Source organism: Cupressus sempervirens, chromosome 5, assembly GCF_028749045.1.
Source record: "Cupressus sempervirens isolate cs-2001-9-10 chromosome 5, ASM2874904v1, whole genome shotgun sequence".
Lineage (NCBI taxonomy): Eukaryota > Viridiplantae > Streptophyta > Pinopsida > Cupressales > Cupressaceae > Cupressus > Cupressus sempervirens.
The window spans coordinates 741,294,820-741,438,998 of NC_143122.1; positions in this window are offsets into that span (position 1 = coordinate 741,294,820).

Consider the following 144,179-nt stretch of genomic DNA (forward strand, 5'->3'; position numbering starts at 1 on the left):
CTCTCTTTATCCTTAGTGGTTCCAGACCCAGATGCCATTGTTTGTAAAACTAGGGTTTACTTGTGTTGAATTGCTATGGAAAGCTTTTTGCAAATGACTTCTGAGATGACCTTGATCTTCTCCACTCTTCTCGGCTTTCCTTCATGTTTGAATGGTGAGAAATGATAAAAAATTGAACTATGTACTCTTCAAAATAGAGTAATTAATGCTTAGTGTGCTGGCAACTGTCTACTCAGCATTTGAAGGATTTCAACATGACTCGGTACCCATAATGTTTCACTTTTCTCGGCTTCAATTGTTTTTTTTTTCATAGCTTGGCATCATCTATCAACTTGGTCGCTGTTAGAAACTCGGCACCTAAAGACAACTTTGGCAGATTTTGCAAGACTCTTAATTTTGACTTAGCATCTTTGCTTATGCTAATTTCTTCTTTGTAGTTCTTCTATGTCTTAGGACTGATGTATGATGTAACTTAGTTTATCAATCCCACACACCCATTCTTTCTTAATTTGATGAAGTGTGATCACTTGACCCATTAGGTGAAGTGATCTCTGCGCTTGATGTGTTGCACTCATCTTTCTTTTTCCATGTCTTATTCATCTCACTTCTGATGTGTTCAACATTTGTTTTTTCTTTTTCATTGTTGAACTCAGAACTTGGTGCCTTTGACCTTGTTGGGAAATTCCTGCTGACATGACCAGTTTTCAAGCAACTGAAACATGTGGTTTGACTCAACCATCTTTTATAGTTCCCTTGAAATGTGTTCTTATGCAATTCTGGGGTATATGTCCATATTCTTGACAATAGTGACAAATGTACCTGGTGTTGTAATCCCAATAGTAGTGATCTTCATTGCTTGATGTCTTTGTTGGTTGATTTGATGTCCACATAGGTTTTGATCTACATTCAAAAGCTCTATGCCCATATTTCTTGCAATTATTAAAATGACCCTAAAATCTTGATGTCTTAATAGTCTTGGTTCTACATTCATATGCTTGATGACCTTGCTTCTTGCACTTATGAAAATAGTTTACACTCTTAGGCTTATCATGCTGATGGGCATTCTTGCTTCTACATACATTAGATGTATGTCCTTTCTTTCCACAGAAATGACATGTAGGTTTGGCATTTTTACTTTTGATGTTCCTTTCTTCTACTATCTTGGATGTCTCTCCTTCTTCAGTGCTAGAATATCCTAGTCTTGAAGTGTCATTGTTGGACCTTGGGGATTTCAGTAATTGCTCAAAATACTTGATATCTTCATTAGGTTTGTTCAAGCTTTCTAAAATTTCCTTTTCTCTTCTTAAGTCATTCTGCATCTTCAGTGTAGAGATATCAATGTCTTTCATATTAAGTTCATGATGAAGGTTCATCATTTGGGCAAGTTTATCCATCTGCATGTTTGAGATCCTTGTCAATTCCATACATTTTTCTTCAAGTCTGTTTGCAAGATTTCTTTTGTCATTTTCCATCATGGCTTTATCTTCAACTGCTCTTTTCTTTTATTTAGTGATTTCACATAACATTATGGCTTGTGATTCATGTTCCATCTTAAGAGATCTTATCTCATCTGCTTGAATTTTGTTTTTCTCCATCAACTATGCGATTGCTGCATCAAACTTTATAGTATCTCCATTGGCAAATATATTTGTGGTATCAATCTCCTTGTAGTTTGTCTCATTTTTAGCTATGGCTAAATCCTTCCTTCCTTTCAAGGAATTTATCAATTTATTTCTAGCTTCCTCCAAGCTATGTAGAGCAAGTTGCACATTTATCACCTAGTTTTCAATGATCTTTCCAAGTTTGAAAACTTCCATCTTTAGATCTTTTCCTCCAAGATGTTAGGCCTTTTCTTGTGAGAATCTAATTGGCTCTGATACCAATTGTTGGAATATTCAATTATGGAAAGAATACTTATGAGAGGGTGGGGTGAATCAGAAGTATCACACTTTAACCAGTAAAACTTCTAACTGAAAATAAATTGCATGCATGTAAACACATCAAGTAAACATGAAACTAATACATGCATCAACAACACATAACACTAGAATTTGGTAACCCAGAAACCCTCCAAAAATAAGAAGGTAAAACTAGGGTGGGGATTATACCCACAAAAATCACTGCAGTAATATTGTTCAACCACTTCTGATGGTCTGCCCTATTAAAGGCCTGCCCTGTAAAAGGCTTTGCATAGTATCAATAGTGACCTGGTTAAAGGATTTACAAACACTTAACATGAAGTGTCACCTTGTTAAAGGATTTAATCACCTTTTGATAAGGATCTACAAGTAGTTGTTAAGCCAACCTATCTACATAGGATTTCCTTTCTAATACAATGGTAAGAGAGTATTAGGTATTATAAACCTGATAGTTTGCAATCCTTGATTGCTGAATGCAGGCACTTGTTCTAGCTCTCTTTCTGATTTTGATCCTCTGAGATCTGATATCTGTTCATCTCCTTTTCTTTATTCTGATCAACTGAATATCAAATTGCTACTCTTACCCTTTATGTCTTCTTTCACTGAATTCTACTTTGTTTTTCCTTTTTAACTCTGTTCTTCTTCTCTCATCATTCTTATAGTGAGAATTTCATCTTCCTTATAAAGACTTCAAAGACTTAGGGTTAGATATGGATCTACAATTCACATTGAATCTCAATTTCCCACTTCTTACTTGCCTTATGCTGATTGGTTGCATGCCTTTCCATTTTTCCAACTGCCTAAATGTAGATTACATAGGAAATATAAAATATTTGTTCTTATCTCTTTGATCTTTCGAGATTTATCTTGTGTCGGCTACAAAAATGGTTTACATCATAGTTTGGGCACTTACAAACTCTTATGCTGATATTCTGAGTTACTCGGCTCATGAAGCATTACTGATGCTCGGCACATGCTATTTCCTAGATAGCTCGACATCTAAACAAAACTGTATCAATTGGCACCTTATGTTACTTGGCACTTGATACTACTCAGCACTTAATATCACTCGGCACTTGATATCATCGGCACTTGACACTACTCGGCACTTGATACTACTCAGCACTTGATACTACTCAGCACTTGATACTACTCAAAACTTGATACTACTCAGCACGTGATAATTCTAGATTGCTTGGCACATGACTGTGACTCGGCTCCTACTCTTTCCTCAGCATGTATAGTGAATAATGGTTAAGTGTATTGACACTTAGCTATCAAAATTATTCTTTAAACCAACAGTAAATGTGTTCTAGAGGTTGGGAGTTTTTGCAAAAATTAATTCTGTCTTGCTTTCTTAGGAGTACTTCATACATTTCCACATATTACTTGTAACCACTATGTGGAATATTGTTCAACTACATTGGAGGCTTGAATAAAGGAACAGTTCAAGGCCATTATTGTGTTCATTTTTGCAAGCTAAGCTACTGATTTGATATACTTTTGTGATTTATTTTTGAATCCCTGAGTTGGTGTCTCAGTCTTTATCTACAAGTGAGGTTTGGAATCTTTTTATAGGTTGCAAGTCATGACATTTTTTCTTTCTTTCAAGTTCTACTAAATTGTGAATGCTATCATTCCCTTTAGCATCTTGTCTAAAGTTTGTCCTTCTTGTGAAATATTTATGTATGTATGTGTTTTGAGATCAATACTGTGTCACCCTTAACCATTCAAGAAAGCTCCCTTATGTCTTCTCAACAACATTCTCATCTTAATGTTTGGTGCATCACCTTGGCCTTAGGTTTTAATTTTATTAAATCCTTCTATCCATTTTCCTTCCAATTTTAATTTCATGTTTGAAGAGTGAATAAGTGAAGCATTATAAGGAATTTTCCTATAAGACAAAGATTCATTCCTACCTTTGGTACACCTACTACCTTAGGAGTGTTTCCATATTACTCAAAGTGACTGAATCTTAGGATCCAGTTGAGATGCAACTTTTAGATATAATAGTTGGAATATTCAAATGGGAAGAGTACTTCTGAGAGGGGGGGGGGGGGGTGAATTATAAGTACTACACTTTAACCTTTTCAAATCCTTTTAAAAACAAATAACTGAAAGTAAACTACATGCATGTAAACATATTAAATGAACATAAAATAAACACATGCATCAACACACATAACACAAGATTTGGTAACCCAAAGATCCTCCAGGAATAAGAAGGTAAAACTTGGGTGGGATGATACCCATAAAATCACTATAGCAATAATTGTTTGACCACTTATGATGGTCTACCCTATGAAAGGTCTATCCTATTAAGGGCTTTACACTGTGTCAATAGTGACCTAGTTAAAGGATTTACAAACACTTTACACAAACTGTCACCCTATCAAAGGATTTAATAACCTCTTCAAAGGATCTACAAAATAGCTATTAAGCTAACCTATCAACATAGAGTTTTCACTATCTAATACAATTGCTAGAGAGTATTAGAAACCTTTGACTTGATTGCTTACAATCTTCAATATTTGATTTTAGGTACTTGATCTACTCATTCTGATGTGATCCTTGCTTGATCTAATATTTTTTCATATCCCTTGATTTGTTCTAATCAACTAGATGTGTAATTTTTGCTCAATTCACTAAATCTATGATGCCCCTAATGTTTTCCCTATTATGCAATTTTGTTATTTTCTTGGGAACTTCCTTAGCATCTCTTCAACAACATAAAATCGTGGGGTCTAAGCCTTCTTATAAAGACTTCATAGACTTAGGGTTAGGTATCAATCTATGATCCATATTGAATCTTAAATTCTCGCTCATTCCTTGCATTTTTCTCATTGGTTACATGCCTTCTCCATTTTTTTGATTGGTTGCATGCTAATTGTATAGGAAATGTAAAAGATTCATTCTTATCCTTGTTATCTTTTGAAATCCTTCTATGTCAGCTCCAAAAATGCTTTACGTTTGAGTTTCTGAGGGCATAAACTCATATGTTGATTCTATGTTACTTGACACATACTAAACTATTGGTGTGCGACACATATATTATCCTACTTTGCTTGGCACCTATTGCATTCTATCTTTCTCGACACATGTATGACTCTAGCTCACTCGACATATGAAATGTTCTAACTTGCTTGGCATCAACTGTGACTTAGTACCTATATATCACTCAACACTAGTATAATTCTTGGCACTTGAAGTCACTTAGAACCTATTGGAATTCTGGCATGACACATATTGTGGCTCAACATACATAGTGTACTCGACTTCTATGTAGAAAGTGGTTAAGTGTGTTGACACTGAAATGTCAAAACCAAATAGAGACCAACAATCTCCCCCTTTGACATGAGTATCAAAAACACTTAACTAAACATTATTCATTTTTCCTTATGAGTACCCTATCCAATCCACTCTGCATATGTACAAAATTCTAAAAAAAATTCAAAATACCTTAAAATTCTTATAACTCCCCCTGAGCTAATTGTACCATTTCATTCTTGTAGCCAAAATTCTTGTGCTAATGTATCTGATACTCTTTTCCTTTGCCCTATTTCTATAATCTCTACCTATTTGATGAGTTGTTCTATCTACTCTGATTGTACTTGTAGGTTTTATTCATATCTCCCCCAAAACATTATCTCTGCCCCATACTATTTACACATTAAGTCTTATCTCCCCCTTTTTAGCTATCTACAATTCTTTCCTTTTTATTCTCCAAAAGAATGGATGAAAGAATATAATTACCAAAATACTTAGTATTCTCCTCCTTATTTATATCTTCCTTATTTTTATTACTCCCCCTAAACATTATATATATCTAACTTATCATCTCCTCCAAAACATTATTTCTCCCCCTTTTTGACACTTATGTCAAAGGGTTCTAAGGAGTAATACCATATTTAGCCAAAAATGTGTTGTTTACCACCATTCTCATTTTTAGAGCTACATCTCAATTTTCCAAAGAAATGTCTAGTGACTTGTGCCGAATGGAAGTCTTTGTAGCAAGATGTACAAGTCCATCTAATGTAGAAAGATTAGGATCTTTCTTTAAGATAGTTTCAACATAGACTTGCTCTTTATGGAGGACCTTCAAATGTGGGGTTATGGAGGATTGAATCTACATTAATTTGGCCTTTATATTGACCTCTCCACTTGTAAGTGCATCTAATTCTCTTTGAGTGTGAAGCAATTGGGCAAAGTGCTTCTCACTTTGAGCTAGATCCCCTGGTAATTGCATGCTAGAAATCTTCAAATTTCTCTCCAAGCTCATTATCCTTTGGCCTATCTCTTGTGTGAAGTTGGAAAAATCACACAGCTTTTTGTACAGTGAGAAAATGTTCTCAAGTACAGTTTTGACCTTTTCAATTTTCTTGGCCAATTCAACCTATTCAAGTGCAATACCACTGGATATTTTCTCATTTACCTTCTAGACCATGCCATAAGTTTAACATTTGTATCCTAGTCTTCACTAGTCACCTAGTCAACTATATCTAATAATTGTTCCATTATGGGTGTTGACTCATCTGGTGACTGCAAGCTAAAGGCATCCATAAAGATGTCCTTAATCTCATGTAGTGCTTGCTTGTGTTCATACTCTTTTCAAAGCATTTCTTGCCTCTTTCTCCTATTTAATGCATCTTTCATCTCAGTAATTTGCTCCATTGTGATAGTCTTTGAGTCATAAGTAGGTATTATAATGTCTTCATCTAACTCAAGGTCTCCATAGTAAAGTATCCTAGTCACCTTTGTAGAAATCAAGCCTAGTGTTGAGATTTGCAAAGGTATGGCTTCAGTGCTTAGCTTCTGAAGAGTTTTTGTAGGTGTGATAGTTTTTGGTAGTTCTACCAATGTCTGTATAGTGGCCTACTCCTTTTCCTTTTATGTATCCCCCTTTTCATTAGACTTCCCTTCTCTTGCACTCATCTTCTATGTGGTATCACTTGCTACTATTGCATTCATTAGAGATGGTGGTGGAAGCATTAAATTTTGAGTGCTAGTAATTGTATAGGTGAAAGGTGGTTCTTGTGGTTTCACCTTGTCTCTTTTTGGTTCTCCTACTGCCTTCTATAGCTCATCTACACTCACAAATATAGGATTTGTGCATAATTGTGCCTATAGAGTGGATTAGTGAAGGATCTTAGAGATATCCTTTGTAGTTAGGGGATTGATGTTTTGAGCAGAATTATCAGGAACATCCTTGATAGTTATTATGTCTATAGGTGTGATGGTTATAGGAGGAGGGCTAAGGGGGTGAAATTTGTGTGTCTTGCACACTCTGTTCCTCTTGCTACTGCTATTCAACTATTTCCATATCTTCCCCCTTTTGTGTCTCTTCCTCCTCACCTTTTTCCTTACCTTCTTCCTCTTTCTTCTCTTCTTCTCCTTTCTTTTCCTCATCTCCTTTTGTTGTTGCTTCCTCCTTCTTCTCTTCTACTTGCTTCTCTTCCACTTTCTTTTCCTCTATCTTCTCCTTGGCACTGGCATGTACCTTATTTTCTTCCTCTTCCTTGTCATCTATTATCTTGTAGATTGTCTTCCACAATTGTGTGGACTTATTTACTACATCCTCAATCTTATTTTGTAGGATGTTGAAGGCTCTATATTTAGGTGCAAATTTTCCACCATGTTTCTTATTAGCCTTTATTATTTGACCTCTTGTCAAGTCAAGCATTACTTGGGCTAAGGTAGATTCTCTTATCTCCTTTTCCATTTTTAGACAATAATGCCATTTGTTTTCAATTATCTCATATAGCTCTCTAGGCATGGTATTGTCTAGTTTTAGAGATGATTTCTTAAATTCAGCCATGATGGCATATATAGATTCCTCTATTTTTTTTTTCTCTTCTCTACTTAACTTATTGAAATCAAGACTTTTCAAATCATTTAAATCTACATTTTTAATATTTTCACAAATCTTATCTATGGCAGATTTGGGAGGATGGCTTATCACTCTGAATTGGTTGATATCCTCTGATTTTGTTCTCTCCTCATCATTAGTGTCTAGTTGTGCTACATACTTTCTTCTTTTCTTTGTCACTTCATCAGACTGTTAAGTGGCCTTTTGTTTAGATGCCCTTATGGTATCCCTTATTGCTAGTGTTGTCTTGGCTTGTGTAGGCTTGGTTACCTTCTTGGGTTTGGGCTAAGTTGGAGGCTAAGTTTTAGCATTTCTCTTCTTTTGCTTTGCTTTTGTAGGTGCTTCCTTGGCTTCTTCTTCCTCGGCACCTTCCTCCTTGTCTTCTCCTAAGCCTTCAGTTAACTCCATTGGGCCTTGCCCTTGCTCTTCTTCTTCATCACTATCTCCTTCTCCTTCTCCTTCTTCTTCTTCTTCAACACCTTCTTCTCCTTCAATATATACACCAAATTTCTTCTTTATCTTCTTCACTAATTTATCTTTCCTCTTAATCATAGAGGATGTCTTCAATTCCATTTCAGCTTTAGATTTGACAACATCATATGTTCCAAAGTGGGGTGCCTCTTTATCAATCTCTTCTGCAAGCAATGTTGTGCTTGTTGTTGAGGCTTCATCTACATCAAGTTCATATCCCAATGGCCTTATCCATCTTACCCTTGGAATTTCTGCCTAGATATAGCTATAGTCAATGCCAACCAAAAAGTATAAGTTATTCATGTGTTTTTCCAGTAGGGAAACTAGTATTCTTACCCTTTGCTTCATGGATTTCTTAATATCCTCAAACTAGCTTGTCATTTGGGCCTCAAAATTATCACCCATCTGATCAATGAACTCATTGATTTGTGTGATTGTATTTTTGTTTGGGTTCCAATTCACCATTCTAATAGAAGGAAACACTTCCATGACATAAAAGAATATGCACATAAGAACTAAACCAAACTTGCATTGAGCACCTTTTGACCTCCTTATTGCTCCCAGGTTCTCATTTATTTGCTGAAGCATTAGTTTTGCTAGATCATATGTATGATCTTTCTTCACAAGCTTGTATGCTACATCAATAGCTATACATGGTACACTATTTAATTTCTAGATTGGTAAAATTTGTGAGATATCACTCTCACTTCAAAATCTAGAAGAGGATCTATTATATTATCAATAGTCATACCCCTCTTATTCCATTTAGCTCTTGTATTCCTTTTAATAACTTCTTTGGAATCACTACGCAAGGTTTTGGGCTGATCTAGGGTTGGGAAACCTATAACCCTATGTACTATTCTCTTGGTAATCTTAATTGGTCCTATTTGCAACCACAAACATCCATTGCGAGTTCTACTTAAAACAATCCTTATCCATTATATTTTAAAACCTATAGGGTAAACTATGGTATGAGTTAAACCCTTCTTTTTAACTATCTAAAACTCATCCTTCAAAATTTTGTTTTCACATAGTTTGTCATAGGCTTGAAATATTTCAAGGTCTCCTACAAGTCCTATTTTATAGTTGTAACACTTTCTTACATCTTGCACTATGACAACCTTTAGTGGAATTATGGACAACATGCCGACAGGGTCATTTCTATAGGCAACTTTTGGGATGGGTCTAAACTCAAGTTGTTTTACTTCATTTCTAACTAGCTGGACCTCATAACTTTCCTTTCCTTTGGGGTTTCTTCAACTAGAAGCCGTTATACCAAACTAGGGTTTCAAATATATTAAAAACTCTAATACTGCATAGCTTGGCACTTCATAAATACCTTAGATCATTGAAATGTATGTTGAATCACTATTGAAATTAATGCAAATGGCTTCAAGGTTGTTGTATGATCAGTTTTGCACTCTTCTCATATTTTCTCTATGTTTGAATGGCATAAAAATGATTAAAATTTGAGCTTATACCTTTCAAAACCTAGCATTAAATGCTTAGTGCATATAGCTATAAACTCGACACTTGAAGGTTTCAACATGAATTGGCTTCCATTGGATTTTGTGTACTCAGCTTCCACTAGATTTTCACTTCACTCAACTTCTATTAACATTTCTCAACTCGGCGTCAACCATCAACTTAGTCGCTATTAGCAACTAGACATCTACTGGAGCTTTACTTGGCATCTAAGGACAACTCAACAAAAACTTCAAATTTTTGACTTGGCATCTTTGCTCATGCTGATTTTTTCTTTGTAGTACTACTTTTTTTTGGGACTGATGTATGATATAACTTTGTATACCAGTCTCATACACCTATTCTTGCTTAGTTGGATGAGATGTGATCACTTGACCTCTTGGGTGAAGTGATCCCTCCATTTGATGTTCTGCACTCATCTTTCTTCTTCCAAGTCTTGTTCATTTTTCCTTTGATTTGTTCAACATCTACCTTCTCTTTTCCTTTGTTGAATTTTGACTTTGGTGCCTTTGACTTTGTTGGGTAGTCTTTGTTGATGTGACTAGTCTTCAAGCAATTGAAACATGTGATTTGGCTTAACCATCTACTGTAGTTCCCTCTAAATTGTGTTCTTATGCAGTTTTTAGGAATGAGTCTATACTCTTGACAATAGTGACAGCTATACCTAGTATTGTAGTCCCAATTGTAGTGATGACCATGGTTATTTCTTTTTGCAGGTTGATTAGGTGTCCACATAGGCTTTGATCTACATTCAAATGTTCTATGTCCATACTTCTTGCAATTATAGTAGTGACCTTCAAATCTTGGTGTCCTCATGGTCTTGGTTCTGCATTCATGTGCTTAATGTCCTTTCTTTTTGCACTTGTGACAAAAGCTTGCATTTTTAGGCTTATCATGCTGATGACCATCCTTTCTCCTACATACACTAGAGGTATGGCCATTTTTACCATAGAAATGACAAGTAGGTTTAGTGTTCTTACCTTTGTTACTCCTTTATTCTGCAATCTTCCATGATTCTCCTTGTTCAGTGTTGTTGTAACCAAGTCCTAAAGTATCATTACTAGCCCTTAGTGATTTTAGTAGTTGCTCAAAGTACTTGATAGCCTCATTGGGTTTGTTGAAGCTTTCCTTTTCTCTCCTTAGTTCATTCTACAATTTTTCATTTTGTATTCTCAAGGTAGAGATCTCAAAGTCTTTCATATTTAGCTCATGATGTGCATTCATCATTTGACTTAAGGTGTCAAGCTGCATGTTTGAGATTCTTCCCAATTCAATTGTCTTCTCCTCTAGTCTATTGGTAAGATTTCTCTTATCATATTCTATCATGGCCTTTTCTTCAATGGCTTTCTTCTTTTATTCAGTCACTTCACAAAGCATTATGGCTTGTGACTCTTGTTCAAGCTTGAGTATTTTGATTTCTTCTACTTGTGCTTTTTCTTTCTCCATCAATTCAGCTATTGCTACATCAAATTCCTTGGAATCTCCATTTGAAAACACTTGTGTGGTATCAATCTCCTTGTAGTGTATGTCATTTTCAGCTATGGATATAACCTTCCTTCTTTTTAAGGATTTTCTCAATTCCTCCTTGGCTTCCTCCAATTTGTGTAGAGTGAGATGCATATCAATCACCTGATTGTCTATGATCTTCCCAAGTTTGAAGACTTCCATCTTCAAATATTTTCCTCTAAGCTATTACGATTCTCCTTGTGAGAACCTTTGCTCTGATACCAATTGTTGGAATATTCAAATGGGAAGAGTACTTCTAAGGGGGGGGGTGAATTAGAAGTACCACACTTTAACCTTTTCAAATCCTTTTATAAAAAATTGAAAGTAAACTAAATGCATATAAACGTATTAAATGAACATAAAGTAAGTACATGCATCAACACACATAACACTAGATTTGATAACCCATAAACCCTCCAGGAATAAGAAGGTAAAACTGGGGTGAGGATGATACCTATAAAATCACTACAGAAATAATTGTTTGACCACTTCTGATGGTTTTCCCTATGAAAGGCATGCTCTATTAAAAGCTTTTACACCGTGTCAATAGTGACCTAGTTAAAGTATTTACAAACACTTTATATGAAGTTTCACCCTATCAAAGGATTTAATCACCTCTTCAAAGTATCTACAAAATAGCTATTAAGTTGACCTATCAATATAGGGTTTTCACTATCTAATACAATTGCTAGAGAGTATTAGAAACCTTTGACTTGATTGCTTACAATCTTCAATTTTTTATTTTAGGCACTTGATCTACTCATTTTAATGTGTTCCTTTCTTGATTTTATATCTATTCATATCCCTTCCTTTTTTTTGATCAACTAGGTGTGTAATTGCTGCTCAATTCACTAAGTCTATGATGCCATTGTTGTTTGCCCTATTTTGCAATTTTGGTATTTTCTTGGGAACTTCCTTAACTTCTCTTCAACAACATAAAATCATGGGTTCTACGCCTTCTTATAAAGACTTTGTAGACTTAGGGTTAGGTATGGATCTATGATCTATATCAAATCTTAAATTCCTACTCATTCCTTGCATTTTTCTCATTGGTTGCATGCCTTATCCATTTTTCTAATTGGTTGCATGCTGATTGCATAAGAAATGTAAAAGATTCATTCTTATCATTTTTATCCTTCAAAATCCTTCTATGTTGGCTCCAAAAATGGTTTACATCTAATTTTGTGAGGGCACAAACTCATATATTGATTCTATGTTACTCTATACATACTAAACTACAAGTGCTCGACATATATACTATCCTACTTTGTTTGTCTCCTATTGCATTCTATCTTGCTTGGAACATGTATGACTCTGGCTCACTCATCATATGAAATGTTCTAACTTGCTTGGCACCTAAAGTCACTCAACACCTATTGGAATTTTGTCTTGATACATATGGTGCCTCGGCATACATAGTGTACTTGGCTTCTATGTAGAAAGTGGTTAAGTGTGTTGATAGTCAAATGTCAAAACCATACTGAGACCAACAATAACAATGTTGGCACGTTCAATGCGACTAAGAAACTATTTTTTTTAGTTTTTTGTATATTTTCTTTCCTATTTTTGGTTTATACTACAAAACTAACCTCTTCAAAGGTAATAAGCACACACACCTAGTGACTGTAAGTTGTAAGAAGAAAGATTATTGCATATGACTTATGGGAAAAGCATAGACAAGGAGTAGTTTTATATGTTTTGAATAGAGGGAGCTATGCCCACTTAGAAGGAGAGGTAGAACAAATATAAGAGTCCAAGAGACCCTCATTCCTACAAGGAGGGCCCAATCCACTCCCCCACCATTAAGTCTTGTCATTGTAATAAGGCAATTCATAAGGAGGAGGATTTTTCAAATACCAATGGCAAGGCAATATGCATTTGTCCCTTTTAATGAAGGTAGCCCACTAAATTTTAATCAACACCAAGATATCCCTCTAGCTACTTTGAAAAGTTTACAAGACTTCACTAGAGAATGTCAAACAATGACTTTTGAGCATATCAAGGATGTTGCACATTGTGTAGTGTGCATCATGTTACCGAGGAAGATGTTGTCGTGAAGCTGCTTACAACTTCATTCAAAGGAAAGGCTCTATAGTGGATTCAAAGGGTTAGATTAATTCATGGAATGCATTGGGGGATTCTTTGAGTAGATATTTTGAAGATAAGTTAGATCATTTGTCCTTGCTGGAGGAGTTGACTACTATAAAAAGGCCCCCCCAATAATAGATGACCGATTTCAACATGAGATTCCAAAGGACTTGGACTAGAATTCTAATCTAGGTTAGGACCTTTGTGAAATATTCCCTTTTGTATTATTTAAAGAGCCTAAACAATGATATATCAGTCTTAATCCAGTCTATGGGAGGAGTCTATGGGAGAATTGCCTAATCCAGGTTGGAAAAATAGCACAAAGGCCTCCAATGCCTATTTTTCCAAATATTCAGTCAAATACACCCCTAATCATTCCTCCTTTTGCACCATTACCTACTATCCCAACCTTACCAATGCCTACAACTAGTGATTCTATGGCTATAGGGCCATGCCAAGAACTATAAGAGATTAAAAGTAGTTAGCGAAAGATGAAGAATATGTTACAGACTATAGGAAATAAGTTGGCAAGCCTCAAAAGGAAACAATACCAGGGATGACCACTTTACCAACAATTAAATCAAGGGGGAATTCCATATTACTAACAATAGATAGGGGGACAACAAAAACAAAATCAAGGTGTGAGGCCACCCTATCAAAATAAGTATCAAGGGAATAAACAAAATGTTAACCCAAGGCCTTTTCAAAAAATTGCACCAACACATTTGAATGTTGTTAGGGACTTGAGCTTGGTGAATATGAATGGTTTTATCCTTATAACCAACTACATAATTAGACAACATGATCTAATGGAGTCATCCACCAAGCATTGATGGTCCAGAGTGCTAAAATTGCACAACCAGAAGTAGTTGGAGATGCAACTGAACAATAACATGATCTGAGTCTGGCTAATACTACTTTCATGAATTGGCAAAGAGAGTGGTTTTGTGGGGTGAATGGGGATGCACTAATTGTAGTGCATACAAGAGAAAAGTAAAGAGATTTAGAAGTGGAACAAGCTATGAACAAAGGTAAGGATCTTGTAATTGATGAGGCACTATCCACTCAAGCACATGTATCACAATATAATCCTGCAAAACCAACTAAAGAATAGCCATATCCAAAATTAAATCAGTTTGAGGGCAAGACACACCCCAAGATAATTCTAGCCATGCCTTACAACATAGTGGATGACATGAAGATGATAAATGCCACAATGTCTATGTGTAATTCTTTGGCTATCTTGGGATAGATTGATTTGCTAAAGAAAGCTCTATCTGAGGAGGAAGATCATGCTTTGATGGCTAATGAAAACCACAAGGTGGTCTTGCCAAATTTTGTTTTGTTGGTCATCTCTCCAAATAACCATAGTATTCAAGTTAAAATTGTGAAACCACCCCCTTTTATGTATCTTTAATCATTAGAGATAAATTGGTGCATAATTGCATGGTATATCATGGAGCTATCTGCCCTATAATGCCAAAACAAATAGTTGATTAGTTTAGTTTGGTTTATCAACCTTTAGAGAAGGGGGTAGTGTAGTTGGATGGTTCCACTATAAAGACTTTAGGAGTTATCAAGGATGCTAGTTTGACTCTCCATGCATGTCCCAACTTCTCCATCCCTCAAGATATTTTTGTAATTGACCTTCTTCCATACTTTACCCTCTATCTATCAAGAGAAGTCACAACAAAACTAGGAGGATATCTTTCCTTGGATTGGTCTCACATGTTGTTTAGAACCCTTTATGAGACCAAAGTGACCATCAAATTAGAAGGGCTTTCAAAGAACAACATTGATCCATATATACGCAATGTAATCAATGCAAATTATGTTGCATTTGATCAAGATGGAAGCCTTGTTTCCTTAGAAACAAGCACCCAGGTAGAGAACATTCCTGATATACTCCTTGATGAGTGGGAAATAAAAGATAATTTGAGAAATCAAGAAAACACCATTTCAGATGCTAGTTTGGAAAATTATGCATTCCAAGGGGTTGTTTTAGTTATACCAAACATTTTTAAAAGTCCAAATGAGCCTAATAATGAACAAGATAACATTTGGGAGTTGTACTTTGATGACTCTAGATGCAAGAATGGTTTAGGTGGAGGAGCCATGTTGATCTATCCTCAGGGGGTAAATACTATGCATATTTTATTTTAATTTTGCATGTATTAACAACATAGCTGAATATGAGGGCTTAATTCAAGGGCTAGAATGGGCCAGAATAAGAGGTGTCAAATGCTTGAAGGTATTTGGGGATAGAGAATTAATTGTCAACCAGATTAGAGAGATGCATATGACCAAAAATGACACATTGAGAAGCTACAAACACAGAGTTTGGGATGAAATTAAAAAATTTGATGCTTTCAACCTTATTGTTGTCCCTAGAAAATTAAATTAACATGCTAATAGGCTAGTTGTTATAGGAGCACAGTTATATGTGGCTGAGAATATCAATAAGGAAGATTTACAAAAACATATCAAAATTGTAGTTAGGCTCTATATACCTGATAACAATGTTAACTGGCAAGTGTTTCATAGTGACAAACAAATTCTAAATTTATTTCTTTAAGAAGATGCATTTGTAGCATCCAACTAGCATAAACTAAAACAACAATATGGTGATCAAATTATATAACTAAAGTCAAATAAGCTACCCAAGGGATTGGTTATCCTTGAATATGTCTTCAACACAAATGATCAAGTTAGAGAGAATAAAACTAGCTTGATGATTCAACAAGAACATTACGAGGATCTAGAGATTGCAAAAGGAAAGAACTTAAAATTTGGAAAAATAATCGCATTTGAAGAAAGGCAATTTTATGTTCATCTTTTTCAAGAATTTAGTGATATTTTTGCATGAGACTATAAAGATCTGAAGGGTTTTGATCCATAGATTTCCCAACATACCATTAATTTACTACCAAACTTCAAGCCTATAAGATAGGAGCAGAGACTAGTCAACCCAAAGCTTGAACCCTTAATGCAAAAGTAAGTGTTCAAACTTATTGAGAGTGGGATAGTTTTTCCTATCAAACATACTACCTGGGTATCAAAACTTGTTCTAGTTAGGAAAAATAATGGAGAAATAAGGTTGTGTTGATTATAAAGATCTAAATACACATCATGAAATGATCGGCACCCTTTACCATCCATGGAACAAATACTCCAATGTGGTTTTGGTTCGGAGTGTTTTTCATGCCTTAATGGTTATTCGGGGTATAACCAAGTCTTGGTCAAAGAAGAGGATCAATTTATGACTAAATTTACCAAAAAATGGGGCATAATGGAATATAGGAGGATTCCTTTTGGTTTATCCAATGTATGGGTAACATTCCAGAAGGCCATGGACATGGATTTTCACAATCTGATGTGCAAATTTGTGCTGGTCTATCTTGACAATATCATAATTTATTCAAAGAATGTTGTAAACCATGTTGGCTATCTCATGCAATTTTTTCAAAGATGGAGGGTGTTTGGTATATCCTTTAACCTAAGAAATGTATATTTTCTATCAAAGAAGGTATGTTATTGGGCTCTGTAGTGTCCAAACAAGGTATAATAGTAGACCTAGAGCAAGTAGCACCTATCTTGGAACTACCCCTACCTCATCATAAGAGGAGTTTGCAAAGTTTCATAGCAATAATAAAAATTTTTAGATGCTTTGTACCTAACATAGCCATTCTTTTGAAGTAACTGATGACAATGTTGAAGAAAAATTCAATTTTCAATTGGACTAAGGAAGGGAAGAGCAATTTTTAGGCAATAAAAGAGGCCTTAGCATCACCACCAACACTATAAAATATTGATTTCAAGAAAGAATTCATATTATATGCTTGTGGTAGCCATGATGTGATTTCAAAAATTCTAGTACAAAAGGATTCAGAAGGGTTTGAGCAGCATATTACCTTCTTTGGTAAAGGACTAGAGGATTATGAACAAAGGTATAACTTTTTTGAGAAGCATGTGTTGGCAGTTGTAAAAGCTTTGAAGAAGTTTATACATATGTTGTCTCATAACAAGGTACATATCATGGTAGCTCACCCTAGTGTCAAGGACTTCTTACTCAACAATGATTGACCTTCAAGAGGTCACTATTCACCTAAGACAACAACATTTAAAGTTATGTGGGTTGGCTATTACTGGCCAAGTTTTTTAAAGGATGCCCATTCTTGGCTAAGAAAATGTGTTAATTCTTCCATGTTCATGGGAAAGGAAAAGCTGCCCACTTTACCATTGCAACCCATTCAAGTACAACAACCCTTTATGAAATGGGGAGTAGATATCAATGGGTCAATTAATCCAACTTAAAGTGTAGGACACAAGTGGGTTCTAATTGCTACAGACTATTTTACTTGCTGGACTAATGTAGGAGCATCTTGAGTGTAAGATTAATCTTGCATCACCCAAAAATATTTTATTTTCAGTATTTTCTATTTTGATAAGGACTAGTAGATAGGGTGGTTACTATTTATGGAAACTTTCTATTTTTAGTAAGTTTGTCATATGAGCTTGAAATGCTCTCATTTTCTACAAGAAGGTTCATTTTAGAGATATAAGCATACCATTAAAATATCATTGCTCCAAGTTAAGTATCAGAAAAGTTATTGTGGATTTTTGGTAGAAAATTTTGCAAAAAAATCTTTAGACTCACTGTTAGAGGCCTTACAATGCCTGGATGGGGTCCAAAAACTTGATAGAAGAGCATTTTTGTGATTTTGAGCCTATAGATAGAGCAATAGTTTGAGAATTATGTCCTTCTAAAGTTGGCTGACTTGAAATATCTAATATAATTTTCAAAGATGTATTTTCCCAACTGTTTATGATTTGTTAGGATTTGTTGGTGCTAGGTATTAAGTTTCAATGTCTAGAACCTTCTAGGTAGCATAAAATTTCCTATTTAAGAAAGGCCTGAATAGTTATCTAGGACAAATATGGGAGGTAGTTCACAACTTAGTCTTGCAAATTACTATAATGAAGGCACCCATGTGGGTTAGCATTTTGTACTTGTGAATTCTATAATTTTGCATTTGTAGCACAAATAAGAAGTCCATATTTTGTTCTCACATTTGTTGTTGTTCCTTTTTTTTGTTTATGTGTTTATGGTATTAAGGGGAGCACCCTTCATCAAGTGGTATTAGAGTTATAATTCTTGAGTGTGTGGATAGATCACCAACTATGAGGTTTTTCACACCAGGACCATGGTTTGGGTTGAGTGTGTAGATAGATCGCTGATTGTGAGGCAGTTTACACTAGGGTTCTAGTAGAAGCATGAAAATGTCTCCATAAAGAGAGCATGGAAGAAGAGCTATAGGTTTTACACTTGAGGGTTTCTAAGCCCTCCAAAGAAAAATGAAAGCATTGGAAGAACAAATGTGTAGAGGAATAAATCTCAGGTAAGAGATGAAAGTGTGGATGAGGATGTAGTAGACAAATTTTTTGAAGTAGAGGTAGTTCTAAACCCAGACAAAGAATGTCTTTTTAGGATCATCTCCAAGATTGGACAAAGACCTAAATTTTAAGTTCCCACATTTTAAGAAAATATTAACCTAGACAAGTTAATTGATTGGAATAATGAACTAGAGGAGTACTTTGAGTATGAAGATATTAAGGATCCTGATAGGCTCAAGTTTGCAAAGGAAAAACTAAAGGGACATGTGAAGATCTAGTGGGAGGAGGTTTAGTTGGAGTGAAATAGAAAGGGAAAGGAAAAAATCAATAGATGGGAATGGATGATAGCTAAATTGAAGCAACAATTCATTCTTATGGATTATGAGCTTGATTTGTTGAAGAAAATGAAAGAGTTAAAGCAAGTGGGAAAATCTGTTCAAGGGTATACTGAAGAGTTCTATTGAGTTCATATTAGAAATGGCCATGCAAAAGTTGATAAGGAGAAATTGGCCCATTATCGTTATGGGTTAAGCCCAAGCATGCAGGATGAGCTGATTTGGTTCAAAAGAATAGTATTGAGGAGGCATACCAGTTCTCCATAAGAGTTGAGGAGAAACTAAGCAACAAGTTTGACAACAAGAATAACAGAAGAGGTCATTGTGGAAGATCTAGTGGATGATCTTATGGAGGCTGTAATGATGATCAGAAAAACAAGGATGAGGCTAGAAGTAGCAATCAAAACCAAATGGGAAACAATTTCAATTATTTCCATGCTTAGAATAATAGACATTAGAGAGGAAGAGGTAGAGGACAAGGATTTGGAAGAGGAGGCTTCTGTGGGAAATGTTTTCATTGCAAAGAAGAAGTGTATAGAGTATTTGAATGTACCTAGCACCAAGGAAGGATAGATTGAAGAATAGAAGGCAAGGCCATAGTTGCACATGTTGATGAAGATGCGAGATCATCACATTCTAAAGATGTTGAAAGAGGAGAAGTCCTAGTTAACACAAGAGTCCTATAGAGTGGTGAGAATGAACCTGATCAAAGGAGTTTTTTTCACACAAGGTGTAGATGTGAAGATAAGTGTTGTGATGTGATCATTGATGATGGAAGTACTGACAATCTAGCATCTGAAATGATGGTCACCAAGTTGAAGCTAAAGAGATAGAAGCACCCATGTTCATACCATATTGCTTGGGTACAAGATGACCACAAGGTCATGGTCAATGATTAGTGCTCTATGAAGTTCAAGGTTGGAAGCTACCGAGATGAGGTACTATATGATATCATAGTTATGGACATATTTCATATGTTGTTTGGTAGGTCGTGGCAGTTTGATAGGCATGTTGTACACGATGGGTGAGAAAATACCTACACTCTAACTAAGGATGGAGTGAAAAATAATTTGAAACTATTGAAGGATAAAGAAGAAAAGGTATGTAGTGCTACCAAAATATGTTTTCTTGATGGAAAAGAGTTTCAAAAAGGTATGAAACATGAGCATATGTGTCTTTCTATAATTCCAAAAGATAGTAAAGAAGATGTAGAGGAGATGCCTGTAGAAGTTTCTGGGTAAGTTTGTCATTGTTTACTTGGATGATATTTTGATCTTTAGCAAGACAATAGAGGAGAATTTAATCCATATTCACAAGGTGTTTGATAAGTTGAGGGAAGAAAAATTGCCGATAAACTTGAAGAAGTGTAATTTTGTAAAGGAGTTGGTGTACCTGGGATTTGTAGTCTTAGTAGAAGGTCTTAAAATGGATCAAGAGAAAGTGAAGGCTATTCTTGAATGACCTACTCCAAAGAGTGTGACAGAGGTAAGATCCTTTCATGGACTTGCTAGTTTTTATGGAAAGTTCATAAGAGGTTTTAGCAATATTTGTGGAACCCTGACTAAAACAATGAGAAGGGGTATGAAATAATTTAAGTGGACTATAGGAGTAGATAAGATTTTTAATTTTTTGAAATGGAAAGTTACTAAGAAGCTTGTTTTAGCACTTCTTTATTTTAACAAGGTGTTTCAAGTAGACTTCGATGCCAGTGGTACTACAATAGGAGTTGTTATGAGCCAAGAAGGTAGACTTTTTGCTTATTTTAGTGAGAAGTTGAATGATGCAAAAAAGAATATATTATATTTATGGTCAAGAATTTTATGCTATAGTTCAAGCATTGAAGAAGTGGACACATTATCTTCTTCCTAAGGAGTTTGTTTTGTATACTGATCATGAACCTTTACAATATTTAAATAGTCAAGGAAAATTGAACCAAAGGTATTTAAAGTGGGTTGAGTTTTTGTAGAGTTATACATTTTTTTTGAAACATAGGAGTGGGAAGTCTAAAAGAGTTGTAGATTCTCTTAGTAGAAGATAATTTTTGTCGACATAAATGTAGATAGAGGTGGTTGGGTTCAAGGAACTCAGTACTTTGTATTAAGATGATCCTAATTTTGGTGAAGCATTGAAGGCTTGTACAGAACATGTTACACTTGATAGGACAAAGTGGTTAGATTTTATGATCTAGGATAGTATGTTATTAAAAGGAAGCCAGTTGTGCAATCCTAGAAGTTCAATGAGAGATAATCTCATCAAGGAGAAGCATAGTGGAGGATTTGTTGGACATTATGGTAGAGATAAGACCATTGCTTTATTTGGTAAGAATTATTACTAGCCACAATTGCAGCAAGATGTGAAGAAGTTTGTACAAAGTTGTAGAGTATGTCAGATGGCAAAAGGAGTGAAGTAGAATACAAGGTTGTATCAACCATTAACTATACCAGAGAAACTATGGGAGGATGTTAGCATGGATTTTGTTCTTGGATTACCAAGTACACAGTGAGGGCATGATTCTATTTTTTTGGTGGTTGACATGTTTTCAAAGATGGCACATTTTATTCCTTGCAAGAAGACTAGTGATGATGTTCATGTGCCCAAGTTGTTTTCCATAGAAGTAGTTAGACTACATGGTCTTCCAAAGAGTATAGTTTCAGATTGAGATACAAAATTTGTTGGATATTTTTGGTGAACATTGTGGAAGAAGTTGAAGAAAAATTTGAAGTTTAGTTCATCACATCATCCACAAACTGATGGATAGCTAGAAGTTGTGAGTTGTAGTTTGGGAATTTGTTGAAATGTTTTGTTGGAGATAAGCCAAAAGGATGGGATCTAATTTTACCATAGGTAGAATTCACATATAATAATTCTATGAATAGGAGTACTGGTAAATCACCATTCTAGATTATATATGGGAGTAGTCTAAGAAATGCTTCTAAATTGAGGCAGTTGGCTAAATGAGAGATAAGTAGTGCTGAAGAAGAAGAGTTTGTTGAACATTTGAAGAACATCCATGAAGAGGTGAGGAAAAACATCATAAAGATGAATACATAGTATAAAACTAAGGCAGATGTGAAAAGGAGGTATAAAGAATTTTAGATTGGAGATGAAGTCATAGTTCATTTGAAAAAAGAGTATTTTTTAGTCGGGACATACAATAAGTTGAAGATGAAGAAGTTTGGACTGTACAAGATAGTGAAAAGGTGTGATTCTGGAAATGCTTATGAAGTGGAGTTGCCTATTGAATTGAATATTTTGCCAGTATTTAACATTTCAGATTTGATAGAGTATCATGAAGGAGATGATGGAGATGAAGTTGTAGAGACACAACGGAGTATTCTAGTAGCTAGTTTAGCTACAAAGGAGATTGAGGAGATACTGGACAATCATGTTGGAAAAAGTACAAGGAGTAGAAATTATGAGGAATATTTGGTCAAATGGAAAGGGAGGCCAGTGGAGGATTCATCATGGCTAGCAAGGGAGGAGGCTAACCGACTTGGTTTTCCTCTAAACACTTGAGATGTGATGGAGTCACTTCTCAAATTACCCCAAGTGTCTTTTATGTAGGAGCATCTTGGGTCTAAGAGAAATCTTGCATCACCTAAAGATATTTTATTTTTAGTCTTTTCTATTTTAATAAGGACTAGTAGATAGGGTGGTTACTATTTACGAGTACTTGTTATTTTTAGTAAGTTTTTCATATTAGCTAGCATTTCCAAAAAGTGGTTATAATAGCCAATCGGAGCAATAGTTTGAGAGTTATAGACTTTTGAAGTTAGGCTACCTGAAATATCTAAAATAATTGTCAAAGATGTATTTGGCCAACTCTTTATGTATTGTTAGGGCCTATCGGTCCTAGGTATTAAGTTTCAATGTCTCGAACCTTCTTGGGCGACATAAAATTACCTATTTAAGAATGACCGAAACATTATCTAGGACAGCTCTAGGTGGTAGTTTGTAGCTTAGTCTTGTAGATTAATATAATGAAGGCTATTGTTTCTTTGTTTCTATTATGTGTTTATGGTATTAAGTAGAGCTCCCTTTATCATGGATATTAGCAGTAGCCATAAAAGAAGCTAATGATTAGTTGTGCTTAATTTTTATGAAGATATTATTTGTAGGTTTGGAGTACCTAATTCTATTGTATTAGATAATGCCCTAGATTTTTCAAGTTTGAAAATAAGTAATTAGGTAGTGAAAAATGGTATTTAACTTAACACTTCTTCCAATTACTATCTATAGGGGAATGGATTGTAAAAATCCACCAATAAGAATCTAATAAGAATTATCAAAAGAACCTTGTAGGATAATCAGCATGATTGCCATTCAAGATTGAAGACTTCCTTATGGGCTGACAAGATCACCCCTTAAAGAGTGATTGGGAATTCTCCTTATATGCTGGTCTATGGGAGAGAAGCACAATTACCAATATCCATAGAACTACTAGCACTGGATCTTTCTAGCTAGTTGATCCTATTTGAGACAAGCAATCTTATGGAAATAAGATATGCCCAACTTTTTGAGCTGGAAGAAATTAGAGACAGAGCAATGCAAGCCATGTAGTATCAACAGTTATAGACTAAGTAGTTTTTGATAGAAAGAAAAATTCAAGAGTTTTTTAAGTTAGAGATATAGTGCTCAATTGGGACAAGTTCAAGAGCAAGCTAGGTAAACATTATAAATTTGATGCTTTCTAAAGTGGTCCATTCATTATCATAGAGTTCAAAGAGCATAATGTATTCCAACTTTCAAAAATAAATGGAGATATTTCTCCTATCTTAGTGAATGAGATACACTTCAATCCTTTCTTTGAGGTATGATCTATCAGTCTTTCTCTTGTGTGTAAATAGGTTAGGTTTTGTGCTTCCAATAAGTGATGTTGCACTAGTTTGTTGTCATGTTCCCTAAGCACTATTCCAATCTAGGTTTTTTTAGTTTAGTTTTCCTTTTTTCAATAAAGAATTCCCAAGCCTCTGAAGGGCTAAGGAAAATAGTTACTCATATCCCACACCCTTGGAATGACTCCATATCCTAATGGACAATTTAGGCTACTATTTTGATGTCTAGAAGATAGCCATATAACAAAAGTCACCAAAGATGTTACCAATTTTGATCTCCCTATGCAAATTGGTGGAACTTTTGAGATTTTTCCTAGCTAGGTGACTATGAAGGGAGCTAGTGTAAGCATGAGTTTTACTTCTAAGGTGTTGACCAATCTTATATAGAACCTAGGGTGGTGGTCGTGCCTACATTCTTTAAATTATTCACAATAGCCATGCATGCATGAGAGGGATATGTAAAGCCTTGGTCATATCCTTTAAATCCCTAAAAATTCATATCTCTTATATTGCATGATACATCCTTAAAATATTTTAGGTCACGACCCTATAACTACCTTCCATCATTTTGTCACTCTAGTTTATGCCTTAACCATAGGATAGGTTGTGAAGGTTCGAACAATCAAGATTACAGCTAGTCACATGATCACAAGCCACTTCATGTTTAAACATATTCAAGTTGCAACAAAGAAAAGATGACTATGGTGGTCTACCTCATGCCTTTTTTGTATATTCATAGGTGGTCAAGCCTAAACCAGGGTCAGAATGGAAACACAAAAAAATGCCTTGTTCGTTCATTTGCAGGGTTAGTAGTTGGGTTAGCATCTTAGGTGGAAAAGCTATGAAAAGGTCTAGTTCACACTATCACACAATTAAGCAACAAATAGGCCCTAATCATTGTAAGGTTGCAAGGTAGTTCATTTTATGACATCACATGGTTGCAACAATTAATGGAAGGAAACAAGATGTGGTTGCGATAGTGCGTTGGTCTACACATGGTCACAAGTCAAGTTATACCTTCAGAAAGACCTCAAGGGGCCCACAAATTTTTTAATGATCATTAGATCTTCCAAGATTGATGGCTAGCATATTTGTGCTTTTCAAAGTTGCTCAAGCTTTAATCAAAGTGGGGAAGTGAGTGTTTTCCACATGGACAAGGTGGGACTAGAGTTAGTAGTGGGCCACAAAATGAAGGATGTGTTAGAAAAGTGACAAAGGTGAAGTCTTTGATTGGTTGAATGTTACTAACTATGCCAAAGGTTTTTCAATTTTATAGCTACCGTCAAATGTAAGGAAAATCTATGTCTATTTTTATGTCACTAGCAGGAGCTGCTCCACCTTTAATCATGGTGACATAATGACATGACATTGTGAATCATGGTGGGCCAGGTACATGAGGATATCCTTTGGTCACAGTGTTGCAAGGGTCATTTTTGAAGGAGTATTTCATCGAATGAAGTAGATTAGTGGAATTGATTTACTCAATTGAAATAAGCTCCAAAACTTCAAGTCACGATTATACAAAAATTCAAATAGCTCAATCATTTCCAATGGATCAAGCATAGTTGTAGAAGGTTAATGTTGGAAAGTATTCCTTGTGAGGTGCCTATGAAAATAGATAGTATATGCATCTATTTCACTTCAGAGATTTTTTCACCTTTGTGAAAATACTCAAGGTGTTAGTCATGTTCTACATTCTTGTACTATTCATAATTTCCATGCATGGATGAGAGAGATACATAAAATATTGGTCTTAGATCTTCTCCTTATATCCCTCAATCTTTACATTTCCTTATTTATATGACAATTTTCTCATGGATATTTCAAGTTGTGATCTTGTGACTACCTTTCATCACCTTGTCTCTCTAGTTTATATCTTAATTGTCAAATGGGTTGTAAAGATGCAAGACAGTCAAGTTCACAGTTAGTGTGGCTTCATAGTAGTTAGTGCTAGACTCTAGTTTCATATTGTGAGGGAGCAAAAGCAGTTAGAACCACATGATCATAGGTCAAGTTCTATCTTAAGAATACCTCTAGGGGCCCATGATTTTCTTGACTATCAAATCTTAGTTAATCAACATCTGGCATATTTCCTCTTTCCAAAGATGCAAAAAAATTAATGAAAGTGGGTATGTGAGTGTTCATAATGTTACATGGTGGGACCAATCTTAGTTGTGGGCCACCAAATGAACATGTCTTAAATAATTTTGACATAATGGCTATGTCTTATTAGTCAAAGGTGCTAACCATGACAAAGGGTTTTCAATTTCATAGTGGTCGTCAAATCCTAGTTGATCAATGACTAGCATTTTCCTACTTTTTGAAGATGCATGATATTTAATGAAAGTAGGAATACAAGTACCAAACATGTGACATGGTGGGACTAGGTGCATGAATGTCTCTAATCACATTATCACAAGGGTTTTTTGATAGTTAGTACAATTCAATTTTTGAAGGAGTTGTTTATCAAATAACACAGAAAGATTAAATCAATGCACTCCATCGAAATGAGCTCTAGGTTTCAAGTTGTGAAGTTGCAAATGTCAACAACTTAGTCTGAATTAAGTGTTTTGCATCATCACACATGGTTAAGGATAACCCATGGTTTGGGATGAAAAGTAGTGAATTCCTTTCATTGCACCATTGAATGTAGTCCAAGTTAACCTTAGGTTTAAGCTACAATGTTGTGAAATACCTTGTTCGCACCATCACACTTGGTTAAGAATGGACTAGGGTTTGAGCTATGAAGTTGTGTTTTCCTCTATCGCACTCTCACAAGGTCAAAGGGTGAGTTAAAAGTCATGAATTTGTGATATGAAGAATGAAATAGTTAATCTAGCTACTAGTGAATGTTGCATGTTCCAAATAGTATTCATGTCTAGTGTTTCTAATGGAGCAACATAATTAAAGATATAGGTATGCACTAGTAGTTCCAAGGATGCAGAGCGGTCAGTGTCATAGTCATCGCAAGGTTGCTATAGTTAGTGTGTTAAGGTAATTTCTTGCTACAAAGCAATGATAGAGAAAAAAAGAGGGGGTTTTGGTTTCACAAGGTCAAGATTACAATAATGAGAAATTGTTTGCAAAGCTATCAAGTAGTTAAAATGACATGTCTCGTAAGGTCATAGCTAAAAGGATGATATGACATTTGGTGGCCCCAATTTTGTGATATGTTATCATTAGAAAATCATAAGAAGATATGAAGTGATAGAAGTACCCTAGCCAGTGAAATTCAAGAAAGGTACCAAGCATGCAAACTTGAATAAGTTATCCATGTTTCCATTAAGGTGGTGGAAATACTATGTAGGATTTAGATTGCAGGGGACAAGTTAGCACTAAACAACCATGAAAGATGAGCATTGGTGCTCGATCTATGCAACATGATGGTGATCTGATCTTTAGATGATGTATGATAGTAGGAAACTTAGATGAAATTAGATACATTAAATGGCCCATAAAGAAAGAAATTAATGTGTTGGAGGCTAATTGGAGAGATGCAAGCTTTGACAATGGAAGTAGTTGAAGATCTTGATAGCCAAGGCAATAAAGGATGAACAAAATTAAATGAAAAACTCCTATAGCAAGTGTCACCATGCTGATTTTGTAGCTACTTTCCTATTTTTTTTTGAATATAGAGAATATTTAGGTGAAACATCATGTAATTTCTTGGTATTCATTCTTTCAATCATACTTTGACATGTGTCTTCCCATCTAAGGCTTGTTGTAATGCTTCTCTATTTAGGGATTTCCAAGATGTGGAGTAGGGGTTCCATTTTTAATGCAAAAAAGTATTTTTGTCATGATCTCTTAGGAATCCTTCAGAATATTTTATATAGAATACTTTGCAACCACTTTTGAGGAATGTTGTTGAACTATCTTTGAAGCTTGAATAAAGGAAATTTTAGAGGCCCTTCTTGTGTTCATCTTGTTGCGTAAGTCACTAATCTAATATAAATTTTGTGATTTATTTTGATTCCCTAAGTTAGTGTCTTAGTTTTAATAGAAAATTAGTTTTTGGAATATTCATATATGTTACAAGTTGTGAGATTGTCTTTCTCTTCAAGTTGATTAACCATGAGTAATATTATTCTTGTTAGCTTCTTGTTTAAAGTCTATCCTTCTTGTAAATTATTTATGTATGATTTTTTTGAGATCAATATTTTCCAACCTTTAACCATTCAGAAAAACTTCATCATGTCAACTCAACAATCTTATCATCTCAATGTTTTGTGAATCACCTTAAGTTTAGTAAATTTTACTTTTCAATATTTACATTTCATACAAGTAAATTGTTAACCAAAATGCCCTTCCACCAAAAAATCAAATTCAATTGATAAACTATTCAATGGTCACCTAGGGTTTTTTAATGAAATGATTTAACATTGGCTATATTTCTTATCTTATATTATGCATTAGAACATTTTAAGGTGTGACCATGTGATTCACATGGTCATGTTTGGTTAAGTTCTAACTAAAGTCAAAATTGAAAATGTGCAATTGCTTGTGATTGCATCATTGCAAAATTAATGAGCTTGACTAGGGTCAAGGTGTCGAAGGTGCATTTTTATTTATTTCCACTTGATCACAAAGATTATATTAATGTGTTATGGGTTAAGTTGTTATAGTGTGAAAAGGGAAAGCCTTTAGTGTTTTAAACATACATCTCACACCATTAGATCTTTCATATCTATGGCTAGTGCATTATTGTAGTAGGTTAAGAGGAGCTAAGGTTTGAGTTGTGATCAAACGATTGCCTTGTGTTCCACTCAGTTGCAACATTAGGAGGTGAGCCTTGATTTAAGGTGATGATAGTGCAAATGTGGTCATGAACTCAACCTTTATCGGGTCATGATAGTTAATGGAAAATTCTAGAGGTGGGCTATGAAGTAGTGATAATCAGTGGGTCACAATTTCATAAGCAAGAATTGTTATTAAGGAAAGGTGGTGGTGAGGCTATGATCATGGGTGGTCAAAAATAAGATATAAATTTGAATACTATCTAAGTGGTAAATGATAAGATATTTTTGGTCCATGTGGCAAGGCTTCATCGATAACTCTAGTTGACTAAATAACACAATTGATTTGGCAAGATGATGGCAGTAGGAGCAGTTCCTTGATGATGAATCCAATATTTCTGATCTTCTACAATGACTTTCATTATTCTCTAGGTCTAATAAATGCAAAGAGATGCTCCACCACCACCCATTCATTTAGTCAAAAGTTAATAACCACCGTTCCTAAACTCTCAAAGCCTTGTTTTGTGAGGAAGTGATCTTCTTGTGTATGGATTTGCACTGTGATCAAACCTTTCTAGTTTTGTAGTGATTATTCTCTATAGATTTTATTGTAGTGGTTGAATTCTATCTTATGATAGAAGTTATCTAAGTTATGTTTGCACTATAAAAGCAAATGTTGTACTCTTTCTTAGGGTTGAATCTTCTCTATTTCTTTGGTATTGCCTTGGCATGCTACTATAAATTCCCTCTTTTCCTCTAAATTATATAACATTCTATCTTATCTCCTTTAGATATTGATGTAATATGCAAGCTTTATCTACCCCTCTTTGATGTACTATGGATATCTATTATCTACATTTATATATCTCTATTGGCCCTTGAATGATAACAAATAAAGCATTTTTTCCTCGTGTCACTCATGTGGTTGTCTGATCTCTATGTAGTCAATAGATTAAAGGAAGTCTAAATCCATATATCTTTGAACTATCATAATAATGGTACTATGCATGTATGGGCAGAGATTGATCTAAACATCCTATTTTGGTGCACCACCTCTTTAGAATAAATTAGATAGTTACTTTCACGTATTTCATATTCCTTTTCTATTCAAAAATAGTTTAAGTGAATCCTAATGGTAGAGGAAGCTAACCTTCTCTAGAGAATCAACCTCATATTTCAAGTCCCACATATTGAAGGTTGTTTCCATGGTTCACAAGGTTGTCCTTAAGTAACAACTTTGGACAAGGGTGCAAGCTTTTGTGACAACATAAACCTTTTATACTTTTCCCTCCCAAGTTTTAAAGTTTGTGTTTGAAGAGAAAATAGGTAAATCATCATAAGGAACCATCCTAGAACCCAAAGATTCACTCATAATCCTCATACATGCACTACCCAATAGTGTTTCCATGTTACTTGAAGTGACTGAATTCTAGGATCTAATCAAGGTGCAACTTTTAGAGATAATAATTTTGGCATGCCTCATGGGATTCTCTTGACTAAGTTCTTTCAAAACTAACCTTTACGAGAGATTTATTAATATTTTTTTGATTTTGATATGCTTAATAAAAGGAATCCTATTTAGAGGCTATTATGTTATATTTGGTGACTCAGTCTCATGGTTTTGAATAGTAGTATTGTATGAGAAGAATTGAGACCAGAAGCTCAAAGTCTTTTGAATATTTAGAGCTTTCTTTACCCAAAAGAAGAGGAAGAATACTTCAAAAAACCCCTCATTTAGAGAGAAACCAATCTACACCACCTTCCACAAAAGATAGATCATTGTTGTCTAGAAAAAGGAGAAGAAATCTTTCAAATAAAGAGGTTATATGGCATTCAGCCTCACCATCTTTCATTATATGCTCTCTCTCTCTCTCTCTCTCTCTCTCTCTCTCTCTCTCTCTCTCTCTCTCTCTCTCTCTCTCTCTCTCTCTCTCTCTATTTTCTACACCATTCATAGTAGTGCAAAACATTACACATTCAACAAGTGCTATTGGAGTCATTTCAAATTGACAAGCACCTATACCACCAATAGTAATGACAAGGCCATTTGCCTTTGTGCCTTTTAATCAAGGCAATCCCTTAAATCTTTCTTAGCATGACAATATTCCCCTTGCAATACTAAAAATTTTACCAAAATATATAGGGGAAGGGAAAACTATGACATTGGAGCATATGGCAACCCTATGTCACACCCATCATGTCACACAAGATAATGTAGCTGTAAGATTGCTAGCAACCTCTTTAAGAGGAAAGGCATTCCAATGGTTTAGAGGACTAAATGTGGGCTCTATCACCATGTGAGATGACTTAGGGGATTCCTTGAGTAGATATTTTAAAGATAAGTCAGATTATGTGTCCTTGGTGGAGTAGTTAACTACTATCAAAAGGGCCCCTCGAGAACAAATGATTGATTTCAATATGAGATTCCAAAGGACTTGGAATAGAATTCTAGTTCAGGTTAGAGCTTTAGCTGAACATGCCTTTTTGTATTATTTAAGTTCCTAAACTTTGATATATCAATCTTAATCTAGTCTATGGGAGGGATCTCATTACCACAATCATATGAATTAGCTGTAAGGGAAAAAAATTGCCTAATTTAGGCTAGAAAAATAGCATCAAGGCCTCCAATGCCTATTTCTTTAGACATTTTGTCAAATATGCCACTATTCATTCCTCCTTTTGCATCATTACTTATTGTTCCAACCTTATAAATTTCTATGACAAGTGATTCATTTGCGGTAGGACCATCTCAAAAATTACAAGAGATTAAAAGTACTCAATAGAAGATGGAGAATATCTTGTAGACTATAGGAAATGAGTTGTTAAGCATCAGGATGCAAAAATACCAAGGATGAACACCTTACCACTAACAAAATTAAGGTGGAAATCCATATTATCAACAATAGATGGGGGGACAACATCAACAAAATCAAGGTGTGAGAACACCCTATCAGAATAACTATCAAAGAAATAGGCAAAATGTGAATCCAAGGCCTTTTCAAATGTATGCACCAACACCTTTAAAATTCTATCAAGAACATTGTACCAACTTAGAATAATTTAGCTACTAAATAAGAATGGTGTTATCCATGTAACCAACTGCATAATCAGGCAACATGCTCTAATGGAGTCATCACTCAAGTGTTGATGGTCCAAAATGCTACAAGTGCTTAATCAAAAGTAGCTAGAGATGCAACTAAACAACAACATGATCCAAGTCTACCTGAAACTACATTCATGAATTGGTAAAGAGAGGAGTTTTGTGGGGTGAATGGTGATGCTCTATTTGTAGCTCATACTAGAGCTAAGAAAAGAGCTTTAGAAATAGATCAAGCTACAAATAAGGGTAAAGAGCCTACAATCAATGAGGCACCATCCACACAAGCACATGTGCCATAGAGAAATCCTACAAAATCAGCTAAAGAGCAGCCACAACCACAATCAAATTAGACTGATGTCAAGAGACACTCTAAGATACTTCCAACTATGCCTTACAACATAGTGGACAACATAAAATAGATGAATATCACAATGTCTTTGTAGAATTCTTTGGAAATCCTAGGGTAGACTAATTTGCTGAAGAAAGCTCTATCTAAGGAGAAGGATTCTATAGAAATGGTTTATGAGAACCCCAAGGTGGTCTTGAAAAATGTTGTTCCAGAAGTTACTTCCCAAGAAAACAACAAAATTCAAGGTAAGAACATGAAATCACCTTGATTTTATGTATCTTTAATCATTGGAGTTAAGTTAGTGAATAACTATATGGTAGATAGTAGAGCTACCAGTTCTATAATGCCAAAGAAAATAGATGATCAACCTCTAGGGAAGGGGGTAGTGTAGTTAGATGGTTCCACTATAAACACTTTAGGAGCTATTAACAATGCTAGTTTGACTCTCCATGGATGTGCCAGCTTCTACATCCCTCAACATCTTTTTGTAATTGACCTTCCTCCATATTTCACCCTCTATTTTTCAAGAGAGGTCACAAAAAAGAAGGAGGATATCTTTCCTCAAATTGGTCTCATGTGTTATTTAGAACCTATTATGGGACCAAAGTGACCATCACTTTAGAAGGGCTTGCAAAGAACCATAATGAGTCGTATATACCCAATGTAATCAATGCAAATTGTGTTGCATTTTATGAAGATGAAAATCCTACTATCTTAGAGACAAGCACCCAAGTAGAGAACATTCCTGATATACTCCTTGATGAGTGGGCAGCAAAAGAAGCTTTGAGAAGTCAAAACAACATTATTTTAGAAGCTAGTTTAGGAAATTATGTTTTCCAAGAAGTTGGTCCAATTATACCAAACCTTGTTAAAAGTCCAAATGAGTTTGATAGTGAGAAAGGAAAGGTTTGGAGGTTTTATTTTGATGGCTTTAGAAAGAAGAATGGTTCAAGTGGAGGAGAAATGTTGGTCTTTCCTCAAGGAGATAAATACTATGCATCTTTTCATTTTAGTTTTGCATGTACAAAGAACATAGCTGAATATGGGGGTTTAATTCAAGGGCTACAATGGGCTAGAATTAGAGGTGTGAAATTTTTGAAGGTATTTGTAGATAGTGAATTCATTGTCAATCAGGTTAGAGGGATAAATATGACAAAAAATGACATATTGAAAAATGACAAGCATAGAATTTGGGATGAAATCAAGAATTTTGATGCTTTTACCCTTATTGCTATCACTAGGAAATTAAATCAACATATGGATAGGCTGAATGCTATAGGAGAAAAATTTGATATAGCTAAAAATATCAACAAGGAAAATGTACAACAACATATCAAAATTCTGGTCAGGTCTTCTATACCTGATAATGATGTTAACTAGTAAGTGTTTGACAGTGATGAGAAAATTCTAAATTTCTCGCTAGAAGAAGATGTGTTTGTAGTATCTAGCCAAAATAAGCTAAAGCAACAATATAGTGACCAAATTATACAACTGAGGTCAAATAAGTTGCCCAAGAGATTGATTACCCTTAAATCTATCTTCAACATAGATGATCAAGTCAAAAAGAACAAAACCAACTTGTTGGTCCAACAAGATCATCATGAAGACCTTGAGATTGCAAAGCGAAAAAAATTAAAATTTGGAAAAATAATTGTTTATAAAGAAAGGAAATATTATGTTCATCTTTTCAAGAATTCAATGATATCTTTGCATAGGAGTATACTGACCTTAAGGGGTTTGATCCATGAATTTTCCAACACACCATTGATTTGGAGCCAAACTCCAAGCCTATAAGATAGAAGCAAAGAATAGTCAACCCAAAGAGTGAACCTTTAATGCAAAAGGAAGTGTTCAAATCTATTAAGAGTGGAATAATTATTATTAGCAAACATACCAGCTAGGTATTGAACCTTGTTCCAGTTAGGAAAAAGAATGGGGAAATAAGGTTGTGTCTTGATTTTAGAGATCTCAATAGAGCATCATTGAAGGATTGATACCCTTTACCATCCATGGAGAAGATACTCCAATGTGTTTTTTGTTTAGAGCATTTCTCACTCCTTGATGGTTATTTAGGATATAACCAAGTTTTGGTTAAAGAAGAAGATCAATATAAGATCCAATTTACCAAAAGAGGGGTACAATGACATACAAAAGTATGTCTTTTAGTTTGTCCAATGTAGGAGCAATGATCTAGAAGGTGATGGACATGGATTTTCATAATCTAATATACAAGTCTATACTAGTCTATCTTGATGATATCACAGTCTATTCAAAGAATGCTATAGATCATATTGGCCATCTCACATAATTTTTTGAAAGATTTAGGGAGTTTGATATATCGCTTAATCCTATGAAGTACATATTTTCCATCTAGCAAGGTATGTTATTGGGCTATGTGGTGTCTAGGCAATGTATAATAGTGGACCTGGAATGAGTAGCAACTATCTTGGAGCTGCCCTTACCTCATCATAAGAGAGGTTTGTAAAGTTTCATAGGAAGAATATGGTACAAGCTAGAGCTTTTGTTGCACCAAAAGATCGACTTGTTAATGCCTGATACAACCACTAGACTTATAGAACATAGGAGATGGTTAAGCCATGTCATGAATCCCAAAGGGGAACATTGGCGGTTAGTCCAAAAATCCCCCCCTCAGCATTAACCAAGGAGATTCGAACCTATGACCAAGCTCTAATACCACTGAAAACTACTATGTTGACATTAATAAAAAATACAGTAATGAATGTAACATATCATCATGATAATGATCTAATCATGTTTCTATAATACTCCCCCATAGAAGTATCATCAACATTCATGCTTCCAACAATCTCCCCCTTTGGTATTGATGGAAACATAGATGAAAAACATCTAGTTCCAAAAATACCAATAGTAAAAGACTATTAACCTTTCTTTTCAAATCCTCTTCATCAATCATTCTCCCCCATTGATATACCTCAATGTGCTCTTATATCAGTTGCACTCTCTCCCTTTAATGTACTATATATCAAACTATTTTTCATGTTGTAATTTCTCCCCCATTGACATCAATGTCAAAGTTTTTAGAAATCATAAATCTCTACAACAATTGTCTTTGACTTGGTCAAGTGTCCAAAGACACTATTCAATAAAAATCCAACAAGAGTCATAGATGACTATATCCATCACAAATACTTCCCCATATAGGAAGCATCGACATATAGTCTATACAAATAATAGTGCTCTATTACAATGGACTAATGCATTCTTGTATCATCTACTCTGATGTAGGAAGGGGCATAACCCCTAGCATACCTTGCATAGACTCAAAAGTCTCTTTGGGAAGAGGCTTGGTGAAAATATTTGCAATCTTCTCTTTAGTGCTTACATACTCCAATCTAGTTTCCTTTTTTGCAACTTTCTCTCTCAACATGTGATATTTGATAGAAATGTTCTTAGTCTTAGAATGTAACACTAGATTCTTAGACATATTCACTATTCTTGTGTTATCACAATGTATGACAACATGTTTATTAAATTCTATCCTTATATCCTTCAGCATCTGCTTCATCCATACAACTTGATTACAATTTTTTTCTACTACAACATATTTTACTTCTATTATACTTTATGAGGTATAGTCATGCTTCTTGCTTAACCAAGTAACGAATCTTCCTCCAAGAAAGAAGGCTCCACCACTAATGCTCTTTATGTCATCTATATTGCCTTCCCAATCAACATCAATATAAGCATATAAAGTGAAATCATTAGATCTATCATACTACAATCCGAACTCTGGTTTTCCTTTAAGGTATCTAAATATCCATTTTACTACTACATAATGTTCTTCTCAGGGATTATCTTGAAATCTTGCCATAATTCCAACTACATTTTCTATATTTGGGCTTGTGTGAGTCAAATATTGCAACCCTCTAATCATAGATCTATACTTCTTTTTCTAATAGTAGGTGTATCATCCTTTGTAGATAACTTGTGTCAAGTTACCATAGGTGTTCCAGCTAGTTTACATGTTTCCAAACTAAACCTTTTTAGTAGATCTTCGGAATACTTAGTTTGAGAAATAAAGATTCCTTCTTTGTCCTACATAATCTGTAACCCTAGGAAGTATTTCATTTCTCCTATTATGCTCATTTTAAATTCCTTCTTCATTTCTTCTGCAAACTTGTCACTTTCATCATCATTTCCTCCAAATATGATATTATGAACAAATATTACCAAAATCATCATTCCATCATCTATTTCTTTCTAGTATAGATTACTATATGCAATACCTTTACTAAATCCAAGCTTTGTTAAATGCTTGTCCAACCTTTCATACCAAATTTTGGGTGCTTGCTTTAAGCCATACAATGTTTTCTTCAATATGTATACTATATCCTTGTCATCTATTAAAGAAAAACCTTTAGATTGTTCTATGTATACCTCTTCTTCAAGTTCGCCATTCAGAAATGCAAACTTGACATCCATTTGATGCACTTTGAATTTCTTTTGTGCTGCATAGGCTAAGAATAACCTTATTGCTTCTATTCTTTCCATAGGAGTGTATCTTTCATCATAGTCTATTCCTTCTTACTATGAATAACCTTTACATACCAATCTTTCTTTGTTCCTTACAATTTCACATTGTTCATTCATCTTGTTCCTCAATACCCATTTTGTTCTCATCACATTCTTGTCTATTGGTCTATGGACCAATTCCCATGTCTCATTCTTCACTATATGATCCAACCTTCTTTTATATTTCTTGTAATAGTAATCTTTACATGCTTCATCTGCATTCATTGGTTCAACATGAGACATTAGACATAGTTCTTCATTGGTTATGCTTCTTGTCATCACACCTTTATCTTGGCTTTTGATGATTTGTTTGAGTGGATGATTCTTTATCATATTCTTACTAGAAGTAGGAGTTTTTATCTCAACTCTTAGCTCTATTGAAGTTTTGATATTTTTTCATCCCTTGTCTCTCCTTCATTCTACAAATCATTTTCAGCCTCAAAGAATACTTCATCATTATTTGGTTTAGTAACAACATTCTCATCATCAGAATTTTAATCAACTACTCTTTCTTGTATCCTAAATTTATCATCAACTCTTACATTTGTACTCTCAACAATAGTCTTAGTTCTTAGATTATAACATCTATAAGCTCTTATTTTCAATAAATAACCAAGAAACATACCTTCATCACTTCTAACATCAAACTTACTAATATCATCATCTCTTTTGATGTAAAATTTTCTACCAAAAATTCTAAGATACTTAACTATAGGTGAGTGATCAAACCATAGTTCATAAGGGTTTGGTTTGTGTCTTTCCTAACTTGCACTCTTTTCATAGTTTAGACTATTGTATTCACAGCTTCTCTTCAAAGCATCTTGGATACATCATTCTTAGCTAACATAGTTCTTGCTTCTTTTGTTACTAACCTATATCTTCTCTCTACAATGTCATTTTGTTCAGGGGTCCTCAGAGCTAATAACTATCTTTTGATTCCATTAGCTTCACAAAAGATGTTAAAATCATTTGAACTAAACTCTCCTCCTCTATTTGATCTTAAATATTTAATCTTCATACTTGATTCATTCTCAACTCTATTCTTTAATTTCTTGAACTTATCAAATGCCTTAGATTTTTCTTTAATAAATACAACCCACATAATTCTAGAAAAGTCATCAACTAAAATCATCAAACAAATTTCACCATAGAATCCTTTAGTCTTCATAGGATCACTAAGATTTGTATTTACAATCTCCAACTCTATTGTAGTAGTAAACTTCTTTCTAGGAAAAGAAGTTTTGGTATGCTTTGCCAATACACACTCCTTACAAATTGTGTTAGTAGGTTTAACAATCTTAGGTAAATCTCTAACTACAATCATACTACTTGTTTTCACAATGTTGTCAAAGTTTATATGACAAAATCTCTTATGCTAAAATAGATTACCTCTAGATTTGGTTCCTATTCCAATTACCTTTCCATATTTGTCTCTGATCATGCATGTCTTCTTTGTGAATTGTAATTGATAACCTTTATACACTAGTTGTCCAATACTCAAAAGATTCTATTTCAAACCATCAAAAAACTATACATCCCTAGTGTTAGTCTTACCATCAAGAGTTATAGATCCAATACCTTTAACATGGCACATTGCATTGTTTCCAACCTTGACAATGCCCCCATCATGACTTTTGAAGTCAACAAACTTGTTCATATGACCAGCCATATGATGTGAACAACCACTATCAATTATCCAATCATATTTCTTTTCAACTTGTGATACCAAAACCATCTTCTCTAGACTTTCTTCTTTAATAGCTACAAATCCTATTTCATCATCACTAGCACTTATTGCTTGTTCATCATAATCATCTTCTTCATTTTCATACAAACACTCTCTATCTCTTCAAGGTTTGAACTTTCCTTTATACTTTTTCTCTCTTTTAGGACACTTAGATGCATAATGACCAAACCCATTACAAGTCCAACATTTAAAAATTTTCTTACCATCCTTTTCTCTTCTTACCAGAAGGGCTACTCCTTCTTTTATCATTTTGTCCTCAACATTTCTACTACTACTAGCAAAGTCTCCTCTATCACTTGTGCTCCTTAATAAACTAGGTCTAATATTTAGGGCATTAAAATTTATTTTTGTTCTGGTCAATTCTCTAGACTCTCTAAGCTCATTCTCAACTACTTCAAGTCTCCCAAGTAATGTTTCCTTTGTGAAATCTTTGGTACAATAGATCAACAACTATATCATTTGAATTGCTTGCTTAAATGGCAGTGTTAAGCTCTTCAATATCTTCTAGATCATCTCATCATCTTGCTTGGTTCCTCCTAGAGATCTAATACCTACAATAATTTTTGATATCCTACCTACATATGTTCTTATAGATTCATCTTCCATCATTTTAGCATTGTGAAATGAACAAATCTAGCTTTGTAGCCTCAATTTCTTAGAATGTTTATTACCTTCAAAACTATTTTCTAAAGCTTTCCAAATGAAGTGTAGATAGTAATGTTTCTCTAGCTCTCATCTCACACATGAAAAGTTCTCTCTCTTCCTTAGTAGAATTTTCCAAATCACTTTCAACAATAACTATCTTTTCTAATTTTGTCAAGATCCAATATCCTAGACACATACATAGCAGATGTGTTTTCATCTTTTCCTTCCTTCTATCATAATTTGTTCCATCAAACTTTGGACTATCCTTTTTGAATATGTTTACCATGAATCTCCCAAAGTTTTTAAACTTTATCTTCAAGGACCTATTGCTATGACACCAATTGCTACAATCTAGAGTTTCTATTGCACCAAAAGATTAACTTATTAATGCCCAATACAACCACTAGACTTATAAAACACAAGAGATGGTTAAGCTATGTCATATATTTGAAAGGGTAATGTTGTCAGTTAGTCCAACAATCCCCCCCCCCCCCCCCCCTCAAAGTTACCTGAGGAGATTCAAACCTATGACCAAGCTCTTATACCACTAAAAATTGCTATGTTGACATCAATGACAAACATAGTCATGAATGTAACATATCATCATGATAATGATCTAATCATGTTTCTACAATACTCCCCCATAGAAGTATCATCAACATTGATGCTTCCAACAGAATAATTTTTTTTAGAGACTTCCTACCTAATATAGCCACTCTTTTGAAGCCACTAATGACAATGTTGAAGAAGAATGCAATTTTCAGCTAGATTAAGGAATGGAAGAGTAGGTTTTAGGCAATAAAAGAGGCCTTAGCATTAACACCAACACTAGAAAACCTTGATTTCAAGAGATACTTGATATTATTTGCTTATGGTAGCCAAGATTTTATTTCTATAGTTTTAGTACAACAAAATTCAAAAGGTTTTGAACAAGCTATTGCCTTTTTAGGTAAAGGACTAGAAGATTACGAGAAAAGGTATAGCTTTTTTGAGAAACATGTGTGGCTATTGTTAAAGGTTTGAAGAAATTTGGACATATGTTGTCTCATAGCAAGGTACATATCATGGTAGCCCACCCTAGCATCAAAGAGTTCTTACTAAACAAGCATTTAAATGAAAAGAGACCTAGGTGGACAACTAAAGTGATGGAATATGACATGGATATCCAGATTACCAAACTGGTTAGAGGAAAGGGCCTTTGTGAGAATAGTGATGATGTAACTATCATAGAAGATAAGAAAATAGAATTAAAAACTCTAGTTATCCATCGAGCAACTACAAATGATCAATCAACAAGTTGGTTGAAGAAGATTACTCACTTTCTACAAATTGGAGAGTGCTCACCTAATTTGGATAGAGTTAAGGTAAGCTATTTTAGATTTTAATTTATTTTTTATGTGTTAATTGACAATATTTTGTTTGTGAAGGATCACAAAATATGTTTTTGAGGTGCATAGATAATGATCAGTTTGATAGGATCCTATCTGAGTTCCATGACAAACCTTCAAGAGGCCACTATTCACCTAAGACCACAACATTTAAAGTTATGAGGGTTGGCTATTATTGGCCAAGTTTTCTCAAGGATTCCCATGACTAGGTAAGAAAATATGTTAAATGTGCCATGTTTTCTGGTAAATAAAGGTTGCTAGCTTTGCCATTACAACCCATCTAGATTCAACAACCCTTTATGAATTGGGGAATAGATTTCATCAGAGTAACTAATCCACCCTCAAGTGTAGGGAACAAGTGGATCCTAGTTGCTACATATTATTTTACCCATTGGACATAAGTGATAGCCTTGAAGGAGGCTAATGAATCAACTATGCTCAGTTTTTATGAAGACATTATTTACAGATTTGGAGTACCTAATTTTATTATCTTGGATAATGCCCTTGCTTTTATGGGGTTGATGGTAAGTAATTGGGTAGTAAAAAAATGGTATTTATGTTAACACTTCCTCCAATTACTATCCTTAAGGGAATGGATTAGTAGAATCCACCAATAAAAATCTATTAAGGATTATTTAAAGAACCTTGCAAGACAATCAATGAGACTAGCATTCAAAGTTGAAGATTGCTTTATGGGCTGATAGGATCACCCCTAAAAGAGAGATTGGTAATTATCCTTACATGCTATTATATGGGAGAGAAGCATGATTAACAATATTTACATAACTACCAGCATTGGATCTTGCTAGCTAGTTGGTCCTATTTGAACCAAGTGATCATATGGATCTACATATTCCCAACTTTTGAAATTGTTGGAAATTAGAAATAGAACAATGCAAATAGTGGAGTACCAACAGTTGTAGACTAAGAAGGTTTTGATAAAAGGGCAAAGTCAAGAGATTTCAAAGTTGGGGATCTAGTGCTCAAGTGGGATGAGTTCAAGAGCAAGTTGGGTAAACATTCCAAATTTGATGCTTTCTGGAGTGGTCCATTCATCATCATGGAGTAAAAAGAGAAAAATGCATTCCAACTTTCAACAATGAATGGAGATGTTTTTACTATCTCAGTGAATGAGATACACCTCAAGCCTTGCTTTTTAGTATGATCTATTAGTCTATCCCTTGTATGTAAATAGGTTAGGTTTTGTGCTTCCAATAAGTGTTCATGCACTATTTCATTGTTGTTAGAGTAAATAATTAATTTACTAATTATTTATTTTATTTACTTAAGCTTACTTAGGTAAATGCATTTCATTTATTAGTTGTAGTCTAGGAGTTTGTTATAAGTTGTTGACAATACAGGAGTTTGTTCTATCCTAAGCCATACTTATCCTCTCACGTTGTTCGAGGACTTTCCACCTCATGTGGATGTATGCTTAGTTGTCACACTTATCTCCTAGCATCTTCTAGCTTGTTCTAGGAGATTCCTTGAGGCCTTTATAAGCGGTCTCTCCCTCATTGTATTTATTGTCACTTCTTGTATATTGTAAATACATATTTTCTTGTGTTGCAATATCTTGTGGTCTCTCATGTCCATTTAGGGTTTTTCCCTAGCTCCATGCTCTTCTTTCCTTGGCTTCCCTTTGATAAGTTTTTGCATGTAGGTGATGTTGGGCATCTTCAAAGTTGGATTTCATCAACTCCAACAGTTGTTTTGTGTTCCCTAAGTGTTGTTCCAACACAGGCTTGCTTTGGTTTTTTTTTCTTGTTTTCAATAAAGAGTTCCCAAGGTTTTGAAGAGTTGAGAAAAATAATTACTCATATTCCACACCCCTAAATTGACTCTATGGCCCAATGGATAGTTAAGGCTAATGCTTTAATGTCTACCAAGAAAACATATAGTAGAAGTTGCCAAAGCTGTTACAAAATTTTACCACTGTGCAAATTGGTAGATCTATTTCTAGTTATTCCTTGCTAGGTGCTTGTGAAAAGAGATACTATATGCACATGTTTCATTTCTAAGGTGTTTCCACCTTCATGAAAATACTTAGGGTGATAATCATGTTCTATGATATTTTACTATTCATAATTGCCATGCATGTACAAGAGGGATATGTAAAATCTTGATCTTAGGTCTTCTCCTTATATCCCTAATTCTTTATATTTTATTATTTATATGACAATTTTCTCATTGATATTTCAAGTTGTGATCTTACAACTAGCTTTCATTTCCTTGTCACTCTAGTTTATATTTTAACTATTAGATGGGTTATGAAGTTGCAAGACACAACTTCATAGTGGTTAGTGCTAGATTCTAGTTGCATGTTGTAAAGGAGTGGAAGTAGTTAGTTGCATGATCATAGGTCAAGTTATGCCTTAAAAATACCTCTAGGGGCCCATGATATTCCTAGCTGTCAAATCTTAGTTAATCAATGTTTAGCATATTCCCTCTTTCCAAATATGTAGTGAATTAAACAAAAGAGGGAATGTGAGCATTCACAACATGGACATGGTGGGACCAGACTCAGTTGGGGACTACAAAATGAAGATGTGTTAGAAAAATTTGACATAATGATGGTTTTGGATTGGTCAAAGGTGCTAACCATGATAAAGGGCTTTTAGTTTCATAGCGATTGTCAAATTTTGGTTGATTAATGACTGGCATTTTCCTACTTTTTGAAGATGCGTGATATTTAATGAAAGAGGGAATATGAGCACCAGCCACGTGCCATGGTGGGACTAGGCACATTAAAGTCTCTTTATTGCATCATTGCAAGGGTCAGTTGACAGTGAGTGCAATTCTATTTTTGAAGGAGTTATTTTTTTAATAACATAGATATATTCAATTGATGAACTCCATTGAAATGAACTCTATGTTTCAAGTTGTGAAGTAGCAAATGTCAATAGCTTAGTCAAAATTCAGTATTTCATATTGTCACACATGGTTAAGGCTAATCCATGGTTTGGGTTGCAAAGTAGTGAATTCCTTTTGTTGCACCATCACATGTAGTCCAATTTAACTTGAGGTTTAATCTGTGAGGTTGTAAAATACCTTGTTCACATAGTTGTGCTTAGTTAAGAATAGCAGAAGGTTTGAGCTGTGAAGTGGCATATTCCTTTGTCACACTTTCGTAAGATCAAAGGGTGAGTTAAATGTTTTGAAATTGTGATATGAAGTATGAAATAGTTAAGCTAGCTACTCATGCAACATCACATGTTCCAAATAGTCTTCATGTCTAATAGTTCTGATGGAGTAATATGGTTAAAGATATATGCATCACAATCTCACACAATTAAAGAAGTCTTCCGCACTAATGATTGTGAGGATGTAGAGTAGTCGGTGTCACATTCATTGCAAGGTCACTATAGTTAGTGTATTAAGGTAATTTTATGTTTCAAAGCAGCGATAGAGCATAAAAAGAGGAGGTCCCAATTTTGCAAGGTCAAACAGACAATGATGAGAAATTGGTCACAAAGTTATGAAGTAGTTAAAATGACCAATATCGCAAGGTTGTAACTAAAATGATGATATGAAATTTGGTGCCCCTAATTTTGTGATAGGCTATAATAAAAAAATCATTAGATATGAAGCGATAGAAGGCCCTCAACCAATGAAATTCAAGAAAGGTACAAAGTATGAAAAGCTAAATAAGTTATTGATGTTTCCATTAAGGTGGAGGAAATACTATGTAGGATTCAGATTGTAGGGGACAAGTCAGTACTGAACAACCATGAAAGATGAGCATTGGTGCTTGATCTATGCAACATGATGGGGAAATGATCTTCAGATGGAGTACAAAAGTAGGAAACTAAGATGAAATAAGATATGTTGAATGGCCCATCAAGAGGGAAATTAATGTGTTGGAGGTTGATTGGAGAGATGTAGGCTTTAATGGTAGAAGTAGTTGAAGTTCTTGATATCCAAGGAAATAGAGGATGAGTAGAATTAAATGAAAGACTCATGTAGCAAGCGTCACCATGCTGATTTTGTGACTACTTTCCTAGTTTTTGTCTAAATTTAGAGAATATTTAGATGCAACATCATATGATTTATCAGTATTCATTATTTCAATCATACTTTGACATGTGGCCTTACATGTAAGGCTTGTTTCAATCCTTCTCTATTTAAGTATTTCTAAGATGTAGAGTAGGGGTTCTAGTTTTTATGCAAAAAAGAATTTCTATCGTGATCTCTTAAGAGTCCTTCAGAATATTTTCTATAGATTACTTTGTAACCACTTCATAGGAATATTGTTGAACTACCTTTGAAGCTTGAATGAAGGAAATTTTAGAGGCCCTCCTTTTGTTCATCTTGCTGTGTAAGTCACTGATCTAATATAAGTTTTTTAATTTATTTTGAATCCCTGAGTTCATGTCTTAGTTTTATCTACAAGTGAGTTTTGGAATTTTCATATAGGTTATAAGTCATGAAATTGTGCTTCTCTTCAAGTTGATTAGATGTGAGTAATATTATTTCTATTTGCATCTTGTTTAAGGTCTTTCCTCCTTGTAAAAAGTTTATGTATGAGATTTCTAAGATCAATATTGTGCCAAGCTTTAACCATTTAGAAAAGCTTCATCATGTTAGGTCAACAATCTTCTCATCTCAATGTTTTGTGCACCACCTTCAGTTTAGTCAATTTCACTTCTCAATATTTATGTTTCATACAACTAAGCCTTCTATCCCTTTCCATCCCAAGTTCTAAGGTTCATGTTTGAAGATAAAATAGGTGAAGCATCATAAAGAATAAGCCTAGAAACTTGAGATTCACTCCTAATCCTAGTACACCCCCTACCCAGGAGTGTTTCCATGTTACTCAAAGTGACTGGATTCTAGGATCTTGTCAGGGTGCAACTTTTAGAGATAATAGTAAGAAAAAAAATCTAAAGAGGGTTCTTTTCTTCTTTCCTTAGAAATTTTTGATGATTCATGGGTTTTAGATTTAGGGGATTCATTTCATGCTACACTTGATAAAGATTATTTAGTTGATTATGTCCAAGGGGATTTTGTGCTTCTTCATTTGGGAGATAATGAACCCTATCAGATTGTTGGAAAGGGAAAATTTAAGATTAAGTTGTAGAATGATAATCATTGGCTACTACATGAGGTAGACATGTTCCAAGGTTGAGTAGGAATTTAATTTTAGTAGGAAAACTCAGTGATGAGTGTTGCATAGTTACTTTTAATGATAAAAAATGGAAAGTTTCAAAAGGTTCCTTTTAGTAGAACAAGGTGTGAAAGTAGGAATCTTATATCTTTGTATACATCATAATGTCCCTTCTACTTTAATTTTTTTAGAGAAAAATGAATATTCAGAAACAATTGTTGTAGTTGAGTAGGGAAAACAAATAGATGTTGTAGTATGTGATACAATGCTATGGTACTTAAGTGAGAAATGTATGAAATTACTTCATTCAAAGAAAGTTTTTCCAAGTCTAAAATGTTTCAATATGGATTTCTATGAAAGTTGTCTATATAGTGAACAAATAAGAGTTAGTTTTGTGAAGACTAGGAAGGAAAAGAAAAATGACAAATTAGAGCTTATGCATATAGATATATGGGGACTAACTCAAGTATCTCCCTTTGATGCAGGAGCATCCTGGGTTGCCTTGTTATCCTACTCATTTTTGTTCATTCTATAGTTGGTGCCAAGTTACTTAATTTGGTGCCAAGTTACTATAGCATTGTTCATGTGCCGACTTACCCAATGTATGCCGAGTGATTCTTCATGTGCTGAATTACTCAGTGTATGCCAAGTGTTTCTTCATGTGCCGAGTTACCCAGTGTATGTTGAGTGTTTCTTCATGTGCTGAGTTACTCAATGCATGCTGAGTGTTTCTTCATGTGCCAAGTTACCTAGTGTATGCCAAGTGTTTCTTCATGTGCCGAGTTACTTAGTGCATGTTGAGTGTTTCTTCATGTGCCAAGTTACCCAATGAATGTTGAGTGCCAATTTTGGGAATCTTTCTTTTGGCGAGTAATCTGTGTTTGGTTTCTATTTGGGCCAACTTTGCTCACATTTAATTTTGGTATCAGTAGTTATATTTGCTGAGAGCCAACTTGTGGCTTCTCTATGTTCTAGAATGATCTATAAGCCATTTTGGCAAGTATAAATAGAATGTTCAAGCTTAGAATTAGGCAAGTTTTTTGAGGAAGAAGTTTCAGAGAGAGAAAATTAGAGAGCAGAACTAAAAGTGCAAATTTGCAGTTGGATATATGTATGTGAATGTATTTGTAATTGGTCATAACCCAAAAGGCCTTACAACTGGGCATGTAAGAGGAAATTTTGATGAATCAATAAAGTATTTTCTTTTCTTCCTCCTTTGGTTTCTATTCTTTGTGTTCATTTCCATTGTGTTAACTCTTGCAGGGTGGTTTAGATAGCTGGGTGAGCCTTTGGCCCTAGTTATTCACCCCCTTGTTTGCATTAGTTGGTATCAGAGCTTGAGGTTCATCCTTGTGGAGATTGGATCATGTAGAACCCTAATTTGGATTTGGTTTTAGGGTGGAAGATCTACAAATTTGACCTATAACTTGCAGAGGGTTACGATCTTGCAGGAACCTGATTTGTAAAGATGGTTCGTGGTAGAGGAAATAATGTTGATAATGCTATATTGGATCAGTTGAGATCAATTGTAGCCAGATTAGATGTTGTGGAGACAACCCAGAGGAGAGGAGCACACCTTGATGATGTAAGTGATTATGAAGTAGTAGCACCAAACCCTAATCAAGAACCTAAAGAAGACCAAGAGGAAGCAAGATTGTTGAGAGTATTGTCTAGAGCAAATTCAAAGCCTGTTGTAGAAGTTGTTCCTTATGATGGAAAATTGGATACCAATGCTATGTTGGATTGGATCTCTTATATGGGGAAGTTCTTTGAGTATGAAAACACTCCTAATAATAGAAAGGTGAAGATTGTAGTCACTAGGCTAAAAGGTCATGCATCTCTATGGTGGGAGCACTTGCAAATTGATGGACAAAGCAAAGGAAAGAAGAAGATCAAAACTTGGCCAAAGATGGTGAACAAGGTAAAGAACAAATTCCTTCCTGTTGATTACCAAGTTAGCTTGTTGAGAAAGATGTAAAATTTGAAACAAAAGGACATGACTATAAAAGAATATACCAAGGAATTCTATAGATTAGACATCAGATTTGGACATGTGGATGATGATGTTGAGAAAATTGCAAGGTACATTAATGGATTGACATCTAGAATACAAGATGAAATAATTTTTGTGAAGCTAGAAAGTGTAGAGGAAGCATATCAATATGCCTTAAAAGCTGAGGAGATCTTAACAAAGATAGAGAGGTAGAGGTGGTAGATTCTAGAGAGGTAGAGGTAGATCTTGTGGAGAAAATGGTAGATCTGATAGTTCTATGTAGGATAAAGGAAAATTTGAATGGAAGAATGATGACAAAGGCAAGACTAAATGGAAAAGTGGTAATTCTTATCGAGGAGGCACTAATTCTTACCAAGGAAGAGGTAATTCTTATTCTAGAGGTGGATTTCATGGTAATTGTTTTAGATGTGGCAAAGAAGGGCATAGATCCTTTGAATGTAGATCTTCTGAAGGTGGGCAGAATAATAGAAATGCTATGATTCAAGAAGACATTGAGAGTTCACCAAGTGGACCTAAAGTTGGAGAAAATTTGATGGTGATAAGAACCTTATGTAATAAGGGAGGTGATGAGGAACCTATTTTAAGGAGAAGTCTTTTCAAGACAAGATGTAAGATGGCTGGAAAAGGCTGCAAAGTGATCATTGATAGTGGAAGTTCTACAAATCTAGCATTAGAAGAGCTAGTTACAAAGTTGCAATTGTAGAGGCTAAAACATCCCAAAACCTTATCATGTTTCATGGATCAAAGATGAGCATAAGATATTGGTAAGTGAGCAATGCCTTGTGAAGTTCAAAATTGGACATTACTTTGATGAAGTTTTGTGTGATATTATGCCCATGGATTGTTGTCATATTTTTTTGGGTAGACCTTGGCAATATGATAGATATGTTGTACATGATGGAATATTGAATCAATATACTCTTTGGGTAAATGGGAAGAAATAAACATTATTGCTTTTGATTGAAAGTCCAGATGAGGTTAATTGTACTGCTATAAAAATTTGCATGGTTAATGGGAAACAATTTGAAAAGGAAGTGAAGAAGAATCAGGTTTGTTTTACTATAATTCAAATAAAACTAAGTTTTGTCAATGGAGACCAAGTGCCAGAAAATAATGTTAACCGAGTGCCAGTCAGTGGTGATCGAGTGACAGATGGTAGTATTGACCAAGTGCCAGGATAAATTGTAGAGTTGTTGAATGAGTATAAAGGCATTATTGCTGAAGATATTCCTGATGGTTTACCTCCTATAAGAAGTATAAGTCATTGTATGGATCTGATTCCTAGAGCTAGTTTGCCAAACAAAGCACCATATCGATTGACACCTGCAGAGAATGAAGAACTTTAAAAACAAGTGCATGAGTTGTTGCAAAAAGGTTTGATCAGAGAAAGCTTGAGTCCATGTGTTGTACCTATTGTATTAGCACCTAAAAAGAATGGAGAATGGAGAATGTGTACTGATTCTAGAGCCATTAACAAGATAACAGTGAAATATAGGTTTCCTATGCCAAGGATGGATGACATAATGGATTGCTTGAGTGGAGAAAAGTATTTTACCAAGATTGATTTGAAGAGTGGCTATCATCAGATCTGAATCAGAGAAGGTGATGAATGGAAGACTACTTTCAAGACAAAAGATGGTTTGTATGAATGGTTGGTTATGCCTTTTGGTTTGACTAATGCACCTAGTACTTTCATGAGGTTGATGAATGAAGTTCTGAAAAGATTCTTTGGTAAATTTTTGATTTTTTATTTGGATGATATTCTGATATTCAGCAAGAGTAAGGAAGAACATCTTGAGCATATTAGACAAGTATTGTAGAGGTTGAAAGAGGAAAAGTTGCTAATTAATCTAAAAAAGTGTTCTTTTATGTAAGAGGAGATTGTGTATTTGGGATTTGTGATTTCAGTTGATGGATTGAGGATGGATCTTGAGAAGGTTAAAGCAATTTTGGAATGGCCTAAACCTAAGAATGTGGGCAAGGTAAGATCATTTCATGGTTTGGCTAGTTTTTATAGAAAGTTTATAAATAATTTCAGTTTTGTTTGTAATGCTATAACTGAAACAATGAGGGGAGATAAAAAGGAATTCAAGTGGACACATGGAGCTGATAAGAGTTTTGAGACTTTGAAACAAAAGGTTGTTGAATTACCTATATTGGCTTTACCTAATTTCAACAAAGTATTTCAAGTTGAATGTGATGCAAGTTGTAATGCAATAAGTGCTATATTAAGTCAAGAAGGTAAGCCTGTTGCTTTCTTTAGTGAAAAGTTGAATGATACTAAAAGGAAATTTTCTATATATGATCAAGAGTTTTATGCTATTGTTCAAGCATTGAAGAAGTGGAGACATTATTTGATTCCTAAGGAGTTTGTGTTGTATACTGATCATAAAGCTTTACAATACTTGGGAAGTCAACATAAATTGAATCAAAGACATATAAAGTGGGTTGAGTACTTGCAGAGTTTTACATTTGTGACCAAGCATAAGAGTGGAGTTACTAAAAGAGTTGTTGATGCATTAAGTAGAATACGTTCTTTGTTGACTGAAATGAAGGTTGAAGTTCTTGGTTTTGATGAAATGAAAGAATTGTATGATGTTGATGCTAATTTTTCTGAGGTATGGAGAGAGTGTAGAGCACCCAATTTGACAGATCACATAAGTAAGTATGATGAGTATTTCATTCAAGAAGGCATGTTGTTCAAAGGTATTCAATTATGTATTTATAGAAGTCCTATGAGGTTGAATTTGATTAAGAAAAAACATAGTGGTGGATTAGCTAGACATTTTGGAATTGATAAGACATTGAGTTTGCTAAAAGAGAAATATTACTAGCCACAAATATATAATATTCAGAAATTTGTAAAGAGTTGTGGAGTTTTTCAAGTTGCAAAGGGAGTGAGTCAAAATACTAGTTTGTATACACCTATTACTATTCCTGAGAAACCTTGGATTGATATCAATATGGATTTTGTTCTTCAATTGTCTAAAGTAGTGAAAGGGTATGATTCCATATTTTTTGTAGTGGACAAATTTTCTAAGATGGCTCATTTTATAGCATGTAAGAAGACATCAGATGCTGAGCATGTTGCTGAACTTTTCTTTAAAGAGATTGCGAGATTGCATGGATTACCAAGAAGCATTATTTCAGATAGAGATAGTAAGTTTCTTGGTTATTTCTGGAAGACTTTGCGGAAGAACATGGGTAGTGAATTGAAGTTTAATTCTACATTCCATTCACAAATAGATGGATAGATAGAGGTTGTGAATAGAAGCTTGGGTAATTTGCTGAGATGTTTAGATGGGAATAAGCCAAGTAATTGGGAGATGGTATTGACACAAGTTGAATTTTCATATAACAATTTTGTGAATAGGAGTACAAGGAAGACACCTTTTGGGATTGTTACTAGAATGCATCTTAGAGGTGTATCAGATTTGAGAGATGTTGCTAGTGAAGAAAAGAGAAGTGCTATAGGAGAAGAATTTGCTGATTTCATGGAATCTTTGCATAAAGAAGTGAAGTTGAGGTTGGAACAAAGCAATCGGAAGTATAAGGAGAATGCTGATCAGTCTAGAAGACACCATGATTTTCAAGTTGGTGATGAGGTGATGGTTCATCTAAAGAAAGGAAGATTCCCAGTTGAAACATACAATAAGCTAAAGATGAAGAAATTTTGACCTTGTAAGATCTTGAAGAAGTTTGATAGTGGTAATGCTTATGAAGTTGAGTTACCTGATGACATGGATATATCTCCTATATTCAATATTTTTGATTTGTATAAATATCATGAGTCAAAGGATGAAGTTGTTATACCAGATGATTATCCTAAGAAATAGATTGAGGAAGTTGAATAGATATTGGATCAGAGAGTTGGCAAGAGTACAAGAGGAAAATATTACTATGAATATTTGGTGAAGTGAAAGAACAAACCTATTGAAGATGCTTCATGGATTTCTCAATTTGAGTTGGATTCAGCTTAGGTTGGCACATCTCAATGATTCAGGAGAATCATTTCTTTCAACCCCAGTTGTCTGATGCAAGAGCATCCTGGGTTGCCTTGTTATCCTGCTCATTTTTGTTCATTCTATAGTTGGTGTTGAGTTACTTAGTTGGTGCCTGTAGACACCTAAAATCCTTTTGAAAATAAAGTATTTTTATTTTCTGAAAAAGTCCCTGATGACATCATCATAAATTAATTAATTATTTAATTTTTTATGTCATTAAATCCCTTTATCTTAATTAAAAATATTTAATTAAGGAATCTCTCCCAAAATTTTTTAAATCTTATTTAAACATTATTTCCTTATTTATTAATTATTTAATTAATAAATTGACCAAAAATTTTAAAATAAATTATTTTTTTATTTTTTGCCCAAAACTTGGCTAATTTCCTTAAGACCACTAACCTCTTCCAAAATCTTCTAATCCTTATTTAATTTTGATTAAAGGCTAATCCCATCATTTCCTACCCCTAATCCCAACTCAAAATATTTAATTAAGATTAAATATTAATCCTCATGTTTATTAAAAATATTTTAATAAATATCTCTTCAACCCAAACCCTTGAAATAAATAAAACTTTATTTATTTCCTAAAAACTTTATTTATCCTCATCCTAGGAAGTTCTAGACTCTTCTAGAAAGTCTTCATCCTCTTCCAAAGCTAGACTCTTCTAGAAGATGTCAATCCTTATCTTTGATCCTAATCCTAATCCCCCCCTAACCTTGTCACATTCCCTAAACATGGGTTAAGACTTGCTAACCCAAGCCAACGCCAACAAATATCTCCTCCTTCACTCACCCTCATTAAATGCCATCCACTTGCTCATCTCTAACAAGCCTAATCTAATCTTAACCCAAGCTAATCCAAGCCTTAATCATTTGCACATTCCTAAGTCAAGCTTAAGACTTTCTTAATCTAACCCAAGTCAAAATATCTCAACTCTCTCACAAATATCCCAACCATAAAACTTTATGAAGCCCACAAAGCCATAAATGACTCTTACAAGACCATTCATTTCTCTTACAAGCCATTATGACGGTCTTTATGAGCTTTGAGCCTCCTTTGTTGACCTCTTAACCCCTCTTGCTCTAACCAATGACCCTGTGACATGTGTCACTCCCTGATTGGTTGTAAGAAAACACAATCCATGTGCTCTCCTCTCATTCAATCTAAACCTTCCATAAGCTTTCTCCCATCCTTGCATCCTAGCCCTTGATCTCTCAAGCCCTTTACCTATTTAAGGAATCCTCTCCCAAGCCATTTTAACACAATCTAGAAAGTAAAGCCATAATGCCATTTTGAGAAGCCATTTTTACATCAAATCCATCAAAAATCCTCCATTGAAGCTCATTTGAGCATTTGAGCATATATACATAATCAAGCCATCTTAGCTATTAGACACACCTCTACATCAAGTGATCATCCTCATTGAGAGAGCCTATCTATGGCTCATATTCTCATTTGAGGACTTCACTTTGTCTCTCATGAAGTTATGTTAAATTAGTATGCAAATTCTTTTTTATTGTTTTAATTTAGTGTTTCTAACATACTAAAGTAGCATATACAATGCTGAGTTACTGTAGCATCCTTCATGGCCAAGTTACCTAGTGTATGCCGAGTGATTTATCATGTGTCGAGTTACTCAGTGTATGCCGAGTGTTTCTTCATGTGCCAAGTTACCCAGTGTATGCCGAGTGTTTCTTCATGTGTTGAGTTACTTAGTGCATGCCGAGTGTTTCTTCATGTGCCAAGTTACCCAATGTATGCCAAGTGTTTCTTCATGTGCCAAGTTACTCAATGCATGTTGAGTGTTTCTTTATGTGCCTAGTTACCCAATGTATATTGAGTACCAATTTTGGGAAGCTTTCTTTTTTTGAGTAATCTGTGTCTAGTTCCTATTTGGGCCAACTTTGCTCACATTTAATTTTGGTATAGGTAGTTATATTTGCTGAGAGCTGACTTGTGGCTTCTCTATGTTCTAGAATGATCTATAAGCCATTTTGGCAAGTATAAATAGAATGATCAGGCATAGAATTAGGCAAGTTTTTGGGGGAAGAAGTTTGGAAGAGAAGAAGTTTTAGAGAGAGTGGATTAGAGAGCAGAACTGAAAGTGTGAATTTGCAGTTCGATCTTTGAATGTGAATGTATTTGTAATTGGTCGTAACATAGAAGGCCTTACAACTGGGCATGTAAGAAGATATTTTGATGAATCAATAAATTATTTTCTTTTCTTACTCCTTTGGTTGCTGTTCTTTGTGTTTTTTTCTATTGTGTTAACTCTTGCAGGGTGGTTTGGATAGCTGGGTGAGCCTTTGGCCCTAGTTATTCGCCCCCTTGCCTACATCACCCTTTGGTGTCTCTCATCATTATGTTATATTTATTGATGATGTAACTAGAAAAGTATGTGACTATTTCCTTCTATAGAAATCTGATGTATTTAAAACTTTTAAGAAATGGAAATGCTTGGTTGAAAATGAGACTCATAAAAACCTAAAATGTCTCCAATCTAATAAAGGTGGTGAGTACTGGAGTAAATAATTTGAATATTATTTTTCCTCTAATGGTATTCATAAAAAAAAACTATTCGAAGGACTCTATAGGAAAATGGAGTGGCTAAACTCATGAATAGGATAATAGTGGAGTGTGCAAGGAGTATGAGGTTGCATGCTAGGTTTCCCTTAAATGTGTTAGTGGAGGTTGTTAATACTATTGTATATTTTATTAATGGAGGTCCCTCTATTCTTTTAGGCTGTGGTGTTTTAGAAGAAGCATGGACTAGTAAGAAGGTGAGTTATTATTTTCTTAGAATATTTGGTTGTAAAGTATTTGCACATATTTATTCTGAAAATAGAACCAAGTTAGGAGTTAAGTCAAAGAAAAGTGTATTTTTTGGATATGATATTGATGAATTTGGTTATAGGCTTTGGGATTTTGAAAATCATAAAATTGTAAGAAGAAGCCTAGATTCCAAATTCAATGAGAAAGTGTTGTACAAAGATCTATTGCAACAATATGGGAAGAAAGAAAATGATTATGTAGTGTTGTATGACACTCCAAAAGATGATGTTCCAATAGTCCCTCATGCTTTGCAACAACCACAATAACAAATACCACACACCCAAGTGAATGTTAGATGGTCAATAAGGCTAAGTAGACCTCCAAAAATATTTCCCCCCTCTTTTAATTCTATTTTATTAATAAATGTTCGTGAGCTTGAATGTTATGATGAAGCCATGTAGGTGGATACTAAGATTCACTAGGAGTTTGCAATGAAATAAGAAATGGACTCCTGCTAAAAAATTAGACTTGGGATTTATGCAAGTTGCCTACAAGTAAAAGGGCTTTACAAAATAAATGGGTTTACAAGTTGAAAGAAGAGGATGCAGGTAAAAAAGATTTAAAGTGATATTAGTTGTAAAAGAATTTACATACAAAGAGGGTGTTGATTTTGATGAGATATTTTCTCCTATTTTTAAAATGACTTCTATTTGTATTGTTTTAAGTATTGTGGCTATTGAAGATTTGCATTTGGCATAGCTTTATATTAAAACAACCTTTCTTCATGATGATTTGGATGAAGAGATATATGTAACACAACTATAGGGATTTGAGGTTAGAGGTACTTGGAGACATAGTGTGCAAATTGAAGAAAAGTTTATATGGCTTGAAGAAAACACCTTAGTAATGGTATCTAAAATTTGATAGTTTTATGCATTCTCTTCGATATAATAAGTTTCATCTAGATCATTTTGTTTATTTTAAGAGGTTAGACGATGAAAGCTACATTATTTTATGTTTATATATTGACGATATGCTTGTAGCTGGGTCTAACATGGATCAAATTAAGGGGTTAAAAGATCACTTAACACATTTATTTTCTATGAAGGATTTGGGGGAAGCAAAGAAAATACTTGGTATGAAAATTTTTAGAGATAGAAAGAACAAAACATTGACATTATCTCATGTTTATTATAATGAGAAGGTGTTGCAACATTTCTCTATGGAGAATGCTAAAGTTGTTAGCACACCTTTACGTGATCATTTAAAATTAAATAAGGAGGTGTGTCCCAAGACACAGGAAGAGGAGGACAAAATATCCAAGGTACCCTATGCTTCATCTATCGGAATATTAATATATGCTATGGTATCTACTAGGCTAGATATTTCACATACATTGGGAGTTGATAGCAGGTATATGAGTCATCTAGGGATTAAGCATTGGAATGTAGTCAAATGGATTCTTAGATATTTGAGAGGAACATTCAGTCATGTTTACATTTTGGGGGCTCTACTAATGATTCACAGGGCTATGTTGCCTCAGATTTGGTAGGGGATATTAATACTAGGTAGAGAACTACATGTTATGTATTTACTATTGGTGCGACAATAGTGAGTTGGATTTCTCGATTGCAGAAGGTTAATGCATTTTCCACTAGAGAGGCAGCCGAGGAGATGATATGGCTTTAGTTCTTTATAGAAGAATTGAGACACCTATAGAGGGGTAATTACTTTTTCACAAATAGCCTAATTTACATTCATATTGAAAAGAATTTTTCTCTCCATTTGAAGAAAAAAAAACATATAGTTGAAGTACCATTTCATTCGGTTAGTTCTGTGTGATGGATTATTAAAGATATAAAACATACATATAGATGATAATCTAGTAGATATATTTACTAAGGAATTAACAATAGAGAAGTTGAACTCATCTTAAACTTTGGTTGGTCTTCTAGACTACATAAAATAAAAGAATAATAGATTCTAGGGTGGTTTGACATTCTAGTGGGAGCTACAGATTTAGCAATGTTATGAATAGTCTCCAAGTGGGAGATTATTGTTGTGGAGTCTGACTAGTCTCCAGGTGAGATAGTATTGTGATATGGATCCTAATCAAGCTTATATGTTTATTTGGCTCAATTTCCTCTTAGATTATTTATATGAGGGCCTTGGGGAAGTGCCCCTTGTAGGGTCCTTAGGCAACGCCCCAACTGTGCTCCCTATCACAATACAATGCTAGGTCAAGGAGAATTGCCCCCATGAGGGTTTTCTGGGGTAGTGTCCCCAAAGTAAAAAATGACTCACTATTGCAAAAGGCACTAACTATTATTTTTTCTATTGGATGATTTATTCTAGCTCTAATTTTGTAAGCAACAAAAGCTTGTATAAAATGGCTTCGGGTTAGGGATTTCATAATGTATGATGAGATTGTAGCTTCTTGTAGTGGTATTGAGCTATAAGGGATTAGGAATTGTAATCACTGGATAATAATAATACTAGACTTTCAATTGGTGGACATAGCCCAGGGATTGGGTGAACCGCATTAAATCTTTATGTCTTGTGTTCTCTTCTGTTTGATATACTATTTTTTGATATTGGTTATTTTTGCATGTAACTATTATTTTTTTCCTATGGTTAACTCTATAAATAAGGTGCAATGGCTATGCCAATAGGTAGATATGAAAATAAAGTATAGAAAAGGGAAATATCTTTATTTCATCAATTATATCTAAGTGCTTGAAAAAAAAATAGTTTGAAGGAAAGGAAACAAGTGTATGAGCAAGCGAATAAACAAGTAATGTAGAGCACATTTGTGTCCTTGGGGCATGCTTGTGACTATGTTTCTTCCTTAAGGCTTGACATTGTCTTTCTTACACACTGTTCAATGACTGGACTATAGAAATGAACAAAAATAATTTGAAATTAAGTAATGTATTGATCTATTTAATTATTTTTTAACGAGGAGTTTTTGGGATTTCACTTTTTTTTTTGGTGTGGGGTGTGTCCAAAGGGTAATTTATGTAGACATGATGATCAATAAAACAAAAAATCTTTCAAAATAGTGGAGGAGGGTCATGTATATTTGGTAGAAAATGTGTGTCACTTTTTGGGGTTTGCCACATTTCATTTCCTTTCTATAAAATTTGTAGTCATGACAATTGATATCTACAAAACAATATTTGTTATTTAGATCAATGTTAAGCAACATATGGTAGAAATGGTGATAATGCAATAAATTCTATAGGGCACTAAAAGAGTAAATTTCTCATTTATTTATGTTTGTAAAGTGAATGTGAAGTGGAAATTTTGAAGATGTATAGTATAGAATCTACCACCTCTATTTTTGGTAGATAGAGAGTTGTTGCAAGTGAGCCTCTTCTTTTTTTCTTAGAATTGTCCATGAATTTCCTTGCATTTTTGTACATCTTTTGTAACTAAAACTTTTTATGATGTGAAGATCATATATAAATCTAACTCTAGAAATTATAGCTAATTTTATGCCTTGTCTTTCCATACTACCAATATCAATAGTTACTTTATCCAATGTTAGGCCTTGGGATTTATGTATAGTTATGCCGCATGCCATTATGAGTGGTATTTTCCTATGAGTTCCTACGAAATAGGAACTATAGGTACTTTTCTAGGGTTTTCTTCATTCCATGTTGGGTCACTATAATTATTGAATCACACCACAATGTACATTGGAATATTGGATGGTTTTGAAGTAGGAGTGTATACAATATCAATAACCTCACCTAAAGTACAATTGACAAATCCCATTTCAATCCATATGTTTCTTGCAGGAATGAAACATTTTCCTTTACATAGTAGCACATATTTCTTGAGTTGTTCATCAATTCCCTCATTTTAAGCTATATTTCTAGTGTTTTTTGTCGAACTCAATGCAACAAGGTGGTTCAACAATTTTAACATTTTTAGGTTATGCAGTTTAACGAAATCATTTGTGGAAAACAAATGCATTGACTTGTCAAATTGTTCACTCTCCATGGAAGTGATGCATTTATTTGTGTGCATCATTAGGATCTCCCATAATCCAACTTTGGTTCAACATTTTGTAGTTTTTGCAACATATTGTGAAATTTTTCTTGTGTTGAAGACTCTCCTTACTGAAAGAAGACTATTTTTAATGTGATTGCTATTCTAAATTATTCCCACAACATTTTAGCAGTTGATCATGATGCATGAATAGGAATGTCCAACACAAGATGTAACTGTGGAACATCTCCAACCAAAATAATAGAGATACCATCAAATCATAGGTGTTTCTTATGGGGGTATGCTTCACAAAGTCTTCTATCAATTTTGAGAAGCAACTTTAGGCCTATGAAACTCATTTCATCAATGAGAATACATTTAATCCCCTTTAAGTCTTCTAGGAATCTTGAGCATTGAATGCATTGTTGAAGCATTGATTTTGAACACTAGAAATTTTTTAGGGGCTAGTTTTAGGAGGGAGTGTTTTTTCTGGTCCAAGTTGTTGCTAGGTGCTTATTTGATGCATGCTATCAAGTAAGATTCTCATGTATCAATTGTTCCTTGTATAATTGTATGTAGTGGTTTTGTACAAGGGCATGCATTATGGTCTATAATAATTTTAAGAACACATTTTTTCTCCTCTAATAACTTGTAGTTAGGTTGTGGAAAATTATATGGCATGTGTTCAACTTGGTTTTCTTTTTTATCATGTTTATGTATTGTGTTGTAATTTCATGCAACTCTTGAAGTACTGTGAAATTTTCCAATCTGTAAATTCTATCAAACTTGTGTCTACCAAGAAATTCCAGTTCATTTATGACTTTTTTACTTGTGGGGCCCATTTGAGAAATTAAATTTCATTCATTCATCTCTATTACTCTATCATATCCATTTAATTATCACCCTGGTCATCCTTTGAACATATATCATTATGGGTGTTGTGAATAACATGTCACCCATCATAGTTAGTTGGTTGTGTTCATTATTCTCTTTCATTTTTTCAACACTCATGAGTCTAAGTACCTCAATGTATTCATTATCTAGGTAGTATGATGTAGAATCACCAATACTAGATAAGTGCAATCTCATCAAGCATTGCCATGCTAGGAAATTCTCCTTGTTTAGCTCGGGTATCCCTTTCTTGTATATCTTGATCTTTAACTTGAATTTCTTCAAACTTTCCTTTAAAGCACCAAAGCTTTGATACCAATGTTTATAATGATTTAGAATAATTGAGAGTGGGGGTGAATCAGTTATCCTTAGATCCAGATGTATCGATTCAACTTTTAATAGCTTCAAACAATCTCATTAAATAGATTGGTTCGTACAACAATATATAAGCAATGTAACATTCTTAAAATTTATTTTTTATCTACATGTGTGCCAAATAATAGTAAAATTAGCAACTATTAAAATAGCATGCATAAAATAGCATCCACAAATGTAAATAACACTTTGACACTAGGATTTAACTTTGAAACCCAATTTGGGAAAAACCACCAAGTAACATGTTACCAATTTTTTACTCTTCTAAGGTGAGCTCAATTAAGAGATGACCATATTAAAGTTTATAAAAAACACTTTTAAATGTGACCTTGTTAAATGATTTAATCACCCTATTAGGAGTGGCTTTCCTAGAAGAATTCAAATAATTATATTAGAATGTCACCTTGATTAAAGGATTTACAAAATGACTATTAGGTCAACCTTGATTAAAGGATTTTAAATATAAGAATAACTAGAATGTAATGAAAAAATTGATCTATAAAAATACAACTCACTTTGAAAATTTAGATCTCCATTCCCACATCTACTGGTTCTTAATTGACCTCCATTATTATCTTCATCACTAATCTACTTGGCATCCCTTCAAGCAATCATAATTCATTAATCTCTTCACACTTCTCCTTTGTTTCTCTACTTCTCACAAATTCTCCTTATGATTTCCAATAAGCAAAAAACTAACCTTAGAAAACATCTCTTGTGTCTCATTAAATAGGTAATTCTGATCTTTTTTCGCTCAAACATCATTGTAGATCTTAGGGTTAGGTCAAATTCATTGAATACCTCCATCATTTTGTTCTCCTTCTCCTTACTTGATACTTCTAGAAACATTAGATCAAATCCTTGTCTTTGATCATTATAAAAAATCTCTTCATGCGTTAAATACTCCATCTCATCAATCCTTATCATCCACGTACTTTTACTCATCCAAAAAAATCAACTGTGTCGACCTCAAACTTGATTCATTTACAAACTATAACTTTCATTGTCACTCAAAAATCATTATGTTCTTCTTCTTGTTCATCATTGTGTAGCTCAATATATACAATCATGTTTCACTTGGCCATTATTATGCTGGGTTGCTATTAACTTTCCTTCATTCGCTTTCTCAAAAATAACTATCACTTAGCTTAAACTGCTTATTCAACTTCTACTTAAATTCCTTAATCTTAATTGATTTACCAACACTAATACCTAGTCATGCTTAGAATTTAACTCAACTCTTGTTAGTTCACTCACAAATTAATTTTATTTATCTTCTTCACTTCATGTAATGATTAAACAACATATTATCTTGTCAATGACTAGCTTACCAAGTGCCCATTGTATTTCTATTATAATTAACTTCTCTTGTATCTATCAAAAGCAACTCTTCAAATTGTATGTTATCATTCATGTTACACAAATGTTAGTATTAACTAATAAAATATAAGTATTAATCTAGCAATGTCAGTTTTAATCAAGTGGTTGAGCATCAAAGGAATCATAGTGTTAACCAAGGGTATCAAAGGAATCACCGTGTTAACCAAGTGGTTGATCCTAGTATTAACTAAGTATCATTAGATTACACTTGTTAATTAATTGATTAATTAAGGAAGACTAGGGTATGTGCAAGATCATGGCCAACCAAACTATGACCTTAAGTGGCAGTGAAAAACCAATAAATCAAGATTATGTCAACTTGACAAGTAATTTTAAAGTAGTTATGGAGTTTATATTAAAAATTTGTAAGAAAAGAATCTATAAGAAATTTAATGTAGTTTCTAAACTACTAGGCATTATTTGGAGAAAAATTTATTTGATTGGTCAATATTTTGGATTTTAATGCAATACTACAAAAGTTTTAGGCAAAAATTAAACGTAGGTCTATGTCTAACCACCTTAATCAAAATAAAATGATAATATTTTTTAATATAATTATAGATATAAAAATTAGACTCATGCCTAGATGTGACACATATTTTTGGGTTTTTTAATTCTAAATAAAAAATTAAATATGAATTTTCTACTATAACTTTTTCAAACTAAAAAAACTCTTGTGTTTGACCACCTTAACTAATTGAAAACTCTACAATTTTTTTTTTAAAATCTTATCCTAGGAAAAGCATAGAATGTGACACATCTTTTGGATTTAAATAATTGTATACTCATAATTTAACTGACATTATATTGATGGAAATTTGCGAATGTTCTCAAAAAGCCCTTTTCATTTCATCAAATTTGGATGAAAAAGTTGTTAGCTATATGGTCAAAGTCTGACACACACAATAATAGGCCAAAAACACATTTTTGGGATGCTTTTAAAGTTGACCATGGAGGGTTGGAATCTAAAGAAAAACCAATCCTAATTAGGCACCTATTCCCAAATCAAATACCCGTTCTCAAATTGGATACCTGGTTTTCCCAAAAAAATAATAATTTATTTTTAATAAAAAATAAAAAATAAAAAATATTTTTTTCCCAATTATTTTTTAATAGTATGACCCCTTTTTAGAATCCTTATTATGTTTTTTAAAGTCTTTAGGATCCTTAACCATACATATAATAGTTCCAAAGGATCAACAGGGGTCACAACAGTGCCCTTTGACACTCTTTGACCCATTCAATCACAATATGTGTGTTTATGGGTCCTTGGACTTCAACCACATAAATGATGTGATATAATGGCTCAAAAAGGATCTTAGAATACCCTATGAACCTTTTCGACCCATTCAATGACATTAGGTGTGCTTAGGGTCATAAGGTAGTGTATTACCCCTTTCATCTCATTTGAACACATGATATATGTTCCTAGGACCCCTAGGAATGTATTTTATTATTTAATGGGTCAAAAGGGGTCATATGGAGCTTTATGACCCCATTTGACCCATTCAAACACATTTTTTATGTCCCTTCTAGGAACATATTTTGTCATATAATGTGTTAAAAGGGGTCATAGGGTACTATGTGTCCCCTTTCGACTCATTTGACCACATGATATATGTTTAGAGGGGTCCTAAGACCCCTATGACCATATGTTCTCATTTAATGGGTCAAAAAGGGTTATGGGGTACCCTATGACCCTATTATATCAATTCAAACACATGATATCTGTCATTAGGGGTCATAATACCCTAGGAATATATGTTGACACATAATGCATCAAAAGGGACCATACAATATTATATGACCCATTTTGACTCATTCAAACACATGATATATGTTATGGGTCCTAGGACTCCTAGGAACATATGATATCATTCAATGAGTCAAAAGGAGTCATAGGGCACCCTATGATTGCATTTGACCCATTCAAAAACATGATGTATCTCCATAGGGGTTTTAGGACCCCTAAAAGCATATGTTGTCATATAATGGGTCAATAGGGGTCACGGTGTACCCTCTGACCCATTTTGATCCATTCAAACACATGATGTATGTCCTTAGGGGTCTTATTACCCATAAGATCATATGTTATCATATAATGGGTCGAAAGGGGTCATAGCATAGCTTATGACCCCTTTGAATCCGTTTAAACACATGATGTATGTCCCCAGGGGTCCTAGTACACCTATGAACATATTTTGTCATATAATGGGTTAAAAGCGATCATAGGGTACTCTCTGGTCCCTTTCAACTCTTTCAAACACATGATCTATGTTCCAAGGGGTCCTAGGACCCTGAGGAACATATGTTCTCATTTAGTAGGCCAAAATGGGTTAGAGGGAACCCTATGTTGAACCATTCAAACATATGATGTATGTCCCTAGGGGTCCTATGACTCCTTAGAACATATGTTGTCATATAGTAGTTTAAGAGGGGTCACAGTGTACCCTATGACCCATTTTCAATCCATTCAAACACATCATGTATGTCCTTAGGGACCCTAGTACCCCTAAAAACATATGTTGTCATATAATGGGTTGAAAGTGGTGCTAGAGTACTCTATGACCCCTAAGATCAATAAAGAATCTTAAATATCTAAGATCAGGTAGAGGAGATGAATTCATCTCAAAAGAATTTAATGAGTTCTAGAATTAAAGAGAAATAAAAAGACATGTATCAACACCTATAACACCAAATAAGAATGGTATAACATCTAAAATCAAGAGAAAAAAATATAAGATATAGTCATTACAGTGTGAAGAGAAAATTTCAAGTGGATAGATGAAGGGAAGGGAGGTCTAGGAGGATGGATCCTACCTCAAGCTTAGCACCATGAAAATAGTAGGTTTAAATAAGATACATTAGGTTTTATCCCAATTCTACCTAGGAAAAAGGAAAGAAAAGGGAAGAAAGAAGGAAAGATGCAAGGGGATTGATGATCTTGCATTAATCAAGTGCTAAAAATTGATTAAATTAGAGTGCATCCTATTTAAGATGGTCCATTTTTCCCCCAATTTAGCAAGAGTATGGACCTAGTCCAAAATCTTGGACTAGTAACAAGGATGAAGCAGTGACATAACTACTAGAAAAGAACAATGCCCTAGTGAAGGGAAGCAAAAGATTTGAAGATAGAACAAGAAACTCATTTCATCACACTACATGAAGCCATTGAACAAAAGAAGAAAGCAATAGAAGATAAGCTCATAACTAAAGAAGACAAAAGACATATAGGTGGTAGAATTTAAGAAACATATTTTAAAGTTTAGAAGCTTACAAATACTCAACTCGACATGATAAAATAAAATTAGTAATTGCAAATTAGGAAGCAAACAAAAAATATTTGTAGATCACAATTCTAAAGTTACAAAATGAGCAAGTGAAGAATGAGTAAAGGAATAAAAAGGAACTCATGGAAAGGATGAAAAAACCAATGAAGAAATCAAACATTTTGAAGATCGATGAAGTCGACAAGAATAATAGACACATCAAGACTTGGATACAAGCAATTTTCAACCACTAAAGAAGGAGAATCATCCAAAAGTGGAGAACAAAGGAATGCAAAATCAAAAGTAAAACCTACATGTCATTACTATGGAAAGATTGGACATACAAAAAATATTTGCAAAAGCAAAAATGGTAAGAAAACTCCAAAACCTAATCCAAGTGGTAATTTTTCTAAATGCAAGAAACTAGGACATCAAGCTCATGAGTGCAGGACAATGAACACATACTCAACTAGAAAGGTATCAAGATTCCAAGGTCATTGGTACAATTGTCAAAAGTATGGACATAAGTCTTATGAGTGTAGACTTAAGAAGAAATCACACTAGTCACTTGGAAAACAAACTCATGTAGCAAAGAATGGAAAATCCTATGAATTGGATTATAACACATGGTATAATCATCACTATTGTGGAGAATACATAAAAATTCTAGAGAATTCCATCAAGACACATTTTAGAGGAAATTATAAGAAATAGCTAAATGGTGAGATAGTATTTTTTAGTTTTCTTAGAGTGTGACACATTAGTAAGAATTGCAAAACCATGACACCTGCACTAGTACCAAGAAATGAAAATGACAAACTAGAAAAGAAAAGGACATGGATAGAGGTAGTAAGAGCTAGAAGTAGAAGAGTAGAAGAAAATATGGTCACCCAATCTAATGGATCTAGTGATCACACCACATCTCACTAGAAGGAAGAGGTATGTAGGAAATGTATACTTGAAAGCTACATTTTACATTAGTTCCTAGCATTAAAGTAATGAAAATATATATTTTCATAATTGGAGATGCATTGAGAAATGCTCAAAATTAAAATTTAGTAAGTAATAAGCATCAATTGATTGAGTCTTTTTGTATATACTAAGTGATTGAGAAGGATTGCATACTGACTAAGTAAGTTCATAAGTTTGATCAAGCTAAAGTTAAGGCTAAGCCCAATTGTCATACACTATCTGAGTATAAGGACATTAATTATAGACCTAAATTGAAGGATCAAAGGTATATAAAAAATTTGAATGATTACTTTTCTTACTTAGTGATCAAGGAGCTCATGTAAAGATTCAAAAGTGATCTCAGCTACCAGAGAAAGGAATAACAAGAAGTTAACATCAAATTTGTGAAGAGAAGTAAGTATTATTCTTATTGATGAGTAAGGTATTTTGCAAAAATATTTTATTGAAAACCCTAGTTCACAATGGCATCTGGAAGTGAAATGTCAAAGGATAACAATGCACAAATCATAAGGAATGATCATCGACCTCCACCAAATTTTGGAAACATAGTTAATATTAAAACCCCTACTGATAATGTTAGAGCATTATTATCTATTTCACCTAGAGTCTTGACTATGAAAGATGTTAGATTGTGTTATAAATGCAAGATTGGAGAAATTGGAGATTTTGAAATCAGGAAAATTTATGACAAGTTATGTGTAGATGGAATTCTAAAAGATGAATTCAAAATCATTGCAGCCAAAGGAATAACTCATGCCCTATATTTTCCTGACATTTTCAAGAACAAATGGACAAAAATCATTTTAAGCTAAGTTCACGACATGAAAATATGGTTGGAAGGAAAGCCAATAAAAATTAGTAAGAAAATCACTCGAAGAGTAATTGGGTATCCTACATTGGATCAACCTAAGAGAATAAGGAATGGAACATAGAATGAAATTGAAAACCTAACCAAGGCAAAGTGAAATGGTCATGGAGTGTCAATAGAAAACATTGAGGATCCACTAATTAAATTTTTTTTTTGTGTGATTGCACATAATTTTTATCAATCTAGTAGATTGAACAACCTATCATGCATTGGAATTGATTTGGGATACAAAATTGTGAAAAAATATCATGCATATGATCTTAGTGAGTTGTAGTTACAACAACTTACAATGAACCTGGATGCAATAAGAAGAGCTAAGAATGCATTGTGTAAGTTTGGTTTCCTATTAGTTTGTATATTTTTCTATGTACAAAACTATTTCCCTACTATTGGAAAGGTAACATGGGATAGAAATAAGACTTTTTTAGATCAATTGAATGACCTAATAAAGAGGTTGGGAGATAATTTTGAAGTAGTCATGGAAAACTATTTTGAAGAATTCAAAACTGAAATGAAGAGCAAGTTGATGATTCCAAAATTAGTTGTAGATAAATATTATGATGAAGTATGTTTCATTATGGAAATAGATTTTGTGTCTGCACAGCTAGTAATATTGATGGTAGAATGGTTGAGGCCTATACCCTATGAGGTAAATATTGATGATATATCAACAATAGTCACTACACTATTGGAAGAAGACATAGATGCTAGTGTCAAGTAGTTTGGCACATATGAAATAGTTATTGCCGAGCTAAATGTTGAAGCTGACACACCTAAGACAAGAAAGCAAGGAGAGATAAAATTTGTTGAGGATAGTAAAGTGGAATAAGGAGAAGGTTCAATTCAACCCTCAGAGGTAGAGGACGGAAAAGATAAAGAGCTTGTAGTTGTGAAGTAGAAGGCCAAAAAAAAAAGGAAGATTGTAATAATTGCACCTAAGGTAAGGGAAGATCTCCAAAGAAATATACAAGAAGTGGTGACATCATCAAGGCCAAAGGGAAAGATTACCCTTACCAAAATGAGGTTAACACAACCTACTAGCAAGATGCTACCAGGAAGTATATCAAAGAAGAGAATGTAGGTAGATGAGAAAGTAAAATCAAAGAAGAAGAAGATAGTTGCACAAGAGGAGGAAGAACAAGAAAGGACAAAGTGTGATGGAACCAACAAACTATAAGTTGCAAAGATACTCCCACTAATGACTATAGATTAGGTATGTGAAAATCTAATAGAATCATAAATTATTATGGCTCTTAAAGACTTATAGTATGATTTTTTGAGCAATGAAGATCAAGATAAACTTGAAGAATCTTTATTGATATGTTGATCAAGTTTAGGCATACACCTATGGAATTAGGAACTAGGATTCCTATGGGATTGTATAATAGAATGGATGCCAAATGGAAATGAGCATTGACCACAAAGAAGAAAATAAGAGAAACATCATTGGCACATGTCATGCCATATTTGGGAAAGACACATGTATATAGCCCTTAAAGATTCTATTAAGAAGCTTATGCCAAGGGACATGATATACAAAGTTTTAAAGAATAATGATCCTAAAGTTGAGGAAGCCAATATTAAATTTTGGAAAGAAGTATTTGGAGTACTTACCCCAACTATAGAGGTGATGGAAGCCAAGATGCAACAAAATTTGAAGATGGAGATGAGCAAGAAGTGGCCAATCTAGCAATGGAAATGGAATAAATTATCAATGGAATTAAATTTAAGGTTACTAGCACAATTGAAGATGATACTAACATCCATCCACCTAATCAAAATGTACTCATTGAAGAGGAAATCCAAGGAGTGATGGACTCAAGAAAACTCTATAAAAATCCAATTTTTTTATAGCTAATTGACTATTAAAAACTTGAACTTAAGAAGACTGATGATGCTATAGTCACACTAGTTATAGAGGTTGAAATTTTTAAAAAACTTGGTAAGACATTGATTATATATTCACCACTAATGAATTGTATGAAAATTTTGAAAAAGGAAGTAAATTCTAAGAAAGTATCAAGCACAAACTTGGTAGATGAAGAAATAACACAAAAAGAGAAAGAGGATACTCAAGATCTCATTCAAATACTAAGTGTAAAGGTTGCAGAACCTACACCAGTGCAACAACCAAAGGAGAGATCAAGTAAGAAAGGGAATTAGTTATAGTTATCACTACTGAGTGATATACCCTCAAGATCTCAGGCTATGACTCATGTACAAGAGGATGACAATGAGTTAGTAGACCTTAATAAGCTAATTACATTACCTAAAAATGATTTGAATAATCTTACCTTAGAGAAAATGCATGAACTGCAAATCTTGTTGAGTTTAAAGGCTAAACAAGAACAACTAAAGAGAGAACAAAAGAGAAGGGAGAATACTTTTTTTTTGAAAGAAATGATTTTATGCTAAAATGTTTTTGCCACTAATGTCAAAGGGGGAGATTGTTGATCTCCAAGCCTATGTTGCCAATTAGTGACCAAACACTTGGTCATTTTCAAGTCATTTACTAGGTGAGATTACAAGGTCATCATTGCAACTGAGTTATCTAGTGAAGGAAGAGAAGAAAATACATAGACCGAGTAGAAAAATGATTATCAAACATTTTAGTAGAGATTGAGAAGATATGCGAGCCAAGGAATATAGTATGAGCCAAGTAACATAATGATGAATGAACATATTAAGAAGTTATCAAATGCCGAGCAACATCATACATGACTGAGCATCAGAATACTGAAGTGCCAAGAAATGAACTTTTGATATGTGAGTTTGTAATTGCACAAACTCATATGTCAATAATTTTGTTTGACATTTCTATGAGATTTAATATCTATAGAGCTAGATTAGATTCTGATTATGTGTCATTAGTAGAAGGTAATGATCCCTAGGCAAAAAATTTAACCAATCAAAAAAAGGGATATAAAAAGAAAAAGATGATGAAGTTTAAACCATTGATCAAGATCTAGAAGCTTCACATGAAGTCTATTTAAGGAGGAATGGAACCCTAGAATTGATACACACACACACACACACACACACAGAATGAATGGATGAAATGGAGAAAGGATATATGCAAGTGAAGGAGGGAAAGAGACAGATCCAATAGAGAGAGCAATTAGAGCAATGAAAGAATGAACATATTTATCAGATTAGGATAATTAGATTAGAGATAGAGGAAGAGGAGACCCAAAATTAGCTTGTAGAGCATACAAAGAATCAAGTACTGAATCATTTATTTTGTAATTGAGATAGAGAAAATCTTTTAATAGAGTGGACCTAACAAGCCTATGTAAATTTCCTAACAAAGTCCTTACTTTATTGTAAGTGTCAATTCCTCTAACAAGGAAACACAAGTATCTAAGCCAATTGTCCTATAAAGCAAGACAAGTATCTAGGTTTTACCCTTCTAAATTCATCAAGTGACATGAATTCATGGTTTTGATAGTTGAGTTTCTTTTAGTATTATGTACTTTATAATGGGTTTTTGTATTTAGTCTTTTGGGTATGTGGTGACTTTTAGTTATAATTAAATAAAATTAAAAGATAATTTAATGAAAAATTTATAAATAAAATTTAGTATTTAATTAATTAAATAAAATAATTAAATTTAAAGATTTAATTAAAGTTCTAATTTTGGTCTAATCATATTAATTTAATTTAATAATAATCTATTTAGGAGTTTCATTTTTATTATAAACTCTAAATAATATTATTAGTCAAATTAATAAATATCTTATTAAAAATGTCTCAAGATTTAATAAAAGAGATAAAGGAATTGATGTAATAAAGAAAAATGTTTCGCATCACTGAAAATCAAAGCCCTAATTTTGGGGAAAGCTCTTTATTAAGAAATTAGAGCTAATTTCTTCACATGAAGATTTGGATGAGCCAATTTCTGAGAAAAGGGTTTTCGAAAGAAGGGGAAATTTCTTGCGAGCTCTGTGAGTTCGATGTTTTAGCATTAGATCCAGGTAGGACCTTGTGGGTTTTGCATAGTAGTTTTCATTCTTTGAATTCTCTGTCTTCTCCACATTTGTAGATTTGTTTTCAGAATTCAATTGGGTTGAAACCCATGCATTTGAATTTATTGTTCTTTGATTGAGAAATATCACTATATGAATTGAAAATTAGAAACCCTCATTTTGTTAATTTTAGAGAATTATGTTTTGATTTCGGTAGGGTTTGGAAAAGAAATAAAAAATTTGAAATATGAAATTTGACTGGTTATTGGTATTTTTCCCATCAGATCTATCACACAATTTTTATTTTAAAAAAATATGTTAATTAAAATAACCACATTAAATAATTTTACTGTGATAATTCTTATCACGTATTATAAAATTGGGATATTATTTTGTAATAGGGAATGTTTTGTTTTATTTTATTTTATCAAAAATAAATAAATAAAAATTAGTGATATTTATTTAAGATGGGTGGGGCCACCAAACCACCACCCACCCACAACATCTATGGAGGTTGCATGACAGCTACAGCTACTACCATAGGAACAGGTATTTTCCTAAGGTAGTATACTATTGCTACTACAACACTAACACTATGATGGTAATGTACCATCAGCTGGTGGACCTAAAACACTTTATCGCATTTTGTATTTTTAAAATTTAAAATTAATAAATTTTGTTAAATATAGTTTATTTTAATTATTATTAAACTAATTTAATTTTTAATTAATTAAATTAAAAGATATGGTACTATTAAATTAGTTAATATTATTTTATTATTATAGTAATGATGATTATTAATCAATTAAAATTATTTATTAATAGTTAATAATTATTATTTTAATAGTTAATATTAATTGTTTAATTTTTTAATATGAATTTAAATATTTATGTTAGTCATTAAATTACAAATTTTGCAAATGGTTTTCCATTTTCAACCATAGGTTATAATTGGATTATTTATTGTTAAATCTAATATCAATGATTCCTTATGAATTTTTAGGGATACATTTTTAAATGAAGTACGCAAACTTGAACCCTATTGTTTAATCAAAATCTATGAAACTATACTACGATGGTGTACATTTTCCTTTATGTTGGGTTTGGTGTTGACTTAGAGTGTTGACTAGTTTGGATGTCTACCAAAGGTAGGGGGTTACTATTTTCACGATGTTGTATGATGTCATGGTTTTGAATGTGATATTTATGTTATGAATCATTTTTTTAATATGGTGATTGTATTGGTGAAATTTGTTGATTTTGATCAGTCATATTTCAATGCTTTCCAATTCCTTGTTTAAGAACTAATAAGTGTTATTTTGATCTTATGATCTCTTATGCTATTTTGAGCTTAGGGTAGGCTATCTTTATGTCTTGTTGGGAAATGGTTTACAATGGAGGTTGGAGTCCTAAAGAGGCTTCTTGGGTAACCCATTGTAGGTTGTTTTAATAAGTGATAATATTTCATTAAATGAGAGTAAAATAAACTAATAAGAGTTAGTGTTTTTCCTTGCCCATACCTTGACTACTACTACAAGCTAGGATGGGAGTAGATAGGGTGCTTGGTTGTGACCTTGCTTCATTAGTATGCCTTGTCTGTATGAAAGGATATTGATGTCGCATAGAGACACTAGGGGATCAAAGTCCAGAGAGGCTATCAAGGTAACCTTAGAGTTGGCTCATGTGATGACACTTTCTCACTTACATAGTATATTTATTATGTGTCTTTTTTGCCTCTGGAATTAGATGATACTTGTGTCTTGGTACCCTTTGAGATAGTTTTCTATTAGAATTTTATTGACCTAGATGTTGGTTATGAATTGTGTATTGATATCCATTTGGGACTTGAGTTTATCTCCTCAGTATGGTGGGAGTGGACCATTAAGATCCATCCATTGTATACCATTGTTGGATGTATATGTGTAGTTATTCCTTTCTATATAATCTTGTCTATATGATGTATGGTTATATTCTATTGTACTGTATTTGTTTACCAAAGATACTATGGGATGATATATTTTATATATGATGTATATTCTTTGAGCTTTTTATACCTTGTGACATGTACAACAGATGAATATGCATTTTGGATTATGTCAAGTGGTATCCTATGTAATTGTATATTCTTTAAATGGATTTGTACTTGTGGTTTATATTTGATGTGGATTTGGTATGTATCATTCTTAGTATTAATTAAACTTGAATGTGATTCAATGTCATGGAACCCTTAAGAGATGTAATATATTGTGTAGTGCTTATGCATGTATGTATTTTATTTCCTCTAGTATGTTATTGGATGTTATTATCTTTAAAAAAAAAGTTTGGCAAACTTAGTGAAACTTTAGGTTAATTTCTTTTGGGTTCCTTGGTAAGGCATTACATTTGGTATTAGAACCCGAGTTTCTACATTAGGAGCTCTGGGTATATTGGAATAACTCTAGTTGTCAACTAGTTAATTGGAATGAAATTTAAACTACTATATGCATCTATTACAAACTTGAACACTTGAACATCAAAACTGAAATGTACTGAAATGTAGAAAAGGAAAAACTTGAATAACTCTTGAGTTGGTTTTCAAACTTATTTTCTTATGATTGTTCCTTATGGTGGTATGCCTTTGTTGATTTGTGAGCATCTTCATTTTTATTTCTTGGGTAGTTTTAGTGGAATCTTATCCTCCTACAGGGGGAAAGGGTTCAATGGGACTCGTACAGTGAGTATGTTTGATGATTAGTGATAATTAATTTACTCGATTTGATGAGTTACTTGGTACTCATTTATTTATGGGTATATGGTTATTCTTCAATGATTATGCTTGCATACAATGATTTCAGTTATTCTATGATGACAGTTGGATGATTTATTTGCATTTTTTATGGACACTTACCAAATACTTGCATGTGTATGGTGTACCTATATGTTTTCTTTATGTATGATGTTTTTGATGTGGTTGAGTGAGGAAGTCATAGCCACCTGCTAGTCAAGATCTACATGATGCACCACTCCCTACCATTACCTCTTTAGTTTAGATTATATGTGTATGTACATGCTCAGATTTTATGCAAATTGTAAGTTTTGAGCATCACCTTTCCTGAATTTCCAAGATGAGTGTGCCCTATCATAGTATCACAATAGTAAAAGAGGGTAGATCATTCTTGAGTCTAAATCCTAACCTTAAGCCAATTTTTCTAGAAAGTAGGATAGGTATCTAAGTTTTACCCTTCTAAATTTGTCAAGTGATGTGAATTTTTGGTTTTGACCCTTGAGTTTGTTTTAGTATTCTATACTTTATAATGGGTTTTCGTATTTAGTCTTGCGGGTCTAATGTAATTTTTAGTTATAATTAAATTAAATTAAAAGATAGTTTAATGATTTAATTTAATTAAAATTTTATAAAGAAAATTCAATATTTAATTAAAATTCTTTATCAAAAAGGTTTTGCATCATTGCAAAATCAAAGCCCTAATTTTCGGGAAAGCTCTTTATTAAGAAATTAGAACTGATTTCTCCATATGAAGATTTGGAGGAGCCAATTTTCAAGAAGAGGGTTTTCAAAAGAAGGGGAAATTACTTGTGAGCTCTGTGCATTCATTGTGTTAGCATCAGATCCAAGTAGGATCTTGTGGGTTTTGCATAGTAGTTTCCATTCTTTGAATTCTCTATCTTCTCTGTGTTTTTAGATCTATTTTCAAAATTCAATTTGGTTGATACCCTTCTATGTGAATTTATTGTTCTTCAATTGAGAAATATCTATATATAAATTGAAAATTACAAACTCTCATTTTGTTAATTTTAGAGAATTGTATTTTGATATGGGTAGGGTTTGGAAAAGAAATCAAAATTTTGAGATGTGAAATTTGACTGGTGGTTTGTATTTTTCCTATTAGATCTATCACATAATTTTTATATTAAAAATTATGTTAATAAAAATTACCATAGTAAATAATTTTACTTGTGATAATTTTTATCACATATTATAAAAATTGTGCCATTATTTTGTAATATATGAATAAAAAGAGTGATATTTATTTAAGGTGGGTGGGGCCACCAAACCCCCACCCACCCACAACACCTATGGAGGCTACACAACAACTGCAGTTGTTACCATAGGAATAGGTACTATTGTAAGGCATTACGCTATTGCTATTGTAGCACTACCATGGTGGCATGCCATCGGTCGGCGGGCCTAAAACACTATATTACATTTTGTATTTTTAAAATTTTAAATTAATAGATTTTGTTAAATATAGTTTATTTGAATTATTATTAAATTAATTCATTTTTTAATTAATTAAATTAAAAGATATAGTAGTATTAAATTAGTTAATATTATTTTATTATTATAGTAGTGGTGATTATTACTAACTAAAAATTATTTATTAATAGTTAATTATTATTATTTTAATAGTTAATATTAATTTTTTAATTTGGTTAATATGAATTAAAAATATAGATGTTAGTTATTAAATTACAAGCTTTGAGAATGGATCTCCATTTTAAACCATAGGTTATAATCAGATTATTTATTGTTAAATCTAATATCAATGTAATTATACAATCATTATGGATTTTTAGGGATACATTTTAAAATGAAGTACCTAGACTTGAACCCTATTGTTTAATCAAAATTGCATATTTTCAAAAACAAACAAAATATATGGAACTACACTGTCATGTTGTATGTTTTCTTTTGTGTTGGGTTTGGGGTTGACTTAGAGTGTTGGCCAATTTGGATGTCTACTAGAGGATGGGAATTACTATTTTCATGATGTCATGTGATGTCATAGTTTTGATTGTGATCTTTGTGTTATGAATCAATTTTCTATATGGTAATTGTATTGGTGAAATTTGTGAATTTTGTTTAGTCATATTTTAGTGCTTTCTTATTCTTCGTTTAAGAACTAATTTTTGTTATTTTGATCTTATAAGATCTTATGCTATTTCGAGCTTAGGGTAGGCTATCTTTATGTCTTGTTGGGAAGTGGCTTACAATGGAGGCTGGAGTCCTAAAGAGGCTACGTAGGTAGCCCATTGTAGGTTATTTTAATAAGTGATAATATTTCATTAAATGAGAGTAAAATTAACTAATAAGAGTTAGTGTTTTTCCTTTTCCATGCTTTGGGTGCTAGTACAAGCTAGGATTGGAGTAGAGAGGATGCTTGGTTGTGACCTTGCCTCGTTAGTATACCTTATCTGCACGAAAGGATATTGATGCCACATAGAGACACTAGTGAGCCAAAGTCTAGAAAGGCTGCTAGGGTAACCTTAGAGTTGGCTCATGAGATGACACTTGCCCACATACATAGTAGATTTCCTAGGTTTTTTTGTTTCCTCTAGGATTAGATGATACTTGTGTCTTGGTATCCTTTGAGATAGTTTTCTATCAAGATTTCCTTGACCTAGATGTTGGTTATGACTTGTGTATTGATATTCATTTGGGACTTGAGTTTATCTCCTCAACATGGTGGGAGTGGGCCATTTAAGTTCCACAAGGTCGGGTGGTAGTTCATTTTACTTATGCCATTGAGATCTATCCATTGGATGTCATTGGTGGATTTATCCTATGCAATCATTCCTTTCTATCTGATCTTGTATTTATAATGCATGGTTATATTCTATTGTACTATATTTGTTTACCAAGGATACTATAGGATGATGTATTTTTTATATGATGTATATTCTTTGAGCTTTTCATACCCCATGTCCTATACAATGGATGAATATGCATTCTAGATTATGCCAAGTGGCATCCCATGTAATTGTATATTCTTTAAATGGATTTTTAATTATGGTTTATCTTTGATGTGGATTCAGTATGTATCATTTTTAGTATTAATAAAACTTGAATGTGATTAACATCATGGAAATCTTAAGAAATGTAATCTATTTGTGTAATGCTTATGCATATATGTTATTGCTTCCACTATGTTATAGGATGTTATTATATTTTTAAAAATGTTTGTTAAATTTAGTGAAACTTTAGGTTAATTTCTTTTTGGTTCTCTAGCACAGTGTTACACATTTCACTCACAAATAGTTGTAAAGAAAAGAAAAAAAGACCACTTATAAACAACTTATCTTTAAGACTTATAAGAATTAAAAAATTACAATAACATCTTATAATTACCTCTCACTTCCTCAATCTACCTTTCCCCATGAAGTACTCCCGTTCAAATTTATTAATAGAGTTGGGATCCCAAATATGATCTACATGGATATTTTTTATAAATTTGGAAAGATATTCACTAATGTACACCATGGTCTAGTATACCATATATCCCTCAATCATAAAACCCTTGGGACATGCTCTTTGTCAAAGCAAACCCTTCATAAATTTCAACTTCCTCTCATTCATCCACATTGATCTAGGTTGTACATTTCCACAATTCAATCTCCTCAACTTGATGTATGAGGTAGTGTTTTTTAGCATTGAAAAAAGTTAAAAGTGGACACATTTGTATTTCACACATAAGCTAGAGAATTTTTCCCTTCCAATATTATATTTATTTTTTATTAATTTCTTTAGATGATAACCACCTAAAAGAGATTCAACATGCAAGACCATATAAATGAGATTTGAGAAAAATAAATATAATAAATTACATAAAAGTTAAAGCAAGTCATAAATATAATATATATGTACAAAAAAATTAAGATATAACACTTGCAACCTCATGTACTTTTGAAGATCATATATAACTTGTTTAACACTATTATCGAACTAGTGTGGGAGAGATAGAGGAAGGATGTACTACAATAATTAAAAATTGATATTTTATATATTATAAAATTATACAATAAAAATTACATGAAATTTTAGAAATATATTGTAAGTAGAGAAAAATATGACTTAGCTTGATGAAGGTATCTCAATCATGTGTTTTCAACCTTGGCCCAAAATCACCTTTCATTGATATGAGACTACTTATATTTGTGGAATTTTTTTTATGACTTCTTTTAATGCATCACTTTGCTATTCCATTAATAACCAAAGAAAGGAATTTTTATTTATGTAGTCTCCATTGCTATTTGATTCAATGAAATTTTTTAGTACATGATTGGATTCATGAATGTCATTACAAATTTTGGCAAATTTTTTTTTGTTACACCTTCCATCCAATATTTTTCATAGTGTCTCTGTTACATTCTTTCCAATATACATAACATAAAAAAATTGCACAATTGGAAGATCCTCTAAGTATAAAAACTTACTAAATTGACTAGAATAACTTTTTATTCAGCTAGGAAGTTGGTCATTGATGCCTTGATGACCTTTATGAGCATCAATTACATCAACTCTAAATAAAAGACAATATCAAAATATGAATTTCAAACAAAAAACATCAGTTGGAATGACATTACCTTAGCAATTTACTCTATTGTATTCCAACTCCCATAGACGAGGTGTCATTCTTTGTGGCCCTAATGTTGTCTCTTTTCCCATTAAAAATATTTTTTTCATTAATTCAATACTTATGATTATTGTAGAGAAAGTTCCTAAACTCTGTGAACACCTCGTTTCCTAAACTTCTTACATAATGAGATTTTATCTTCAGACCCCAAAATGGAGATGCAAATACTCTCTTTGTCTAAAGACCTAAAATATCATGTACAATTGGATTAAATATGTTAATTTTAATATTTATAATTATCATGTGCAACTTAAACATACAAAAATAATGTATAAGTATTATAACATACCAAAAATATGTGACCTTAACAATATAGCATACCACAAAATGAGTTAGTGTAGGGGCATCATGTATTGTCCATACAAGCATTGCATGCAACTAAAATTTTCTTTTTCCTATTGGTATAGAAATTTCATACATAGTGAACTCATTCCATAACTTCAACAACTCATCAATAAGGGGCTCAATATAAACGTTCATATCTTTAACTTGGTACTTACCTAGTTAAATGAACAAAAATATTACATAATTATTATGACCATTTTGATGTGGTGTTTATAAATTAATTTAGATAACTATGAAATGAATAAACACCTAATACAATTATTGATAATATTATGTGCTTCATCTTTATGGACATCTAAGGAAGAATTTTATTGTTAATAATAAAAAAGGCCACACTGAGTAAACATATCTCATATCTCCAAATCGATTGACATTGTCTATTGCCAATGAAAGCTTGAGATTATGAGGTACTTATTTAAAGTATGGCCAAGTTTTTTTTCTATGTCTTTAAATAAAAAACTATCTGGATAGAAATTCACATAATTCCATATTTACTTCTATTGGATGCATGGTAATCCATAAATTGTGTCAAGCTAGTGCACCTAAATAATTGTTCAAGATTTGAAATAATGAAAATGTATCAAAAAACCTTGTGAGACAGCTTTTTTGTTACTTTATTTGATTTATATCTACTAATATGACAATCAAGGCATTCTGTTGCAAATTCATGTTGTTTCTGATATAGAGTGTGATCATTGGGACATGCATGTATTGTTAGATACTTCATTCCAATTTGACTCATAATAGTAGATAATTCTTGGTATGAATGAGGTAGAATGTTTGATGGTGGTATCAAAAACTCACCTATCAACCTAAAACAAAAAATTTGATTTGTGAATATAATGAATAGTAATGGTATGCTAACATTGAAGATGACAAAAAATGGCATACCTTAGCATATGTGACATTGCTACATTGGTTAAACCATTCACAATCTTCAAATTCACCAACAACACCATAGCAGAAAGAAGATTTTTTTGGGAGCCTTGGTATAGGGGATCATATGCCTTCTCAAGCATAGGTATATCAAGACCATCATCATCATCATTATCAGATGCACTAGTTCCATCATCTTGATCAACTATGCAAATGCTATCTTCTTCAATCGTGTCCTCTAGCACATTATCAACTACGCCAATACCATCATCTTTAATTGTGTTCTCTATCATAGGACCATCTTCTTCCATGGGAGCATTATCCTCAGCTTAGATATTCACACCTCCATGTTCCTTTAGTTGGAAATCCACATTCACCAATCGATGAAAATCATGCCCCCCTTTAGTGTGACCATGTTTCCTATAATGACTCTAGGTTTTGATTTTAATTCTTCAATTCTTTAACCCCTTACACTCTTTTCAAGGACAATTACATTTATCAAACTTTCTTCAAAAATAATGCCACAATCTTGTTGGAAATATTATGACAAGCTAAGTTATTGAGAGGGTAGGGTTGAATCAATAACTTGTAAAACTTTTAACACTAAGTAGCAATTAATCCTTTATGTGAATTCTAATCTAAATTCATGCATGAGAAACTAAGAAAATGTGAAAGCATACATAAAACTTTGACACAAGATTTGGTGACCCAAAAATATTCCAAATAAAAAGTAAAACTGGGGTGGGGACAATACCCACAAGCTTTAGTACTGCAGTATAAAGTTGGCCTATTAAGACTTACATTGATCACTTTTGATGATCTACCCTATTAGGAGCAATAAGGACTGCTAGGTCCACCTTACAAAAGGATTTAAAAACATATAATAAAGTATGCAATCGGTAAAGATATTTACATAATACTATTAGGTCTACCTTGTTAAAGGATTTGACTGATCCACCTATTAGGATAAAATAGTAGCTAATTTTTGATTTGCAACTTTCTTTGCTGAATGAGATTCCTTTGAGTGTACAAATCACCCTACTATGATAGATGAATCTTTGCTGCTCCTTATACTATTGTAGCCTTTGTAATTTACACTTCTTCTTTTTTCTTATGATTACATTTCTTCCTTATTGATTCCATGCATACTTTGGATGTGATACAATACATTACATAGATATCAATCCAATTACACAATTACAAAATTGGCCACAATACAAGTTTACACAAAATGTTACAAAGTTGGCCAAAGTGTAGAAACTCAGGCTTTGAAGACTAACTTAGTGAGGTTCTGATATTCGACATCCATAGTTAATGCTTGGCATTATCATGCACTTGGTAGATGTAGAAGCTCAGTCCATACTGATCACTTCCAAGTAGTCTTGAACTCATTCTACATTGTGACTTCACAAATACTATGAAACTCGTCATATAAATTGAATCACTTGGTTTACACTATATAGCTCAGTAAAGACTATCACCTCGAGCTTGGTATAAACTGAATCAAATGGTTAACACTAAGTGGCTTGGTCAATAGGTATGTGCAGGATCATGGTATCCCAAAAAGTGGCAATGTGAAAAAAATAGACTTTGAAGATGTGTTACGCACAGAGGAATGGCTAGGGCCCATGATGGTCTAATGATGTTATTTACGATTGGGAGGAACCGTGCACTTAGTTAGTTATATTTGTGATTTATGGTTATCTGTTATGATGGATGTTTATATCTTTTATGATGATGTATCATGTATGGAATTTGGTTTCATTTACTTTATTGCACTTGCATCATGAATTAGAATAGGATGATGTACTTCATTTTCACACATGTATATTCTTTTAAGCCTTTCATACCCTGTGTCATGTACAGTGGATGATTGAGCATTCCAAATTTAATTGCCAAGAGGCATTCAGAACAAATGTGTAATATGGACATTGGACTTTCTATTTATTCTTTCATGTGGATGTGGTAGTGGTTAGGCTTAGTATTAATTAGATCAAATGTGACTCAATGTCTTGGGATCCTTAAGGAATGTAACTTGTTAAGAATGGTTTTAATTGTATGTATGTTATTACTTCCGCTACTATGTGTTTGATATGAATGGTTTATCTTTCATGTTTAAATTTAAAATAAAAATAAAAAAATTGACAAAATTAGTGAAAATTTAAGTTAATTCTTTTGGATCCCTTGGCGAGGCATTACATTTCGTATCAAAGCCTAGTTTCAACATTGGGAGCTCTGGGTATATTGGAATGCCACTAGTTGTTAACTAGTTGAATAGAACAAAAAAAAACTTTAAATTATCATGTGTATCTCTTTCACACTAAAACTTGAAACTAGGTGAACTAAAACAAAACTTGAATTGTTACTTGCATATTTTTCATATTTCAACACTTAGGTTTCAAAACTGAAAATTGAAACTTATTCTGTTTTGGAAACATGTATCTTTTATCTATGTTTTAAGGTAGTATCCCTTTGATTATCTTTGTGAGCATTATGTTTCTCTTGTTTAGAGTGTTTAGGGAATCTATTTCAACATTTGTTAAAAGAATGAATGTTGGAACAATGTGGTTTTCGGTTTACTATTAAACTAGAATCATATTGCTCTAAGTGTGTTGTAGTGTCCTCAGTGGAGTCATATCCTCTTATGAGGGGAAAGGTTCAATGGGATCCTCGCAATGAGTATCTTAGTTTTGTCATTCTTGCAGGCTTCCAGGAGTAAGCCTAATTCTAGGGGGGGTGGATGTAGTGCCTGCCGCTAGTTCTCATTTTTGCTATCATTTTCAAACTCTTTTAGGGCTAGCTTTATGTTAATGATTATTAGTATCATCATTTTGAGATTATAAGATATTGTTTCAGATTCAGTTTATTATATGATGAGATTACTTGGTACTTTATAGTTCATGTATGTATGATGATTATTTTAGTGTTTGCAGTTGTTGATGATAATTAGTTAGATGATTTATTATCATATGTGTTTTCTTATGGATATTTACCCCATACTTGCATGTGTATGGTGTGCGTGTTTATTTTCTTTCTGTATGGCATTTCTGATGTGGTTAAGGAAGGGAGTCGTAGTCACCTACTAGTTGAGATCTACATGATGCACCACTTCTTGTCATTGCCTGTTTAGCTTAGTATATATATTGTGCTTGTACATGCATGGGTTTTATGCAGGTTGCAGGTATCGGGTATCAACTTTCTTGAATTGCCAGGATGAGCATACCCTATCACATTATCTCAATGGTAAGAGAGGGGAGATAAATTCTCAAGTCCAAATCCCAACCCTTTAAGCCATTTGTCCTAATTGAAAACTAGGACAAGTATCTGAGTTGAGTACCGTTAGAATACGTTGGATGATGTAATTCATGATATTAACCCTTTTGGTTTGATTTTGTATGTGTTTTGCTATGATAAGTTTTTGTATTTTACTTTATGAGTCTTTAGTGTATTTTCTATTAATTAAGCCTAATTAAAAGATTTAACTAATGGTTTAATTTAATGAAAAATCAATATGATATTTTAATATTTAATTTTATTTAATTAATTGAGAAATTAATTAAATAAAAAGAATTAAATTTCAAGATAAAAGTCATAAGTTTAGATTTGGAATGTGATAATATTTATTTAATTTAATACTAATATATTTAGAGTACATTTTTAAATAAATGCTAAATAATATTATTATTTAAGTTAATAAATATTTTATCAATTAAGTTTCAAAAATAAATTTAAAAGTGGAAAAGATATTAAAAATATTAAAAGATTCTAGATCACAGGATGTGTGCATGTGATTAAAATATATTAAGATAAAACAAGTGGATTTAATAAAGTGAGTGCATGAGATTTAAAAATTAATAAATTAAATTGAAAAGAGTAAATTGAATATTAAATTAATTAATGTGCATTATTTTAATATTCATAGGAGTATGTGAACTCTTGTGAGTTGTCATGTTGACAACACATGAGTTTGCACTCTAATTATGCACGTGTTGTCTACACTTAGGGGTTAGCACATTATTTGAGCACATGGTGTCTACAACATTCTAGAGACCTCATCATGTCTATCTTCTTGTCATGGAAGTTACATGCTTAGTTTTCATGCTTATCTCCTAGTTCTTTCTAGACACATTCTAGATGCATCTTAGAGGCTTTTATATAGAGGCTCTCCTAGTGTGCATGGACATCCTCATATGCTTCTACAAGTACTTCTAATCACTTGGGGGTTCAATTCTTGTAGGAATTGTGAATGTTGGAGAAGGAAAGAATTTTTGGAAAGGAGAAGGTTCTAAGAGGAGGAGCTTCCCTACAATTTTTTGAGGTGTAGTGAATTAGCATCAATGTCCAAGTAGGCACTCATGATTATTTTACATATTTTATTATGCTCTTTCCATTCCTGTCTTCATCATGTCTGTTATGTGTGTATAAATAATTCTCTATGAATGAATCTTCAATTTTGTAATTTTGAATTTGGGCATGCATATTGTTTCATCCAGTTATGGGAATTAAAAATATTATTGCAATCTTCCCTTAGTAGAATCAAGATTTGGAAATTGATTTAAGTTTGGGTTCGAATTAAAATAGAATATTATTATTATGCATTAGTTTTATATGATTTATTAACTAATCTAATTAAATTAAATTAAATTAAGATTAGTTAATAGTAGAAGAAGTGTAATTAATTATTAGTCAATTTAAGTAAATGAATTTTTAAATGAGGGGAAATTAAAAGAAAAGAGATATTAATAAGTGGAATTAAGTAATTGAATTATTAATGAGATTGATTCTACTTAAAATCAATGAGGATTATTTTAAATAAATGATTGTCCTTGAAGTGTTTAAAGGAAATTGTAAACTAATTATTTGAAAGTTGATAAGTATTATTCTAATGTTTTGAATAATATGAATGATTTTATCTAAAAGTCAATGGGAACTAGTTCAATGATTTAAATAAGTAAATAATTATCTTTTGACTATTTTAAAAAATTGTTTTAAAATAATGGAGGGATAATTCTATGTTTTATTCGAAAAGATAAATGGGTTGACTTGGAGATTAAATGAAGAATCTTATACACTTGAAGTATACTTGAAACAAAAACTGAAACCTAATATTTGGCTTAACCATGTGATTACGAAAGCAAACTAAAATATGTGTTTGTATCTTGTTCTTTATGCTATCTATGTTTGGGGTTTGGGTGCTCCTAGAGTGTTAACCAGTTATGATGTCTACCAGAGGCTTGGGAGTTATGCGAATGTGATGGCATGTTGATGTTATTTTGTCTCGATTATTTTAAAAACCAACCATGGTAATGTGATGGCATGCTCTACGAGATGTTTGTATTGCTTTCCAACTTCTTCTTGTGTGAAGTTGAGGTGTATGTATTTGAGACACTTGACTTAACCATTTTTGAGTCATTGATCAATTTTCCTTGAACTACTTTCTAGTCACCATGATGGGACTGAAGTGTTGATTTATTTCTTGATGTTTTCATGTTGTGACATGTTTTGACTCGACCATTTTGGAGTCTTCGACCAGTATTATTTTCTTGATATACCTTTTTGCTTTCTTATTGAGAACCAATGGATATTGTAAATATCATTGATACCTTCAGTTGCCAATAGAGAACTGTAGTGGTCATGATTATCAATGGATGCTTTTTAGTTGCTCATGGAGATTTGATGCTATTATTGTGGATTATCTTTTGGTATTTTTCCAGTCACTTTTATAGGACTATGGTGATTTTGTGATTTATGATTCCATAAGCCTAGGGTAGGTTATCTACTTGTAGTGTCAGAAAGTGGCTTGCAATGGGGGTCGAGGCCCTAAGTGGCTGCCAGGGTAACTCATTGTAAGTTATTTAATAAGTGAAAACATTTACACTAAATGGGGATTAAATGAACCTGATAAGATAATTGTATGTTCTCTCCCATGCCTCGAGTGCTAGTACAAACTAGGATGGGAGTAGAGAGAATACTTGGTTGTGACCTTGCATTTTGTAGTATGCCTCGTTTGTACAAGAGAATACTAGTGGCCGCATAGGGATCACTAGGGGGCCGAGGTCTATTGAGAGACTACTAGAGTAACTCTAGCATGATCTAGTGTGATGACACTTTCCCACTTGCATAGTAGGTTTCCTACATGTCTTTGTGTGCCTCTAGGATTAGATGTCGATTTGTGATTGGAACCTTTGAGTTAGTATGCTTTTAGGATTCGTGGACTTAAAGAGTATTTGTGCTATGTGATTTGATATCTTGTTTGGGAGTTGAGATTAGCTCCTTGGCACGGTGGGAGTGGACCATTTAGGTTCCACGTAGTTGGGTGGTAGTGCTTTTTCACTCTTACCATATGAAATCTATTTGAGGCACCGTGGCTAATGCATTCTTTGATTTTGATGGTGGACACGTATCCTTATATTGATGATTAGCATATGTTAGATGATGTTATCTTATGCTTTATTTTGCATGATTAGATTTCTTATGCATATGATGTAATATGTTAGATTTCTTTCTGCATATAGTGTAGTATGATTTAGGAGTGACATTCCTACTATGTTAACATCGATGATCTCTTCGGTGATTTGGAATGTTATGCATAGAGGGATGGCTAGGGCCCACGATGGTCTAATGATTCTATTTATGGTTGGGAGGAACAATGCACTTAGTTAGTTATGTTTGTGATTTATGGTTATCTATTACAGTGGATGTTTATGTCTTTTATGATGATGTATCATGTATGGAATTTGGTTTCATTTACCTTATTGCACTTGCATCATGGATTAGAATAGGATGATGTACTTCATTTTCACACATGTATATTCTTTTAAGCCTTTCGTACCCTGTGTCATGTACAGTGGATGATTGAGCATTCCAAATTTAATTGCCAAGAGGCATTCAAAACAAATGTGTAATATGGACATTAGACTTTGTAGAGGTTAGACTTAGTATTAATTAGATCAAATGTGACTCAACATCTTGGGATCCTTAAGGAATGTAACTTGTTATGAATGATTTTAATTGTATATATGTTATTACTTCCGCTACTATGTGTTTGATATGAATGGTTTATCTTTCACGTTTTTAAAAAAAATAAATAAAATTTTTTGGCAAACTTAGTAAAAATTTAAGTTAATTCTTTTGGATCCCTTGGCGAGGCATTACAAGATGTCTAAAAGTGCTTCAAAATCCACTTTGGCTTTTTTTCACCTATCCAAGTACCAAACCTGGAAAGTAAGGCCCAAGCCTTATCAGATATCTAATCTAAGATTAGATATCCGATTTCATATCGGATATCTGATATCAAATCGGATATCCAATACTGACAGCAAAAAAATTGAAGGGAAAAATGAATTTGTGAGTTATATGACTAATTTGAGTTATGAAATATGTAAAGAAATAATATATAATATATAAATATATAATATAATAATGTAACTATTATATATAATATAATATATAATCTATATATTATATAATAATATATTATTATATAATATATAATATATATAATAACTTAACATAAAGATATAATATATGATCTATTAATATATTATATTATTATTATTATTATATATAAATAGAATATATATATTTTTTACTATATTATTATATTTTTACTATATTATTTCTATTAGAATAGTTTATATGGGTTGAAAGAGGTCATACGATGACTTATGACTCCTTTCGACACATTCCATGATGACATATGTCCCTAGGGGTGCTAGGACCCCTAAGGATATATTAGAATCATTTATATGAGTCGAAGGGCCCTTTCGACACATTTCATAATGACATATGTCTCTAGGGGTCCTAAGAGCCCTAGGGACATATTATAATCATTTATATGGGTCGAAAAAGGTCATAGGATGACCTATGACCCCTTTCAACACATTCCATGATGACATATGTCCCTAGGGGTCCTCAAACCTGTAGGGACATATTAGAATTGTTTATAAGGGTCAAAGGGAGTCATAGGATGACCTATGACACCTTTCGACACATTCCATGATGACATGTCCCTAGGGATCCTAGGAACCCTAAGGACATATTACAGTCATTTATATGGGTCGAAGCAGGTCATAGGATGACCTATGACCCCTTTCGACACATTCCATGATGACATATGTCCCTAGGGTTCCTAGGACCCCTAGGGACATATTACAATTATTTATATGAGTCAAAGGGGGTTGAAGGGGTTTACAGGATGACCTATGACCCCTTTCGCCGCATTCCATGATGACATATGTCCCTAAGAGTCCTAAGACCCCTAGGGACATATTAAAATTGTTTATATGGGTCGAAGGGGGTCATAGAATGACCTATGACCCCTTTTGACACATTCCATGATAACATATGTCCCTAGGGTTCCTAGGACCTAGGGACATATTACAATCATTTATATGAGTCAAAGCGGGTCATAGGATTACCTATGACTTCTTTCGACACATTCCATTATGACATATGTCCCTAGGGATCCGAAGACCCCTAAGGATATATTAGAATTATTCGTATGGGTTGAAGGGGGTCATAGGATGACCTATGACCCCCTTTGACACATTCCATAATGACATATGTCCCTCTAGTTCCTAGGACCCCTAGGGACCCCATTTCTTAATGACATATGTCCCTACATATTATAATCGTTCATATGGGTCGAAGGGGGTCATAGGGTGACCTATGACCTGTGACACCTTTCGACACATTCCATGATGACATATGTGCCTAGGGATCCTCGGACCTGTAAGGACATATTATAATTGTTCATAAGGGTCGAAAGGGGTCACAAGATGACCTATGACCCCTTTCGAAACATTCCATGATGACATATGTCCCTAGCGGTCCTGGGATCCCTAGGGAGATATTACAATTGTTTATATGGGTTGAAGGGGGTCATAGGATGACCTAGGACCCCTTTCGACACATTCCATGATGACATATGTCGCTAAGGGTCCTAAGACCACTAGGGACATATTACAGTTATTTATATGGTATGAAGGGGGTTGAATGTGGTCATAGGATGACCTATGACCCTTTTCAATGCATTAAATGATGACATATGTCCCTAGGGGTCCTAGGACCCCTAGCAACATATTACAATCATTTATATGGGTCTAAGGGGGTCATAGGATGACCTATGACCACTTTTAACACATTCCATGACCACATATGTCTCAAGGGGTCCTAGGACCCTTGGGGACACATTACAATTGTTTGTATGGCTCAAAGAGGGTCATAGGATCGACACATTTCATGATGACATATGTCCCTAGGGGTCCTAGGACCCCTAGGGACATATTACAATCATTCATATGGGTTGAAGTGTGTCATAGTGTGACTTATGACCTCTTTCAACCCATTCCATGATGACATATGTCTCTAGGGGTCTTAAGACTCCTAAGGACATGTTAAAATCATTCATATGGGTTGAAGGGGGTCACAGGATGACCTATGACCCCCTTTAAAACATTTCATGATGACATATGTCCCTAGGGGTCCTAGGACCCCTAGGGACATATTAGAATTGTTCATATGGGTTGAAGGGACCTATGACCCCTTTCAATCAATTCCATGATGACATATGGGTCGAAGGGGGTCATAAGGTGACCACCTCTCATCGACATAGTGCTCTTCTCAAAGTAGTATGATTTGGATTCAAATCAGTACAAGTTTTTCTCATATATCTACACTTTCTCAAATGATGACTTACCAAAGATGTAATAACCCTTCAAGAAGCTCTGTTAACCTTCTGCGTACTATTTTTTCCAATGCTATTGAGAGCACTGAAAAGATTCTTCACAATAATGGCATTTCTTTCCAACTTTTTATTGACACGAATCTTCAATTTGGAAAGCATAGGTCTCTTCTTTTGCATCTTTAATAAGTGTATGAAAAGCTAACATTGCTCTACCATTGTCTTGTTGCTAAAAAATATCTTATATAGTCTTGAAGCCCATAACTGAATGGTTCTTTCTTATTTTTTCCATTCCAAACTAGTAATAATCATTTCATCAATTTCGATTATCCATTTTGGTGTTCTAGAACTTTCATGTCAATTAAAATTAGGAGATATGAAAGGTTCTTGTGCATTAGGTTCTTGTGCATGATCATGTTTGGCATGATGAATTATGCAATTTACATTATGACCTAGTACCATTTTGTCTTCAAACTTTTCATTCTCTAAATTTTCAATTCTAGCATTATCATTTTCAATAGGTACATTTTCATTGTCCAACTGCACATATTCATTATCCATCTCTATAATTTCACCTTTGACTAATTCATTGTCAACTTGATTGACATTTAACATACATTGTCTTTTTCTTCGGTGTTCCATTTTGTCCCATTCCTTATATGCCGCAATGTTTTCATTGGATACCTTCCTTTTGCATTTAGCCTTTCGAGGACTGCTACTCCCCATTCAAATGACAATATCAGAAAACTAGGGTTATATTTTTAAACTTTTTGCGATTGGTGGGCCCCAAAATGTGACTTTTTGTAAAACTCGTGATAAAAACCCCCAAAAATTGGTGTTGTCAAGTTTGGAGGGATAAGGAATATCTGAGAAAATGATGCCAGTTATATCTCATATCCGATTTGACATCAGATATCCAATCTCATATTGGATATCCAATATTACCCCAAAAGAAATTGGAGGGAAAAAAAATGTGTGGGTTATGATATAATTTCAGTTTGTGAGTTATGAATTATTTGAGTTATATTACTCTGTATATATATATATATATATATATATATATATATATAACACAACATAACATAAAGATATAACATATAATCTATTGATATATAATAATATATTATGTTATTATTATTATAATCTATGAATATAATATAGATTATTATATTATATTATTATTACTTTTAAAATATTTTTATTAAATATAATAATGTAATATATATATATATATTATTAATATATATTATTATTATGACCTATGTTATTAATATATAATAATATATTATGTTATTAGAATTATAATCTATAAATATTATATATATATATATATATATATATATATATATATATATATATATATATATATATATATATATATATATATATATATATATATATATATATATATATATGTCCCTAGGGGTCCTAGGACACCTAAGGACATATTATAATTGTACTTATGTGTTGAAGGGGATCATAGGGTGACCTATGACCTCGTTCGACCCATTACATGACGACGTATGTCCCTAGGGCACCTAGGACCCTTAAAGACATGTTAGAATAATTCATATGGATCAAATAGGGGTCATACATTGACCTATGACCCATTTTGAACCATTCCATAATGACATATGTCCATATGGGTCCTAGGACACCTAGAGGCATATTAAAATAATTCATATGGGTTGAAGAGGGTCATAGGATGACCTATGAACCCCTTCAACCCATTACATGATGATCTCCTAAGACCCCTGACGACATATTAGAATCGTTCGTATGGATCGAAGGGGGCCATAGGGTGACCTATGACCCCATTCGACCCATTACATGATGACATATGTCCCTAGGGGTCTTAGGACCCCTAGGGACATATTAGAATCATTCATATGGGTTGAAGGGGGCCATAGGTCACCGTATGACCCCCTTCAACCCATTACATGATGACATATGTCCCTAGGGGTCCTAGGACACCTAGGGAGATATTAGAATCATTCTTATGGGTCAAAGAGGGTCATAGGATGACCTATGACCCCATTCAACACATTCCTTGATGACATATGTCACTAGGGGTTCTACGAACCCTAGGGACATATTAGAATAATTCTTATGGGATGAAGGGGGTCGTAGGATGACCTATGACCCCCTTCAACCCATTACATGATGACATATGTCCCTAGGGGTCCTAGGACCCCTAGGGACATATTAGAATCATTATTGCAAATCGAAGGGGGTCATAGGGTGACCTATGACCACATTTGACACATTCCATGATGACATATGACCTTAGGGGTCCTACGACATATTAGAATTGTTCTTATGTGTCAAAGGAGGTCATAGCTCACCCTATGACCCTAGGGATCCTTGGACCCCTAAGGACACGCTGTCATGGAATGTGTTGAAGGTGGTCATAGGTCACCCTATGATCCCCTTCGACCATTACATGATGACATATGTCCTTAGGGGTCTTAGGCTCCTTAGGGGACATATTAAAATTGTTCATATGGGTCGAAGGGTTTTGACCCATTACATGATGACATATGTGCATGGTGGTCCTAGGACACCTAGAAACATATTAGAATCATTCTTATGGGTTGAAAGAGGTCATAGGACATCCTATGAGCCCCTTTGACCATTTACATGAAGACATATGCCACTAGGGGTCCTAAGACCCCTAGGCACATATTAGAATCATTCTGATGGTTGAAGGGGGTCATAGGATGACCTATGAACCCCTTTCACCCATTATATAATGACATATACCCCTAAGGACATATTAGAATTTTTCTTATGGGTCGAAGGGGGTCATAGGTCCCTTCGTCCCATTGCATGATGACATATGTCCCTAGGTGTCCTAGGAGCCCTAGGGACATATTATAATCATTCTTCTAGGTCGAAGGGGGCAGGGGGTCATAAGGTGAACTATGACCCCCTTCAACCCATTCCATGATGACATATGTCCCTAGGGGTCCTAAGACCCTTACAAACATACTAGAATCATTCTTATGTGTTGAAGGGGGTCATAGGGTGACCTATGACACCCTTCAACACATTCTATGACAACATATGTCGCTAGGGGTCCAAGGGCCCCTAGGGACATATTAGAATTGTTCTTATGGGTCGAATGGGGTCATAGGATGACCTATGACCCCCTTCGACCCATTCCATGATGACATATGTCCCTACGGGTCATATGACCCCTAGGGACATATTATAATCATTCTTATAGGTTGAAGTCAACACATTCCAGGATGACATATGTCCCTAGGGGTCCTAAGATACCTAGGGACATATTAGAATGGTTCTTATGTGTTGACAGGGGTCATAAGGTGACCTCTAACCCCCTTCGACACATTCCATGAACAAATATGTCCCTAGGGATCCTCAGACCCCTAGGGACATATTAGAATCATTCTTATGTATCAAAGTGGGTCATAGGTCCTTCGACCCATTCCACGATGACATATGTCCTTAGGGATCCTAGGACCCTTAGGGACATATTAGAATCGTCATATGGGTTGTAGGGACCTATGACCTACTTCAAACTATTACATGACGACATAGGTCCCTAAGGGTCCTAGAACCCCTAGTGACATATTATAATCATTCTTATGTGTCGAAGGAGGTCATAGGTCTTTGACAAATTCCATGAAACCATATGTCTCTAGGGGGCTTAGGACCTCTAGGAACATGTTAGAATCATTCTTATGTGTCAAACCTATGACCCCTTTTGACCTATCACATGATGACATATGTCCCTAAGGTTCCTAGGACCCCTAGGGACATATTATAATCATTCTTATGGGTTGAAAGGGGTCACAGGTCACCCTCTGACCCCCTTTGACCCATAAGAATGATTATAATATTTCTTTAGGGATTTGACATATTAAAATTGTTCTTATGGGTCAAATGGGGTCATAGGCTGACCTATGACCCCCTTCGACCCATTCCATGATGACATATATCCCTAGGGGTCCTAGGACACCTAGCGACATACTAGAGTCATTCTTATGTGTCGCCTCTTCGACACTTTTCGTGACAACATATATCCCTAGGGGTCCTAGGGCCCCTAGGAACATATTAGAATCATTATTATGGATCAAGGGGGTCATAGGATGACCTATGACACCTTTCAACCCATTCCATTAAGTAGGACCCCTAGGGACATATTAGAATCATTCTTATGGGTCCAAGGTTGTCATAGGGTGAGCTATGACACCCTTCGACATATTTCATGATGACATATGTCCCTAGGGGTCCTAGGACCCCTAGGGACATATTATAATAATTTTTATGTGTCGAAGGGGGTCAGGGTCACCCACTACCCCCTTCAACAAATTTTATGATGAAATATGTCCCCAGGGGTCCTATGACACCTAGGGAAAATTTAGAATCATTCTTATGTGTTGAAGGGGGTCATAGGGGGACCTATAACCCCCTTCAACCCATTCTATGATGACATATGTCATTAGGTGTCCTAGGCCCCCTACAGACATATTAGAATCATTCATATGGGTCGAAGGGGGTCATAGGGTTACCTATGACCCCTTTTGACTACTTACATGACAACATATATCCCTAGGGGTCCTAGGTCCTCTAGGGACATATTATAATCATTATTATAGGTCAAAGGGTGTCATAGGGTGATCTGTGACCCCCTTAGACACATTCCATGATCATAGAATTGCTAGGGACATTCCAGAATCATTCTTATGTGTCAAATGGGGTTGTAGGGTCACCTATTACCCCCTTCGACACATTCCATGATGACATATGTCCATATTAGAATCATTCTTATGGGTCGAAGGAGGTCATAGTATGAACTATGACCCCCTTCATCTCATTAAATGATAACATATGTCCCTAGCGGTCGTAGGACCCCTAGCGACATATTAGAATCATTCTTGTGTATACAAGGAGGTCATAGGGTGGTCTATGACCCGCTTCGACACATTCTATGATGACATATGTCCTTAGGGGTCCTACGACCCCTAGAGACATATTAGAATCATTCTTATGTGTTGAAGGGGGTCATAGGGTTACCTATGACCCTCTCTGATCCATTACATGATGACATATGTCCCTAGGAGTTCTAAGACACCTAAGGACATATTAGAATCATTCTTTTGGGTCGAAGGGGGCCATGGGATGACCTATGACCCTATTTGACCCATTACATTATGACATACATACCTAAGGGTCATAAGACACCTAGGGATATATTAGAATCATTCTTATGTGTCGAAGGGGGTCATAGGGTGATTTATGACCCCGTTCAAGCTATTTCATGATGACATATGCCCCTAAGTGTCCTAGGACCCCTATGGACATATTATAATTGTTCTCATGTGTCGAAGGGGGTCACAGGGTGATGTATCACGCCCTTTCACCCATTCCATGATGACATATGTGCCTATGGATCCTAGGACCCATAGGGACATATTAGAATCATTCTTATGTGTCAAAGGGGGTCATAGGTTGACCTATGACCCCCTTCGACACATTTCATGATGAAATCTGTCACTAAAGGTCCTAGGACACCTAAAAACATATTAGAATCATTCTTATGGGTCGAAGGGGATCATAGAATGACTTATGACCCCCTCTAACACATTACATGATAGCATATATCCTGAGGGGTCCTAAGACACCTTGAGACATATTAGATTCGTTCTTATGGGTTGAAGGGTGTCATAGGATGAGTTATGACCCCCTTCAACCCATTATATGACAGCATATGTCCCAAGGGTCCAAGACCCCTCGAGACATATTAGAATCTCTCTTATGGGTCGAACAGGTCATAGCATGATCTATTACCCCCTTCGACCCATTACATGATGACATATGACCCTAGGGTTCATAACATATTAGAATCGATCGTATGTGTCGACGGGGGTCAGAGGGTGACTTTTCACCACCTTTGACTCATCACATGATGACATATGTCCCTATGGGTTCTACGACTCCTACAGACATATTAGAATTGTTGTTATGTGTCGAAAGGGGTTGTAGGGTGACCTACGACTCCCTTCGACACATTTTAGGATGACATATGTCCCTACGGGTCCTAGGATGCCTAGGGACATATTAGAATCATTCTTATGGGACAAAGGTGGTTATAGGATGACCTATGACACCCCTCGACCCATTACATGATGACATATGTTCCTAGGGGTCCTTTGACCCCTAGACATATTACAATCATTCTTCTGGGTTGAAGGGGGTCATAGCATGACCTATGATGCTCTTTGACACATTCCATTACGAAATATTTCCCTAGGGATCCTAGTGTAGACACCTAAAAAATTTTAGAAAACAAAGTATTTTTATTTTCTGAAAAATTCCTGATGACATCATCATTTATTAATTAATTATTTATTTAATTAATTAATTTATTTTTATGCCATTAAATCCCTTTATCTTAATTAAAATATTTAATTAAGGAATCCCTTCCAAAAATGTTTAAATCTTATTTAAACATTATTTCCTTATTTATTAATTATTTAATTAATAAATTGACCAAAAAACCCAAAATAAATAAAAAATTTATTTTTTGCCCAAAACTTGGCCAATTTCCTTAAGACCACTAACCTCTTCCAAACTCTTCTAATCCTTCTTTAATTTTAATTAAAGGCTAATCCCATCATTTCTTACCCCTAATCCCAACTCAAAATATTTTATTAAGATTAAATATTAATCCTCATGTTTATTAAAAAAGTTTTAATAAATATCTCCTCAACCCAAACCCTTGAAATAAATAAAACTTTATTTATTTCCTAAAAATCTAATTTATCCTCATCCTAAGAAGTTCTAGACTCTTTTAGAAAGTCTTCATCCTCATCCTAGGGAATTCTAGACTATTGTAGAAAGTCTTTATCCTCATCCAAAGTCTAGACTCTTCTAGAAGATGTCTTTAAACCAAATCGTAATCCCCTCCTAACCTTGTCACATTCCTTAAAAATGGGTTAAGACTTACTAACCCAAGCCAAAGTTAACAAATATCTCCTCCTTCACCCACCCTCATTAAATGCCATCCACTTGCCTATCCCTAAGCTAATCCTAGACCATCCTAATCCATCCTCTAATCATTTTCACAATCCTAAGCAAGCTTAAAACCCTCCTAATCAAGGCCAAATCGAAATTTCTCTCATCTCCCTCAAAATATCTCAACCATAAAACTTTATGAAGCCCACTAGGCCATAAATGACTCTTCCAAGCCCTTTTATTGGTCTTACAAGTCATTATGAGGGTCTTTATGAAGATTTTATCCCTTGAGCCTCCTTTGTTGACTCATCCTTCCCCCTTCTTCCATCCTCTCACCCTGTGACATGTGTAACTCTCTGATTGGCTGCAAGGAAGCACAATCCATGTGCTCTCTTCTCATGCAATCTGAGCCCTCCATGAGCTTTTTCCCATCCTTGCATCTTAGCCCTCAATCCCTCAAGCCTCTTGCCTATAAATTGGATCCTTCCCCTTTACAAAATAACACAATCCATGAAGTAAAGTCATAATGCCATTTTTAGAAGCTATTTTACATCAAAACCATACACTCACACCCAAATTCCAACTCTATTTGAAACCATTTTTGAAGCATTAGCTTGAGCATACATCCTATCAATTTAGACAAAGCCACTCAACAAGAGAGCTTCTTATTGAGAGAGTCCATTAATGGCTCATATTCTCAATTGAGAGCTCATCTTAGTCTATCTTGAAGTTTATGAATTTATTTTAGTTTGTAGAAGCTTTATTTAAATTTGGTTTCTATTAGCATACTAACATTGCTCATATACATTTTGGCACACCCGGTGGAACCCTGCATGGGTCATCTTCATTAGCTTTTTTAGTCAAGTTTTGTATGTCATTTGCTAATTTTGGCTAATTTTGCTTGTTTTTGTGATTGGTAGGATTGTATAAATTGGTTTTGTAGGTCCACATGAGCATGAAGAAGACAAGGGAACTCATAGTTTATCTCATAGTATTTGCAGATTTTTCAAGCTTATAGGCGGACAAAGAACTTGGAATTCTTCTTCCTCTTCTTGTCTATATTCTTCTTATTCCATCTACTTCTTCTTCTTCTTGTGGGAGATCGTGGTCATTTTTTTTTTAAGGAAGCAAAATCATACACACTTCTTTTTAGTGCTTAAAATGAACCCCCAAATCATACTTAAATCTATTAAAAAATTAAAAAATTGCAAAAAAGAATTTTTTTTTTAACAAGTGAAACTAAACCAATCCAATCATTTGCATCCTTGCAACGTCAAGGTTTTAGATAGGAACACTTCATTTTTGGGAATTTAAAAAGAACTTCAAGTTTCCATTTCAAAAGGTTCAAAATCAACACTAAGTGCACACTAAAATCTAAATCAAACTCAAAGCATCAATCAAGGATAAAATGAACCTCATTTGCAAATATTTTAAAGTTCTTTTAAAAATCTCATGAAAACTAAGAGTCCTAAATGGTTGCCAAAATTTTCCTAAAAGCTTTGTTATTTGTTCCAAAAAAATGTCTTGTTGCAAAATCTTGAATGTTTCTTAGGTTTTTCATGCATCAAAACAATCTAGGAATATCATTTTTGGGCTTAAAATATGCAAACTAGAACACAAAATCATGAATAAAAACCAAAGTCCAAAGAGTCATTTTCACTTTTGAGTCCAAAACAATCTTTAATGATCTAAGGTTAAAAGAAAACACTTCAAAGTTCTTAAAACAACACACAAAATCTTAATCTTGAATGCTCAAAGGAAAAAACTTGAATGTTTAATCACTTGTCTTTGAATGCATATTGCTAAAATCACTCTTGAGTTCCATGGATTAAAATCAAGTTTATTTTTTTTATGAATGCATGATTAAAACAACAAATCCAATCTTGAATGCCATAGATCAAATAATCATCTTTTGAGGCATAAAAAGAATCTACATTATAGGAACTTCCTAAATTATAAAAACCAAATAAAGACGCTTTAAGTGAGTTTGTAGTTGGACTCACCCTCTTTAATCACCCATAAATTTAACTATTGGTTGCAATCTTAGCATCATCTATGGGGATGGGTCTACCTAAGAGGATGTTAAGTGCTCCACAAAGATCAAACTTCACTTACTTGTGTTTTTATTAGATTTTCTAACTTAGAAAATTCTTTGAATGCACATTAGGCTCACTAACACTTCATTTGGACATTAAAATTGAACAAACTCTTGACGTGGAGGGCCTCCGAGCGCGCGCTTCGCAATCGAGTTTCACACATCTTTGTTTTGGGCTTAAAACAAACTCACACTCAATCTTGAATGCCTAACAATCAATGAACATTGCATGGTTTGGATGCATTTTCAATGGCGCTCACATTTCTTATGTTGACGATCTCTCAACTTTCATTATGTTGATGATGCCATCAAATTGGAATGAACATTGTATGCCATAATCACAAGTGTCTTCAGTCATAGCTTACAAAATCTAAATCATCAATTGGAATAAATGCGTGTCTTTTAAAGCCCAAGATCATGTATGTGGTCTTTTTTTACACTTTTTAGGAGGCCTGCTTGGGGATTTCATCACCCCTTGGGATGACCTCAACTCCAGCATTCTGGCAGAGTATAAAAATTGGGAGGTAAATCCAAAGACAGCTCTCTTGGAATCAAGATTTTGTCACTCAGGCTAAGCCTCAAGGAACTTTATACCCTTGAGAAGTGAAAGAGGAGAAGTGGGTTACCACTCCTCTCGGCTGTGTGACATCTTTTTGGTTTCATCTATGGATTTGGACCTCACGTACCTTGCGTATATCGAGGACTCCCTAGCTATAAAAAATTTCATCCTTGTAGAAAGCTTCCTAGGATGTTGGTGTGTTTGACGTGCTTGCTCAAAAATTTTGTCTGCTTGTTTGTTCATAGCTTTTGAATGAATGTTTGCTAACTTTGGTCAAAATTCCAAAAAAAAAAAAATCTCCCAGCTCAAGGCATACTTAGCATAGTCACTGCCTCAACAAAAAATCATCCAAGCTCCCCCACTGCAACCGAATCTATCTAGTTCCTTGCTTTAAAACAATCCCAAATCCAAAGTCTCTCCAAATCATCCCCCCCAGCCAGCTAGCAACCCAATCCAAAATCACACCCAAGCCTTTAGAGAGTTGTTGTCATTCTACTAGAATTTTCTATCCAATCAATCTGACCAATCCACCAGCCTCACCAAGGTTATCCCTTTGACAGAGCTTTGTCTAGGGTAATCTAGCTTTGTCACTTGTTATCCCTCATCACCTTGAGCTAAAGGTTGGGATCCACAAGTGGTCAATCTCGTGTCATGCCCATAGGATCATTAGTTTATCCTTAAGTTGACACAATCTCCACCAATCCAGTGCATAGGAAAGCAAAACTCACTTTTTGACAGCATGCCCTTGAAGTCTTCCATCCACAGGAAAGCCAAAAATCTCTAGCCAATCCTCCTTAGGTTTGTCATACAACTTTGACTCTCCCTAGGAAATCCTTCATCAGCCAATCCAAAATTTGCGCTTAATCCAAATCTAACCATGAGCTTCTGTGTTCATCCATATGTAAGACTCCATCCCCTTCCAACTCATCATCAAAACATGAAATCTCAAACCTATCATGATGTGTTTGGTCGTATTTTCCTTTCTCCTGCTACATCCTATTCCAATGATGATAAAAATCTTGTTGACTATGATGGGTATCTTGAGAGCCTTAGAGGCCTTCCACCAACCATCCCCCAAAATCCAAGAGTTATTCCAAACTATCTAGTCATGCCATCTGATATCCCAGCTTTTCCTCCATCACCCAATCATCCAAGTTTCCAATCTTCCACCCTCATCACACCAGCTATTCCTATCAATCCACCACCTCCACCTCCGACACACGAGTCTCCAAGGAATCTCCTAGAGGAAATACAAGAAAAGTCACCTCCAACAGTCGATAAGCCATGTCATCTAATCCAACCATGTGAAGTAGTAAGTGATGAAGGTTCCCCATCTATAATATCACCCCCATCTCCCATAGCTATCATCCCCATACCATCCATCAAATTGCTTAAAATCCTTCCACTTCCCGCAAGCATCAAATTCCCACCACCCATCAAATCGCTCCAAATCCCATCCACATCTCCTCCTCCAAGCATTATCCAAATCCCATATAATGAACCTCATGCATCAACTCCCATCCATTCCTGTCAAGATCTTGTCCAAAAGCATGTTGAAATATCCTCCGATAGAACAGCAAATCTCGCCATCCCACTTATTCCCCTACATGATCCACTTTTACCATCCCCTCCATATCTAAATCCTACCATCTTACTTACTCCATCTCAAGATCCCTTTCCCTCAGCCCACCCAACTCAAGATCCTATCCTCCCATCTCCTCTGCTTCATGATCATACATCTCCCATAATCCATGATGATAGATCCATCAAAAAAGAACTAATTATCATATCCGAAGCTCCAACTCCTTTAGCTAGTAATGGACTCACATCTTGTGTTCCAAATAATGAACATCATATTGAAAAATGAAATAAAAATGTATTTCTAGATGTTGGTATCTCTGCTATTCCTGCATGGTCCCAAGTCCTTCCATCTCCACCCCAAAGTTCCCATCCATCTTATTCTGCATCTATTTTGGGCCCTCATCCTACTCCTTATCTCCAGCCCTCCATTTTGGGTCCATATATCCCTTATCTAAATCCCACACCTTTTCCATCCATTTTGGGTCCTTACATACCTAATATGAATCCTTTATCCCCTCCATCTATTTTGGGACTTACACCTTCCCCATTTCCATCTATTTTGGGCCCATATCCATACTTCCCTCCATCCATTTTGTGAAATTATATCCATCCATATCCTATGTTCTAATCTATCCTTCCATCCCCTCAAATCCACCAGCTAGATCATCAAAGGCACTCACCCTTGAATCCCTTCCAACCTTTAAACCCTATCACTCCATCAATTATCCCTCCATCTCCTCCATGCTCCTGTTCCCATCCCATGGCTAATAGAAGCATATTGGATGCCAAAATACAAAAGAATAAATTCAAAAATCCACAAAAATCCAAGTCTCAACATGTCCCTTCTAGAATACATGTTCAAAACAAGAAACATTTAATCCCAATCAAAGAAAAAGTCAAGAGGCCACAAAAGCCCAAGCTAAAAAAGTCAAAAAATCATGTGGATACCCAAGATGCTCATAAAAGAAATGCATCTCAAAGAAAAATCTCAATTGGCATCCATTCATGCTACTCAAAAAGCCTCATCCATCCATCCTTCATCCAAATCCCCATATAAGCATCCTTCATCCCCCCAATCCACTTTTAGTCCATATGCTTCTTATCCTAAATTTCCCATCCTCCATCTTCCAACTCTACTTTTAGTCCTTATCTTTCTCTTCCTCCATTTTCTCCTCAACCTCGCTCAAAACCATCTTTCCCACTACTTTATCACCTCTCAAGGTGTGTGCCAATGATGATCTTTCCATTTTCCTCATCCATTTACCCACAAGCCTTATTTCTTCACATCCATTATCTTTCAAACTCCCACCCACTATTCCACTTGTTCAATCCAATCCTTTTTCATCCATCCTACCAACATCTATTAGCCAAAAATAGCTGAAGAAAGCCAAAATCATTCCAGCTAAGTCCAAAATCAAAAAGTCAAAAAAAAGAAAAAGAAAAATAAAGTGTCCACTAGTGAAAACTTGGCAATTCAAGCACCTTGGACAAGTACCATGATAAAAACTTGGCAAACAAGCGTCATGCGTAATCTAGCCATCCCCAACTTAGCCTATCACCCTCATGCTTTTGGTCATCTCTTAACATCCAACTCCATCTTCAAATCTATCCACCGATCCTCCACCTACCATATTCCATCTCACACCATCCACTTATCACCTGCAGCTTCAACCAACCATCCCAGCTATCATCCATCTCCCTAGCACCTTCAGCTTTTCCATCCTAGCTTCAATCCTATCACATCCATCGTAGGACCTCCTTCCACATGTCATCTTCTAACTTGGGGCACTGTATTCATTGGAGATCTTGTCTTGTCCATCCTCCCTTGTCATTAGTATCCTGCTCTAGGCTATCCTCATGCAAATCCAATGTCATCCTCTCATTAGCCATTCACTCTAGTGCCATCTATCCATTTAGCTACCACAAACCTTAGCATTGTCCCCATCATCATCATTGGATGCATCTTGTCAAATCCATATCTTTCGTTATCACCTTGTCCTTAGCTTCTGCTTCTTGCACCAAATTGAGCCATCTTGCTATCCTCTCATCCTGAGCTTTTTGTCCATTTGTATCATACCTATCATTGGTCTGTTAGCTTATACCATATCTTAATTAGCCCGCTTTTAAATATCTTGGTCCGTCAGCTTGTACATCCTCTTTAGTTTAGTACCATTGTATCTATCCATCTTTTGTGTTAGTTCCTCCTTGATCAACATCTTGCACACATCGCACAACTCTTGGTTAGCTATCCCAATGCATCCTTTAGCTAGATCTCCTGTCACCAAAGTGTTATCATTCTTAGTTCAGCTTGCTAGGCACATCACTCATGCAAATCCACCAACTTAGGTGCTCTCTGATAGGTCCTTGTAGGATATAGCTTTCCTCATGTCTAATCTTGGTCCGTTAGTACCTCATCCTACCCATCTCGTTGGCAAACGGTTCTCTTTTGGATTTTCACTTTCTTTTGATTTGGACTCTTCCCTATTAGGTCTTGAAATATCTTTTCCAAGCAATCTCCTTCTCCCCTCCTCAAGGTTGCCACGATCTTCCATATCATGGTATACTACAAATGGGGAAATCAGAGTGTAAGTTCTTGATCATGTCTTTTGCTTAGTTTCTTTTCTGCTTGTGAGTTACCCAGTGTCATTTCCACACTGCTTCCTTTGGGATTCATGTGTGATACTGGGGCAATCTTTGCGTGTTTGTTTTGAGTTAGTTCCTCAGTCCTTTGGACAGTTGGTGAAAAGGCCTTGATGTTCTCGGTAACCTTGGCAATTAACCAACAGTCCTATAGCAAAGCTAGTGCTCAACTACATGGTGGTGCTTCTCTTTGAAGTATCCCCCCGCTCAAAAAGCTTCAATGGTTTTCCTTCATCTCCATTATCCCCCATCCATATCCAACATTCGTCTCTCCTATCTCAGCTTGTGCATCAGTATCTCTTTGAATCACTCTTCACCTTTAGCTTTAGGGATCCACAATCCTAGTCTCAGGGATCCACCAATCCAAATCAATCCACCAAGCTTCATCTTTTGAAATCCACAATCCTAATCCTAGGGATCTCCGAAACCCATCTTCTGCCAATCTGACTCTTTGAAATCCTGTTGCATCAGCTTTTTAATCCCCTCAATCATCTTCCCATCTTAGATTCCTTTTATAGCGCTTCACTCCTTCATCCTCTGCAATCCCTGAGATCTTACGCTTGCTTCCTCTTGTGCCTCTAATTCTCCCTTTATCATTCTCCCGTAGTGAGAGTTTGAGCTAACTAAACCTCTTCTCTTAAGCCAATCTGAGTCTTCTTGCTCACCTCGAATTCTTGTACTTTTCAAAATGTTGTCGAGCCTCACTTTCTCTTCCCGCCGCCTTCTTGAGAGGGCATCTTGCAGTCCATTCTCTCCTCTTCTGCTCTAGCCTTAGGCATCTTATTTTCTTATCTTTGATGCCATGCCACTGGTGGCATCACATCAAAGAGGGAAAAAATGTAGACACCTAAAAACCTTTAGAAAATAAAGTATTTTTTATTTTCTAAAAAATTTCCGATGATATCATCATTTATTAATTAATTAATTTATTTATTTTTATGCCATTAAATCCTTTTATCTTAATTAAAAATATTTAATTAAGGAATCCCTCCCAAAAATGTTTAAATCTTATTTAAACATTATTTCCTTATTTATTAATTATTTAATTAATAAATTGACCAAAAAATTCAAAATAAATAAAAAAATTATTTTTTGCCCAAAACTTGGCCAATTTTCTTAAGACCACTAACCTCTTCCAAAATCTTCTAATACATCTTTAATTTTAATTAAAGGCTAATCCCATCATTTCCTACCCCTAATCCCAACTCAAAATATTTTATTAAGATTAAATATTAATCCTCATGTTTATTAAATTTTTTTTAATAAATATCTCCTCAACCCAAACCCTTGAAATAAATAAAACTTTATTTATTTCCTAAAAATCTAATTTATCCTCATCCTAAGAAGTTCTAGACTCTTCTAGAAATTCTTCATCTTCACCTTAGGAAATTCTAGACTATTCTAGAAAGTCTTTATCCTCATCCAAAGTCTAGACTCTTCTAGAAGATGTCTTTAAACCTAATCCTAATCCCCTCCTAACCTTGTCACATTCCTTAAAAATGGGTTAAGACTTACTAACCCAAGCCAAAGTTAACAAATATCTCCTCCTTCACCCACCCTAATTAAATGCCATCCACTTGCCTATCCCTAAGCTAATCCTAGACCATCCTAATCCATCCTCTAACCATTTGCACAATCCTAAGCAAGCTTAAAACCCTCCTAATCAAGCCCAAGTCAAAATTGCTCTCATCTCCCTCAAAATATCTCAACCATAAAACTTTATGAAGCCCACTAGGCCATAAATGACTCTTCCAAGCCCTTTTATTGCTCTTACAAGTCATTATGAGGGTCTTTATGAAGATTTTATCCCTTGAGCATCCTTTGTTGACTCATCCTTCCCTTTTCCTCTATCCTCTCACCCTGTGACATGTGTGACTTTTTGATTGGCTGTAAGGAAGCACAATTCATGTGCTCTCTTCTCATGCAATCTGAGCCCTCCATGAGCTTTTTCCCATCCTTTCATCTTAGCCCTCAATCCCTCAAGCCTCTTGCCTATAAATTGGATCCTTCCCCTTTCCAAAATAACACAATCCATAAAGTAAAGTCATAATGTCATTTTAAGAAGCCATTTTACATCAAAACCATACACTCACACCCAAATTCCAACTCCATTTGAAGCTATTTTTGAAGCATAAGCTTGAGCATACATCCTATCTATTTAGACAAAGCCACTCAACAAGAAAGATTCTTATTGAGAGAGTCCATTAATGGCTCATATTCTCAATTGAGAGCTCATCTTAGTCTATCTTGAAGTTTATGAATTTTGTTTAGTTTGTAGAAGCTTTATTTAAATTTGGTTTCTATTAGCATACTAACATTTCTCATATAGACCTAGGAACCCTAGGGAGATATTAGAACCATTCTTATGTGTCGAACAGGGTTTGGGGTCCTACAGTGACCTATGACACCCTTTGACACATTTCAAGATGACATATGTCCCTAGGGGTCCTAGGACCCCTAGGGACATATTAGAATCATTCTTATGGGTCGAAGGGGGTCGTAGGATGACCTATGACCCCCTTCAAACAATTACATGATGACATATTTCTCTAGGGGTCCTTGGACCCCTAGGGACATATCAAAATCATTGTTATTGATTGAAGGGTGTCATAAGGTGACCTATGACACACTTCGGCACATTCAATGATGACATATGTCCCTAGGGTTGCTAGGACCCCTAGGGACATATTAGAATCGTTCTTATCTATCCAAGGTGGTCATAGGGTGACCTATGACTCCTTCGACACATTACATGACAACATATGTCCCTAGGTGTCCTAAGACCCCTAGAATATTAGAGTCATTCTTATGTATTGAAGGGGATCATAGGTTGACCTATGACCCCCTTTGACCCATTCCATGATGACATATGTCCCTAAGGGTCCTAGGACCTATAGGGACATATTTGAATCATTCTAATGAGCCGAAGGGGGTCATAGGTCTCTAATGAGCCGAAGGGGGTCATAGGGTGACCTATGACCCCCTTCGACACAATCCATGATGACATATGTCCATAGGGCTCCTAGGACCCCTAAGGACATATTAAAATTATTCTTAGGGTTTAAAGGGGGTCATAGAATGACCTATGACCCCCTTCAAACCATTCCATGATGAAATATGTCCCTAGGGGACTTAGGACCCCTAGGGGCATATTAGAATGATTCATATGGATCGAAGGGGGTCATAGGGTGACCTATTATCCCTTTTGACACATTACATGATGACATATGTCCCTAGGGGTCCTAGGACCCCTAGGGATATATTACAATCATTCTAACGGGTTGAAGGGTGTCATAGGGTGACCTATGACACCCTTCTACACATTCCATGATGACATATGTCCTTGTTAGTCCTAAGACCCCTAGGAACATATTAGAATCATTCTTAGATGTTGAAGGGTGTCATAGGGTGACCTATTAGCCCCTTCAACCCATTACATGACGACATATGTCCCTAGTGATCCTAGGACCCTTAGGGAGATATTATAATCTTTCTTATGGATCTAAGGGGATCATAGGTCATCTTATAACATCCTTCGACATGTAAGAATGATTCTAATATGACCCTTAGGGACATATTAGAATCGTTATTATGGCTTGAATGGGGTCATAGGTACTTCAACCCATTACATGACAACATATGTCCTGAGATATTCTAGGACCCCTTGGGACATATAAGAATCATTTTTATGTGTTGAAAGGGGTCATAGGGTGACTTATGACCCCCTTCGACCCATTCCATGATGCCATATGTCCATAGGTATCCTAGAACCCCTAGGGACATATTATAATAATTCTTATTAATCGAAGGGGGTCACATGTCATATTATGACCACCATGGATCCATAAAAACAATTTTAATATGACCATAAGGGTCCTAGAAACACTAGGGACATGTTAAAACCATTTTTATGGGTCAAAGGGGTTCATAGGGTGACCTATGAGCCCCTTCGACCCGTTACATGATGACATATGTCCCTAGGTGTCCTAGGACCTCTAGGGACATATTAGAATCATTTATATGGGTTCAAGGGGGTCATAGGGTTACCTATGACCCCCTTCGACCAATTTGATCACAACATATGCCCCTAGGTGTCTTAGGACACCTAGGGACATATTAGAATCGATCTGATGGATCGAAGGGGGTCATATGATGAGCTATGATCCCCTTCAACACATTACATGATGACATATGTCTCAAAAGGTGCTAGGACACATAGGGGCATATTAGAATCATTCTTATGGGTTGAAGGGGCTTATAGGATGACCTATGAGACCCTTCGACCCATTACATGATAAAATATGTCCCTAGGGATCCAAGGACACCTAGGGACATATTAGAATCACTCTTATGGGTTGAAGGGGGTCATAAGATGACCTATGACCCCCTTCGACTCATTACATGATGACATTTGTCCCTAAGTGTCCTAGTACCCCTAGGGACATATTAAAATCATTCTTATGTGTTAAAGGGGTTCATTGGGTGACCTATGACCAGCTTCAACCCATTCCACGATGACATATGTCCCTATGGGTCCTAGGACCCATAGGGACATATTAGAATCATTCTTATGTGTCAAAGGGGGTCATAGGATGACCTATGACTACCTTTAACACATTTCATAATGACATATGTTCCTAGGACCCCTAGGGACATATTAGAATAATTCTTATGTGTCGAATAGAGTCATATGAAAACCTATGACCCCTTTCAACACGTTCAATGATGACATATGTCTCTAAGAGTCCTAAGACCAATAGGGACATATTACAATGATTCATATGGGTTGAAGGGGCTTATAGGTTGAACTATGACCCCCTTCGACCCATTCCATAATGACATATATTAAAATTTTTCATAAGCATCGAAGGAGGTCATAGGGTGACCTATGAACTCCTTCGACCCATTACATGATGACATATGTCCATAGGGGTCCTAGGACACTTAGGAAAATATTAGTATCATTCTTATGTCTCGAAGGGGGTCATAGGGTGACCTATGACCACCTTCAACCCATTACATGATGATATATGTCACTAGGGGTTCTAAGACCCCTAGGGACATATTATAATCATTCTTATGGGTGGAAGGGTGTCATAGGTTATCGTATTACCACCTTCGACCCATAAGAAAGATTTTAAGGTGTTCGTAGGGGTCCTAGGACCCCTAGGGACATGTTAGAATCGTTGTTATGGGTCCCTAAGACCCCCTTTGAACCATTTGATGATGGAATATGTTTCTAGTGACATACTAGAATCCTTCTTATGTGTCGAAGGGGGTCGTAGGTTGACCTACGACCCTTTTCGAAACATTCCATGATGACATATGTCCCTAGGGGTCCTAGGACCCATGGGGACATATTAGAATCTTTCATATGGGTCAAAGGGAGTTATAGGTTGACCTATGACTCCCTTCATCCAATTCCATGATGAAATATGTCCCTAGGGCTCGTACGACCCCTAGGGATGTATTAAAATTGTTTATATGTATTGAAGGGTGTCATAGGGTGATCTATGACCCCCTTTGACCCATTACATGATGACATATGTCCCTAGGGTTCTAGGACCCCTAAGAACATATTAATATTGTTCTTATATGTTGAAGGGAGTCATAGGTCACCCCATAACCCCCTTTGACCCATTACATGATGATATATGTCCATGAGATCCTAAGACACCTAGGCACATATTATAATCATTATTATTAATCGAAAGGGGTCATAGGTCATATTATGACTACCATGGATCCATAAGAACGATTCTAATATGTCCCTAGTGGTCCTAGGAACACTGGAGACATGTTAGAATCATTTTTATGGTTCAAAGGGGGTCATAGGGTGACCTATGAGTCCCTTTGACCCATTACATGATGGCATGTGTCCCTAGGGGTCATAGGAAACCTATGGGCATATTATAATCGTTCTTATGAATTGAAGGGGGTCATAGGATGACCTATGACACCTTTCAACCCATTACATGATGACATATGTCCCTAGGGGTCCTAAGAAACCCAGGGATATATTAGAATCATTCTTATGGGTCAAATGGGGTCATATGATAACCTATGACGCCCTTCGACCTATTACATGATGACATATACCACAAGGGGTCGAAGGACCCCTAAGGACATATTAGAATCATTCTTATGAGTCGAAGGGAGTCATAGGGTGAACTATTACCCCTTCAACCCATTACATGATGACATATGTTCATAGGGGCCCTAGAACCCCTAGGGACATATTGAAGTATTAATATGGGTCAAAGGGGGTCATAGGGTGACCTATGACCTGCGTCAACCCATTACATGATGACATATTTCACTAGGGGTCCTAGAACTACTAAGGTCATATTAGAATCATTCATATGAGTTGAAGGGGGTCATATGGTGACCTATGACCCACTTCGACCCATTACATGACAACCTTAGGGGTCCTAAGACACTTAGGGACATATTAGAATTGTTCTAATGGGTCAAAGGGGGTCATAGGATAACCTATGACACCCTTCGACCCATTATATGATGACATATGTCCCTAGGGGTCCAAGGACACCTAGGGACATATTAGAATTGCTTTTATGGGTCGAATGGGGTCACAGGATGACCTATGACTCCCTTCGACCCATTACATGATGACATATGTTCCCATGGGTTCTAGGAAACCTAAGGACATATTTGAATTGTTCTAATGGGTCGAAGGGGGTCATAGGATGACCTATGACTCCGTTTAACCCACTACATGACAATATATGTACCTAGGGGTCCTAGGGCCACTAGAGACATGTTAGAATCATTCATATGGTTGGAAAGGGGTCATAGGGTGACCTATGACCCCCTTGGAGCCATTACATGACAACATATGTCCCTATAGGTCTTAGGAACCCTAAGGACATATAAGAATCATTATTATAAGTTGAAGGGGGTCATAGGGTGACCTATGACCCCATTCGACCCATTACATGATGACATATGTCCCTATGGATCCTAGGACACTTAGAGACATATTAGAATCATTCTTATGTGTCAAAGGGGGTCATAGGATGACCTACGACTACCTGCAACCCATTAAATGATGATATATGTCCCTAGGGGTCCTAGGACTACTAGTGACATATTAGAATCATTCTTATGGGTCGAAGGGGGGTCATAAGATTACCTATGACCCCCTTTGACCTATTACATGACAACATATGCCCCTAGGGTTCCAAGGACCCCTAGGTACATATTATAATCATTATTATGGGTCGAAGGGGGTCATAGGTCACCCTATGACCCCCTTCGACCCATTAGATGATGACATATGTCCCTAGGGGTCCTAGGACCCCTATAGACATATTAGAATCTTTCATATGGGTTGAAGCGGGTCATAGGTCCCTTTGACCCATTTCATGATGACATATGTCATTAGGGTTCCTAGGACCCATAGGGACATATTAGAATTGTTCATATTGGTTGAAGGGGGTCATAGGGTGACCTATGACCCCCTTTTACCCATTACATGATGACATATGCCCCTAGGGCTCCTAAGACCTGTAGGAACATATTATAATCATTCTTAAGGGTCGAAGGGGGTCATAGGTCATCTCGTGAGACACTTCGACCCTTAAGAATGATTATAATATATCCCTAGGGGTCCTAGGACCCCCAAGGACATATTAGGATCATTGAAATGAGTCGAAGGGGGTAATAGGGTGACCTATAATGCCCTTCGACCAATTACATGATGAAATATGTCCCTAGGTGTCCTAAGACCCCTAAGAAAAAATTATAATCATTTTTATGGGTCGAAGGGGGTCATAGGGTGACGTATGACCCCATTTGACACATTCAATGTTAACATATGTCCCTAGAAATTCTAGGATCCTAGGGGCATATTAGAATCATTCATATGGGTTGAAGGGGGTGATAGCATGACTTATGACTCCTTTCGACCCATTCAATGATGCCATATGTCCCTAGGTGTCCTAGGACCCCTATGTACATATTAGAATTATTCATATGTGTCGAAGGGTGTCACAGAATGACCTATGACCCCCTTCGACCCATTACATGATGACATATGTCCCTAGGCATGTTAGGAAACATAGGGACATATTATAGTCATTCTTATGGGTCAAAGAGGATTATAGGATGACCTATGACCCCATTCAACCCATTACATGATGACATATGTCCCTAAGGGTCCTAGGACACCTAGGGACATATTAGAATCATTCTTATGCATTAAAGGGGGTCATAGGATGACCTATGATCCTATGACGCCTTTTGACACATTACATGGTGACATATGTCCCTAGGGTTACAAGGACCCCTAGGGACATATTAAAATTATTCTTAATCATCGAAAGGGGTCATAAGGTGAACTATTACTCCTTCGACCTATTACATGATGACATATGTCCATAGGGGTCATAGGACCCCTAGGGACATATTAGAATCATTCATGTGGGTTGAAGGGGGTCATAGGGTGACCTATGACCCCCTTCAACCCATTACATGACGGCATATGTCCCTAGGTGTCCTAGGACCCCTAGGGACATATTAGAATCATTCATATGGGTTCAAGAGGATCATAGGGTGACTTATGATCTCCTTCGACCCATTACATGACAACATATGTTCTTAGGACACCTAGAGACATATTAGAATCGATCTGATGGATTGAAGGGGGTCATAGAATGACCTATGATCCCCTTCGACCCATTACATGATGACATATATCCAAAAAGGTCCTATGACATCTAGGGGCATATTAGAATCGTTCTTATGGGTCGAAGGGGGTCATAGGATGACCTATGAGGCCCTTCGACCCATTACATGATTAAATATGTCCATAGGGGTCCAAGGACACCTAGGGACATATTAGAATCACTCTTATGGTTTGAAGGGGTTCATAAGATGACCTATTACCCCTTTCGACCCATTACATGATGATATTTGTCCCCAGGTGTCCTAGGACCCCTAGGGACATACTAAAATTATTCTTACATGTTGAAGGGGGTCATAGGGTGACCTATGACTTGCTTCGACCCATTCCATGATGATATATGTCCCTAGGGGTCCTAGGACCCATAGGGACATATTAGAATCATTCTTATGTGTCGAAGGGGGTCATAGGATGACCTATGACCACCTTCAACACATTCCATGATGACATATGTCCCTAGGGTGCCTAGGGACATATTAGAATCATTCTTATGTGTCAAATAAGGTCATATGGTAACCTATAACCCCCTTAAACATGTTCCATGATGACATATGTCCCTAGGAGTCCTAGGACTAATAGGGACATATTACAATGATTTATATGGGTTGAAGGGTGTTATAGGTTGACCTATGACCCCTTTCGACCCATTCCACGATGACATATATTAGTATTGTACATAAGTGTCAAAGGGGGTCATAGGGTGACCTATGACCCCCTTCGACCCATTACATGATGACATATGTCCCTAGGGGTCCTAAGATCCTTAGAAAAATATTAATATCATTCTTATGTCTCGAAGGGGGTCATACGGTGACCTATAACCACCTTCGACCCATTACATGATGACATATGTCACTAGGGGTTCTAAGACCCTTAGGGACATATTATAATCATTCTTATGGGTGGAAGGCTATCACAAGTCATCCTATGACCACCTTTGACCCATAAGAAAGATTCCAAGGTGTCCCTAGGGGTCCTAAGACCCCTAAGGACATGTTACAATCATTCCCTAGGGGTCCTAGGACCCCTAAGGACATGTTAGAATCATTCTTATGAGTCCCTAGGACCCCCTTTGACCTATTTGATGATGAAATATGATACTAGGTGTCCTAGGACCCGTAGGGACATATTAGAAACCTTCTTATGTGTCGAAGGTGGTCGTAGGGTGACCTACGACCCCTTTTGAAATATTTCATGATGACATATGTCCCTAGGGGTCCTAGGACCCATAGGGACATATTAGAATCTTTTATATGGGTTGAAGGGTGTTATAGGTTGACCTATGACTCCCTTCATCTGATTTCATGATGATATATGTCCCTAGGGGTCATATGACCCATAGGGATGCATTAGAATTGTTCATATGTGTTGAAGGAGGTCATAGGGTGATCTATGACCCCTTTTGACCCATTACATGATGACATATGTCCTTAGGGGTTCTAGGACCCCTAAGAACATATTAATATTGTTCTTATGTGTTGAAGGGGGTCATAGGTCACCCTATGACCCCCTTTGACCCATTACATGTTTACATATGTCCCTAGGGATCTTAGAACCCCTAAGGACATATTATAATCATTCTTATTAATCAAAGGGGGTCACAGGTCATATTATGACCGCCATGGATTTATAAGAATGATTCTAATATGTCCCTAGGGGTTTTAGAAAAATTAGAGATGTTATAATCATTTTTATGAGTCAAAGCGGGTCATAGGGTGACCTATGAGCCCCTTTGACCCATTACATGATGCCATGTTTCCCTAGGGGTCCTAGGAAACCTAGGGGCATGGTATAATCATTCTTATGAATCGAAGGGGGTCATAGGTCATTTCAACCCATTACATGATAACATATGTACCTAGAGTTCCTAGGACACCTAAAGATATATTAGAATCATTCTTATGGGTCAAATGGGGTCATAGGATGACCTATGATACCCTCCGACCCATTACATGGTGACATATGCCCCAAGGGGTCGAAGGACCCCTAGGGACATATTAGAATCATTCTTATGGGTCGAAGGGAGTCATAGGGTGAACTATTACCCCTTCGACCTATTACATGATGACATATGTCCGTAGGGGTCCTAGAACCCTTAGGAAAATATTGAATCATTCATATGGGTCGAAGGGGGTTATAAGGTGACCTATGACCCCCATCAACCCCTTACATGATGACGTATGTCCCTAGGGGTCTTGGGACTCCTAGGGTCATATTAGAATCATTCATATGAGTCAAAAGGGGTCATAGGGTGACCTATGACTGATTTCGACCCATTACATGACATCCCTAAGGGTCCTAGGACACCTAGGGACATATTAAAATTGTTCTTATGGGTCGAAGGCGGTCATAGGATGACCTATGACCCTCTTTGACCCATTACACGATGGCATATGTCCCTAGGGGTCCAAGGACACCTAGGGACATATTAGAATTTCTCTTCTGAGTCGAATGGGGTCATAGGATGACCTATGACTCCCTTTGACCCATTACATGATGACATATGTCCCCATGGGTTCTAGGACACCTAAAAACATATTAGAATTGTTCTAATGGGTCGAAGGGGGTATATGATGACCTATGACCCCGTTTGACCCATTACACTACAATATATTCACCTAGGGGTCCTAGGACCCCTAGGGATATATTAGAATTATTCATATGGGTGGAAGGGGGTCACAGGGTGACCTATGACCCCCTTCGAGCCATTAAATGACAATATATGTCCCTACAGGTCTTTGGAACCTTAGAGACATATTAGAATCATTCTTATAAGTCGAAGGGGGTCATAGGGTGACCTATGACCCCATTCGACCCATTATATGATGACATATGTCCCTAGGGATCCTAGGACACTTAGGGACATATTAGAATCATTCTTATGTGTCGAAGGGGGTCATAAGATGACCTATGACCCCCTTCAGCCCTTTAAATGATGACATATGTCCCTAGGGGTCCTAGGACTGCTAGGGACATAATAGAATCATTCTTATGGGTTAAAGGGGGGTCATAGGATTACCTATGACCCCTTTCGACCTATTACATGACAACATATGTCTCTAGGGTTCCAAGGACCCCTAGGTACATATTATAATCGTTCTTATGGGTCGAAGGGGGTCATAGGCTGAACTATGACCCCCTTTGACCCATTGGATGATGACATATGTCCCTAGGGGTCCTAAGACCCCTATGGACATATTAGAATCTTTCATATGGGTCAAAGGGGGTCATAGGCTAACCTGTGACCCCCTTTGACCCATTACATGACAACATATGTCCCTAAGGTTCCTAAGACTTATAGGGACATTGGAATTGTTCATATTGGTCGAAGTGGGTCATAGGGTGACCTATGACTCCCTTTAACCCATTACATGATGACATATGTCCTTAGGGGTCCTAGGACCCATAGGGACATATTACAATCATTCTTAAGGGTCGAAGCGGGTCACAGGTCATCTCGTGACATGCTTCGACCCTTAAGAATGATTATAATATATCCCTAGGGGTCCTAGGACCCCCAAGGACATATTAGAATTGTTGAAATGGGTTGAAGGGGGTCATAGGGTGAAATATAATTTCTTTTGGCCCATTAAATTATGACATGTGTCCCTATGGGTCCTAGGACCCCTAGGGACATATTATAATTGTTTTTATGGATCGAAGGGGGTCATAGGGTGACGTATGACCCTGTTTGACACATTCCATGTTAACATATGTCCCTAGGGGTCATAAGACCCTAGAGGCATATTAGAATCATTCATATGGGTGGAAGGGGGTCATAGCATGACCTATGACCCCTTTCGACCCCATTCAATGATGCCATATGTCCTTAGGAGTCCTAGGACCCCTAGGGACATATTAGAATCATTCATATATGTCGAAGGGGGTCATAAGATGACCTATGACCTCTTTCGACCCATTACATGATGACACATGTCCCTAGGCATGCTAGGAAACCTAGGGACATATTAGAATTGTTCTTATGGGTCAAAGGGGTTATAGAATGACCTATGACCCCATTCGACCCATTACATGATGACATATGTCCCTAGGGGTCCTAAGACACCTAGGGACATATTATAATCATTTTTATAGGTTGAAGGGAGTCATAGGCTGACCTATGATCCTATGACACCCTTTGACCCATTACATGATGACATATGTCCCTAGGGGTGCAAGGACCCCTAGGGACATATTAAAATCATTCTTATGCGTTGAAAGGGGTCGTAGGGTCAACTATTACTCCTTCGACCTATTCAATGATGACATATTAGAATCGTTCATATGGTTCGAAGGGGGTCATAGGGTGACCTATGACCCCCTTCAACCCATTACATGATGACATATGTCCCTAGGTGTCCTAGGACCCCTAGGATCATATTGGAATCATTCATATGGGTTCAAGGGGATCATAGGGTGACCTATGACCCCGTTCTATCCATTACATGACAACATATGTCCCTAAGTGTCCTAGGACACCTAGGGACATATTAGAATCGATTTGATGGGTCGAAGGGCATCATAGAAAGTCAATATTGATTATTTAGCACTTATACCCTAGGAATCAAGCTTTAGTGTGTGATGTTTAAGCCATGCAATGATACAAGTTTTAATTGACCATCTGGGATAACCTAAGAAATATGTCAACTTGATTTCCCACAAATAAACACTATTAAGGATCAAAGTTAAGCACTTAAGAAAATTTCAGAGAAAGTATGAAGAGATGGAGATGTTGATCACTTTAGTGCATGACATGAATTACATCTACCATCTAAGAGAGGCTAGTTGAATTAACTTGGAATAGCTTCTCAAGACTAAAGTAGAAAAAAAGGCTTCTGAAGTCTAAAGTAAGTTGAGTGCATGCATCTGAAACAAGGGGGATGGTCAGATGATGTCCCAACATGGGTATAGGTTAGAAGAGTTGGAGTAATAGGTTAGAATAGTTGGATTAATACTAGCCACTTTCATGTTTAGAACATATTTCAAGGCCCTACCTATTTCACCAATTTCACAATAGGCATCAACTAGACAGTTATACAAGTTTTACATCCTTTGGCATGGACTTATTTGTTCATAAATATTTGCACTCTATATCTGCTAAGAAAGTTAAATTTATTTGTGACTGCATTGTTGTCTCCGTTTGTTATAGAACACAACCAATGGTGAGAAATGATGCAAATAAGTGTACAAATAGCCATGTCATGCCACATTTTTCTACAGTATTTGTACAACGAAGGATTTTTTATTTCCTACTTTTAAATTGATAATCAAACTGTACTTTAATAGTTTATAAGGAACTACTTTTAGAATTTACAAGAACAACCAAAAATATATGCATCAAATACATATTTATTGTGAGAAAGTTTAAATAAATATTCAACATCTATAAACATAGAAGCTTACCAAATATTTATTAGTTTTAAAAGTATTAGTGTCATTGATGACATTTTAAAATTCAATACCCAATAAGCTATCTAAAATTCAACTTCAAAATATGTACTAAAAAATAAGAAACTAGATACCTACAAATATTGAGACATTTGATCTTTGTTAATAAAAAAAAAAAAGTATCAAGTCACTTGGATCAATTACATCAGTATTTGGTGAGTGCGATGGAGCAAGCATGGTTACATCTTTAATGTGCACATTGTTGCATTCACCATAAATGTCATTCAAATTACAATATTATAATGATAGTTGATGAAACAAATTATCAAACAGAAAATAGGAATCTATAGAGAGATTGGTGAATATCATATGCTAGTGATGAAAAGGTTTGACAAGAAAATAGAAACCATCCACAGTACAGACTAACTAACTTGAATCCAAACCTACAGTACACTAGATGTATATTCCAATATGGTGAATTCAAGAATGTTAGATTTGAGATGAGGACATCAGTTGAGTCTACCACCTCAATAAGGTGAGGTCATGTGTAACCTAGAGTATGAGTATGGTACCAATCCCACCAAATTGATCCCTACCCATCAATAGTACCATTTTCACTTGTGAAAATGAATATGTGAAGTAAAATATTAGAAGTATAATAAACTAACCAAACTCATATAAAAACTTTGAACTAATGGCCTCCACAACCATCTAATAGTAGCACCTTTTGATAGTTGACTGCTCATTCTAAACAAGAGGGTAAATTAAGCATCAATAAAGATAAGATTTCATGATCTAGAATTTAAGATCATTCTATAGAAAGTACATCACCACCTATTATTACAACATCTATCGCATTGAATGCAGTTATAAGGGCACTATGAAATCACAAACCATAGAAAATGAACATGAATTATGTTTGAATAAGACCATTCTATTGAATTCTATAAACATATATGCAAATCTAGAAAGATATTTAAAATTAGATACAAAAGTAACAAATAAAACTAAACATACCCCAACAATGTTATCAAATGAAGGCTACCTTTAAACATCACATACTCACACATTGCTTTCTCTACTATACCGTCTTTAAATAGCAATACCAATTCTAAGCACCAATAGAGATAGAGGAGAAATTAGTTTAATAAATTTGGAATATGGAGATAATTTTAAAAGTCTTTCCATGGTATAAAAAAACAAAGTAAATAGGTTACCTTGGTTTGGATGCAAGAATGAAGGTTGCTCCAGTAGTCCTCATCCCCTATGGTTTGTGGATTTCTTATGGGGTCAAGGTTGTTCAGAACAACTATCAAATGACTAATGCAAACTAGAACACTAAGGAGGGCTATAATTAAGACCAAAGACAAACATCTATTCGAAATAAGGATTTTTTGTGTGGTGGCTTGTGGACTACAATATCATCTATTGTCATATGGGAGTTATGGTAGGAGAGAAATAAACACATTTTAAAAAATAAAAGGATAGGATAGAAACAATTTATAGACAAGATGAAGGCTTCCATTATCAAGATTGTGAATAATATAATATTGAAAATGCAAAAAGTGGTAGAAAAGATGACTTATTAGGATGAGAAGATGAGAGGTAGATGTATTTGGGTTTTGTGATTCCTCGGTATGTTAGTTTGAGCTTCACTTGGTTTCAAGAATACTATAATATTCTCTACTTAACAAGGCCAACCACATGAAGGTGGAAGCTCATCTAGCCTAACCCCCCTCCCTAACATCAATCTAAATTACCCATTATCATCTAATTGCATACTTCATTCATCCATTCATCCATTTATGAACTATAATATTCAATCAATACAATCACATAACATTCATTAATATGATATAAAATTCATTAATACATAATACTAATCAATACTTCATTAACACATAACAATATTCATTAACATAAAATAAAAATCAATATTAATACATAGATAATTACTTAAAACAAAGTTCTTTTATTATCCAACAAGGTTTATCAAAGAGCATTTTTAAACATCATTTCTTCTTTTTGTTTTTTTTAGATCTATTAAGAAAAAGATTGATAGGAGCATCAATATCTTCCTCATTTTCCTCCTCTTGTGGCACATGTAATGTTAAATTACGATGGCTCCTCCTCTTTGGAGGACTAGGAGGTTGTTGCACTAAAGGGGGCTTTGTTGCAAGAACAAGTAAATGGGTTAAATTGGCATACTCTTTTTCTTTTTTAAACTATTACAAGTATATAATTAAGTACTAGTACAACATAACATGCATTTTTCTTACCTAACAATGCCACATCATGTACATTAAAATTTTGATCTACCACCATGTCAACATGTTGAACACTTGGAACATGCTCCACTCCTTTACCATGATGTTCAACATGCTCTGAAATATTCAAAAAAAAGATACACGTCAAATTGCAATTCAAGATGTTAAATTGTATTCATAATTACATAATTGATTTCCAATAGAAAATTAATACCTCCACCACTATAATGCACATCATGGCCTTCATCATGAGCAAGTTCTATGATAGGATATGAAGGTTGCAGTAAAATGTTATGTGCATTGTTAGGCAATTAATTTATGTTCAAAACTAACACCAAAAAAGAATTTTCTCAACTATTCAATTTCATTTACTTTTCATTTGACCAATTTATCTATGACTCATTTGGTGCACCAGATTCTTGGGCAAGGCTTTTAGATTCTTGGCATAGGCATGTACCCACAACTTTATAACCTTCCATCAAGGAAATTTTTCTATCTACATCTATGAGCTCCACATTGAATTCTGTGCCCTATATTTTTTTGCTTAATATTATATGTTTTCCATGTATGGTTTCATTAAACAAAATTATTTGCAATATTATATCACAAAAAAATATGAAATTTAATTATTGTTTCTTACAAGTCGAGATTGAAGATTCATATAGCCACTAGAGCCAAGTTTGTGTTGGCCAACATTTTCTAGTCTTGCTTTTGTAGCCATGGATATGTCCTGTAGTTTATCAACAATTTAAAACATGTTAGATTATATATTTACAAAGATCATTTATTAGTGCATGATTACAATGTACTTGATACTATTATGAAATACCTTCTTTTGCCTTGTGTTGGTTCATTTACTCTATTTTCATATAGCCTTTTCTCCTTTACATCTACTATTACTTCGTTCCACTCCATCGGTGGAATCATAGGAGGATGATTGCACTTTGAGTTCTCCTTAAGACCCTTTCTATATTGATCCCTCACAATCTTATATGCCTTGATGCTCTTTTCAAAAGTAGGGCAGTGTCAATAATATTTTTTCTAAATAGGTCTTCAAAAGATGTAATCAGCTGATTTTTTAAATTCAGAAGCTTGTAAATTACACCTTTTTAAAAAATAAAATTGTTAGATCAATAACTCTAATATAGTACATTAAATGGATGAAAAGAAACATTATGTAGCAACGATATGAAACTACGTACCTTTTACATATGGTGGGTCCAAATAGACTCAATGTCATATCAAAAAGATGATCAAAGAAAACATTATTACCTACAAAAACATAAAGGTTTGTTAGTTCAAAATGAGTTATGTATAAGTAAACTAAATTTACACTTTAAATAATAACAATTTTAAAGCAGATAGAAGCTTTCATAATTTTGATGGAAAAATAGTTTTCTTGTTTAGCAACAATGTCCCCATAAATGAACTAATACTAGTCACATGGACTGCTCCAGGGAATGGATCAGCTTCAGTAGTACTAGTCTCTATTGTTCTATCAATTGAAGGTCTATTTATCAGTGCAAAACATAGGTACATGAGTACAAAATCCACCCAACAAAAAAATAATGCATGATTAGCACATTACAAAATATAGAAAAAAAAAGTTTTACTAGTTGTAGTTGTATATGAGAAATGTTAGTATGCTAATAGAAACCAAATTTAAATAAAGCTTCTACAAACTAAAAAAAATTCATAAATTTCAAGATAGACTAAGATGAGCTCTCAATTGAGAATATGAGCCATTAATGGACTCTCTCAATAAGAAGCTCTCTTGTTGAGTGGCTTTGTCTAAATAGATAGGATGTATGCTCAAGCTTATGCTTCAAAAAAGGCTTCAAATGGAGTTGGAATTTGGGTGTGAGTGTATGGTTTTGATGTAAAAAGGCTTCTTAAAATGGTATTATGACTTTACTTCATGGATTGTGTTAAAATGGCTTGGGAGAGGATTCCTTAAATAGGCAAAGAGCTTGAGGGATCAAGGGCTAGGATGCAAGGATGGGAAAAAGCTCATGGAGGGCTCAGATTGCATGAGAGGAGAGCACATGGATTGTGCTTCTTTATAGCCAATCAGGGAGTGACACATGTCACAGGGTGAGAGGATGGAGTAAAGGGGAAGGATGAGTCAACAAAGGAGGCTCAATGGATAAAATCTTCATAAAGACCCACATAATGGCTTGTAAGAGCAATAAAAGGGCTTGGAAGAGTCATTTATGGCCTAGTGGGCTTCATAAAGTTTTATGGTTGGGATATTTTGAAGGCGATGAGAGGAATTTTGACTTGGGCTTGATTATGAAGGTTTTAAGCTTGCTTAGGCTTGTGCAAATGATTAAAGGATGGATTAGGATGGTTTAGGATTAGCTTAGGGATAGGCAAGTGGATGACATTTAATGAGGGTGGGCGAAGGAGGAGATATTTGTTAACTTTGGCTTGGGTTAGTAAGTCTTAACCCATGTTTAGGGAATGTGACAAGGTTAGGAGGGGATTAGGATTAGGTTTAAAGACATCTTCTAGAAGAGTCTAGACTTTGGATGAGGATAAAGACTTTCTAGCATAGTCTAGAACTTCCTAGGATGAGGATAGAGACTTTCTAGAATAGTCTAGAACTTCCTAGGATGAGGATGAAGACTTTCTAGAAGAGTCTAGAACTTCTTAGGATGAGGATAAATTAGATTTTTAGGAAATAAATAAAGTTTTATTTATTTCAAGGGTTTGGGTTGAGAAGATATTTATTAATTTTTTTTTAATAAACATGAGGATTAATATTTAATCTTAATTAAATATTTTGAGTTGGGATTAGGGGTAGGAAATGATGGGATTAGCCTTTAATCAAAATTAAAGAAGGATTAGGAGATTTTGGAAGAGGTTAGTGGTCTTAAGGAAATTGGCCATGTTTTGGGGAAATTTTTTTTTAAAATTTATTTTGGGTTTTTTGGTCAATTTATTAATTAAATAATTAATAAATAAGGAAATAATATTTAAATAAGATTTAAACATTTTTGGAGGGATTCCTTAATTAAATATTTTTAATTAAGATAAAGGGATTTAATGCCATAAAAATTAATTAATTAAATAAATAAATAAATAATTAATAAATGATGATGTCATCAGGAATTTTTCAGAAGATAAAAATACTTTATTTTCTAAAATTTTTTAAGTGTACATTTTGCCCCTCTTTGATGTGATGCCGCCAGTGGCATGGCATCAAAGATAAGAAAATAAGATGCCCAAGGCTAGAGCAGAAGAGGAGAGAATGGACTGTGAGATGCCCCCTCAAGAAAGCGGTGGGGAGAGAAAGCGAGGCTCGATGAATTCTTGAAAAGTACAAGAATCCGAGATGAGCAAGAAGACTCAGATTTGCTTAAGAGAAGAGGTTTTGTTAGCTCAAACTCTCACTATGGGAGAATGATAAAGGGAGAATTAGAGGCACAAGAGGAAGCAAGCTTAAGATCTCAGGGATTGCAGAGGATGAAGGAATAGAGCGCTATAAAAGGAATCCAAGATGGGGAGATGGATGAGGGGACTAAAAAGCTGATGCAACAGTATTTCAAAGAGTCATATTGGTGGAAGATGGGTTTTGGAGATCCCTAGGACTAGGATTGTGGATCTCGAAAGATGAGGCTTGGTGGATTGATTTGGATTGGTGGATCCCTAAGACTAGGATTGTGGATCCCTAAAGCTAAAGCTGATGAGTGATTCAATGAGATACTAATGCATAAGCTGGGGTAGGAGAGACGGATGTTGGATATGGATGGGGGATAATGGAGATGAAGGAAAACCATTGAAGCTTTTTGAGTAGCAGGGATACTTCAAAGAGAAGTACCACCATGTAGTTGAGCACTAGATTTTCTATAGGACTGTTGGTTAATTACCAAGATTACCAAGAACATCAAGGTCTTTTCACCAACTATCCAGAGGACTGACAGACTGACTCAAAAAAAACACACAAGGATTGCCCCAGCATCACACATGAAACCTGGAGGAAATAGTGTGGAATTGACACTGGGTAACCCACAAGCAAAAAAGAAACAAATGAAAGACTTGATCAAAACTGTATGCTCAGAGTGCCCCATTCATAGCATACCATGATATGGAAGATCGTGGCAACCTTGAGGAGGGAACAAAAAGATTGTTTGCAAAAGACACTTCAAGACCCAAAAGGGAAGATTCCAAATCAAAAGAAAGTGAAAATCCAAAAGAGAAACATTTGCCAACGAGATGGGTAGGATGAGGTACTAACAAGCCAAGATCAGACATGAGGAAAGCTATATCCTACAAGGATCTATCAGAGAGCACCTAAGCTGATGGATCTAGATGAGTGATGCGTCTGGCAAGCTGAACTAAGACGGATAACACTTTGGTGATAGGAGATCTAGCTAAAGGATGCATTGGAATAGCTAACCAAGGGTTGTGTGACGTGTGCAAGATGCTAATCAAGGAAGAAATGACATGAAAGATGGATAGATACAATGGTACTAAGCTAAAGAGGATGTACAAGCTGATGGACCAAGATATGGTACAAACTAAAGTTGACCAAGATAGTTACAAGCAGGCAAAAGCTCAGGATGATAGGATAGCGAGATGGTTCAATGTTGTGCAAGATGCAAAAGCTAAGGGTAGGGTGATAGTGAAAGATATGGATTTGGCAGGATGCATCCAATGATGATGAGAGATTTTGTGACCAAGGATAGCTAGAGGAGTAGGACGAGATGGCTGGATAGGATGGTAGATAGCTAGGATTATGATGGATATAAAGAGATGACATTGGGTTTGCATGAGGATAGCCTAGAGCTAGATACCAATGATAAGGGAGGATGGACAAGACAAGATCTCCAAGGAATATAGTGCCCCCAATCAGAAGATAACATGCAGAAGGAGGTCTTATGATGGATGTGATAGGATTGAAGCTAGGGTGGAAAAAGTTGAAGGGGCTAGGGAGATGGATGATAGCTGGGATGGTTGGCTGAAGCTGCAGGAGATAAGTGGATGGTGTGAGATGGAAGATGGAGGGTGGAGGATAGGTGGATAGATTGGAAGATGGAGTTGGATGTCAAGAGATGACCAAAAGCATGAGGGTGATAGGCTAAGTTAGGGATGGCAGGATTACACATGACGCTTGTTTGCCAAGTTTTCATCATGGTATTTGTCCAAGGCGCTTGAATTGCCAAGTTTTCACCAGTGGACGCTTTATTTTTCTTTATTATTTTTTTTGACTTTTTGACTTTGGACTTAGCTGGAATGATTTTGGCTTTCTTTAGCTATTTTGGTTTTCTTGGGATTTTCACTGGCTGTTGGAATGTTCAATTTTGTTTCTAGCTGTTGGTACACCGGATGTGTGATTTATGCAATAGATTGGATTAGATGGGATTGATGGTAGGAGATGGAGGGATGAAAAGATTGGAAAGGAGCATGATATGGGGATGCTTGCAAGAACAACATTGGCACATGTTGGGACGGGTGTGAAAAGAGCATATGGGGGATAGATGGTAGATGCGGGCTTGATGAAGGATTTGTGGAAGCGCGCTTGGGAATATAGGCACCCAAGATGGAGTTAGGAGATGGGGGACATGAGTCACTGGATGGGGGATTAGCAATGGTGGATGCCTTTATGCATTGGGTTTCAACTTTTTTCTTTGGGATCCACATGGTTTTGGTTTTTCTTTTCATAGGAGTTTGCATTATTTTGCATTCTTTGATTGGATTTTTCTTTTTTGGAGTATGTTTTTTAGAATAGACATATGATTGCCTAGGATGTGGATTTTTGGCTTTATGCATTTTGAAGTTGGCATTTACATTGCTATGGTAAGCTTTGGGAAGATGGTTAGGAGAAGCTTTGTGAGATGGAGAGGATATGGGAGAGCGTGTAGGGGGATGATGATGGATGATGTGCCTCAATATGTGCCTTTTCTGATCTTGCATAGGAATGGAGGGAATAGGATTTGAATGATGGCTGATAGGAGGATGGAGGATGGTAGATTTTGGGACATAGGGACCCAAAATGGATTTAGCGGATGAAGGGGGGATATGGTAGGTTGTTTTAGTTTGCAAAGATGGTGGAGGGGGGATGACATAAGATTTCTTGAAGGAGTGATGGGAGGCTGGCATGGGGGATTTGGAGATAGGCTTGGTTTGGGGGTGTGGTGTACCAACACCTTTAGATGGTGAGCCTTTGGATACATATCCAAGACCATGAAATCCTAGATTTTTTTGTGCAATAATAGGCTTTCTGATTCCTTGCTCTTGTGGTCCTAAACATTGACCTTGATAATGCGATCGATTGAGCATTTGAACTAGCTGAGGATACTTTTTGCTTGCAAAAAATGGTGGAAGTGCTTTATCAGATGTACTACAATAGGGAGATACTATTCTTAATTCTTCTGCTGAGAGGAGGCCACTATGGATGAATGCAAGTGAACCAAGAGGGTATATTATAGATGGTGAAATAGTTTGGATAGGTGGTAAGATGGAAGCATGGAGTGGAGGAGATGGTAGGATAAGATCTTGATTTAGTTGATGGGATGAAAAGATATCTTGCAGTAGAGGAGGTATGGCTTGAGGTTTTGGAGATGGAGGGGATAGTGACTGCACTATGGATGGAAGACATGGTACGATGATATCTGCATTTATGCTTTGGGGGATGTCAACATGCTTTTGGGCAGGATCTTGATAGGATTGGTTTGGAGTGGATGGTGTGATAGGAGGTGAAGGGATGGAGTCTTCAAAGGCAGCAGATGGATAGATGGGAGATTCAATAGTGGAGATGGGTGAGTAGAAGATGGATGCATAAGGGTCATTATGGGAGATTTGGGAAATGCTTGGAGGCGATGTGGATAGGATTTGAAGGGTTTTGAAAGATGGTGGGATTTTGATGCTTGCGAGAAGTGGAAGGATTTTAAGGAATTTGATGGATGGTATGGGGATGATAGCTATGGGAGATGGAGGTGATATTATAGATGGGGAAGCTTCATTACTGACTACTTCACATGGTTGGATTAGATGACATGGCTTATTGACTGCTGGAGGTGACTTTTCTTGTATTTCCTCTAGGAGATTCCTTGGAGACTCGTGTGTCAGAGGTGGAGGTGGATTGACAGGAATAGCTAGTGTGATGGGGGTGGAAGATTGGAAGCTTGGTTGATTGGGTGATGGAGGAGAAGCTGGGATATCAGATGGCATGACTAGATAGTTTGGAAGAATGCATGGATTTTGTGGGATGCTTGGGGGAATGTTTCTAAGGCTTTCAATATACCCATCATAGTCAACAAGATTTTCATCATCATTGGAATAGGAGGTGGCAGGAGCAAGGAAAATACGACTGAACACATCATGATAGGTTTTGGATTTCATGTTTTGATGATGAGTCAGATGGGCATGGGGTCTTGCATATGGATGAACATGGAAGCTCATGGTTGGATTTGGATTAAGCATAGATTTTGGATTGGCTGATGAAGGATTTCCTAGGGAGATTCAAAGCTATATGATAGACCTAAGGAGGATTGGCTGGAGATTTTTTGGCTTTCCTGTGGATGGAAGACTTCAAGGGCATGCTGTCAAAAAGTGAGAGTTTTTCTTTCCTATGCACTGGATTGGTGGAGATTGTGTCAACTTAAGGATAGACTAATGATCCTATGGGCATGACACGAGATTGACCACTTGTGGATCCCAACCTTTAGCTCAAGGTGATGAGGGATAACAAGTGAAAATGCTAGATTACCCTAGACAAAGCTCTGTCAAAGGGATAACCTTGGTGAGGCTGGTGGATTGGTCGGATTGATTGGATAGCAAATTCTAGCAGAATGACAACAACTCTCTAAAGGTTTGGGTGTGATTTTGGATTGGGTTGCTAGCTGACTAGGGGGGATGATTTGGAGAGACTTTGGATTTGGGATTGTTCTAAAGCAAGTAACTAGATAGATTCGATTGTAGCAGGGGAGCTTGGATGATTTTTTGATGAGGTAGTGACTACGCTAAGTATGCCTTGAGCTGGGAGATTTATTCTTTTTTGGAATTTTGACCAAAGTTGGCAAACATTCATTCAAAATCTATGAACAAACAAGCAAACAAAATTTTGGAGCAAGCACGTCAAACACACCAACATCCTAGGAAGCTTTCTACAAGGATGAAATTTGTTATAGCTAGGGAGTCCTCAATATACGCAAGGTCTGTGAGGTCCAAATCCGTAGATGAAACCAAAAAGATGTCACATAGCCGAGAGGAGTGGTAACCCACTTCTCCTCTTTCACTTCTCAAGGGTATAAAGTTCCTTGAGGCTTAGCCCGAGTGACAAAATCTTGATTCCAAGAGAGGTGTCTTTGGATTCACCTCCCGATTTTTATACTCTTTTGGAATGTTGGAGTTGAGGTTGTCCCAAGGGGTGATGAAATCCCCAAGTAGGCCTCCTAAAAAGTGTAAAACAAGACCACATACATGATCTTGGGCTTTAAAAGACACAATTTTATTCCAATTGATGATTTAGATTTTGTAAGCTATAATTGAAGACACTTGTGATTATGGCATACAATGTTCATTCCAATTTGACAACATCGTCAGGATAATGAAAATCGAGAGATCGTCAACATAAGAAATGCGAGCACCATTGAAAATGTGTCCAAACCATGCAATGTTCATTGATTGTTAGGCATTCAAGATTGAGTTTGAGTTTTTTTTAAGCCCAAAATAAAGATGTGTTAAACTCAATTGCCAAGTGCACACCCGGAGGCCCTCCACATCAAGATTTGTCTAGTTTCTATGCCCAAATGAAGTGTGAGCAAGATTAATGCGCATTCAAGGAATTTTCTAACTCAGAAAAACCACTAAAGACCCAAGTGAGTGGAGTTTGATCTTTGTGGAGCACTTAACACCCTCTTAGGTAGAGCCATCCCCATAGATGGCACTAAGATTGCAACCAATGGTTAAATTGATGGGTGATGAAAAAGGGTGAGCCCAACTACAAACTTACTCAAAGCGTCTTTATTAGTTTTTATAACTTAGAAGATTTCAAAAATCTAGATTCTTTTTATGCCCCAAAAGATGATTATTTGATCTATGGAATTCAAGATTGGATTTGTTGTTTTAATCATGCATTCATAAAAAAAAAAAAACTTGATTTTAATCCATAGCACTCAAGAGTGATTTTAGCAACATGCATTCAAAGACAAGTGATTAAACATTCAATTTTTTTCCTTTGAGCATTCAAGATTGAGATTTTGTGTGTTATTTTAAGAATTTTGAAGTGCTTTGTTTTAAAATTAGATCATTCAAGATTGTTTTGGACTCAAAAATGGAAATGAATCTTTGGACTTTGGTTTTCATTCAAGATTTTGTGTTCTAGTTTGCATATTTTAAGCCCAAAAATGATATTCCTAGATTGTTTTGATGCATGAAAAACATAAGAAACATTCAAGATTTTGCAACAAGACATTTGTTTTGAACAAATAACAAAGCTTTTAGGATAATTTTTGGCAACCATTTAGGACTCTTAGTTTTCATGAGATTTTTAAAAGAACTTTAAAATATTTGCAAATGAGGTTCATTTTATCCTTGATCGATGCTTTGAGTTTGATTTAGATTTTAGTGTGCACTTAGTGTTGATTTTGAACCTTTTGAAATGGAAACTTGATGTTCTTTTTAAATTCCCAAAAATGAAGTGTTCCTAACTTTGCATGAATGCATCTAAAACCTTGATGTTGCAAGGATGTAAATGATTGGATTGGTTTAGTTTCACTTGTTAAAAGATTTTTTCTTTTTTGCAAATTTTTAATTTTTTAATGGATTTAAGTATGATTTGGGGGTTCATTTTAAGCACTAAAAAGAAGTGTGTATGATTTTTCTTCCTTAAAAAAAAAATGGCCAAGATCTCCCACAAGAAAAAGAAGAAGAAGTAGATGGAATAAGAAGAATATAGACAAGAAGAGGAAGAAGAATTCCAAGTTCTTTGTCCACCTATAAGCTTGAAAAATCTGCAAACACTATGAGATAGACTATGAGTTCCTTTGTCTTCTTCATGCTTATGTGGACCTACAAAACCAATTTATACAATCCTACCAATCACAAAAACAAGAAAAATTAGCCAAAATTAGAAAATGACATACAAAACTTGACTAAAAAAGCTAATGAAGATGACCCATGCGGGGTCCCATCGGGCATGCCAAAATGTATATGAGCAATGTTAGTATGCTAATAGAAACCAAATTTAAATAAAGCTTCTACAAACTAAACAAAATTCATAAAATTCAAGATAGACTAAGATGAGCTCTCAATTGAGAATATGAGCCATTAATAGACTCTCTCAATAAGAAGCTCTCTTGTTGAGTGGCTTTGTCTAAATAGATAGGATGTATGCTCAAGCTTATGCTTCAAAAAAGGCTTCAAATGGAGTTGGAATTTGGGTGTGAGTGTATGGTTTTGATGTAAAATGGCTTCTTAAAATGGCATTATGACTTTACTTCATGGATTGTGTTAAAATGGCTTGGGAGAGGATTCCTTAAATAGGAAAAGGGCTTGAGGGATCAAGGGATAGGATGCAAGGATGGAAAAAAGCTCATGGAGGGTTCAGATTGCATGATAGGAGTGCACATGGATTGTGCTTCCTTATAGCCAATCAGGGAGTGACTCATGTCACAGGGTGAGAGGATGGAGTAAAGGGGAAGGATGAGTCAACAAAGGAGGCTCAAGGGATAAAATCTTCATAAAGACCCTCATAATGGCTTGTAAGAGCAATAAAAGGGCTTGGAAGAGTCATTTATGGCCTAGTGGACTTCATAAAGTTTTATGGTTGGGATATTTTGAAGGAGATGAGAGGAATTTTTACTTGGGCATGATTAGGAAGGTTTTAAGCTTGCTTAGGCTTGTACAAATGATTAGAGGATGTATTATGATGGTTTAGGATTAGCTTAGGAATAGGCAAGTGGATTGCATTTAATGAGAGTGGGTGAAGGAGGAGATATTTGTTAACTTTGGCTTGGGTTAGTAAGTCTTAACCCATGTTTAGGGAATGTGACAAGGTTAGGCGGGGATTAGGATTAGGTTTAAAGACATCTTCTAGAAGAGTCTAGACTTTGGATGAGGATAAAGACTTTCTAGAATAGTCTAGAACTTCCTAGGATGAGGATAAAGACTTTCTAGAATAGTCGAGAACTTCCTAGGATGAGGATGAAGACTTTCTAGAAGAGTCTAGAACTTCTTAGGATGAGGATAAATTAGATTTTTAGGAAATAAATAAAGTTTTATTTATTTCAAGGGTTTGGGTTGAGGAGATATTTATTAAAACTTTTTTAATAAACATGAGGATTAATATTTAATCTTAATTAAATATTTTGAGTTGGGATTAGGGGTAGGAAATGATGGGATTAGCCTTTAATCAAAATTAAAGAAGGATTAGGAGATTTTGGAAGAGGTTAGTGGTCTTAAGGAAATTGGCCAAGTTTTGGGCAAAAAATAAATTTTTTATTTATTTTGGGTTTTTTGGTCAATTTATTAATTAAATAATTAATAAATAAGGAAATAATATTTAAATAAGATTTAAACATTTTTGGGAGGGATTCCTTAATTAAATATTTTTAATTAAGATAAAGAGATTTAATGGCATAAAAATAAATTAATTAATTATTAAATGATGATGTCATCAGGAATTTTTCAGGAAATAAAAATACTTTATTTTCTAAAGGTTTTTAGGTGTCTACAGTAGTGGGCATAGATGAGGATGTTTGCATGCTCCTTGTTGTCGAAAATGCACAAGGCAATATTGGACCACCAACTGAAGGAGGTGTCTACACTTCATCATGAGTTGAAGAATACAATATCATTAGCAAAGACATTTGCAATGGATAAAGATCAAATGGGATACTAGCTAGAAGCATCCAAAAAAATGTTAAGTGTTATAATGTTAATGAAAATAGACAAAGAAAGTGTTACTTACATGAAGGTTGTGCTCTACAACCTTCACCATGTTCACCATGCAATATCACAACTGTCACATATTTCTATATAATAACACATAATATTTTAGAGCATGATCCATAAGATACTATAAAATATTAACATCTATTGAACTTCTATTATTGCTTTAGAAATTAGTTACAACTCACCTTCAAAGATTCGACCCTACGATCCAATTCTTTTTTTAGTGCCTCTTTCTGCTCACTTGTGTCACACTTGATGATAATGTTAACAATTTCATCATTGTATCTTTGTTTGATTTGTTGGGCCATGAACATAGGGTCAGCACTAAGGGTGATGTCATGTAGAAATGATGCCCATATTTCAGATCGCATTTGATCTATTATCATTCTAACTTTTTCCTATCATTTGTGACATTAATATCAGTAAAATTTCATCAAAATAACTCCAAATCCATAAGGAAAACAACATAATAATATGAAATTTGTCTCCATATAACAAAAACATTTAGAATAATTAATGTTTACCTTCATTAAAGGTGTGTGAGATGGTGCATCTTCGCCTGTGGATGGTGGTATACCCATGTTGCCCTATGAAAAAGATTACTAATTCTTAGAAATCAGTAGTGAAATAAAATTATTTGACATGTTGTACTTTAAGATTGTATCTACACATATGGTTTTGAAATAAAAATTTGGTGTAACTAATGTGTATATCTACAAAATTCAAAATCAGTAAAATTTCATCAAAATAACTCCAAAGCCATAATGAAAAGAACATAATAGTACAACATTTGTTTCTATATAACAATAAAAATTACAATAATTAATGTTTACCTCCACTAAAGGTGTGTAAAATGGTGCATCTCCACCTATGTGTGGTGGTCCACCCATGTTGCCCTATAAAAAAGATTAGTAATTCTTAGAAATCCATAGTGAAATGAAAGTATTTGACATTGTAAGAATTTGCCTAAGGGACAAATTCACCCAAAAACTAAGAACTGAAACACAAGCACAACTGTAGACCAAAAATGGATATGATCAATTAATCAAAGTATGTCCGAATACATTGCTCTGTTCAGAATGTGATGTTCAAACACACTAGGAGTGCCTGTATATAAAGGCCTCTCAGGAAGCACCTAGAATGTCTCTAGAAATAACCAAAAAATAAGACAACTAAGCACCTTATCCAACATTCTAGATGAATGGATAAGAATGACAAAGTGTCACGTGTGTAGAAGATTCTTATATTGTAGACACCATGTGCTTAAAAGAGATGCGAACCCCTGTGATGTCATCAAGACAACTCACAAGAGTGCACAAACTCCTAAGTGTCTCACAAATAAAATAATGCAAAATAATTAAATAATGCATTAACCTAAGTAAACTAAGTAAGTGTAATAAATAAATACTTATTTACACCAATACCCCCCCCCCCCCCCCCTTAAGTGCAACTTAGGGGAACACCCTTAAGCTTATAAAACTAGGATGAAGATGCAAAGTGGGTCCCAACTACTAGGCCATGTTAGGTACCCATGTACATAATGAAAATGCAATCTCTCATAAAGTGAAGAAAGAGGGAAAACCTCATGGGAAAAACCCTCCCCCAAAAAGTGAGATAAATAGGGATGCATGGATGGATGGAGTAATCAAGACCCCCCCATTATGACATACATCCATGTATATACACAAAAGAATAGAGAAGGACAAAACCTCCTATGAGAAAAAAGCCCCCCCCCCTCCCAAAAAAAGAGAAGAAGGAGACAAGGTAGTCCCCCCCCCCTTAAAAGTAGTGTGTTGATCAATGAGAAATGCTCTGATGTAGAAGCTGATCCATGACCTCTATATGGTGTGCCTCCCCTTTGGAAGAAACAAAGACAAGGGTACCTGTGAGATGTGTCCCCTGGATGGAGAAGGAATCTCTATGATGACTGGTGTCTCTAAAACCTATTCAAAAATCCCTATGTCGATATTGATGATGGCTTCCTCCAAAACTGCTGAAGAGAAGAGTAGATCAAACAAGGAAGGAGGTAGAACCTATCTCAGGAAACCAACAGTCTTCTCAAATGTGAAAGAGACCTCCTGCAGATGTTGTAGAGAAGAATCCTCAATCACGCCAATTTGGAAGGATTGATCATGTAGAACATGGAGTTGAGGGTCAGAGTGGGCCCTCGCAATAACTGTGGAAGACTCCTCAGCAAAGAGAAGCAAGAAATCATCATAAAAGTCTCCCATGTCTATTGTGTGTGACTCCAAGAATAGAACTGAAATGTCTGGCAGGAAATCATCACCTGGAAGACCATGAGTACCCTGCGGTGCTGAAGTACATGAGTCTATCATTGCGGCAAAGGATGAAGTATCTGCCTCAAAAAGAAGATGAATGTCATCAAGAATATCTCCCACATCTTCAATGTGAGACTCCATGAACAACTGTGCAATGTTTGAAAGGAAGCCGTCACATGAAGGTAGAGTAGGAAGATATAAAGTATCCTGTTGCACTGATTCTGAAGCATCTATGGCTGAAATAGGATCAGTAGGATCAACAGGAGCTTGAGGTGTGATCTCATCTAAAGAGGAGTCAGCTACAACTGGAGGAAGAAGATCTTCTGGGAATGGAGGAATAGCTAGATCTCCATAATGCTCCCAAAGATACACCCAAAAAACATATGGATTAGATGACTTAATTTTGATTAGCTTTTTCAAAACTTTATATTCCATATGTAAATAGAGAGTATGCCAAATGATGTCACGCTGATCAAAAGTAAACTCAAGATCTGGTGCATAGGGCAGTACATTGTGCTGATGGAGATATCTAATAGCAAGTTGACTCCATTCATGATAGTTGTGTGGGGTCAATTCAATCAAATATGACTCTTCCATGATGGACCAATTAAAGAAACCTCCAAAAAAATCAAAGAACCCCCTCCTAATGAATGATTTGAGCACTTAATAGCCACTTGCCAATGTAGGGCCAATTTATGAAAGTAGTATTTCTATCTACAAAACCTATAATGTGATTGCAGATCTAGAAAGTAGACAAAAAAAATGGAACCTGATTTGGAGTCCAGATGAGCCCGTACCAAGCATTTTAAGTGGCAAAATTTGAGATTTTGGAGTTACAGAAAAATTCAGTAATAGAGATCTCAAACCACCTGCACCAATGTGTAGATCACCAAATTCTGTCCAAAACAAAAAAAATTGCTTGCAAAAAGGAGTTTGTATGAGGAAGATATTGCTGTTTGAAAATCGCTGCTACTGTTATTTTTTCTGAATCGTCGTCGCGCCTCCAAAAAACAAATGGCTCTAGATTTTGCCTTAGATATCCAATTTGGATGAAACAAAATGCGATCTGGGAGTTTTTGGACCTTCTAAATGTGATGCAAATATCAGATTTGCACCAGGAAGCTTCAATCTTCACTTGCAAAAAATCTCTCCTATGACCCTACGGCCAAAAAATTTTTGGAAAATAATGTAGATCCGAAAAAAATAGCAGAGATGTAGATGAAAAAAAGTAGATCTGAGAATTAAATGTATAGATCTGAAATGATCATACCAATTTTGCAAATCAGTCCTTCAAGTGCTGATTTGCAAAAAGAAATTGCCTCACAATTGACTTTGGCCTAGGGTAGGCAGCTTTGTAGCCGATTTTCACCAAATCAGCATTATGGATGCCATGGTGAGGTAAGATCTGGCTCTAGACGCTCCCAATTTTTGTAGCACTCCAGATTCGGGCTGAGGTGATGAAGCAAGCGTGGTCTCAAAATGGCTATGTGATGAGAAAATCTCCAAGTTGCTCTGATACCATGTAAGAATTTTCCTAAGGGAAAAATTTACCCAGGAACCAAGAACTCAAACACAAGCACAACTGTAGACCAAAAATGGATATGATCAATTAATTAGAGTATGTCCGAATACATTTCTCTGTTCAGAATGTGATGTTCAAACACACTAGGAGTGCCTGTATATAAAGGCCTCTCAGGAAGCACCTAGAATGTCTCTAGAAATAACTAGAAGATAAGACAACTAAGCACCTTATCCAACATTCTAGATGAATGGATAAGAATGACAAAGTGTCACATGTGTGTAAAAGATTCCTGTGTTGTAGACACCATGTGCTTAAAAGAGGTACGAACCCCTATGATGTCATCAAGACAACTCACAAGAGTGCACAAACTCCTAAGTGTCTCACAAATAAAATAATGCAAAATAACTGGTTCAATGGATAATTGAAAATCAACCACTAATTATGTTTTCTCACTTGGTTATGAAGTTCTTTCATGGAGTAGTAAGAAGGCAACCTTGGCTCTCTCTTCAGAAGAAGAAGAGTATATTGCAGTAGCAACAACCTGTTGTCAAGAAATATGGATTTGAAGGATTCCATAAAATTCTCATTTGGTACAAGCACATCCTACAACTATTTGTTGTGATAATAGTAGTTCCATTGCAATGACCAAGAATCTAGTATTTCATGCTAGATTGAAGCACATTGAAATCCTCCATCACTTCATTTGAGATTTGGTTTAGAATGGTATAGTGGAGTTATAGTTTTTCCAAACCTCTAAGAAAGTTGTTGATATCTTCAATAAATCTCTCATTACTACTAGTTTTACTACTTTTAGGAATCAACTTAGTCTCATTCCCATTGTTCATGTACGGAGAGATTGAAGGCATGCATCGCTCACATGAACCATTCTGTGCCATTCTACTACATGTGAATGCATCCATGATACATTTCAATGCATTCACAACACATTAATTCCACTATAGGTTTCAGTTCTATTTCATGACATTTTAATTTAGATTTTTTAAATTATTTCATGCTTAATAAACTACGTGTTGTAGTTAGTTTTGTAGACATAATTTTTTAATCATTTTTAAATTATTTTTCATAGTATGCAAAACTGTTATTATCATGCATTCTATTTGCATGTTATTGCTTCAGTTTTTTTTATTGTACTTTTCACTATCTTCCTTGATCAGTATTCAAGGTTAAGTTTTTCTATTTTTTCTTTATAATGCACTCTTTAATTACAAAAATACCCATTCAATAAATATAGAGTTTTTTATTCTAATTTTGATCATTCATTGTTTATGCTATGTTTTTATTGCTTTGATTAATAGTATAGCATAAGAGCTTTTATTTTAGATCTTAAAACATCTATATATTTAATTTAATTTTTTTTATTGTTCATAATTTTAAATTTTTTCTCAAGAAAAATAATTTTACCACTTCCTCTAACCAATTATAAATCAAAAAATATTTGGATTTTAAAATTACAATAAATAAGAATAAATTAATAACTGTAACATTAGAGTCTATTGGAATTTAATAATGTGTATTCATTGAATAATTGCTGGTTTATTAATTGGTCAAGTTAAATAAATTGGACCTCCATGATGTAGTGCCTGCCCTCATTCACATCTTTCTGGACATATTGTTGTTATTATTATCAGACTATGTTAGACTAGTTTTATGTTTATGGATTAGTAGTATTGTTTTGAGACTATCAGACATTATGTTATGGATTCAGTTGATATATGATGAGATTATTTAGACTTTACATTCCATGTATGCATGATGATCATTATATTTCTTTCAGTCATTGATGATGATTAGTTAGATGGTTTATTATCTCATGTGTTTATTATGGATACTTACCCCATACTTGCATGTGTATGGTGTGCATGTTTGTTCTTATTGTATGGCATTTCTGATATGGTTAAGGAAGGGAGTCGTAGTCACCTGCTTATTCGGGATCTACATGATGCACCACTTCCTACCATTTCCTGTTTAGCTTAGCATTATATATATATATTGTATGTACATGCATGGTTTTTTATGCAGGTTGCAGGTACCGAGTATCGACTTCCCTGAATTGCCAAGATGAGCGTACCCTATTACACTATCTCAATGATAAGAGAAGGGAGATAAGTTCTCAAGTCCAAATCCCAAACCCTTTAACCATTTTTCCTAGTGAGATAGGACAAGTATCCAGATATTTTACCCACCGAATGTGTTGGATGACATATTTCATGATTTTTAACCCTTTAGACTGATTTTGTGTGAATTGTTCTATGATGGGTTTTCATATTTTATCTTGGAGGTCTATGGTGAATTTTCTATTAATTAAGTCTTAATAAATAGATTTAATTAATAAATTAATTATTTGGGGTAAATTAATATAAAAATATCATGATCTTTGATATTTTGATTATAATTCATTAAATGAGAATTAATTGAGGAAAAAGAATTAAATAAAAAAAATTAGAAATTAAAATTAATAATAATTATAAAATAATAATAAAGTAATAAATACATAATAATAATAAAAGTTATGGCTAAAAGGTGTGATCAGGGATAGCGCGATGCCAGCTGAACTCTACGCCTGCGTCTGCGACTCGAGCTAGGGCACCCGTGCCCTAGCTCTGCTCTCATTTCTCCTGGGGACTACGACGGTGGGTTTTTAGTGTTGGAAGGGGCGACTCGTGGGTGGCTCTGCCTATAGGGTTGTGGTCGAGGCTGCGATTCAGAGATGGAGTACTTGTTGTGCACAGAGGAAGCTTTACATTTTTGAAGACTTGCATTGCTTGATGGCAGTGGTTGCAGTTAGGGGTTAGAGTTTTTTCCCAGCCCTAGTCTGGTTAGTTTTGTGGCAGACGGGGTGTGGTGGCTCTAGCCAATATTTGGACGGGGGTGGATAAAGGGAGGGGAGGGTAGCTCTCTCTCATTGGGTGGTTCGGGGTAATGGCTAATGCCAAGGGGGGGTCAGCAATGAAGAGCCCCTGCATGGATTTTCAGGTAGCTATAGGTTCTAGATTTCCTAGCCAAGGAATGAAGACCTTTGATAATAGCCTGTTCACTCTGGCTTCTAAGATGGGTGATTTGGGGCTATCAATTGGCTCAAAGATTATGAAGACCAATGGATGTCTCGAGAGGTGCAAGGAGAGGCCTAAACTGATTATTCTGGCAGAAATGATAGCTGACAATGTTGAATATTATTTGCACCATTCCCTATACTGCAAGTTTCTTAGAATGAGGGTTTCCTTGCAATTTTTGGATGTTTGGGCTTAGAGGACCTGGGAGCCAGAAGGGTAAATGGAGATAATGTTGTTGGTTAACAGTTACTTTATGGTCACTTTGAACTGCATTGCAGATCGTAACAGGGTGTTTGAGGGAGGCCCTTATTTCCACAATAAGGTTAAGCTATTTATTAAGCCATGGCATGCAGGCTTCAACCCTACAGAGGAGCTACCTAATCAGGTCCCAGTTTGGGTTCACTTACCAAGGTTCTTGATTGAATGTTGTTGAGAGGATTGCTTCATCTTTTGGCTTCTGTGCTCGAAAAACATATAGGAACTTCATCGTAGACCCTGGGTAAAAAGGTAATGATTTTTGCTCGTATTTGTGTTGAAATTGATCTTAGTAGACCCTTACTAGATGCAATAGAGATGTGTGTGGGTTCTTATTCTTGGGTGCAACAATTGGACTATGAAACTCTTCCATTTCATTGTCGCCTTTGTCAAGAATATGGTCATTTACAGTGAAGATGCCCAAGGAATCAACCTCGGGAACCCCTTCCATCACAGCATGAGATTAAGCCTCCTGAGGTAGATAAAGGGAAACACATTGCCACTACTGAAGCAGGGACTTCTGATGGTTTTGTTCCGGTCAGGGCTCGGAGTAGGAATAGGGGTCTTAAAAGGCCTTTTAAAGAAAGGCAGGATGACACCTTTAATAGGTTTGAGGTTTTGGATGTGCTTAGCCAACAGGAGGTGAACCCGGGTCTGATCAACCTAGAACATGGGCTTGAAGATTTAGCTCAAGATGTTCCTATTATTGAGTCTACTATGGAACCCTTAGGGGAGGAATGTCGGAAATTAGATGTTGGCTAGCAGATGGGGACATTTGAGGTACAGGAATGCTTGGCCGTTGCTTCAACTACAGGTATGGATTCTCCCACTCTTAGACATCTCAGTGGTTCAAGTTCAGCAGTAAAGAATAAGCCTCCTCCTAGACTTGGTATTTTGCAGAAAGATATTAAGAAGGGTGGGGCAAAAAAATTTGGAAAACCTAGTAGAAAAAAGGATGTGGAAAAGATTAAATTAGCTGGTGAAAATTTGGTAGATTCAGGGGCAGTTAAGCCCCTGGATTCTATTTTTTCATGCCCCTTGAAATGATTGTTTTTTCATGGAATGTGAGGGGCTTGAATAGTGGCTCTAGACAAAAAGTTGTTCTTGAGTTAGTTAGAAGAAAAGGTCCTGATGTTCTATTCCTACAGGAAACTAAGTTATCTATGGAGAGTATGCAAGGTCTAAAGTCTAGGCTATGGAGGAGTGGGGAATGCCAAAGCATTGGAGCCCATGGTGCTTTTGGGGGTTTGGCTTGCTTATGGAATCCTAGAAAAATCTGGCCGCTTTGGTGGATTTCCTCCAAGTCCTCTCTATCTATGATTGCTTCTTGCTTTGAGACTGGAGAGGTCATATTATTCTCCAATATTTATGCACCTACTGATCTCCAGGGTAAATAGGTTTTGTGGTCCCACCTCAGGCTGATCCGTAGTATGTTGCCCTTTCATCCTTGGATTTTGGCTGGAAACTTCAATGCTATCTGTGAGTTGGCTAAAAAGAGGGGTGGTATTGGTAGACTAGAGCCTTCCACACTATTTCTTCAAGATAATATCAAATCCTTGAACCTGGTGGATATTAAACCAAACAATGGACAGTTCACCTGGAACAATCATGGAGTGGTGATTTGTGTATTGCAGAAAGGTTAGATCAGTTCTTGGTTTCTTGTTACTGGATTGGTGGGATGTGGTCATCTTCCTCTAAGATTTTGGATTGGAAGGGATCCAACCATTGGCCTATCAAACTTCTTTTAGACCCAACTAGGGTGTTGCAGAAGCCTTCCTTTAGGTTCCAACATATGTGGCTTCGAGACTCATCTTTGCATGATCAGGTCTCTGATTGGTGGAAGAAAGGCAGACCAGCTTATGGTGCTTCAATGTACATGTTTGCCAAGCTACTTCAACATGTTAAATTTGAGCTCAAGCGATGGAATCATTTCCACTATGGGAATCTACTTCATGAAAAGGCAGGGGCTCAGGCAGTTCTGGATGGTATTACTAGAAGGATTAGAGAGGAAGGGGTAACTGATGAATTGCTTTAGGATGAGGCTCGGGCGATGAATTTGCTTGAATAATGGGAACTGTGTGAAGAAGTGTATTGGAAATAGAAGGCGTGTATTAAGTGGATCCAGGAAGGGGACAAAAATACCGCTTTCTTCTTCAACTCTGTGAAAGCCAAGAGACATGGTAACTCTATCTCGGGATTGGTGAATGATAGAGGAGAGCTTCTTTCTTCATCTCTTGAAATGTTTAGGGAGGCAGTTCAGTATTTTGAATCCCTCTTTAGAGAGGACTCACAAGGGGGGTCTCCTGCAGAAGCGCAAGTTCTTTCATGCATCCCCTCTCTTGTGATCAAAGATATGAATCAGCAGCTCATGAGGGATATCTCACTTGAGGAGCTTGAAGGGGTTGTTTTTAACATGAAGAGAGGGAAGGCACCAGGTCCGAATGGCTTCCCTATAGAGTTCTTTCAAGAGTTCTGGGATATCATCAAATTTGATCTTTTGGCCATGGTTCATGAGTCTAAACACAATAAGCAGATGTTAAGCGCTCTAAATGCTACTTTCCTTGCTATTATTCCCAAGATGGAGGGGGATGATAGGTTGAGTCAATTTTGACCTATCTCTTTATGCAATGTTATATACAAGATTATCTCCAAACTTATTGTAGATAGATTAAAGAAGGGGCTGGCTTATTTAATCTTCGAGGAGCAAAGTGGTTTTGTTGCTGGCAAACAAATTCTGGATGGGATTGTTACTGCAATTGAGGCTATCCATTCTATGGCCAATTCAAAAGAAAAAGTAATGTTCATCAAATTGGATATGGCGAAGGAATATGACAGAGTAAGATGGTCCTTCCTGTGGTAGGTTCTTAGTGCTTTTGGTTTTGTGGAAGAGTGGATTCAATGGGTTTGGAGTTGTGTTACTTCAGTCTCTTTCTCGGTGCTTCTTAATGGGAGCCATTCTGAGCTTTTTGGGGCCTCAAGGGGGCTTCATCAGGGAGACCCTCTTTCCCCCTACCTATTTATTCTATTGGTAGATAGTCTGGGGAGATGGATTAAGCAGAATGTGGAGTCTGGTTTTATTCAAGGCTGGAGGTGGGGAGGAGCTTTACCCCCGCAAACTCACCTGCAATTTGTGGATGATACTACATTGATGGGGTTGGCCACAATGAGGGAGGTGTCTAATCTTTGTAGGGCCTTGGATGTATACCTGGCTGCCTCGGGTCAGCAGATTAATGAAGGAAAATCTTCCATCTACTTCTTCAATACTCCAGGTGCTATTCAACAAAGGATTGCCCACACTTTGAGATTTCAGATTGGAAATCTTCCTTTGAAGTATCTTGGCATCCCCATCTTGGTGAGTAGGCTTCCTAGAGAGTCTTGGCAGATTATTTTGGAGAACTTTTGGGTTAAATTAAATCATTGGACCCACCACTGGTTATCCTTTGCTAGCCACATCCATGTGATTAAGTCAGATGCATGATCTAGGTTGCTCCTATGGGTTTTCTTAAGGACCTAGATTTTGTGATGCATCAATTCTTATGGGTAGGTTGCACGGAGGCCTCCAAATGGAGTTTGGTTAGATGGGATGTGGTGTGCAGTCTGAAACACTATGGGGGACATGGTTTGAGGCAGTCGAATTTGATAGGGGAGGTGTTGGCTGCTAAACTTTATTGGTGGTGATGTAATGAGCAGGATAAGAGCTGGGCAATGGTTCTCTCTCAAAAGTATTTTCTGGGGATTCCTCCTCTTGATATTTCTAGGTACCCACTTGGAGGGAAGGGTTCTGTGATCTGGGATACTTTAAAGAAAGGGGCCAAGCTTATTAAGGATGGATTATTCTGGATTTGCAACAATGGGGAGGAGGCCCAATTCTGCTCCAACTCATGCGATGGCTATCCCCTAATCATCTCTAGGTTTCCCAACCTATTACTTCTTTGTCAACAGTTTTTGGATGCTGGGTGGTCTTGGGTGAGTGATTTTAAGTCTTTTTTCCCTTATGGGTAGTCGAAAATGGCTAAATGGAAGTCCCCAAATGAATGGCCAGTTGCTGATTTGCAGGAGTGTACAATGTTGCATAATATCCTCTCTAGTATAAAATTTTGTTCTCTCTAGGAGGTTGATGTTCTTGCTTGGTCCCCCAATTCCAAGGGGATATACACAGTTGCTTTTGGATATAGCAGATTGGTATCTCATAAGATGGATATGCCTAAAGTGCAGTGGTGGAAGATGGTCTAGAACAAGTTGTCTTGGCCAAAATGCAATTGTTTTATCTAGATGCTAGCTTGGAATAAGTGTTTGACTTGGGATAATATTAGGAAGAGAGGGTTCCATTGCCCTTCTATTTGAGTCATGTGTGGGACTAAGGAGGAGGATTCTTCTCATTTGTTTTTTTGCTGTGCCTTTTCTCTACAACTTTGGCATTTCTGGTGGGGAGTCTGGGCAGTGCCTTGTGTCCATGCTTCCTCCTTGTTGGAGTTTTGGTAGAGGATGGGATGACCCCCTTCTATGGCTCCTTTTATACAGGAGGTATGGTTTGTGGGGTCTATCTTCTTATTATGGCAGATTTGGATGGAGTGCAATCAGAGGATTTTTTGAGGAGAGCAGAGGCAAATACAACAAGTTTGACAGAGATTATTGGGCATGATTCAGGAGACAGTGGAGGCTAAGTGTGTAGTGGACTTTCCTTTGGGGAAATGAGACACATAGTTGGTTGAGAGATTGGGGAATTTGAGTTCTTCTATGGTCTTAACCAAGGCTAAGCGTAGGCATTGTGAGAAGCAAAAAATTGACAGAGTTGGTAGATGGCAATTGCCCCCCTTGGGGATCTTGAAGATCAATATTGGTGGTTCTTCAAGGGGTAATCCGGGTCTAGCTGGGGTTGGCAGGATTGGTAGAGATGCTATGGGATCGGTGATCTTTATGTTTTCAATCTATGATGGGATTCAGACAATTAACCTGGTGGAGGGACTGGCTATCCTTGCTGCTCTTGAAAAAGCTCTTGCTTTAGGATGGAGAAAAGTAGTTTGTGAGTAAAACTCCTAGGTTTTGATCAACTTGCTTAATGAAAAGAAAGTGACTGATGCTAACTAGCAGTTGGCAAGGATGTTGCAAAAAAAATTTCATATTAGTTCTCTGATGGACATGGTGATTTTTGCACATATTCCAAGGGAGTGGAATAGGGTAGCTGATTGCTTGGTGAAATGGGCTTCCGAGCATGCTGATGGATGGAGAATTGAGGAATGGGAGTTGATTCCTGGAGAGCTCTGTTCAACTTTATGTAGCATTCTTGATGAGGATAGGGTGGATATTGGTGATAAATGATTATTTTGGTTGTCATACCCTGGTTTGGGTCTTTTCATTTGTATTTACTCGAAACCCTAGGTCCTTGTTCTCTTTGCATTAGTGCTTTCTGATCTTCAATAAAGTTTTTACCCCTTTATTTCAAATAATAATAATAATAATAAAAGTTATAAAAATTTAAATAAAAGTTAAAAAAATTTAAATAAGAGTTATAAGCTTGCCTAGGAGTTAACACACCTTTTCATTTCTCATTTGTCAACAACACGGGGGTTAGTGCACCAATTAAGCACATGGTGTCTACAATCTTATGACTCATCTAGAAGGTGGGAAAAGAAACATGCTTAGTTGGTGACACCTTCTAGTTGTTTCTAGAGACATTCTAGGTGCTTCCTAAGAGCTCTTTATATTCAGGCATTCCTAGAAGCTTAGATATAGCATTTGGAGAGAGTTTTGGAGCATTGGAGTGTATATGAGCAATGTTAGTATGCTAATAGAAACCAAATTAAAATAAAGCTTCTACAAACTAAACAAAATTCATAAACTTCAAGATAGACTAAGATGAGCTCTCAATTGAGAATATGAGCCATTAATGGGCTCTCTCAATAAGAAGCTCTCTTGTTGAGTGGCTTTGTCTAAATAGATAAGATGTATGCTCAAGCTTATGCTTCAAAAAGGGCTTCAAATGGAGTTGGAATTTGGGTGTGAGTGTATGGTTTTCATGTAAAATGGCTTCTTAAAATTACATTATGACTTTACTTCATGGATTGTGTTATTTTGCAAAGGGGAAGGATCCAATTTATAGGCAAGAGCCTTGAGGGATTGAGGGCTAAGATGCAAGGATGGGAAAAAGCTCATGGAGGGCTCAGATTGCATTAGAGGAGAGCACATGGATTGTGCTTCCTTATAGCCAATCAAGGAGTGACACATGTCACATGCTGAGAGGATGGAGGAAAGGGGAAGGATAAGTCAACAAAGGAGGCTCAAGGGATAACATTTTCATAAAGACCCTCATAATGGCTTGTAAGAGCAATAAAAGGGCTTGGAAGAGTCATTTATGGCCTAGTGGGCTTCATAAAGTTTTATGGTTGAGATATTTTGAGGGAGATGAGAGCAATTTTGACTTGGGCTTGATTAGGAGGGTTTTAAGCTTACTTAGGATTGTGCAAATGATTAGAGGATGGATTAGGATGGTTTAGGATTAGCTTAGGGATAGGCAAGTGGATGGCATTTGATGAGGGTGGGTGATGGAGGAGATATTTGTTAACTTTGGCTTGGGTTAGTA